Here is a 144,179-nt window from a genome sequence, read left to right as displayed (position 1 = left end):
ATTGACACTGTTGGACTCAGTACTGAATTATTATTTGAATTATTTGAAGGATTAAAGTAACGTGTTATGGCAGGAAAGTTCAATCTGGTATATTCATTTTAATGTCACCTTATATAGAATGTGTATTAAACTTGTGATTTCTGCATTGAGTGACTTCTGCCTAGCAGATACCAAGAAGAGGCCCCTAGGGTCTCTCTGTTAATTATCAATAGTCCTTGCAGTCAACAGGGGAATTCCCGGATACATTTTCAGATATAAGGCAGTTAAAGTCTTGTAGAATTAATGTTTATCTCCTACACATCCTGCAGGCCTTGAGACTTGGGTCACCCAGCAGTAAATGAGATAAAGGTCCCTTTGAGCTTATCAATAAAATGTATTCATTCCTAGTAAGCTGACTTTGGGGTGAAGGGAAGTTCAGGGAAGCCATTAAGCCACAAGAACAATTAACTTATGTTGGTTGGGTGATTCGGGGACTGTCATGGGACGATGGCGTTTGGATATTTACAAATATGGCTTTCATAGAGAAAAACAGGTGACTGTTGTGTGATAAGATACAGGATACGATGTTTGTGTGTGTTGAAGATGTTTAGGGGGAATGAGTATGTGTCCTGTCAAAGAGTCCTCTGTCATGACTCCAAATCATTGATTGGGGGATCTGCCTGAGGGCAGAGGGACAAACACACACACACACACACGCACAGAAGCAACATGGAATCAACAAACTGACTTACTACCTGGGGTCCCGCCCAGAAGGGAAACCGACCAATCACTCACTCAGAAGTGAACTCTGTGTATAAATGTTGTGATCATTTTGAAGATCGGGGCTCTTGTTTTTGACTTGCCGTTCCTGAGACGTGTCTCACACGGTGGTAGAACCTGAGCCCGGAGTACTCTGCAGAGTGCTTCGTGATTAGGTGAAGTATTTGTATGATTTAGCCATTAAAGCAGATTATTGTTTAACCCTTATCCTGGCTGCTTTGCATTTTTCCTTCTTTTGAGAACCCGCTCATATAGGAACGGCACGGAGCAGAGATTCTGCCCCAACAAATGGTGTTTCCCCGACGTGATGACGTCATGACGTGGTGACGTCATGAGTAGGGTTTTTGAGAGGAAAATCAGCAGCCAGCGGACGAATGGTCCGGAGAAGAGGCCTAGAAGAATCTCTGACAACTAAAACGAGGATCCTACAATTGAAAGGTGAGCAGACGAGCCTGTTTCTATCGAAGGTCTGTAATTGGCTAAACTACATTTTAGAGTTGTCAGAGACATATTCCGGTGTCATAGTTGTTGCGGTGGAATATACAAATACGTGTTTTAGTTGTAAAGTAGGATATTGAGTTCCTGCAGCCGGAAGGGTATTGAAGTCCCTGGCTTAAAAAGTGGAGGTACAGAGTCCCCACAGTTATACTGTCTGGAGTAGTTAAATGGTAGTATTGATTCTCCATATAGGACTGACTCAAAATAACAAATCCAAAGCTCGACGGAGCTGGAGATGAGTTATTTATGTTATAAGTGATCCAAAGGAGAGTAACGCAAACTTCAGAAAGTCATTCTGAAGTGACCGGGCCTCACTATATCCTTTGTTGTGTTGGGGTTGAATCTATAAAGCCAAACGTCACGATAAAGAGTTCTGTAAGCCTGGGTTACGACTCCATGTCGGCGTCACATCGTTGAAAGACGGTGTTGAAGCGCGCTGAGAGGCTCGCTAAACTTGTTGGAATAAACATCGGACAATAAAAGCTGAATAGACTGTACGGGGTATTTTTTCTGTGAATATTTACTGGTAACAAAGACAGTAAGTCAAATGAATAGATACGAAGTCATAATGAAGGGAGAATTTGAACGAGAGGAGCATGAGTTACAAGCATGGTTAGATTAGAGCTTACGAGAACAGTGGGTTCAAGCAGAAAAAATAGAATCAAAGGATAGCAGAAGTGTTAATTGTTGAAGGAAGCCCCCCCTTGTTCCTCTCGAGAGCAGCAGCAGCACCCCGGAGTGTGTCTGCTTGCTTTTTTCTCTAATGCCTGAAGTTGGAAGGAAATACATTGAAAATTAACAGATCAAGGTGTGATTTGAAGTGGTAGATATATTGAAATAAATAAGAAACAATGATTTGCTGCTATTTAAACATAGTCTTTGAGAACTGATTGATACCGTTGCATTGCGTTGTGAATTTCATGGTATTTGTCATTAACTAAGGATTGTACTTAATTATACTTCAAGGAAAATTATATTACATACAGTAACCTTAGGCCGAAAGTAAAAAGAGATTTACTGAGTATATGAAGTACATTAAGGGTAAGGTTTTATTCAAATTAAATATGATAGGTGGATTTTTCCATCTAGAATAAGACATGGAAAGAGGAGAATTTGTTAGACATGAAATAACGAACTCATTGGAAGAAATATATATTGTAAGGTTATTTAGGAGTTGTTATCATATACAGTTACTCTCAGTTGATGGTTGTTTAAAGTAGATAGGAAACTGAAAACGGAAACGATCCACCACAATGGTGTTTTTAAGTTTATGAAGAAAGAGTAGAGAGTAAAAAGAAGGTTTTTGTAAGTTTGTCAGTCAGAGGGAATCTGTTAATGTTTAAGCATGACAGAGGTGCTGCACGAGGCTAAAAGCCATTTCACACAGTTGGAGAACAAAAGAGGTTTTGATGAGAGAAGCTTGGGCCGGCAGCTGCAGGGCGCAGAGAGGAAGAGAGAGAGAAAAATAAATGGTTTGAAAAGTATAGAGAGGGTAAATGTTATATAAAGTTAACTAATATTCTGGAAAATGTCATATTGTTTTGTGAGTAACATAAAATAAGAATATATTTACTAGATATAAGAACAACAGGCTTATCTTGGTTAACAGAAAATTGCTATTAACCAGTTTCAGCTGCAACTATCCTGTCTTTGTTCTAAAGAGAACATACGTTGCATTTACAATTAATATTAAGAAAAGTTCAAAATTGATACCATTAAAGATCGTTTGGGATTAATAGGACGAGTTTGTCATAAACATCCGTGCTTAGATGGAATAAAAGTGTTGAGATGTTCTCAAAAATGGGAGTTTTCACAATGCTTTTTAGTTTTTATTGAAACAATTAAGTAATAAGGACAGAAAAATGTTCCGTGATGATTTATTTAGGTTTCAGCTTTAGTAATAATGAAGATTACATTTTGTAATAATTCCTTTAAGTGTTCCAAAAATATATTCATTAACTGTAGTCAGATTACTTGTTTTAAATATATAGCGCTGAATACAGTTAGTTTTGTATTCTGTTACAAATCTAACCATGCTTGTAACACACAACTTAGATAAACAATTTGAAAAAGAATAGAATAACCAAGTAGATAAAAGATGAATCTATAGTGGTTAAGAAAGGTGTCTTTGTTTTGCCTATTAACTTAGAACTGAAGTAATGAAGAATAGGAAGACTGTTACCATTAATGGGTTTAACATTCACATGTTTCAGCATTCCTGACCATATAGACACTCAGCTGTTTTATTTTGTAACCCGCTGGGGGAGAGATTTACATTGAGTTTTTCTCAGTAGCTGATTTGCTGTGATTACAGCAGCATTGGATAGTTGTGCGCCACCTTTGAGTTCGACTCTGAATCAGTGTGTTGGTGAAATGTTGCTCATTGCAAACAGAAGAAGTGTGCAAAGAACGCATCTCTGAGGAGGTATTTACAGTTTGCTTGTGCATCGTTGTCAAGGCAACAGTGGTGTGAAGAGGTACTGCAGTTTTTGGGGATTTCTGCTGTACAGAGGACAACGTGTGTCTGCTGATTGTATCACATTAATCCAGAGGTCCCTTCCCCCTCAGGACATCCCAATGCCAGAGAGAGTTTCCTTGGAGCCCACTGACCAGGGCCGGTTCTAGCTTTTTGGGGACCCTGCCACTGACTACAGCTGAAGAGGACAATGAATCATTGACTGTTCTCAATATGACAAGATCTTGAGACAGCTGGTCTCAGTCTGTTCAGACTCTGAAGAAATCATGCAATGATTTTACAACATAACTGTGCAAGAGTTTACCAGAAGGTGGTGTAGAACGATATGCTTAAGCGTTTAGGAAGGGAGGCTGATTGTTTAATGATGGTCTGGAATACTGAAAAGATTCAAGTTTAATATCCTTGTTTGGCAAACAAGACATCTGATTATTATGTCACACATGATAATCTTGACATAGAACCTAGCTATGGGTAAACTTGTGGACGTTATACCATTATTATCATGAACTAAAAATAAATAGGGAAATAGTATATGGTTCAAGATGAATGGATTTCATATCCTAGAGAGGATTAGTTATATTGTGAATACTTCACAAGGTATTTACTAATGTATTTTGAAAAACACATAACAAGAACACAGGTCCAGTTTTGTTTTGTTTTTAGATTAAAATTGTCCATTACCAAAACTATTCAGCTTAGGTCTAGCTTTAGACTTTGATAGTAAAAGAGTATTTAGGCTTATTTTTGTATATCTGACATTTTTTAAATATGTTGGCTATTCACTAGATAGAAAGATGGCATTGCTCTCCATTTGTTAAGAACATTTCTGAAGATTAAATATTTGTTTCATTTCTAATATTCCTATTTAGGATGTCATTTTAGAGTAACAAGGCTGATGCTGAAATTGGAAAATATGTTAGTGGTTTGCATGATGTAAACAAAAAAAGGCTGTGTTTGTTCAACCACCAGTTAAATCTGAAACAGTAATAATGATTGATTTGGCCAAAGCTTAGTTTAACATCCTGATGCAACATTATGAGGTATGTTCACTTCTAAGGGTAAAAAAATTGATAGGTTCACTTAAGAATGACTTGCATGAACATTTGTCAGGTATTGTGTTTCCTAGGGGCGGTATATTAATAAAGTGTATTGATAATTTGTTTGTTAAACATCTGAAGAAAATGGTGCTGCGAACACGAGAAAGACTTTGTTGCATTGGTTGACATCAACACAATGATGTCACTAGTACAACTCCAGCTAGTAGAATATTAAAGTCTCTGCAGAGCACGACACATGGCCAAAAAGACTGAGACCAAATGACCTTTGACCCTGACTGACAGTGTGAATGTATGTCTGCATGTGATCAGTTCAACTGCATGATTCTAAAACAATGACTAACCAAGCATGTTTTTAGACTAACACATTATTCTGGAGCTCCAAGGGAAACGAGAGGTTTCCTAAAAAATGTTGACATGTTTCTAATATTGATTGAGTTATAACAGGTAACACAGATGCAGAATCAGTGGCCAAGGGGCTACTGAGAGACGTAATTCCAGAATGAGATTTGAGAAGGTGAACTGTGATAATGAAAACAATTTTGTAATATTTCAACAGGTATTAAAGTAACTGAGGTTTGAAATGTAGAAAGAACATATTACAGCTAAGTTAAAACATAGTAATGTATTGAGATATAATTTAATTTAGACAACATCTTGTAACTAGCCTGGTAAAGAAGTAAAAGCCATAGACTGTTTAGATCATTATTGGGATGTACATTTAATTTAAATTCATAATAGAAAGACAGTTGATGACAGTATGTTGGATTTCTGTATTCATATTTCAGCTTGATAATATCTAAGCACTGACAAGTAGAAGCAGTGTCATCAGGAAATTATTCACTTTGTCAGTATCATGATTTTAGTTGTTTTTAATCCATAACATTAGTGTGTTTCTTTACCAGAGACATTAGCAGTTCATATTATATTTAGATTTTAAATAGGATCTCAAGGATTTCATTTATAATAACACAGATGCTTGTCAGAAATTCAGAGCTCTTGAAATATGTCATTTAGTTCACCTGAAGATGTTGGGGTTTATTTTGTTGACACAGGCCAAGTATTAAGATTCTGAAGCTGCACTGGCAGATAGGAGGTCTGCAACTAATTTAGAAAACCTGTTCACAGACAGCTGTTGTTTTAAGACAGCCCACCAACAGGCTCCAAGCAGCCTACCAGTGGTGGGTCAAACACCTGAGGGCCCAGAAGCCCTGAGCGTAGACTTGAGGGGTGGGTATCAGATTTCTCCACACAGGTTGCTGACGCCAAAAGGGGGACCCGAGGAGCAGGAGGCCGACACAGCGGAGTTCGTCTGGCTTAAGGTGGATCAACCCCAGGTTCTCCGGCCTCTACAGAGTGACCCAGAGGACATCTCATGCCGTCTGCCTAGGAGAAAAGGGGGACATCTGGTACTACTGGAGCCAGTGTACGGCGAGGAAATCACCTGGAAGGACCCAGACACATCAGGACGGACCTGGCTATCGTCAACGAGGACATCCCTACAGCAGACGACTCGGAAGCTGTCATCAGCGGACTGGAGGAGAAGGACCTCGCGGACATCCCTACAGCAGACGGCTCGGAAGCTGGCGTCAGCGGGCTGGGGGACTTCTCGAGGCAGCAGAGGAGTCTACTTCTCTCTGATCAGATTCATCAGTTCCACCTTTGAAGGAAAGGCCGCATCTCCCCCTCCCTATCAGCTGCCCTTGTTGGCGTTTTCCGCTGTGGGGGGGGGGGGCCTGAGGATTCAACAACACGCAAGGATGCTGCTTTCTGGCACTCAGGTTCGCACTCTGATAGTTCCTTCACTGACATTGAAAGTTGTGTTCTGTTCACAAAGGTATACTGTTGGGGAGCAGACACAGTGGCAAGGAATGACAGTAGCTGTGTTTCAAATGTCTTATGTGAGTTGGTCTCGTGGGGCGAGACCAAAAGGGGGAATTGAAGTATTATTTGAATTATTTGAAGGATTAAAGTAACGTGTTATGGCAGGAAAGTTCAATCTGGTATATTCATTTTAATGTCACCTTATATAGAATGTGTGTTAAACTTGTGATTTCTGCATTGAGTGACTTCTGCCTAGCAGATACCAAGAAGAGGCCCCTAGGGTCTCTCTGTTAATTATCAATAGTCCTTGAAGTCAACAGGGGAATTCCCGGATACATTTTCAGATATAAGGCAGTTAAAGTCTTGTAGAATTAATGTTTATCTCCTACACATCCTGCAGGCCTTGAGACTTGGGTCATCCAGCAGTAAATGAGATAAAGGTCCTTTTGAGCTTATCAATAACATGTATTCATTCCTAGTAAGCTGACTTTGGGGTGAAGGGAAGTTCAGGGAAGCCATTAAGCCACAAGAACAATTAACTTATGTTGGTTGGGTGATTCGGGGACTGTCATGGGACGATGGCGTTTGGATATTTACAAATATGGCTTTCATAGAGAAAAACAGGTGACTGTTGTGTGATAAGATACAGGATACGATGTTTGTGTGTGTTGAAGATGTTTAGGGGGAATGAGTATGTGTCCTGTCAAAGAGTCCTCTGTCATGACTCCAAATCATTGATTGGGGGATCTGCCTGAGGGCAGAGGGACAAACACATACACACACACACGCAATCAACAAACTGACTTACTACCTGGGGTCCCGCCCAGAACGGAAACCGACCAATGGAACACTGCCAACTCACTGTCTAGCTCGCTCAGAAGTGAACTCTGTGTATAAATGTTGTGATCATTTTGAAGATCGGGGCTCTTGTTTTTGACTTGCCGTTCCTGAGACGTGTCTCACACGGTGGTAGAACCTGAGCCCCGAGTACTCTGGAGAGTGCTTCGTGATTAGGTGAAGTATTTGTATGATTTTGCCATTAAAGCAGATTATTGTTTAACCCTTATCCTGGCTGCTTTGAATTTTTCCTTCTTTTGAGAACCCGCTCATATAGGAACGGCGCGGAGCAGAGATTCTGCCCCAACAGTACTAGTCCCACAAGTACTAAGAAGTACTTTTACTGTGTACTTTTGAGTAATCCTCTGTCAATGTCCCCTCCTGAGTACAATAATGCATGTTTCTCTGCTATTTTGAATAAGCGTTAAAACACCTTTATACTTTAAGAGAATGGTAGACATAATATAAGCAATACTTCCAGTCAGTACTCCAGCAGCAGCATGTTTACCCCTTGGAAAGTCTTTAGAGTCTGGCCTGGATAGCTGGTGTGATATATTCATTTTAATGTCACCTTATATATTCATGTTGTGGGTACTGAATTGCTTCAACATTGTGGAGAAATTAGCTTAAACATGTTTTATTAATCTGTATGAAAAAGGAGCAGTTGTGGTGAAGGAGACATTCTCCATTAAATACCGCATGTCAAATATCAGGGAAATCTACAGATCTTAAAAATATATGTGTGTGTTTAATTACTTTGTATCAATAATAAGCAGTCTGTGTAAAAAGAAGCTGGAAATATGCAAAGGAATACTCTTTGGAAACAGTCTAAATGTCTGCAATGCGGCAGGATGAAATGAGTGTGTGTTCTCTATAATGGGCCTCTGTAAAGTTTTACTATTTGAGAAGCACTAGTAGGACTGCTTGAGAGCAAAGGTAATGTTTTCCTCGTTATTATTTGATATTAAGGTAACTCACATGTGATATTTGTATAATCCAACTATATCTTAAAACATATTTTTAACTTGTGTGTGGTAACCTGAGGGGGGAAGGTGGCCACAGACAGAGAACCATATAGGGCAGGGATGGGCAACTTTGATGGTGGTGGGGGCCACATCATTGATGTACTGGCCACCAGGGGGGCACAGATTCACTTGGAACACACACACACAAAGATTCCATGTGTTGTATGTAATTATTAACAAATATACTAAGTCTGACATCTTCATTGACATTTTACAATCAAAGGGAACATCCCCAAAAATGGGAACATCCTCTAATAAGCTCACTAAACAAATATCAGTTCACAGAAATGTTATTTCATTTTTACAAGTGGCATGTTTGTATTGAACAGGTTATTAAATAGTAGAATAAAACTATTTTAAACTATTGGAAAGCACGGAAAATGTGTGTGTATTGAGATTAACCATTAAGATGACATACACATGAAGTCATAAACACTAACCCAGACATTAGTTGTCTAACTTGAACCTAAAACACTTGTAGCCAGTCTCTGCATTCCCCTTATTCCACAATAAGGGGAATGTCAACACAGACACCTGTCAGCCCGCACTCTGCTGTTCCTCAGCATCACTCCCTCTCCCTCCCGCTGAAATTATGAATGAAAAGCGTAATAGTTTCACCATAACATCTAGAGGGGCGCTGTTTCACTCTTTGTAAAATACTCAATGAGAATGGGGGAGAGATGGGCCGGCAGAATAATTAACGAAACTAAACGAAGTGTTTTTATTTATTTATTAAAATTATAACTACAATCCAAAAAAAAAAGGGGAAGCCTTGCTTCCCTTGGCCTCCAGGAGAAAACGCCACTGAGTTAAAGGGATAATTCTCACCCACCTCTTGCTCTTGCCCTGCACTTGTATATGCCAGTTGAGCTGGTTCTTCCAGCAGCTCAACTCTGTCCCTCAGGCGCGCCGGATTCATTTTAGAATTGGGGGGGCCAAAAAAAGTGCGTGTTTATGGCCCAATCCCAAACTACGCCCTAGACACTCCCCCTCCGTGATGGAGTGAACTCCGTGGAGTGACACATGAGGCTCCCTCCTGTCAGATGGAGGGAGTAAATACAGCGGCAAGCTTTGGGACAAACTCCCCTCTCTCCGGCAGAAACAGGAAATGCCGTAACGGCTACAACGGTTTCAAATCAGCATCTCTTTGACAAAAAATGTAAATGAATAACTCAAATAAAACTCCAAACATCTTTAATTGTGTTACTTTTTTGTAAAGCTCTTGACTTGAAGTTTTAAACCTGATGTTTATAAGCTTCTTAGTGTTTGCAACAGTCTGTAAATATACACAATTTTATAATAAAATCCACACATTCACCTTTTTCTAGACTAAACACAGGTATGATCCTAAGTAAAAAAAAAAATGAGGTTATCATGAGGTTGTTAACATCGCAATTTATCACTATCGTTTAGTGGTTTTGCAAAGAATTAACCACTCTGTTTTTGTACCATTCTGCGTTGATGTACCTTCTCTTTGCCCAAATAATCTACTAGCGGTCTCCTTTTTTCTGATAGTTAGCTGTACAGCTTTAACCGCCTCAATGTCCCGACAGCAAACCTCCATGCAGTTGGAACCAGCCTGTTTCGGTTCAACAACGGCGGCGGTGGGGTCGGCGGCGGTTTTGACAGTTTCTGCGGCCGCAGCCTAGAGCTGCTGCTTTTGGGTTCATCTGGCTTCGCTGTTTGAAGAAGGTCCAGCCTCCGGAGATATGGTAGTCAGGGATGTGACCTTCCAGTTGTTAAATTTAAGTTTAGATTGACCGTATTTAGTTTTCTTCTGCGCTGGTTCTTCTGACATGTTTGCAAGTGTATATATTCTTTATATCTCTAGGTTAACGGCTGACACACACAGCAGAACAACGTCACAAATAAAGTAAACAACGTAACAAATAAACAAATCTAAGCTTTTTTATTGGTTGTAATTTACATGGATACATTTGAATGGTGTGACAATGTCCTATTTGATTGGGTTAAAATGTACATATTCTTCCTGTTATGTCTGCCTGCTTTATTTTACCTAATGCAAAGTGACCTGCTCCATCGAAATCGTTCGCATTGACCCGAAGACACATTTTGATTCCTAGCTTTCTAATGAGATCAGGATTGTTTTTGTACTCCAAATATTAAGCAAAATATGTCACATTATATAATGACTGTTACAGAGTCATCGTTTTGAGAAAAAGGCCTTTAAAGTGTTTCTCTTCTCTGGAATCCATCGATCTGATTGATTATTAGCGGAGCAAATGATCAAAAATACTACGGAGGGAAGATATTTTCGTTTGGATTACTGCACTCACGGGAAACACCGGCTGTTGTTATGCCTGTTGTGACGTTAAATTACTCAGTTCTCCGCTTGTAATTATGCCATTACAAACTTCAAACCTGTATTTATCATCTGCATTTGCCGAAACAAGTTTAATATTCTGAAAGCCAAGACTTTGTTTATTTGAAATCAGATGAGAACGAACTGTAACGGACCCTGCCGTGTTATCTATGATTATTATGCCTTACATTCATAATTTCAGCGGGAGGGAGGGGGAGCGGCGCTGCGGAAGAGCAGAGTGGCCAGTGAGAGGCGAGCTGTGGTCTTCCCTTTACAAGCTTAAAAAATGCGTGTAGCTAATGAGATTGAATATATATAACAATACAAAATAACAAAATATACACAGCTAGATCAGATCGCGTTTTAGATGCGACTTTAGAGTAGAGGGGAATTATTGAAACGGGATTTGTACAGTGTTCCGCGCCGCGTGTATATACTTGTGTGTTTGTGTATTTTTGCGTTTGTGTGTATTGTGTTTGTTTCCCGGGGAAAAGACTCACGAGAAACACCGGCTGTTGTTATGCCTGCAGTGACGTTAAATTACTCCGTTCTCCGCTTGTAATTATTCCGTTACAAGCTTCAAAGTTGTAGGCCTATTTATCATCTGAATTTGCCGAAACAAGTTTAATGTACTGAAAGCCAAGACTTTTCTTATTTGAAATCAGATAAAAACAAACTGTAACGGACCCTGCCGTGTTATCTATGATTACTATACACCTTACATTCATAATTTCAGCGGGAGGGAGGGGGAGCGGCGCTGAGGAACAGCAGAGTGGCGAGTGAGAGCTGTCATCTTCCCTTTACAAGCTTCAAACATGCCTGAAGCTAGTGAGACTGAATATAACAATCAAAAATAACAAAATGTACACAGCTAGATCAGATCGCGTTTTAGATGCGACTTTAGAGTAGAGGGGAATTATTGAAACGGGATTTGTACAGTTTTCCGCGGCATCTGCTGCTGCGAAAATGTGGGGCAGGGCTGAAAAGTGGGGGGGCCAATGGCCCCCTGGCCCCCCTGCTTCCGGCGCCCTTGCTCATCACGCAGGAGGCTGGCTGTATATCTGAACTCGCGCCCTCATCATTCTCTTCATCATCTTGCACTTGTTCTAAGCTGCTGCTGATAGTGCTTGTAGCAGCGCTGCTGCCAAAAAGGTCTGTCAATTTGCGACATTTATATGCTTCACCTGCGAGTGACTTCACCTTTTTTTTTCTTGCCTTCTCGGCCCCACCTTTTTCTTTTCGTTTTCTTTTATTTTTATCCATGTTTTTTCATTCTCCCTGTCTGTCGTGGCGTCTAATCCCTTCTCTTCGTGTGGCCGGTCTTTTTTCTTCTTCGTGTGATTATTTGATAGATAAGAACCACACAACTGCATTAGCGGCCGCTGTCGCCCTCTGTCGGCCGTCAGCGCAACTTAAATGATGACGTTAAATAATTTTTCAAAGATTTTTAAAGGGCCGGCCCGGCCGGCCGTCAACGGCCCTTGACGACCAGCCGTTCTGTGGTTCTCCAGATTCTACAGATGGCCAGTCCCCCCCTGCTTGTGAGGGTTTACCTGGGAAACAAACACAATACACACAAATGCGTCACAGATTATTTTGCGGTATTTTAAATCATGTACGCAGCTCGCGACGTAACTAGGAGTCTAGTGGACGGTATCAGTACTACAAGTAAAACAATATATATATATATTTTTTTTAATTAATTACGTTGTTTATAAATTAATCTGAGGGCCGCAAAAAGAGGAGGTGGGGGCCGCATGCGGCCCACGGCCCGCCATTTGCCCATCCCTGATATAGGGGAATGTGTGTGTGCTTGCTGCAAAATGTAAGATAAGATAAACACACTTGTTATTCGGAGTCGGGTCGTGCCGGACACCGAAGGTGTCTGTTTTTCATCAAACTGAAGAGAATTTTTGTTTCCCGGGTCTCCTGGCTGGCTCGCGCTGATTGGCTACACACGCCCTCGTGTTTGCCTCTACCAATGGATGAACCCTCAGGGGAGCATCCACACAATGCCTCTTGTGGCTTTTTGTATGAAAGGCTGTGTTTTCCTTTGGTTTGGTCTCTTCTTCCTCATGCTGTCCAAGGGGTAAGATCTCTTCCAGCTGGAGGAACCAGAGCCGAAGTAATCCAGATTACTTTTTGATTGAGGTTGTATTTGTGTTGTATATTTGACCATTAAAGCAGATTATTGTTTAACCCTTATCCTGGTGCTTTGACTTTTCCTTCTTTTAAAACAAACTCATAGAGGAACGCGCGGAGCAGAGGTTCTGCCCCAACACTGGTCACAAATATCCTTCAGCAAAAGTGACACACCCGTGTGACTCTTGTTGGCCTCTTATGGGGCTGCTGTGTTTTAAATATGATTATTTCTCTGCTCCTAGTTAATTCCTCTCAGATTCTTCCATCAGTCCCAGTCATTGCATGTCTGTCAATAGAGCTTCGAAAAATGTGTCCAATTCAACAAAATGTTTTTGTGAAGGTCAGAGCTAAATTATAGATTGTTTGATTGTGTAATTACAAGGTTTGAGAAAATAAATCCACATCCTCTTAAACTTATTTTATTTACTTTTCCATGTTGTACATACTTACTTGTATTACATGTTGAACTACATGCTGGATATCTTCCCCAGCCTCAAGGAAATACAATAAAATAAATGGGTTCATAATTTTATTTTTTTTATAAAAATGTATAAATTAATAATGTTGTGTGCAAACATTTCAAATGGAAATATAAAATGAAAAATGTGTTTACTTTTGAAATGATTTCTCACAAAAACCTTTCTAAATTATAGTAAATTATTAAAAAAGGTTTCGTCAATATACGTTTTTCTGCCTAAAATAGTTAAAATTGAACATAATCTTTATCAAACACCACATCCATGGCAATTAATCCACTTTTGCCCGCTATTTAAATTGACTTTGGTTGAAGTTAATAACAATATTGTTATTATATAGATATATATATATATATATATATATATATATATATATATATATATATAGGGCTTCCGGTGAAGATAGTGACCATCATGGCTGCTTAGCCCTTTGCTCTGCTCCGCTGAGCTACTCTGCCCCCATGCCACAGTTATAAAACTGGACCAAACTCTACTAAAATAGTCTCAGATAATGGTATAAGACAGGATGTCGCAGGAACCGAAGCAAAATCTACCTCGAACAACAAGGAATCCGAAGAAGAACCCGACAGAGATGGAAGCTCAAGGCGGCGGACAGGCAACACGTGCCGACGACACAAAATCTGAACTTGCAAGCATCAACAGCCTCCTGAGAGGAATTGCAGCAGATGTGAGCAGTGTGAAAATGGGCCTGGAAGTACTACAGAGCACGGTGGAGAAGCTTGGAGGAAGGATGTCGGAGGCTGAAGCGAGGATTTCTAACCTAGAGGACATTAGCAACAGCCAAGGTGCTAGCATAGATGCTACCACAGCACAAGTGAAAAAGCTCCAAGATAAAGTGACATACTTGGAAGATGCAGGGAGGCGGAATAACATTCGTATAACGGGCATACCAGAAAGTGCTGAGAAACAGGACCTACATGGTTTTGTGCTTAGCATATTTACTGAAAAGCTGGACCTGGAAGTGGATATGGGATTCGAACTGTAGCGAGCACATCGCGTCGGACCGAAAAAGGATGACGGGCGCAGTCGACACATTTTGGTCCGCTTACTGAGATTCAGCGCCAGAGAAGCCGTTCTACGGGCCGCCCGCGACAAGAGGAGAGTCGAATGGCAGGGCAACAGAATCTCCTTCTTCCAGGATCTTTCTCAGGAGTTACTTCAGCAGCGTAGGAAGTTCAACCCAGTCTCAGGGCATTTCGTGTTCACCAACACGATTTTTAATCTATTGATTCGTTTTCACCAACACGATTTTCCCCTTTTTTTCGTGTTGCACAGCACGATTTTAAAAGCAATGTATTTCTGTTGGTAGTCTCACGGCATTACGTTTTATAGGAAGACCGGAAGCTGTGTGGTTCATAAAAACATGTTCTTACTCAATATCAAGCCACGATTATTGCTTTTATTTAAAATCGTATCATTTCGGACTTTTGTTGCTGTCTGTGAGGAAAATAAATGGGGCTCATTTTTCCTTCTAATTTGTAATTCTTTTCAAAATAACACACTGTTATTTAGTCAACAATAACACACAATTATCCTTGTTTTTATTTATTTGTTTAATTCTATAATCTCGGGCTTTTTTACCGTCCTTCAGGAACTGAATTTCAAAATAAAAATAACCGGAAACAGACGTAGGCCTATAAGGGACATTTCGAGCATCATCGAGTTTAGGATGGCCGAAAACACTACACTACCCATAATCCCCAGCTATCGTTTAGGACTACAGTCCCCGTGATTAAACTTCAAGTCGGGATTGGATGTTGGAGTGGCAGTGCGCCAAGGTTACGGAATCGAAACTGGATCGAACGCCGCCCCCCCCCAACAATTAGAAGTTGCCAGTATTAAACACCAATTATTAACCAATTAAAATGAACTGATTAAACATCTCTCTGACACAGTTTAAACGCATTTCCAGTAGAAGAATTATTCGTGTCTTGGGAAGCTGGAAGCTGTATTATTTTCAAAAAATAAAAAAATATATTTTTAACCATAACGGGTACTTTACACAACATTGAGTCAAACTTATCCTTGTTTTAATCCTTGTTTTATTTATGTTAAATTGTTTTTGTCGGTTAATTTTCCATTTTATTTATTTTGGTTCAAGATATCATTATTTTTTATTTATTATTATCATGTTAGATGTTTAAACTTTTCTGCATTTTATAAGGCAATATATACTTTTTGTTTTTGTCCGTAGGCTACTTAGGTTATTAAAGAGTTATCGCGTCAAAATATATTAATATTTAATTGTATAATTGGTACAGGAAATTACATCATTCAGAGCATTCAGAGTATTACATCATTCAGAGCACCTATTGGCCAAAGACGCTGCCACCGACATTGCGATCCATCCTCTGACAAAGTAAGTTGGGTCACTAAAGTCTGATACATGTTTTGCTTAGATTTAATAATTGGGACTTTTTTTTAAGCCTTTATTCGCATGGTTCATCATACATACTGAACTGTTCTAAGTTTGAGAAATGCTTTCGCCATAATCAGCAAAGCAACATTAATGTGAAATCTTTCTTGCGGGCGGCTAGCTAGCTAGCTCACGTTCAACATAAGCTTAAACTAGTTTAGCTACATTTATATCAGCTCATAAGTGGTGTGTGAAAAATATTTGTCTTAATTACGGCTACATACGTCGGTGTTAAAGTGTGAGTTATACGTTATCTTGATCGCTTTTGTTTTACACATGACAGTACTAACGCTGGCCGACATTTTAATATATGTTTGGGGGGGAGGGGCATAGTCCATGTCCATGTGCTTGTTATGCGTCTGAAACAGGAAACACGTAAATGAACTCAGTCCGTCTAAAGTAGTTAAACCGTCACAATGTGCATTTAAAAAAGCTAGTTTCACTACATAATTCACTTTTTTTTCTGTTCTCTCCTGCAGCTCCCGTACCCACACCACAAACCCATACACTGATCTACACCATCACAAAACCAACGGCACTTTTAAGAGCCAAACTCAACCTATCTCTCCGTCTATCTACCTACCTTTCTTATAGTTATTTTCTTTATCTTTTTCTATCATTCATTATCTATTTCTTCATCTATCCATCTCAATCTTACAATCTGTCTCTCTATCTCTGTTTGTCTCATACAGCAGCTGTTGCATAATCTGTTGTGTCTGTCTGTCTGGCTGGCTGGCTGGCTGGCTGGCTGTGTTGCAATGGCAACAACACACAACCAAAGAAGGGACACGCATGGCTCTTGAGCTGAAGCATGAACACATGCTAGCTGAAGCTAAGGTTGGTGTTTTAACCCATATGACCTCATTCATTTCCCACTTGAATTTGGCACTATCTGTTATCCAAAAAATGCTGAACAGGCCAAGAGTAACTGGATTTTGGATCAATGTATAGGGCCTTTGCAAAACGGTTCATCATTACAACATGGGGGGCAGAGGCTTACTAAATAAAGCTTGTTCAACTTGTTTTACTTCATTAGTTGTATATGGTCGGAAAAACTTGAAGCAAAGATGTTCTTCAAGTGAATGAATTTACTTTTATTTGTCCACTGTCATATGGTATCAGTTTATCAGCAACATCAACCTTACATGAGTTGTTACTTGGTCACAGAAAGCTGCTGAGGAGAGGAAACGGGCACGCTCTGTAGGAGACACTTTACAGTCCCCTAAAAGGGGCTGTGTAGGACGTGGCAAGCCGAGAGGGAGGCGTGGAGGGCGACGCCAAGGCTCAGCTACAGGTTGAAATCCCAATTATTTTACATTTTTATGAATTTACTAAGTAAATGGTTGGAAAATCGAATTAAAACACAGTAATTGCTTGTTGAGGGTCTACAATAATTCCAATATATAAACGCATAGTGACACTACAGTCGGAGACATTCCCACTGTGGTGTCATAAGAACTATGCTTTATTTAATTTCACAAGCTTTTAAACAATAGGCAGATAATACAAATCATCAGTTATCTGTTGTTAACCCTCTGTGTGATGTTTTACAGTCACATCCCCCCCGACTGAGGGCTTCCAGTCTTCCAGTGTGGAGGTTCTGCGTACTGAACCTTCAGCACAACACGAATTTGGTAAATCACAAAAATGGCTTTAAGTTTAAAGCTAAAATAAATGTTTAAATAAATTGTGTTAGTGAGAGAAAATAACCTTATACACAACTGACAGTTCAGGACTTGAACGAGGAATGTAATTCAGTAAAGATATTGGCCAGTTCCATACTGAGCAAAGAAATGATCCTTGATTTTTAGTGTTCATCTTAAATATAGTCATTTACAGTTAAAGTTTCCCATTCTGTTCACAGAAAAGAATATGGAGAGACTCTGACATTCTTTCCTCATGTCCTCCTCCTGAGCCTCAAAAAAGCTCTGCCTCATCCTGGTCTTTTCGGCAGCAGAAAGCCTCAGAGCGCTGGAAAGAAGAGAGACCACACCACCTACAATGCCTTCTAGAAAAAGAGGCTGTCGGTCATCCCCTGTGTGGCCTCTGCCACGAGCCGGCTGTTATTAGGTGAGATAACATTTACCTTTATTTAAATTACTTTACCTAATTGTAATTTTTCAGTATTAATGCTCAGTGCCCTGCTATTTCAGCTAACATGCATGACTTTTGGGATGTTAGAAAACTGGATACCTAGAGAAAACCCACATGAAAATGAAAGTAATTCTGGGATATTAGAATAATTTTGTATTTCCTCCCAAGGTGTAGAGAGTGTCTCCCCGAGGAGTGGTTCTGAGGAGACTGTGATGTACTTCATCACAAGAACCAGCCACTCCACAACAGGGACAGTTTAATGATTTTTTTTTTTAAACCAATTAGTCCAACAACGTGTGTTGTTAGAGTGGAAGGTGGCACCCATGACCAAGGTATGCTCTCTCAAACTTGCATTTTGATGTTCACAAGTCTCTTCGGCCAGCATATAATGGTAATTAGTGCTTTTCTTTTTTTTTTGACAGCTTGCATATTGCCAACTGTGAAGGCACCCAACTGCTCCTATAAAGGCACAAACGTCACTGTGGTACCAGGCAAACCAGTGATTTTAATTACCATCAATGGTAAACAAATATATACAAATATATATATATATATATATATATATATATTTGGATTTCTATTGAATTGTTGTTATATGTTTACTGTTGTGGGCTGAGACATTGTGCTTCCACTTGGAGTAAAACCTTCATGTAATATCTGTTCATCTTTGACTATTTGTAGATGGAACTGTTGTAAAATGTGTCTTAATTATGTTTATTTACTTGTTCCAAGGGCGTTATGACTTGCATCTGCCACTATATGTCTGTCAAACTTGCCAGCAGCAGTGGACCCCCGACTTGAAAGTCCTCCTTAAGAGTGGATACTGGCCAGCTTCGGTCAGTATTTCCACACTTTACACCTAGGACCTCCTGAGCTCCTTTGAAGAGCTCAAGGTCATCTCTCCGGGATTCTCCAGACAGGCCTTTGCAAAGCTGCTGGAGCATTGCATGTGTGGAGGAAGAGTAAGTGTAAATATTATTTAGCATATTATACATTATAATATTTCCGTAAATAGACAAAATCACAGCAATATATGTAATTATCTTCCAGTCTGGACCTGTCTACGGAGATGCACTGCAGCGCAGCTTTCTGGAGTTCTCCTATGCCTCGTATGAGGAAGACCAGCTCTGCTGTGGTGCTCCTTTCATCTGCCCTGCCTGCACGCCGGAGATGTTGGCTATTTCTGCCGATGGAAACAGGAAGCTGTATCGCTTTCGGCGAAGTGGAAGGTGCTGTTTTTACAATGTTGTTATTTAACTTTTTTTGATTACTGTTTATATTTCATGGATATATTTGCTAATCTTTTTTTCCTCAGTTCTGATGGCAGCCCCTTTTTTAATGGGCTCTTTGTAGCAGAAGACAGCGCGGTGGCTGTATTTGTCGACAAAATACAGAGATCACTGAAAAATGCAAGTTTTTATTCGTCATTTTACCTTATAGGTATATCACAAAAATAGCCATGTATGTCCGACCCTGACTTTCTTCAAATTCAGCTACTTCTCCTTACCATCTACTCCAAAATCAGATAATTAGAACAAATGGTGTAGATCGTCATTCCATTGCTTTTAACTGATTTGTCCTGATGTAATGTGTGTCTTAGACCCAGGGAAGAGGCACATGTGGGGACTCCCAGTGGACAGCAGCGAGGGAGACGTCAAGGAGGGCTTCGAAGCTGGATGAAGAAGGGATGGAGGTGGCTGTATGTCGCCATGGGTTTCTTTTGAAGGCTTTAAATATGTACAGGGGGGAGATATTCGCCTCCCCCCTGTATCTTCAAAAGGAACTCATGCCAGCCAAAGCCAAGTTCTTCGCCATGGATATGGCTTGCAAGTACTGGCCGTACATGGAGAAAGCTGCAAGTGTCCTTCCTGCTCTCCAGGAGCTGACCACCATGAAGCCATTCCTCAGTGTAATGCATGCTCGAGCCCATGCTACCAAATGCGAGGTATGTGAAATATTTTTGTATCACGTACATTTATATTTTTTATATTTATAATACTGAAGTAGTAAATATATAAGCTATACTGTTTAGTATAGTAGTATGTAGCCTCTTTGCACAACAATTCCAGCAACCTTTTACCATCAGATTATATGGAGTGGGAAGAACCAGGAGGGAGCAGGGATGACTGCTGGGGAAGAGGTGGAGCAGGTCAACAGCTACCTGTCCCGTTGTGCCCTGACAACAAAATACATGTCCAAAGCAGGTGAGTGGAAGGTTTTGCCCTATTATTGCATACTTTTTTAGATGACACATCAGAACCTCATTATTGCTTTCAAAAGCACGACTGGACATGCTCACAGTGCATGCAATGGGATGGAACAGGAAAAAAGGTGACTCCCTTCATCATGCACTTTCCACAAGATATGTGAAGGTGAGCCTCCTATTAATGGTGTTGTTGTGTCCTTTGTCATTTGCACATGGCTTGTTGTTAATCATAGCAAGTTTTAATCTTGATAAATGTCCATCGTCTACTGTTTATCACACTAGTAAGAGGCTCCTGGAAGAGACTGCAAGTCTTGAGGAACTCAAGACGCAGCTACATTGTGTCTCAGATGACATGGTGTCGATGTGGATTTCCGACGTGAAGGAATGGTTATCTGGTAAGCACGACGAGATAACACCAGCTACATATCATTGTCCATGACTGTTTGAATTTACAGATTTGATCCTAAAGAGCAGCCAATTTTAAGGCAATAAGGCTGATTTTTCATGCCACGTAATGGGACCCTCACTGGATTTCAGTAGACAGGGACATAATCTTCAAGCAATAGCAAGCCAACTATGTTTCCATGTTTATCTCTGATATGTTCCAGTTTCCATAGTTGTACCATCAATTTGTGTTAAAAGGTGTTAAATATGTTGCACAACTTTGTTTCTCAAAACAGTGTAACAGTACATTTTACTGCCAATATTATTTCTACAGGAACATCAGAAACATCGGGTACTTCTGAAGACATCCTTCAAACAGCACTGCAGCAAAGCATTGAGGGGCTTTACCTAAGTGTGAGGCAGCGGAAGCAATCCCTTTACCGACAGAATGGTATAACAATATAATGTTTTAGGTTGCAGATTCAACCTACTGAATTATATATATTTTTTGCACTTGCAAATATAGTTTTTCACATATCCCTATCCCACTACTTCATGTCTTTTTCAGACAGCAGCAAGCTCCGCCATCGACTTCGAAGGAAGCTTGCAGACGACAAAAAGCGCCTTAATCAGGAGGTACTGAAGTACAACCAGCTGGTACACGACTCTGCCAGAGGCATAGATGTTGCTGCGGTGGAGCATTCCCTCTCTGGAGGGAGCATCATGTCCGCGCTGTGGTCGTGGGAAGTTCATGGCATGGGTCAGTTTTCAGATATTTCATAATAGCTAATTTGAAGTTCTGTTATATGAAGGTATACCTTGCTGAGTTATGCACATATCATGTAGAGTGTTAGAACGTTCATTTAGTTTAAGGGTATATCTTAAGTTTTCTTATTGTGTATACATTTGATTATTTTGAAAGTACATGTTAGGAGTTTTAAACATATTGTTATGCTATAATGAAAATGTGATTCATGTATATACATAACTGTGATTGGATTTTAGCTAACTTTACAGCCAAGAAAAAGATACTTGATCAAGTCATGCTTACACGGAGACTGCAAGAGGAGAAAGGCATTCTATTGTGGGAGATGGCGCAGCATTGCACATGGTTGCAGAACATGGCAGTCGCTCTAAAACATAAGGTGGCTGAGGAAGGTAAGTTGAAAGCAAAACTTAACCTATCTTGTAAAGTATGAGTTTTAAAGGAAAAAAAGTCAGCCCAAATCATTCTTGGTCACAGAAATTGGATGGAGTATAATGGCCTTTGCCCATTCGATCCGGCCATTTTACATAATGAAGTCCCTTGACAGTGACAATCATCTTTATATGTACATGGGAGAGAATATACTCCATTGAAGTGCTCTGGCCTCGTGAAGCAATCTTACTTTATAGTATGTCCATATAACAATATTTTGTGTATTTTCAGATGTAGACAAGGGGAATGGAGGACTTGGGTGCACCCTAAGAAGGAAGCATGCTGAGGCGTTGGAGAGGTTGCAGCTGGTACTGCAGCAGTACAAGACTGCTTTAGTTCCTGATGCTTGTTTCCTTCAACATGAAGAGGAAAGTCAAAGTGGCCTAAGCAGTCCAGACACCAGTGAAGATGAAGAAGGAAACATAATTTAGGTAATTTACTTATGAATTAATGTACATTATCTTTGTTGATTTAGCCTCAACCTAGACATGTTGCTGTTACTTTTGTATTCATTAATGCTAAACATACATTGTGTATTCAAAAACCTCAAATTTGGTTTCTGATCTGCCCCTCTTTTTTGTTTCTCTGTATTTCCCCAGATTGCTGCTGCTCTCAAGCACGAATATCCGCCAAGACTTGATGTGCTATCAGAAATGTAAATACTTTACTGACTTTATATTTAGAGACTGTATTCCTCTCTGAAGAACCAGCACCTTACCGTGGTAGAGAGGTTTGTGTGCCCTGATGAACCTGGGGGCTGTGTTGTCTGGAACCTTGTGTTCCTGGTAGGGTATCCCATGGCAAATTGGTCTCAGGCAAGGGGCCAGACTAAGATTGGTTCAAAAGACCTCATGAAAGACGACACACGAAGTGAGGATACCCAGCCCGGAGGAAGCCCGGGGTCCCCTTCTGTAGCCAGGCCCAGAAGGAGGACTCGTCGGCGAGCGTCTGGTGGCCGGGCTTGCCACGGAGCCCGGCCGGGCACAGCCCGAAAAGGCGACATGGGCAACACCTCCGCTTCTCCGTCCCGCGGGCCCACCACCTACGGGAAACAGCGATGGGGTCGGGTGCGCTGCCAGAAGGGTGGCAGTGAAGGCAGAGGGTCTCGACTGACCAGACCCGGGCGACAGAAGCTGGCTTTGGGGACGTGGAACGTCACCTCTCTGGGGGGGAAGGAGTCGGAGCTTGTGCGGGAGGTGGAGCGTTACCAGTTGGATCTGGTTGGGCTCACCTCTACGCACAGTGTCGGCTCTGGAACCTTACTTCTGGATAGGGGTTGGACTCTATTCTTCTCCGTAGTTGCTCAAGGTGTGAGGCGCCGGGCGGGTGTGGGGATACTCACGAGTCCCCGGTTGGGTGCTTCGTTGTTGGAGTCTACCCCAGTGGACGAGAGGGTTGCCTCCCTACGCCTGCGGGTTATGGGGGGGAAAACTCTGACTGTTGTGTGTGATTATGCACCCAACAGCAGTTCAGAGTATACGGCCTTCTTGGAGACCCTGGACAGAGTCCTGTATGGGGCTCCTGAAGGGGACTCTTTAATCTTGCTGGGAGACTTCAACGCACATGTGGGCAATGATGGAGACACTTGGAGGGGAGTGATTGCGAGGAACGGCCCCCCTGATCTGAACCGGAGTGGTGGTTTGTTACTGGACTTCTGTGCTAATCATGGATTGGCCATAACAAACACCATGTTCGAACATAAGGATGCTCATAAGTGTACGTGGTACCAGAGCACCCTAGGCAGAAGGTCCATGATCGATTTTGTTATCGTATCATCAGACCTGAGGCCGTATGTTTTGGACACTAGGGTAAAGAGAGGGGCGGAGTTGTCAACTGATCACCATCTGGTGGTGAGTTGGGTCGAGTGGCGGGGGAAGTCTCTGGATAGACCTGGTAAGCCCAAACGTGTAGTTCGGGTGAACTGGGAACGTCTGGAGGAGGCCCTAGTTCAGGAGGCCTTGAACTCACACCTCCGGCGGAGCTTTTCGGGCATTCCTCTGGAGGTTGGGGACATTGAACCAGAGTGGTCGGTGTTCAAAGCCTCTATTGCTGAAGCCGCGGCGGGGAGCTGTGGTCTCAAGGTCCTAGGTGCCTCAACGGGCGGTAACCCTCGAACCTCCTGGTGGACACCGGTGGTCAGGGAAGCCGTCCGACTGAAGAAGGAGGCCTTCAGGGATTTTTTATCCCGGGGGACTCCCGAGGCAGTTGCAAGGTACCGACAGGCCCGAAGGGCAGCAGCCTCAGCCGTGGCCGAGGCAAAGCAGCGGGTGTGGGAGAAGTTCGGAGAAGACATGGAAAAAGACTTTCGGGCGGCACCAAAGTTGTTCTGGAAAACTGTCCGACACCTCAGGAGGGGGAAGCAGGGAACCATCCAAGCTGTGTACAGTAAGGATGGGACGTTGTTGACCTCAACTGGTGGAATGTTAGGGCGTTGGAAGCAGCACTTTGAGGAACTCCTGAACCCGACAACTCCGCCCTCTATGTTAGAGGCAGAACTGGAGTATGACGGGGGATCGACACCAATCTCCCGGGGGGAGGTCACTGAGGTCGTCAAACAACTTAACAGTGGCAAAGCCCCGGGGGTGGATGAGATCCGCCCAAAAATGCTGAAGGCTCTGGGTGTTGAGGGACTGTCATGGTTGACACGTCTCATCAACGTTGCGTGGAAGTCAGAAACAATACCGAAGGAGTGGCAGACCGGGGTGGTGGTTCCCCTTTTCAAAAAGGGGGATCAGAGGGTGTGTGCCAATTACAGAGGCATCACACTACTCAGCCTCCCCGGGAAAGTTTACTCTAAGGTACTCGAAAGGAGGGTCAGGCCGATTGTCGAACCTCAGATTGAGGAGGAATAATGCGGATTCCGTCCTGGTCGTGGAACGACGGATCAGCTTTTTACTCTCGCAAGGATCCTGGAGGGGGCCTGGGAGTACGCTTATCCAGTCTACATGTGTTTTGTAGACTTGGAGAAGGCGTATGACCGGGTTCCCAGGGAGTCACTGTGGGAGGTGCTGCGGGAGTATGGGGTGAGGGGGTCTCTACTCAGGGCCATCCAATCTCTGTACTCCCAAAGCGAGAGCTGTGTCCGGGTCCTCGGCAGTAAGTCGGACCCATTTCAGGTGAGGGTTGGCCTCCGCCAGGGCTGCGCTTTGTCACCAATCCTGTTTGTAATATACATGGATCGGATTTCGAGGCGTAGTCGTGGGGGAGGGGGTCTGCAGTTTGGTGGACTAAGGATTGCACCACTGCTTTTTGCAGATGATGTGGTTCTGATGGCTTCATCGGTCTGCGACCTTCAGCACTCACTGGATCGGTTCGCAACCGAGTGTGAAGCGGCTGGGATGAGGATCAGCACCTCCAAATCTGAGGCCATGGTTCTCAGCAGGAAACCGATGGACTGTCCACTCCAAGTAGGGAATGAGTCCTTACCCCAAGTGAAGGAGTTCAAGTATCTCGGGGTCTTGTTCTCGAGTGAGGGAACAATGGAGCGTGAGATGGGTCGGAGAATCGGAGCAGCGGGAGCGGTACTGCAGTCTCTTTACCGCACCGTTGTGACGAAAAGGGAGCTGAGCCAGAAGGCAAAGCTCTCTGTCTACCGGGCCATTTTCGTTCCTACCCTCACCTATGGTCATGAAGGATGGGTCATGACCGAAAGAACGAGATCGCGGGTACAAGCGGCCGAGATGGGTTTTCTCCGCAGGGTGGCTGGTGTCTCCCTTAGGGATAAGGTGAGAAGTTCGGTCATCCGGGAGGGACTCGGAGTTGAACCGCTCCTCCTTCGCGTCGAAAGGAGCCAGTTGAGGTGGTTCGGGCACCTAGTTAGGATGCCACCTGGGCGCCTCCCTAGGGAGGTGTTCCAGGCACGTCCAGCTGGGAAGAGACCAAGGGGTAGACCTAGAACCAGATGGAGGGATTATATCTCTTCTCTGGCCTGGGAGCGCCTTGGGATCCCCCAGTCAGAGCTGGTTGATGTGGCCAGGGAAAAGAAAGTTTGGGGCTCTCTGCTGGAACTATTACCTCCGCGACCCGACCACGGATAAGCGGGAGAAGATTGATGGATGTATTCATACTCCTCAATGGAAGATCACCCTTGAATATGTTGACCATATGACTTTTCCCTATGCCGCAGCATCCGGCCAAACATTTCACTTGTACACAACTTAAATTGTATTGAAGAAAATGCTCAGCGTACCTGAAATGCATCCTGAGCAATGAACCATTCACTTTTGATCCTTTTTGAAACAGTAGAATGTAAATTCCTAAATCTCCAAGTATATCTTGCTGGTTACCATACAACTTGGTGAGCACATCATTGTCCAAGAGCAGGAGGTCTTTCCCTTTTTTCCCAGAACGGGATGCCTATGCATTATTATTTTCGATCTCTTATAGGATTTACCTGTCATTAACTTTATATGACTGCACCTGTTACACCGCAGGCCAATAACAGCTTTCCTCTAATTGTTCATTTTTGTTTCTTTTGCGTTACTTGCTTTAATTGCTTTGTCAGTTATATTTCCTTTTTGGTCTCCAGCTATTAATCTGATTGATTGAAGTACTTCAATCAACATGTACAATGCACAGTCTTTTAGGATGTATAATTAGGGACCTTGAGATAAACAACAAATAGTTTATTTGGTGAATCACCTCATTGTTGTTCTCAAAACAAAATAATACATTGTTATAAATTGTAATATTTGATTTACACATAGAATGTACATGTTTAATATACATAGTTAAATCATAAAAAAATGGTTGTGTTGTATGATTTCTTAATACTGTATGTTATAACCGTTTGCATAACTTGATTTTATGTTCTGTTGTCCATGCTTTTCATGTTAGACTAACCCCAACGCTCTAGAGTCAAGACATACACCCTTATGGTGGCCTTTTACTTGTATTGTGGTGAAACACATAAGTAAACCATTGCCAGAGAGGACCATTTTATTGTTTTAAAAACAATGTTATTGATGTGGTTGGTTGATGAATAAATATAAATTAAGCATACGTCTGTGGTACTTTTTGTTGTTTACATCACACTGCATTATAATGCGTTTGGAAATAAATTAATTTAGAAGTAACAATATGGGTTAGCACTTGAATATTTTTGTAAAGAGATGATCCTCATCCGGAACACTGGTTGTTGGTTTAAGATAAGATAGAACTTTATTGATCCCAATTTGGGAAATCTTTGCGTTGCAGCAGCATTAAAACACATGGCATTATACAATACAAATAAAAAGACAAGAAATAAAGAAGAAAATATACATGTTGAATTTACAAATGAGTAGGGATGTAACGATACCAAAAACTCACTGTACGATAATATCGCGATAACAAGTCCACGGTACGGTATTTATCGCGATATTGAATAATAAAGGAGAGAAAAAAAAAATCATATTTTTTTTTTCAATAAAACATTTTTTTACTCGGAAAATGTTTCTTTATTACATAATAAATCTGATTTTTACAGCCTTTTTGTAGGATAGCAGTATTTTAAAGTGTCAAAAACAAAGTGACAGTAACAGACTGGAACAAGAAAACCAGTGTTTTTGTACCTACTGGTACTACCAAACAAAGTAAGCATTTTCTTTATGCCACTGCATCTCACAAATAAACAAGGACATTTAATAATCAGACCCTGCAATAAAATAAATCAAGTTTCACTTTAGTTTTTCAAGTAACTCAACTCAAACTCACTAGTCACTCACTCAGCATCATCAGACAGGTTTTTAGGAATATGAGAATGTCCACATTTCCAGGTATTTATAAGCTGGGGTGTTTGGGCATTTACAATATCCCCTGCTCTGGAAACAACTCTCTCGCTTGGTACTGATGTTGCTGGGACACCAGTGGTCGCGTTAACCGAATATTTTATTTAACAATGACGGAAAAATCTGAAAGCAGTCTGTCATTTTGACAGATTAGAACAAACTCGGAACAGCGCCAACGTTTCCCCGCAGCGAGGCTCTGGTGTTATGCCGTGTTATGCATGCCCTCCAAAAGGAAATGATATAGTTCCCAAACCGTACTTTGCCGTACAGATCAATACATGTCTGGGAGGTTTTGCTTCACGCTGTGCGCGTCCCGCGAGGTGCATGCACACACGGCATAACACCCCCCCCCCCCCCGGTTGACAGTTCACGAGCATGCTCTATCGTGAACTGTTCAGACCCGACGGGTAATAAGGGATTATGACGGATATTTTACGATCCTTTCTGTCAAAATGACGGACAGCAAAAAAGTCTAACGCCAGGCTTATTGACATGGCGAGATATAAATATATGGTTGGTACTTGTCAATATCTTTAGGTGTGTAAATGTAGCCCTGTAAATACGATGTCCTTTTGTGTTATCTGTTGTTTTATTTTCATGTTGTAACCTACTTGCTGCCATGTTGGACAGGTCTCTCTTGAAAAAGAGATCGATGATCTCAATGGGACCACCTGGTTAAATAAAGGTTTAAAAAAAAAAAGTGTTTAAAAAAAAAAAGTTTTTAAATTATTATTTTTTTTTTTTTAAATCGCGGTAGATTTTGTGAGTCTCACGACGGTATTGGGAAGTTTATTTACCGTGATACCGCTATATTCGGTATATTGTTACATCCCTACAAATGAGCAATAACAAGATATGCAAGGTATTATATTTACATAACTATGTGACAGATGGAATATTAAATATTACACTGAATATGTCAAATGTACAGTGAAGAGAGAAACTATGGAGCAGAGAGTTCTCTTCCAGCCAGAGGTGATTTGTTGTACAGCAACACGTTCTCACTCCCAACCCGTCACATGTTGACGGACGGTCAGGGCCCCTCCCCGTCACCGACTTGCATAGAGCTCCCTGAGCGTTGGTAATAGACACGTTGGGATAGCGGTGAAAGGCTCAAACCCATCCATGGACAAACCCTGTGATAGTCATCAAGCTCTGATTGGATGTTTGAGTGTGCGCCGAGGGTTACGCCGAGCGTCGAACAGCACTTTGAAATGAAATGGAACCACGGCAGACTGTCCAAAACTGTATTTGAACGGGTCCACCCCCTCCCCCACCCCGTCCCCAGAACTACAAATGTAGTAACTGTGGAGTAACTACACTCTATAAAGAACCGCAGTGACGCGTCGTAAAACCCGGAAGTAAGTTAGCATTTTTAGCACTTCCGGTTCCTTCCTCAAAAAGCAATGCATTTTTTCCCATAGGGTTTTGGAAAATAGCTCGAAATAAGGTCTGTGGTTGACACAAATTTAAGAGATAAGTCACGTTTTGTTCTACGACATTAAATACATCAGCAGTGACCCCACTGGGGATTTTTGAAGAGTTTACGTGTCTGAAAAACGATGGTTGTTACCGAGTGGCTGAATAGGACAATAGAAATTGTCGAGGCCGTTGTACGTCATTACGCAGAACACGTAAACACTCCCGCTAAGTTTGTTTTCCCCTTTGTTCTGCTTGAAAGCAAGTACCTGCCTATCTTTAGTATCTGTATATCTATATCTGACCATTAGAATCTGTATTTTTGAAATTGTCGTTTTTAACACAGTAGTTTTACAAATTATAGATTAATTAATAACCAGTGTTTTCCAATTTTACTCGGCAGTTCGTTTCGTTAGCTAACGTTAGCTAAAGCTAGCGCTACTAGTTAGCTACGCAATGGTTTGTTGCTTTGCTCCGGGTTGCAGCCACAAGTCTTCGCATGAAACGTGCTTGTTCTATTGTTTCCCGGCCAAAGTTTTCCAAAGGAGAGTCTGGATTCGTGCCATGAGGTAAGCTGACGTTACATTTTTGTCCATGTCACGGTGAAATGTAAATGATGGGTAGTGTTGGAGATTTGGAGGATGTTGAAAACCAACCTGTCTCCGCGTGTCGTTTGATAAGCTGGGTGAATTCGTGAAAAAGGAAGGGATTAAGAAACACCAGAATACAAGTTAAACAATAATCCTGCTTTAATGATAAACAGTAACAACACAAAATACACATACAAACACAAAGACAAAGGAAGTACTTCCTGCTCTCTCTCTGTCCTACCCTCCTGGTCAGCCTGAAGAAAAAGAGATCGAACCCCGGGAAAACACAGTGTTTCATACTAAAAACACAGGAGGGGGTGTGTGCGGGCTTTCCCCCCGAGGTCATCTTATTGGCAGAGACCAACACATGGCCTGTCGCACCCAATCAGTGCGACACAGCAGCTTGTAGCCAGCACACACCCCTTTTATGGCCCTTTGTCCCTGGGTCCATCTTCCCCCCTTCAGGTTACCACACACAAGTTAAAAGTATGTTTTAAGATATAGTTGTTATAGTTGGCTAAATATACGTAATACATGTTAATTACTTTCATATCAATAACAACGAGGAACACATTACCTATGCTCTTAAGCAGTATTAGAGATGCTTTTCAAATAGTCAAACTTCACACAGGCCCAATACAGAGAACCCACTCATTTGTCTTACAGCCTTTCAATTTGTTTGAGCTATTGTTCACATCTTTACTTCAATTAAAAAGGTTTCACATTGTATATTTCCAGCTTCCTTTACACATACTGTTATTATTAATACAAAGTAACCAACCACACACATCTATTGCAAACAAGTCGATTCCCCTGATAATTGACCTGCTGAACCTCTTCGGAATGTGTACCCTCCTCCAACTCTCTCGTCCCTGTCATAAAAAACTGCTTCCATTTCATATAGAGTAATGAAAGATGTTTAAGCTAATTTCTCCACAATGTTTGTAGCCATTTAGTACCCACACATGAAAGAATAAGAACAGAGGTATAGTTGACCAGTAATCCTGTAGCACATATATTTACTGAAATGAAAACACACACACATCTGCTCCAAGATTGTGTAGCGCACACCCTTCTTTTACGAGGGAAACATTCCAGAGTTTCGGCACTATCTCCAAATAAGGGTGTCCCATGCTCCCATCTCTTCTCAAAACACAAGGACTTCACCTCAATATATTGGGGGAGGGAAAAGATACTTTGTCCCTTCAAATTTAACCCACATGAATATATATAAGGTAACATTAAAATGAATATACCAGATTTAACTTTCCTGCCATACCACGTTACTTTAATACTTCAAATAATTCAAATAATCCTTCAGTAGTGACTGTATCGCCGTTTTAGAGATGGCGTTGCTGAAAAGACCGCAACATAAGTAAAGATAATGAATACATTGTGGTGACTCTAGTTAACCATAATTCACTTTTGGGTTACAGTTCCTACACGGACCTTGTTTAGTGTAACACCGGGTATTTAGGTTGCCAAGCAAGAGCTAGCAAGGCACTCTAACTTGACTCTCATCACTGAGTACATGTTTGATATCACTATGGCGTGATGGAAAATAAAGAGCGGAATTCCATCTTAAATACTCCGCCTCCGACTCCTTCTTACCGGCACTACAACATCATATTAAAACCTTTGTGGCTTATCTGATAAGTCTAATTAGTACAAGCAGCATAACGTTTCACCATATAACTAAAGATTGTAGTCAGGGAAATCAGTTTGACATATTGAACTAATAACAAATCACCTCTGGCTGGCAGAGAACTCTGCTCCATAGCTTCTCTTCAACGTAAAATCACATGTACATTTTACATTTATATTCAATTTAATATTCCATCCCTCACATACTTTTATATATAATAACTTATATATTTTTTTTCTTGTTATGCTGCTGCAACACAAACATTTCCCAAATTAGGATCAATACAGTAATATCTTATCTTAATTAATTAAGAAATATAACTATTATAATTAGTGTAGCAGCTGACACCTATTTTCAATATGGATTAATCTACCATTTATTTCTTTAGTTCAATTTTCATCTATAAAAATGTCAAAATAGTGAAAATGTTCACGAGACTTATCAAAGTGCAAGGTTATATCTTTAGATGTTTTGTTTTAGCCTATGTACTGTATGTCTTAATGCTCTTACAGTATATGTGATGGTGTGACTTCCATGTAACTAATATTTTATATCTTCCCAACAGACGAGCTGACAGGAAACCTAACACTCTAACAACCACAACGTTGCAAAGTCGAGTAAATGTAAATTAAAAACAATTCACAATTTTTGTATTTCTTCTTTCTTGCAGTGATGTGAAGCTGAACTTGCACTTGGTGCCAGTAAGGATGTTCCTCACGCAGGCTGAATGTTTCTCCTTCCTTACTGATACAGAAGCCCTTGATTTGCAATGCTTCACTAATTGTCATTTCCCTGGCTCCGTAGGGACACTTTACCTCCAGCACAGCGGAAGACCCTACCAGACCATCTGGAGATGCCCCCAACAATCCTGATAGGGAGAGCCACAAATCTGACTCATGGACCTGCATCTGGGTTGCAGTGGTGAATGCCCTGACGCCCTCACATTCATTCATAGTCCCCCACTGTACAGACAAAACACCATCAAGGGCCTGTTGTTGCCCTAGCACCCTTGCAATAAGGGAAGCAGTCACACGCTTTGACCTCAGGACAGCTCCAAAGTTGCTGGCAGTCAACCGTCCTTCCCTGAACAAATGCCAGTTTGGGTTGGTTCGCTGACCAGTGGTAGCCACCTGAATTGCCCTCTGTTGCTCTTCAGACAATGCCATGCTTGCCAGAATTGCCTCAGGTCCCTGATGCCCAACAGATTTGATAATTTCAGGAACAGTAAGTGTTTCCAAGCTGTAGTGTTCCTCTTCTGGCTCGGGGGAGAGAAGCCAAGAAATTCCTGAAAACCTGCCCCCGAGTCTGTCCCTCAGCCAGTCACGATCTTCGGAGGTGGGCTCTCTTGTTAGCGGGTTAAATTAGTTATTGGTTTCAACAGTCACATTAAAACAGTTACTAAATCAGCTTACTATCACCTAAAGAACATATCTAGGATTAAAAGACTAATGTCACAGCAGGATTTGGAAAAACATGTCCATGCTTTTATCTTCAGTAGACTGGACTACTGCAATGGTGTCTTCACAGGTCTCACTAAAAAATCTATTAGAAAGCTGCAGCTGATTCAGAACACCGCTGCTCGAGTCCTCACTAACACTAAGAAAGTGGATCACATCGCTCCAGTTCTGAAGTCTTTACACTGGCTTCCTGTGTGTCAAAGAATAGATTTCAAAATACTGCTGCTGTTTATAAAGCACTGAATGGTTTAGGACCAAAATGCATTTCTGACCTCCTGCTAAATGATGAACCATCCAGATCTCTCAGGTCTTCAGGGACTGGTCAGCTTTCTGTCCCCAGAGTCAGAACTAAACATGGTAAAGCAGCATTCAGTTATTATGCTCCAAATATATGGAACAAACTCCCAGAAACCTGCAGGTCCGCTGCAACTCTTACTACTTTTAAATCCAGGCTGAAGACTTTTCTTTTTGTCGCTGCTTTTAATTGAACTATTCATATCTTAGACTGCACTGTAACTTTTATCCATTTATTTTTTCTTTTAATGTTTATTTTATTAGCTTTTCTTTTTAATGACTGATTTTAAATGCCATTTTCTTAATGTCTTTCATTTTTTGTAAAGCACTTTGAATTGCCTTGTGTTGAAAGGTGCTATATAAATAAACTTGCCTTGCCTTGCCTAATAAAGATTTCATGTGACACATACAATTGATTTGTTGATGGGAATTAATGTGAATAAATTAACTCTAGGTTAACGTTACTCTTGCTATCACTACTCACCGACACTATAAACCTTGTCCCTCATGCTAGCCCTGAAAACACCGGTAAGCACACCTTCATCTAGGCTGCACTGTTACGTGTCCTGACTTGTAGTGGTTCTCTCCTATCTACACTCTTCTTGTCATCTTTGTAAAACGATATCAGACTGGTAATTGACACAGCCATGACTTCTGGTTAAATTCAGTGTGGCTAAAATGAAAAGCTTTGTTAAAATATGCAAGCACGCGAAAGTCAAATTCAGCTTTATTGTCAAAAATTCTACATGTGTTATACATCCAGAAATATCGAAATATCGTTTCCCACAGTGTGATATGTATACATAAAAGAAAACAAAAAGGGCCTAGATTAACGTGGTATACATTAAACAAAACAAAAAGGGCCTAGATAACCGGGGTATACAGTTTAAAATGTTAATATATTTAATTTAGGGCTCAGAGAACCACTACTAGTCAGGACACGTAACAGTGCAAAAATACATGGATAAAAGTTACAGTGCAGTCTAAGATATGAATAGTTCAATTAAAAGCAGCGACAAAAAGAAAAGTCTTCAGCCTGGATTTAAAAGTAGTAAGAGTTGCAGCGGACCTGCAGGTTTCTGGGAGTTTGTTCCAGATATTTGGAGCATAATAACTGAACGCTGCTTTACCATGTTTAGTTCTGACTCTGGGGACAGAAAGCTGACTGAAGACCTGAGAGATCTGGATGGTTCATCATTTAGCAGGAGGTCAGAAATGCATGTTGGTCCTAAACCATTCAGTGCTTTATAAACAGCAGCAGTATTTTGAAATCTATTCTTTGACACACAGGAAGCCAGTGTAAAGACTTCAGAACTGGAGCGATGTGATCCACTTTCTTAGTGTTGGTAAGGACTCGAGCAGCGGTGTTCTGAATCAGCTGCAGCTTTCTAATAGATTTTTTAGTGAGACCTGTGAAGACACCATTGCAGTAGTCCAGTCTACTGAAGATAAAAGCATGGACATATTTTTCCAAATCCTGCTGTGACATTAGTCTTTTAATCCTAGATATGTTCTTTAGGTGATAGTAAGCTGATTTAGTAACTGTTTTAATGTGACTGTTGCAACCAATAACTAATTTAACCCGCTGACAAGAGAGCCCACCTCCGAAGATCGTGACTGGCTGAGGGACTGACTCGGGGGCAGGTTTTCAGGAATTTCTTGGCTTCTCTCCCCCGAGCCAGAAGAGGAACACTACAGCTTGGAAACACTTACTGTTCCTGAAATTATCAAATCTGTTGGGCATCAGGGACCTGAGGAAATTGTGGCAAGCATGGCATTGTCTGAAGAGCAACAGAGGGCAATTCAGGTGGCTACCACTGGTCAGCGAACCAACCCAAACTGGCATTTGTTCAGGAAAGGAAGGTTGACTGCCAGCAACTTTGGAGCTGTCCTGAGGTCAAAGCGTGTGACTGCTTCCTTTATTGCCAGGCTGCTAGGGCAACAACATGCCCTTGATGGTGTTTTGTCTGTACCGTGGGGGACTATGAATGAATGTGAGGGCGTCAGGGCATTCACCACTGCAACCCAGATGCAGGTCCATGAGTCAGGTTTGTGGCTCTCCCTATCAGGATTGTTGGGGGCATCTCCAGATGGACTGGTAGGGTCTTCCGCTGTGCTGGAGCTAAAGTGTCCCTACGGAGCCAGGGAAATGACAATTAGTGAAGCATTGCAAATCAAGGGCTTCTGTGTCAGTAAGGAAGGAGAAACATTCAGCCTGCGTGAGGAACATCCTTACTGGCACCAAGTGCAAGGTCAGCTTCACATCACTGCAAGGAAGAAGAAATAAAACAATTGTGAATTGTTTTTAATTTACATTTACTCGCCTTTGCAATGTTGTGGTTGTTAGAGTGTTAGGTTTCCTGTCAGCTCGTTTGTTGGGAAGATATAAAATATTAGTTTCATGGAAGTCACACCGTCACATATACTGTAAGAGCATTAAGACATACAGTACATAGGCTAAAACAAAACATCTAAAGATATAACCTTGCACTTTGATAGGTCTCGTGAACATTTTCACTATTTTGACATTTTTATAGATCAAAATTGAACTAAAGAAATAAATGGTAGATTAATCCATATTGAAAATAGGTGTCAGCTGCTACACTAATTATAATAGTTATATTTCTAAATTAATTAAGATAAGATATTACTGTATTGATCCCAATTTGCGAAATGTTTGTGTTGCAGCAGCATAACAAGAAAAACAAAATATAAGTTATTATATACAAAAGTATGTGAGGGATGGAATATTAAATTGAATATAAATGTAAAATGTACATGTGATTTTAAGTCTAAGAGAAGCTATGGAGCCGAGAGTTCTCTGCCAGCCAGAGGTGATTTGTTATTAGTTCAATATGTCAAACTGATTTCCCTGACTACAATCTTTAGTTACATGGTGAAACGTTATGCTGCTTGTACTTAGACTTATCATATAAGCCACACAGGTTTTAATAGGATGTATTCATTATCTTTACTTATGTTGCGGTCTTTTCAGCAACGCCATCTCGAAAACGGCGATACAGTCACTACCCATCATTTATATTTCACTGTGACATGGACAAAAATGTAACGTCAGCTTACCTCATGGCACGAATCCAGACTCTCCTTTGGAAAACATTGTCCGGGAAACGATAGAACAAGCACGTTTCATGCGAAGACCTGTGGCTGCAACCCGGAGCAAAGCAACAAACCATTTCGTAGCTAACTAGTAGCGCTAGCTTTAGCTAACGTTAGCTAACGAAACGAACTGCCGAGTAAACACTGGTAATTAATTATTCTATAATTTGTAAAACTACTGTGTTAAAAACGACAATTTCAAAAATACAGATTCTAATGGTCAGATATAGATATACAGATACTAAAGATAGGCAGGTACTTGCTTTCAAGCAGAACTCAGGGGAAAACAAACTTAGCGGGAGTGTTTACGTGTTCTGCGTAATGACGTACAATGGCCTCGACAATTTTTGTAGTCCTATTCAGCCACTCGGTAACAACCATCGTTTTTCAGACACGTAAACTCTTCAAAAATCCCCAGTGGGGTCACTGCTGACGTAATTAATGTCGTAGAACAAAACGTGACTTATCTCTTAAATTTGTGTTAACCACAGAAATTATTTCGAGCTATTTTCCAAAACCCTATGGAAAAAATGCATTGCTTTTTGAGGAAGGAACCGGAAGTGCTACAAATGCTAACTTACTTCCTGGTTTTACGACGCGTCACTGCGGTTATGGGCAGCATTAATAAATAATAAAATAATAAATATAAATATAATATATATAATATAATATAAATAATATATATATATATATATATATATATAATATAATATAAATAATAAAGCTCTTCTGACCTTAGCTGTCATGTGGGTATATATACCCACATGCCAGCTAAGGTCAGAAGAGCTTTATTTAACAGCTCGTCTTATGTCTGTGACCCCTCCTGTTGTAAATTGATAAGCCTGAAACATGCACTTGTCAAGGTTCAGAGGCAAATTTTGCAAATATGGCAGTAGCCATCGATCATCTTAAGATAAGATATACTTTATTGATCCCAAGTTGGAAACATTTGCGTTACATCAGCATGTGTAACAGTTATAAATATGCAGTGGTGTTTATTTGTAAATCATTTAGTATAATCACACAAATTCTGTGTTTTATATTTAATAATTCTGTGTTCTTTATTTATTGAATGTTCAATACCTGACGGAGGTCGGAGATGAACAACTTGGGTCGCAGGTTCCTCAACAGTGCATTACAAGACATCTATCAATATGTGTCTATACCTCCACCATTAAACTGTCATATTCTGCACATTTCTTATACTATCTACATACATCTTATAAGAGTATAATACATATGTATAATATCAGTTAAAATAAGTGCTTAAACATACAGTAGTTAACATTGCAGGAAAGCAATATATTAGTACTTTATCAGGCTTAATATTTACACCCCCAAAGCTTTTTTCTTATTCAAAATAAGACCTTGACCTAAAGTATTCTTTAATGTTTAAATAAAGCCTTATTAGTTTATCTGTCTGTGTCTCCTATTAATATCTAATAATAAAAATAATACATTTCAATAACGTGCTTTAACCACTAGGTGTCCCTTTCTATCAGCTGTGCACCGTTATGGTGTAAATATACCAATATACCGATTGGATCAAATATAAAAGTCAGCCGAATTAGTATTGATACTGCAAGGTGTTGACCGTCCGTCAACATGTGACCGGTTGGGAGTGAGAACGTGTTGTGTACAGAGTTATTGCAGTGGACAGGAATGTTTTCCTGTATCGGTTCCCGTGACAGCGGAGCTACAGCAGTCTGTTGGAGAAGGAGCTCCTGTCTGTCCAGGTGGGGGGGGGGTTATCTGTCTGTCCAGCTGCAGGTGGAGAGGATGGGTGGGGTTACCCATGATGGAACCAGAATAAGGTTTGTTGGCTTACACGCCTTTCATCGTAGTGGAAAATGTTGTCATATGCAATATGTTTGGATAGTTTCACCATTGAAATGCGTTTGATAACACTAGGTGCTCTAGTGCCAAAGTTGTGGCCCTAAAAAAATATCAACTATTCATTTGTATGGTATCCAGAGCTTCCACATTTTAGGGAATATGTTTTTTGATTTAAAATATCATCAATGTCATAAGCAATGGTTACATTAAAACCCTCCTATTGTATTAGTTCCCCGCCCCCCTTACTTTGGTGTTCGCGGTCAAATTTGACCAGTCCTGTTTTAACTGCTATTACATTAACACAAAAACCATGAATCATCACCAAATTTCATTCATTTCATCAACATTGTATGTTGAGTTGGCACTTCAGCTCAAAACATACAAAAACACAGAAGAATAGAAAGTTAACCCATTGAAATAATATGAGAGCAGTGCTACAAACTACAATTCCCATTAGATACGCGCCCAACAATCGTTACGAAGTACACAGAGCTGACATATTTGTAGTTCTTCCGGCGTCTGTGCGTGGACTCGTTCGACTTGTCTTGCGTTGACGGCCGTATAGGCTCCATTCCCTTTCAGAAATCCGTCAATCGGGCGCGATCCGAAACCAAACCCTGTGTTTAAAAAAATATAAAATACAAATTTGCACTTTTGCCTCCTTAGCAACGGCAGTATCGTTTGGGTGGCGATCTGAGTTCGGGTACCGCATCTGTGACGTGACAAAGGATCGCCGTGACAATGTGGTGATGAGATGTGGATAACTTTCCAGATAAAGACCATCCTGATACTCGAGTTGTGGTTTTCAATAAGTGAAAAAGAAAATTCAAAGTAATCACTACCATTTTAATATCTCAAGCATTTGTCCCCAAAAGCTTTCAAATGTAGTAGCAAAACCAGTGATCCAGATCAGGATCATTTTCATTAGGCCTATAATTAAATGATATAATAATAATACATTTTATTTTTAGAAGCGCTTTTCTGAAACCCAAAGACGCTTTATATGCAAGCCTACCTCCAAAGCGTTATACTTCGGAACTTAAACAAATTAGATAAGGCAGTGGATGGCAAAGTACCAGATTTCACACATGAATATGCTTAAAATAGGTTATGGTGTTCCTATCACTGACAATGAAATCATGTAGTATTTCAACTGTAATTTCCTAAAAAGTCAAATGCATTTTGGTGGAGGTTTTCATCTTATTTCTAATAGAAACATATTAAATATGACTCAAATGGAGCATATAAACAAGAGAACAAACGTGCAAAAACAAAACTGGTGTTCAAATAACAGATTTTATTTTTATGCATTATCCCGGAGAATTCTTCGGCTGCCAGGAATGAGCCCACTCCTTGCCACTGAAAACCGAATGGAATAATGTTAGTTACAGTTACTGGTTTCGTCTTTCCGAAAAGCATAAACCATGTGTGAAGCAAACATCTTATAACTCACTTTATATAAGTAAATGTTTCATTTACCATTTAGAAAAGTGAACATAGAAATGAAAACAAATGTTCTAACAAACAATAAAAACAAACAAAAACACATACATTAACAACAATGAAGTTAAACAATCATTTGTTCCTACACTACTTCAGCTGCTTCAGAATAACAGCAGTGAAATATATAAGAGGACTGGTGGTAGATTTGGATGTTTTGCATTTGTTAAATATCATGTGTTTGTTCTCCAACATGGGACTACATCAGATGACATGAAGCCAAGTAACTGGAAGATATATACCATACTGGACAGGGCTCCCACTCCACCAACATTTCTGCTTTTCCCTATCAAGAGAAGAAAACAAATCTCTAATTTCGGAAAGACCAAACGCATATTAGCTATTTAGCAAACATTTGTGTTGGAAGTTTGTAAATCATAAAGCACACCCTATGCATTACTTGTATTCCCGTCTAACCTTTCTCATTCTTTCTTTTATTACACTCCTGATGGGGAAAGTTTATAGGCGAGTGTGGTAGGAGCAATCTGTGAACATCAAAGCAGGTTCCACATACAGTATTAGTCATATTAGAAATAAAATAAATACAACTATGAACACTTAAGTAGCAACCAGACTTGCACGATGAAAAGTGACCACACTGTTATCACTGGTCAAAAGTTACTGTATACATCATTGAAATGGAACCAAGCTGCTCTCAGTCCTAACATGGGATGCTTGTTTGAATGGCCATACCACTGCTGAGCCTGAGATGACCAAAGAAAATACTTCACTGCTGCTTCCTTTACTGCCTAGCATTCTCATCACCACCTTATCAACTATGACTGTATGTATTTTAGTCTAATTAGACAATTACAGCCCTTTGGATTTTTGGATAATGTATCAGTTATAGTTATTAGTCACAATATAGCATTGTTAACTCACTGAAGAAGCATCAATCACTGCGTTTACATGCACTTTGCTAAAGTACATGTCGATAGATTTATTAGAATACCAATCAATTCGACTCATGCAAATGTTTATAATCAGTCAAAATACTTAATACTGTTAATATACCTGACTTTTTCTTTTTGCGTCTAGGACCAAGTACTGTGTCCCTCACGGACCCTGTCCTGACAGCTGTGGGTTGAAGAAGAAATATTACTATATACATACAGTATACCAAGTTAAGCTTAAACTCAAGTTTCAAAATACATCCCACAAATGCAGCATCACATGATGCAATAGGTGTTAGGTACAGATATTTTTTTGGTATTGCGATTTAATTGAGGTTGATCTATGAAGTCTAGGTGTTTTGTTGTCTTGCCTATAATTGACTCCATACTTTATGTGTAAGGAATAGTTTGATAAATATTAACATGTTATGCTGTAACGTTAAATGAATTTAACTTTGATTCAAAAACCTAAGTTTATTCCCCGTATGTTCATTATGGGACAGTGTCGTATCTAAATGCAGTTCTTGAGTATAAAGTTTAAATATGCTGCATGACGTTGTTGCATGAGTTGCTTCGAAGTTTACCCCTATGGTCAGGGATTGCTTTAGGTAGACCACAATATTAATGATAGCAACCTCTCGTACAATATATGGACATGAGCCAAATCATTTTGATGTAATCGACCTACTGCCCAACGCTACAATGTAAGACCCTTTCTGTGTGTAAACCAAATCACATAGGAGTTTTATTTTGTGATTTATCAAATGTAAAGTAAGCCTGCTGTTGCTTTGCATTTTTGTGTGAAAAAGGTATAACCATATAGTAACCACATGTCTGTTCAGGAATGAAAGACTGTATTTTTCTAAACGTTTAATATTTATTTATATCCGAGTACCTAAGGATATACACATACCCAAGTATCCCATTTTCCTTTCATATTTATGAAGTTGTAGGTGAAATTGTTATTTAGATTAAGCTATTGTTGTTATTATTGTTTACCTATTGGAACAATCATTATTCCCAAAATGCATTAAGTGCAATTAGGTGTTTTGAGATATTGTAGAAGCATGACTTGTCAACAAGTTACCTACAATAATTTTTTAGGAAAATATCGGAAAACACTCTTGACTTTTATAAATATAAAAGCTGCAAATCTCAGAGAACAAATGTCACTATGTGTGCTGTGTGCTCTGCATGTGTGACCATTAAAGAGGTTTTCATCCCTCCGATTCTATCTATCTATTTTATTACCGGGCCCCTCCGTGGTGGTAGCCTGTCTCACATCATCCCGCTGGGGCTGCTCCTCCTGCCCCACCTCTATGATGGTGCACTGCTTCACGGGGGGGGGTCTTCAGCACCTCCACCTGCACGGTGCTTGTCTCTGGCACCTGGCTCTCTGTGGTCCCTGCCTCCTGCCAGTTGTTTTCTGGTTCAGATGGGTCACAGGGTGTGAGGTTCAGCGTGACTGTCTCTTCCTCAGGATCTTCCGCAGCCCCCTGGCCGGTGGAGTCCTGTGTCCAACCTGTGCAAGTTAAACAAATGTTGGTCTTGACTTGCTTAAGACAAAGACGTTAACTCATATATCTAGAAATAAGAAATACAGCGTGCTTAAGGTATGTTTACAGACAGGGTCAAAAATATACTCGTCATGTCATAGGACTGTGTGCAGTCAAAGTTAATAGCAGAGAAATAGTGGTATTTATCCAGTCAACCATTTATGGTTTTGTTTTTGCGATATTATTCTTCCGATTTGTGTCTACATTCCATGTGATGTGACATGTCAATTTGTCGGTAGACAACATATAGACGTGTGCATGTATGTTCCCTTACATTATTTACATCCACACATTTTGTTCAGAATTTATGAGACTGACGCAAACGTGTTTTGCATAAGTGCAATCAAATAAGTAGCAAGTCGCTTTGGATAAAAACATAAATGTAATGTAAAGGGACCTCTGGATGCACTGGATAACTGCTTTTGTTTACAAGCTGAGAAACATGACCTTAATACAGAACTGCCAAACTGAATATGTGGTCAACTGGGATCGTCTTCATGTATTGTGCTCTTACCATTAACCTCAAAATATTTCTCCCTTTTGGGCGTTGATAAAGGAAACCGTTTAGGAACGGTTTGCTAAAAGGAAATTGCTTAATGGCTCAAGCCTAAACATACCTTTCAGTCATCAAACCTAACTACCTTGACATTAACAACTTTACAACTTTCAATTTGTATACAATGAATGCGCAAGTGGTAGCACAATACCCCAAAATGGTTTTTCAAATTCACGTAAACTTGCATAACTATTTCCTGATAAATAACAGTTAAATGTCCACAAGTCCCCTCTGCAGAGTAAGCCATGTCTCATTAGGCTACATACTCAGTGTTTAAAAATGTATTTATTGTATGTAGTTTGCTAAAATAATAAACAGTCAAACGTTGTCCATAACCCTAAATATTTTGCAATTACTTTCAACTTTTGTAATACTTTGCAGCTAAACATATTGACAGTTAATAGGTAGAAAGGATGTGTGTTAGTTGTCTCACAAAAATATAGTTTGCTAAACCCAAATAAATGGCTGGAATGACTGCTTTCTGGCTGTATCAAAGGATAAATACTGGATCAAGTTGTTGTCCCACAAGATTTGGATGGATTGAAAACAGTCGCTGTAAGTTGTCGCTAACTTAACTGACTTTATTAAATGAGTTGATCCAAACTCATTCCATATAACTGTCTTGGTTATAAGGAAATGTTAAGCTCTCCATTGATACAAACATTTTGTGTACACAATACTGTGAACTGTGAAGATATAGTGCAAGCATCTCAGCTTCACAAAGGTACTCATAAAAAGTGCCTATCTTGTCAAGGTAATCCTGGGCATAGGCGATCAGTGTGCAGCGAGGGGTTAGGATTTCACATTTGACGTCCTTCTTCCTGGTCTCCTTGCCAAGAAGCAGCACTGGTTTAAAGCCAATTGCATGGAGTTTCTCAAGCTGTAATGACAAAATAATATATTTACTGTTTAAAGAAATGGAAAGGAAACATCAACAACAACTATATAACTACAACTATAACATTACTGATGACAGCATCTAGTTGTATGCCATTCATAAACCTAGATGCTGAGTTAAGCTTTTGCAGAATCATGTATTTACCAGGAAGGGTTACACAGTAGAAGCAGAAAATATGTTATAGACAAACACAAAATACAAATAAATCAGTATCCTGAGTCCCAGTTCAAACCCTGATAATCTTAAAGTTAAAGTACAATAAGATACAAATGTGTGACCACTCAACAATTACCAGTTAACACTTACAATGACTATTGCATAATTAAAAATGTAACACAATCCAAGCATAGCTTGACACTGTTGAAATTGAAATTGCGTGCTACGATGTAAAACGTTCCCGTATGTTGTGGCTGCAGTCGTAAGAGTAATATAGAGTAGTAACATACAATTATGTAGTCTTATTAAAGGTGGGGTAGGTAAGTTTGAAAAACCGGCTCGAGATACACTTTTTGTTATATTCAATGGAATGCTCTTAACATCCCGATAGCAATGAATATCTTAAGTGCTTTGACAAAAAATCCATAAAAAAATGTCATCTGTGGAAGCCGTAATACTGTAAAAAGCACGACCAATCATCTGAGCCGGCCCGGCTAAAGTAACTGGATGGCCTACCTGCCTGTCAGCCTTCCATCTGTGCACAAACTTATCTCGTGCCCTCATTGGTCATGTGCGCGTTCGTGTGTGTTGGAGGAGGGGCTCTATAAGGAAGTGGCAGATTTTCTCCGGTTGTTTATTTTCGAATTCTAGCGATCTCGAGCCGGTTTGTCAAACTTACATACCCTACCTTTAAGGTCTAAAAGTGTGTACATAAGCAAGAATGGAACACAACATGGAAGTGAAGGAAGTGCTCTGTTTATTTAAATGTGTAGTTAAATTAAAATAGTGTCCCTTGGCTGTGAAAGTTAAGATAAGAGTAGTTTTAAAATTGAAAGAAAAGAGAATATTAAATAATACCTTTGCAATAATATCTATATTTGAAGTTGATATCAAAGTGTATATTGGTTAATAAGATACAAACATCATTAAGAAATAAATGTATACAAAAACAACATTCAACTTGATCCTGGCCCAATATATTGGCAAACAGTCAGGGTCCGTCTGTGTCAGTTCTTTGGTGTCAGCTTGGTGTGTCCGGGCCTTAACATACAGTAAAAAGTGTACATACCAAGACAATGGCTTCATCCTTGATGGAAGCAATGTTGTGGTTCTTCTTCCGCCCTGACACCCAACCCCCTCGCTTCTCATCAAACCTCTTGAGCTTCTTCTCAAGGCGCGGCTTTTTTGGCTGCTCCTTAAGGCAATGTCCACAGATCTTCTGTGCACAAAATAAAATGTTCTGACAGAAGGGACATGTCTTTTTTGTAGATCCACCTGGCATGATTAACACGGGATTACAAACAAACAGACAGACTGACAAACACAGGAAAGTAGAGAAGTACACAGCATAGATAAAAGGGTGAATAAAGAAATAGATGATTGATATAAGAGAGCTAGATAGGGAGATAGGGAGATAGGTTGAGTTTGGCTCTTAAAAGTGCCATTGGTTTTATGATGGTGTAGATCAGTGTATGGGTTTGTGGTGTGGGTACTGTTAAATATGTTCGTTATTCTCGCGTCCAGGAGAGAAGCTTTAAAATTAGACTAAATGGAGTCTCTGAGAAGATTCAAATGGGATACTTTAATTCAATCAATCAATCAATGTTTATTTATATAGCCCAATATCACAAATGTTACATTTGTCTCAGTGGACTTCACAGTTTGTACAGAATATCAGTATGACAATACGACACCCTCTGTCCTTAGACCCTCACATCGTACAAGGAAAAACTTCCAGAGAAAACCCACAGTTTAAAGGGAAAAATGGGAGAAACCTCAGGGAGAGCAACAGAGGAGGGATCCCTCTGCCAGGACGGACAGACGTGCAATAGATGCCGTGTGTAAATTGAAAAGATAATACATTTGCAACATAGGTAGTCCAAATGTTTGGAAATGCATGTGTGTATAATAGGAAGATGAATCCACGAGGATATCCATCCAGGACTTATGATCCAGGACCACAGCCACGACTCAAGATCCAGGACTCGCAATCCATGACACAGGACCGCAGGATCATCCATGACTCCGGATCCCGGCGTATATAGACACCAAAAAGAAAGACATTTGGGGAAGCTGGGTTAATCGGAACATGAGAGTACACAGGTATAGACAGAGAGAAGGAAGAAGTAAGATGTCCCCCGACAAACTAAGCCTATATCAGCAAAACTAGGGGCTGAATCTAATCAGCCCTAACTATAAGCTTTATCAAAAAGGAAGGTCTTAAGCGCACTCTTAAAAACGGATAGGGTGTCTGCCGCCCGAACACAAACTGGAAGCTGATTCCACAAAAGTGGAGCTTGATAAGAAAAGGCTCTGGCTCCCATTCAGGGTATATGCAGGAATCCTGAAGTCAAATTTAATACCTTTTAAGACCTTTTTTAAGACCCTTTCCATACATTTTAAGACCTCATCGCAACTTTGAGTTCTAACCGATTACATTGGCGACACACTTTACTATATTGATTGTAAGATAGCACAACTAAACAGAGTGCAGACAGACTACTGAAGCCTCCTCTCCACATGAACTTCAACCTCTCTGTGAAGGTCAGGTGTCACGGTGTGTGAAACAAGCAGGACCCAAATGCAGATATAAACTGAAACTTCCTTTATTTCAAGGCTATGATATCTCTATACAATGACAAATAGAACACTCACCGCAGAACTAGTCAGGGAACAAGACAAACCGACCAAGACAGACAGACAACCCAGAACTTAAATACACACAAGACTCAATCACACAACAAGACACAGGTGAGGAGGGAGGAGAAAACACAGGGGCCCAGGTGAACATAATCAGCATATCAATGTGGGTTCCGTAGGGGTCGGAATACAATGGATTCTATATTGTGCTTAGAATCAGACATCAGGAAAGCACAGACCAACAAGGAAGTAGTGATTGCAGTCTTCTTTGATATTGAAAAGGCTTATGACATGCTCTGGAAGGAAGGGCTACTAATCAAGTTAAAATCATTGGGAATTGGTGGTAAAGCATATAATTGGGTTATGAATTTTTTACGGGACAGGAAAATACAAGTCAGAGTAGGTGCAGAATATTCAAGTGTGTATGATGTGGAAAATGGTACTCCGCAAGGTAGTGTGTGTAGTCCGTTGTTGTTCAATATAATGATACATGACATTTTTAATCAAGTTCATCCAAGTGTGGGAAAATAGTTGTGTGCAGATGATGGGGCTTTGTGGGCAAAAGGCCGCAATGTAGCACATGTTGGAAAGAAAATACAAGCTGCAATAGTTGAAGTGGAGAAATGGTCAAATAAATGGGGATTCAAACTGTCAGTAGCTAAGACGCAAGTCATTTGTTTTACAAAACGGCATAAAATTGCTCCTGTATCATTAAAATTGTATGAGCAACCTCTTGAACAGGTAAATACAATAAGATTTCTTGGTGTTTGGTTTGATGGAAAGCTAACGTGGAGCAATCATATAGGAAAAGTTCAAAGTAAATGTAAAAAGTTCAACAATGTACTTCGGTGTTTGGTGGGACAGGAGTGGGGAGCGAGTAAGTCATCACTACTGAACATATATTGGGCACTCATGAGACCTGTATTCGATTATGGGTGTATAGCGTTCATGGCAGCAGCAGAATCAAACCTTAAAAAGCTGGATGTCCTACAAGCTCAGGCCCGGAGGATTTGTAGTGGAGCTTTTAAAACATCTCCAGTATCAGCAATACAGGTAGAAATGGGAGAAATGCCTTTAAGGATAAGAAGAGTAAAGTTAATGTTGGCATACTGGGTAAACCTTCAGGGGCACAGTGATAGTCATCCAGCGAAAAGTATTTTGAAAGACTGCTGGGAGCACAATGAGTCACATTTAACAAGTTTCGGATGGATTGGTGATGTTAAAGCGGCAAGTATAGGATTGAATCAAATACAGTATTGCCCTACAGTTGCAATCTCGTCCATTCCACCCTGGTTATTCCCATTGCCAAGTGTAGACCTCAATATACAAAAAGAGTTGAAGGAAAAGAAAGAAATACCAGTATGGCGCATAGTCCAGAATTATTTTGCAAGATATCACTCAGACTCAACAATCATATTTACAGATGGCTCCAAAGATCCAGAGACAGGGCGTGCTGGGGCAGCAGTTTATATCCCAGTGAGTAATTCACATATAAAGAAAAGGGTAACCGACCATGTGTCAGTATACACCACAGAGTTGTTGGCATTGGTATTGGCATTGGAATGGATAGAGGAGAAAGGAATACATAATACTGTAATTGCATCTGACAGCTATTCAGCTTTATCGAGTATACGATCAGGCAGATCTTCATTTAGAATGGACATAATAAATGAAATATTTCTAATTTTGTATAAAATGCAAATCAAAGGAATAGCAACTTGTTTCATCTGGGTTCCTGCTCATGTTGGTGTGGAGGGTAATGAACAGGTGGATATTCTGGCCAAACAAACACTCAGAATTACGAATATAGACATTGAAGTTCCGCTCAGCAAAGCGGAGGTTAAAACATTCATACATATATATGCGCAAACAACATGGCAAGATCATTGGGACCTTAGTGACACAGGAAGACATCTTTATAACATTCAAAGGTATGTGGGTGATGGAAGGAAGGTGGGGTTTAAAAGAAGGGAGGAAAATGTCATTTCTCGGATAAGAATTGGTCACACAGGTCTCAATCATACATTAAGGGTAATAGGAAAGCATCCAACCGGAAAGTGTACACACTGTAGCCAGCCAGAAACGGTTGAACATGTTTTGCTGCATTGCAGGAAATATAGTATTCAGAGGAATGTGCTTTTCCAAACACTGAAGAAAGCAAAATACATTGACTTTTCGCTATCAGGGCTGTTAGGGAAAACATCAGACAATATGTATTGTGAGCTTATTACGTTTCTTAGAGAAATTGATACATTTAAAATAATCTAGAGTTTTGATTTTATTTATTTTTGTTTGTTTTATTTTGTTTATTGTTTTCTGCATAGTCTCTTGTCCATACTCCAGTCCAGTTGGTGGCGGTAATGCACCTAAAATGTGGTTTGCCAACCGCCAATAAACACTAAAGAAGAAGAAGAAGAACATAATCCGACAATTAGACACACCAGGGAAACTAATGACAAGAGGAAAAACACAGGGAAAAGGACCAGACCATAACCCAAAGGAAAACATGACATGGAAAACCGCAAAAACACCCAAACCTACAAAACTATAAACGTGACATAACATGAGAATCGGGACATCAGGTTTAATGCAGTATGCTTCTTTGTTGCTTCTGTAGACTCTGTGCTCTTTCATTCCAGTAAAACTCCTCAGAAACCATTAGAAACCAGTATTTGACCAATAAACAAAACAATTGACAAAACTTTGAACTATGAAATATGTTAAACTTTGGTGAGCTTCAGCGGGGTAATGCCATATAGGAGCTCCCTCACTAATACCCAGAGGTTAAATTGGGCTGGGGCTGTCCGGGGCTAAGCCCTGGCACATAGGACGATGCTCTGACGTCATCACCCTCACACATGTGTCATATGTTTACAAAAAAGGATATATATGTTAAGACTTTTCTCGTTCTTAATATAGACTATATTAGGGTCGATATGGGTTGACTTTACTTTAAAATAGCAGATCTCTGTGACCGGATATAGTTTGGCTTAGACCCCGGCCCCACGAGGACACATACGGTAAAACGCATACGCAAGCGCAAAAAAGGCTTCCGTTCACACGCATTCGATTCATTAACGTGTCCGTTCACACTAGACCGCTGGAAATGCTGGAAACGCTGTACTACATATGTCAGGCCTGTAAGTGGCGCTGCTGCCGCCCGAAATACACCAAAAGCAGCGAAGAAGACCCAGGACCATGGTTGCCATGGTTGCCCTTCTGTTTATTCTCCGCGGTGGACGGCGTGTTCTCCTGCTGTATCTCTCAGGTAGTCCACCAGCAGATGAAAAGCACCCACCTCTCCGCCTCCCTTCAAGGAACGAGGGGACCGTGCGGCAGTTTCCGTAAAAAAAATGTTCCGCCGGTCAACATGTCCGTTAAAGTTTAAATCTTCCGTACAAAATTAGAAAAGTGCCGCTCAGAGGTCTTCTTTGTTATTTATTGAGCTTTAAAACAAATTGATAACGACTCTGTTCTCTGTATAATAATATAATAATATTTAATAAACGGTTACTGCCTCTCTTTTCCTCCCCCTCTTCTGACAGCCCAGCAGCAGCAGGAGACGTGGGGAGAGGGAGGCGGGCTATTTCATCGTTATCAGAAAATGATCGTATTGGGCACACACGGAGCCGTTGGACCCCCCAGAGCGTTGTGTATGCCGGTCTACCCACCTTGGGACCCGTTACCATAGTCGTTTAGTTCCCCCCCCCCCCCCCCCCCCACACACAGAGCGGAGCAAGGCAACGAAACTTAAAATAATAAGCAGCATTTTACGGCGCGCTATGCATGGGGCCGCCTTGTGGGGTTTCCCGACATGTCGTTTCAGTAAATTAAAGGGTGTTTCATGTTGTCGTTGCTGTGAACCTTCTTAATACCTTGGAAAATGCCGTTTAATACTTTTTAATAGCCTTCATTTTCGCTAAATTGATTTATCAACTTTTAATACTTTTTAAGACCCCGCGGACACCCTGCCATTGTACTTTTAGAGACTCTAGGAACAACCAACAACCCTGCATTCTTGGAACGCAATGCCCTAGTAGGACAGTAGGGTATAATGAGTTATTTAAGGTAAGATGGCGCCTGCCCATTAAGGGCTTTGTAGGCCAGAAGAAGAATTTTTAATTCTATCCTGTGTTCTATAGGGAGCCAGTGTAAGGCAGCCAGAACAGGAGTAATGTGGTCCCTTTTCCTAACTCTGGTTAGTACACGAGCTGCAGCATTTTGAATCAGCTGAAGCGACTTGACTGACTTATTGGTACACCCTGATAATAAGGAGTTACAATAATCCAGCCTTGAAGTAACAAATGCATGGACTAGTTTCTCTGCATCGTTTTGAGGTAAGATATGCCTGATCTTTGCAATGTTACATAGATGGAAGTAGGCGGTCCTTGAAATTGATTTTATGTGGGTGTTAAAGGATAAATCCTGATCAAATATAACACCAAGATTCCTTACAGTCTCACTGGAGGCCAAATTAATGCCATCCATAGTTAGTATATCTTTAGATAATTTGTTTCGTAGATTCTTCGGGCCAAGTACAATAACTTCAGTTTTGGTCGTGTTTAACATCAAAAAATGTAAGGTCATCCACGTTTTTAAGTCCTTGAGGCAGTCTTGAATTTTATTTAGATGATTAATTTCATCAGGCTTGATTGATAAATATAGTTGAGTATCATCCGCATAACAATGAAAGTTTACAGAATGATTCCTTATAATATTGCCTAACGGAAGCATATATAGTGTGAACAAAATAGGTCCAAGCACTGAGCCCTGTGGCACTCCATGGCTAACTTTGGTTTGCATGGAAGATTCATAGTTGACACGTAAAAACTGAGAACGTTCAGATAGATAGGACCTAAACCAGCCTAAAGCAGTTCCCTGTATGCCAACTAAGTGCTCTAGTCTTTGCAATAGGATATCATGGTCGATAGTATCAAATGCAGCACTAAGATCGAGCAAGACAAGAATAGAGACAAGTCCCTTATCTGAGGCTATTAGAATGTCATTTGTGACTTTAACCAGAGCTGTCTCTGTGCTATGTTGTGTTCTAAAGCCAGACTGAAAATCTTCAAATAAATCATAGTTTTTTAAGTAATCACACAGCTGTTTTGCGACTGCTTTCTCAATAATTTTTTCTTTAATTAAAAAAGGCGCGGTAGTGTTACAGACAGAATATTGTTCAGGCAGAAAACAGCTGTGATCCGGCTCTCGTGAGCAAGAGAAGAGAGCGAACCCCTCGTCCGGTGCTGTTATATATATCCTCTGCTGGCTCCTCCCCGCAAGCCGGCTCGCCTCGTCTCTAATGTCCGTTGTTGCATTTAAACAGAGGATTGGTACTTTTCTTATTCAAAATATGCTTAACACGCCTTTTCTCCTCAGATTCTCTTTCATCACTTTTCATTTAACACATTCTAAAGGCTGTAATTCATACTCTAAAAATACTGGAAATACTTCACGACCTTTTGGTTTCCGGTGGAGTTCCGGATGTTGTCACATGCTACTCTCGTCTGTAAACAATAATGTATTCAAATAAACTGTACCTTCATTTAATATTCAGCATGGTAGTATCTCGACTTCTATAGTTGTAGTGTTAAATCAGTAGGTTTCGGTTTGCACCACTCCATGTAATTTCGCTACTAAATTCACCTCTTTAGGAAATCGTATATTAGCCACATGCTAAATGCTAACCGGAGATGAAGGATTTTCAGAATAAAAGCTTGACAACTGGTTGTCAGCGCCGTATAGACTGAGAGTTACGTCATCTCCGTTCACTCCAATGGACCACCTTTTTACAGCAATGGCGGATCGTGGAGCCTCTCAATCGTTCCCCGGAAGTTAGCGCCAAGGCTAGCAGAGCTGTAGAGTTGCAGCATAATAGACCGTTCGTGACGGACTTTTAAAGGTAAGAAGAAGTTTAAAGATTTATATTGCGGATATTATCAGTACATCTGTTTCAAATTAACATGTATATTAAAGGATGTCAGTGGATTATCCCTAAATTTGTAGATTTAGGGAACGTTTACAGATAACAGATAAAGCTAGGATTCCGGATCAAGTTAGCAACACACGTTGAACAGCCTTTTAATTGTAAATTCCGTTCTCTTAATGTCATTTCGTCCAACGTTGTTGAATTAGAGAAGAGGGTCTTCTAAAAGGGATTGTATGCGGGGTGGAGGGAGTTAAATATTAGATAAATATAACTTTGGTGCGTGTAAGAGTGAGGGTTTTTAGCAGAGCCATATTGTGTCCTTGTGATTATGTTGATTATTACCTGTCTGTATAATGTTGCAGCTCAGCTGATTTTGGATTGATGGCAAAGGGAGAGGGACTTAAGTGAGAGTGAAAACACAAGGTAAGTTTAATACTACTGTTTTATATAAGTAAGCATACTAAACATGTATTCTATCACTGTATTATATAAGTAATCTTGTTAGTAACCTACTGTATGGCAGGTGGAGGGGCAGTGATGTTACAGGTGGAGGAGCAAAACTGCAAGACTGCAAACTCACAAGACAGAGAAATCAAAGTTTGTTCTCCAGAGAAGAGGTTGATTTCACTTCATTTATTTCATATTTTCTAAAGATGTGGAAATGGCAACAAAAAAAAACTTGAGAGCTGCAACCAAGACAACTGTAACAACATGAGTAGAGAGCCACCAAGGTTTTTCAAGTCCATCTCTTACTCCATTTTGCCAACCCAAATGTCCAGGTACATGAGGGAACACCTTGCTTGTTTTTGTTGTTTGCGCTCCTCTGGCTGGGTGCTGGCAGGTGGAGGGCAGTGATGTTGTTAGGTGGAGGGGCATTGATGTTACGGGTGGAGGGGCATTGATGTTACGGGTGGAGGGGCATTGATGTTAGCTGTTACACACCAGGCTCGAACTTAACACATTGCATCCTTCTTTGCAGTGTCCTTAATCCTGGAAGGGGAATCTGCAATTCCTGCAGAGTTTTGTAACCCGTTGGTCCGCACGCAAAGCACATTTTTAAAGCCTTCTTAATTGTCTCATTGCTCCATTTCATCCCCTTTGTGGTGAGTCTGCCTAATGCCTTAGGTTGGTCTTTTTAAAACGTTTTCTTATATTTGTTGTCCCTAATTTTCATTGTTTTCTTGAGAGCTGCATTTTCCTTCCTGATTTTTCTTAGTGCAGACTTTGCTTTTTTGTTGATTCCTTCTTGGCTCTTTAAGTTTCTCTTTAATTTTTTTAATAGATCTGTTTGACTGGCTGCTGGTTCCCTTGTATGCTGACTGGCTGCTGGTTCCCTCGTATGCTGACTGGCTGCTGGCTGAGTGGGTGGTGTCCACCCTCCCTGTCTCTCCTCACTAGCCATGTCCTCTCTTTCTTCACCCTCACTTTCCTTTCTCTCAGTCTCCTCATCCCTTCTTCCCTAAATCTTTGAGACTAATGTAAGTAGAAGACATGGCACTGTAGATTTTCGAACATTTAAAATATTATACCACTTAAAAATAAGAAATATGACTTTTATTACTAAGAGTTCATACTTATTATACCTGTGTCACCTTTCACACTATAGCTGTGATCATGAACTATGGGCTTTGTAGATACAGGTCCCGGGGTGAATCGTGGTGCAGGGGCCCTTCTCTTTTTGACCACAGGGCGATGCACAAAGATGTTGGGTATAGCCTCTGCTCTCAGCCTAGTCTTGCCCTTTTTTGTCTTGACAAACCGGTTTGCATCAAAATGTGCCTGCGGAGTGACTTGAGGTTACTTCACACACAGAACAACTCAGTTTTGTCTGCCCACATACATATTCCATAGTGGTTGAATACACAGTATTAGGAAACACTTTATACTTACTTGGACATGTTATACTCATTACATACTGTATATAAAATATGACCAAGAATGTGAGACAACTTTATAGAAATTCATATCACATCTGTTACTGATGCCATTTGTCATACTTTGTTAAACTCACAAATAATAAAGTTCCATAACTTCAGTTGGGAACAAAGACCACACCTTATCTCCCCAAGGCAATTTCCCATCCAATAGGTGTGCTATATAGGTGTGTATAACCCTTTCTCCTGTCTGTTACTCCCTCTTTCAGCACAAGAACCAGAGGGGGATTCAATGGAGCCTGAATACCTGCATTGAGACCCTCACCCTGCACCCTGAGTCTCAGCTCTGTGTTTTTCAAGCCTTTCCCTGTTTTTTTGTATTAAACAAAACATTAAGCTTTCCCAATGGTGTGGTTTTCGTTTTGTGAAAAAGTGCAAATGCAGTGTTTGTATATAATATCCTCACATATGTTTTTGCTGTTGGTCGTGAAATTGCTCCTGCTGACTTGAGCAAGCCATTTTTTCCTCCGCTCTGTGTCAGTGGGGAAGCCGTACATTCGTACTCCTTTCTCGGAGCGATTTGAGCATCCCCAGGCAGCACAGCAAACCATGGTGGCGACTCGGAGGCAGCACAGCAAACCAGGACAACACGGAGGAAAAGGCACAGACAAACTGCATGATATGCTATTCAATGTTTATTGAATTCCATGTATTTGCAATGGATGTTCCTAAAACAACACATTTAACATCATCATCATGCTGCTGCTGCTAGTCCTTTGATAGTCACCTGTCGGTCTCTTGTCCTTTCTGAAAGCCATAAAGATGACATTAGTCATTTAGATAACTTGTGTCCTCAATTACCATGGGATTACTGAAACTACCATGAATTTAAGAAAATGGTAGAAATTAATCTAATCTGAATTTTGAAGCATTCCTTTATATCCCCTCCCTCTAAATATATCAAACATTAGAAAGTGATGCTCCTGACTACTATACAAGTTTAAGAAGATAATATTGGTTTTAAAGAATTCAAAGCTATAAACAGCAACAGGCTCTTTAACCAAGGCACTGTTAGCCTAACATGTAAACTAGTTGTTCACACTAATCCTAATATTATCACTTAATATTAGCAAATTATATTTTATTTTTTAAAACATATTGATGTAAATACATACACATATCGATTTGTTTTATAAATATTGCAAATCAAAACCTTTATTCACTAATAATTACCAAAAATCTTAGTTCTATCTCCTGTTATCAATGCATTCACATTGCCTGCCATGAACTTCCGGGGAACGATCCTCGTCTGCATGAACCACGTGACGATAACCGTTTTTGGACTTCCGCTGTCGTAACTCTTCTATCTATACGGCGCTGCTGGTTGTGCACGAGAATTTCTGTTTTTTTCAGTATAAAACAGCGTTTAAACTGACGGTATGTTTAAGCTACATTATACCATCAAAACATTGATTTTAATTTCTAACAGTCCCTCCTTACACGCCTTTTAGGTGTGTATCTAATACTGAAATCAATGAGTTCTTCATCTGAACTTTGCATAGTACATAACTCATGTTACAAACATACAATCAAAATGGAATGGTTCAATAGCCTTAACTTTACAAAAATACAAAAAATACTTTGACTGTGCTCAAACATAAAAGTTTTCCCTTGTGCATAACTTCTATTGTTTACATTCAATATCATTCTTCAAATATTGCAGCAATGGCTTGATATTAGAACATTTCTTCCTCCCTCCTTTCACATAAACCGTTCCCATACCACGCTCAGTGTTAAGGCACTTGTTTTTTACAAAGTGAAAAGAAACAAACCATTTTAGAATAGCAATGATTTATAAAACATGAGATCCACCATATTAGAATAGTATAAAGTAATAAAGAATAACATAAAATATCTTGGATTGGCAAAGTAAATTGAAAAATAAAAATAAACTATCTTGGAATAGTATAAAGTAAATTTAAATGGATTCACTCCATTTTAGCATTTTATTTTGCTCAATTCTTCACATGATTTCATCATTTAAAGAATCACATCGGCTGGACATTAATTGATCAATCTCATCTCCGAACATCCATATCATTTAAACTAACTCATCATTGTCATTAACATATGTATACGGGGGTTGGTCATCTTGTTCTGCTAGCATTTGTAACTGTCTCCTCATGAGAAATGTACCCTCCCTCCTTTCATACCATTTAAGGTATGAAAGTAATATGTTCTCTAGAAGGGGCCGTCGTGTTCAATCTGTACGTTCTACTCTGGGGTACGGCATTCTAGACAGTCATTTCTGGGAGAAGATTTTGGTCAGTTACAAAAGTTGTAGAATTTCATCACTTAAAAGTTCCTACTAAGTACCTTTGGGTGGTCTGTTCTAATGCAGTGATAAAGTCCCTGACATGGTGTGAGAACCGGTGGAATATCAACAACGCATTATACTAATTTATTTTCAATTATGGTCTACTTAAATAACTATGCTAACCCCTTTGTGGAACCTTGGGTGGCCGAGCATGTGATAATTACTCCCTCCTTTAACAAGGATTTTAAAAACAGAAGTAATTTCATTTAATGGTTTGTAGTTCAATTCCGGAATTTACACTTATGGCAGGTATGTTTCTCCTTTAAATAACATCTCTAAATGTCAGTTCATCTGGTGAATGGATGACCATTAGGAGCTGGTGGTGCTTGTCTTTTAAAACTCATACTCTGGTGCCGTGCGCTCCCTCTGAAGCTGCAAGTAAGATTTAAAACATCTGCAGGGTGGGTCGAGCGACCCCTTCTCCCTGAACGATATTTGTTGTAAAATATGCACCATCACAATGAGTGATCCAAGGCCCCACATGTATTACTCCCAATTATATTAGTTTTTTTTTTAATTAAAATGTGCAATCTCTCTTTGCCCAGTGTCTTTTTAAAACTCTACATCTTGGACGAAAAACAAATGTTATTTCCACCTTAATCTTCCCTCCTGAGGTAATAACCATGCTACAATGGAGAAATCAATACTCTAGATTGGAATACTATCTTTGGCTTGGTACTAGCTCTACCTTTAACATTTTCCATACAAATAAAGATGTGTCTGCTTTTATAGAGTGGTTACTAAAACCATCCCTTTAAACTGTAGGTCTATACTGTAACAAATTAAATCTTCCCCAAATTCACACATGAATAAAAAACTCTTAAAGAATAATTTGTTCATATGATGAAAAGATGGAATAATATGTTCTACCCTCAGTGTGTTTTTAGGGTTATTTAATAGTTTCCTCTTTCTTTCTTTATAAATTCACCAATTGATTAATTCATGGCTAATAAATCTTTTTCTTTACGTATTTCTCGTTGGTGAATAAGTGTGTTTATGTGTAAACTCACTCACTCCCGTTTTCCTTCTCTCCCCCTCTGGTTGTCAAGCCACGACCCCCTCACGTTCTGCCGGACCATGCCAACTCCTCCGTCCTGTCTTCTCCTCCGTCCACCTTCTCCTCAGTCCATCCGCTCTTGGATCCTTCCGCTGTAACTCTTTTGAGTGGCCCAACTGCTTTGCATTTCATCTCCTCCTTTACAGTCTCTACTTTGTTGCATGGAGGGCGTATTCTGCTCTCATGTCCCACACTCTGCTCTTGTGCCCAAATCTTGTGGCTCAGCTTGGAACTTCATGTCCTGTGGGGGACCGATGAGAGTGTACCTTTTTATGTCACCTGTAGTTCTGGATGCCCTCAGGTGGAGATGTTTCTGGATAAAGTCTTGTCATTATTGGTTCAGCTCTGGTTCTCTGTCTGTTCGATGGAGAAGGAGGAGTCTTCCGTGGTGAGGTTTTTTGTCTGCCTGGAAGTTGGGGTCGTAGCGTTCTGACAGACGGAGAGATAGAGAGAGAGAGATCTTGGGACGCATTATCTATAGTTAATTCTAACACTGAGATCAAATAAATCCAATCTTTCCCTCTCTATTTTCCTAACCATACTATCTTTCTTTGATGTTAAATGTCATTTAAGCCCAGTTAATGTCTTCTAATAATTGTACGATATCCCTAAACATTGTTTTCACCCACTGTAACATGTCTACTCCAATCAACTCTTTCAGGAAACAATTTTCTTCTATACATTTAAAATACCTACATGTTTCAAGCACCACAAATTTCACACACTATAAAAGAACGTCCCCATATTTTCTCCATCATTTTAAATCTCACTGTTATTTAGAACATAAGTAACTTTTGTGACTGGACATATCTGCAATGTCGCCACTATCTGCTGGGAAATTTTGTTCATAGAGTTTGTACGTACAAAGCTGTACTTTTGGGTTAGTAGCCTGTTTCAACTGTAATCATTTTCAATAATTCTACTCAAGTCACCGGTCGGTTGTTCATAAACTTAACAGGGGGTGTTTCTGGTACAGACTAAAACATGGATCCAGTGTATTTAGAGATTCCCCTAATCTGTTAATCCCCATCACTTACATATCCCGATCACTTAAACCCATCTCATCATTTGATACAAGAACTTCATATAAGGGGGGTGAATCATCTTGATTATAACCGCCTCACCTTTGGGAACGAGTATTTCGAACTCCTCCTCTTGTTGCTCAGCTGATCTTTTGGCTCTGGGGATACCTGAAAGTCTCTGAAACACAGCTGGAGTTCTGTTAGTGATGTGGGCATTCTCTATGAGTGAACTAATGGTTCCATATTTTACTTGATATTGTACTCCCCATCCAACCAACAAGGTGCCAAGTGTAATGAGCACAATCGACAATGCTATTCTGCCTCTTATCCCTAGGGGACCCCACAATTGGTTTGGCTTTGTTCTTGTCATCATCTCTATTTTATCCCTGGTTGTGTCAGTTACAGAATTTAAATAATGAATACTAAAATAACATATACAAAAAATTGGATTCTTTTTCAGATGTAAAACAAAAAAAGGTTTTTACATGAATGTACAATCTATAAAAATCTAGACAATTCGTCTTTTGAGCTGTTTCTATCTTTATCTTATTTCTATTTATTGTTTTGTTCCAGCTCTGCCAAATCAGTCCTAACTTCCAATCATTTTCTGGAAGTTGCCAGTGAAGGGTGACAATGTGTGAGGTGGTGTCAATTTGCTCCTTTTTCTTTACCTTTAAACCGGAGCGCGTGTGAAGTTTGTTACAACTTCTCACACTTCCGTTCACCGGGGAAGAGCCCACTGTCTTTTGTGAACTTTCACCCTCACCCAATCACCTGGCCGAACAAGAGTCTCTTCTGGTGTCTCGTTTGGTATCTCTGTAGTTTTCCTAGCCTGTGTAGACAAAACTTGCAGAATATTACTCAGAGTTCTGACATATTCATCCACTTCTATTTGTCTAATATCTAAAACTCCTTGTAGAAGGGCCAAGCTTTGGCATACCTCTTGTTGTTATGAGACCTATTGTTAACTACATGTTATTATTTATTAACTACAACGTCACCGAATCAACATATCTGTATTATCATGACACTCCCTCCTTTGAGCATAACATGCTCAATCAATATTGCAATGATTACCCTATTATGAACAGGACATGTAAAACCCATAACGTTGCATTAAATAAATATAACTTCTCCGTGTACCCATAAGGCTTACAAAAATATCGTATGATGCATGGTTTTCTGATGGTAAACATCTATATTCACTAAAAAATCTGCCATTAGCACAACAAATAGTTTACTTGTTTCAATAATGTCTTTTGTCATGTTATTATGCATCATCGTTGCTGCGAAAAACAATACCCCTGGTGTCGCTAATGCGTCTCAATAATTCTAGGATTAAGAGGATTGGTTGACACTGCTGAACTAACATATGATAAAATAATATTTCTCCAAACTGGAGGGAAAATATGAACTATTCTCACAGAGAGTGACCTGTATGAAGGGCTGGTGCCCCTCACTCAAAATGAGATATTGCCTTACGCACTACATTATCATTTCTGTTTTTTTCAGCATAAAACAGCGTTTAAACCAAGCGGCAAACTCTGTGGAAGAGCCGGGACGCCAATACGGAAGTGGCACACACTGCAGTTCATATATTGTCCGATAGGGACTGACTGCATAAAGGAGCAATTTCCATAGACCCCCATGTTAAAATGCCCAACTTTACAGCATAAAAAAACATGTTTCTACCCATGGATGCAATAAATATTATTATGAATATAGTAAGATTCCACCTTCATGATTATGGATCTGTGAGTGAATTGTTTTCTAACACGACCCTTTTATTTATATTAGGTCTTAAAGTTTTTGCATAAATTAGAGCGTGGTCACATTGAGTGAAGGCTCTGTGAAGTGACTGCTGCTGCTAGCTTCTTTTCTCTCTGCTAGCTGCTCCGTGAAGCTACAGGAAGGCACTCTGCCTGTTCAGCTCATCCAGGGAACACAACTTGCCGCCGGCCTTGTTTGTTTGTTCTTCATGCTTATATATCGGACTATTGTGACTCGCTCTGCGGTTGAAACAGACGGTGCATGAATGCGGTTTTGCGGTAAGTGAAATTCGAGTACTTATTTATGTGTTAATGATTTTAATCACCTACGTAATTAATGTTACGGCTTGGGTTAGCGTGTAAGCGAGTGGTAGCTACATCGGTGCTAACGATGCTAATAGTAGCCTCCAAGTTAAAATCATAGACTATTGAAGTATTATTTGAATTATTTGAAGGATTAAAGTAACGTGTTATGGCAGGAAAGTTTAATCTGGTATATTCATTTTAATGTCACCTTATATAGAATGTGTGTTAAACTTGTGATTTCTGCATTGAGTGACTTCTGCCTAGTAGATACCAAGAAGAGGCCCCTAGGGTCTCTCTGTTAATGATCAATAGTCCTTGCAATCAACAGGGGAATTCCCGTATGCATTTTCAGATATAAGACAGTTAAAGTCTTGTAGAATTAATGATTTATCTCCTACACATCCTGCAGGCCTTGAGACTTGGGTCACACAGCAGTAAACAAGATAAACGTCCTTTTGAGCTTATCAATAAAATGTATTCATTCCTAGTAAGCTGACTTTGGGGTGAAGGGAAGTTCAGGGAAGCCATTAAGCGATAAGAACAATTAACTTCTGTTAAAGATACATGATAGGATGTTTGTGTGTGTTGAAGATGTTTAGGGGAATGAGTATTTGTCCTGTCAAAGAGTCCTCTGTCATGACTCCAAATCATCGATTAGGGGATCTGCCTAAGGGCAGAGGGACAGAACACACACACACACACACACACACACACACACACACACACACACACACACACACACACACACACACACACACACACACACACACACACACACACACACGCGCGCGCACAGAAGCAACAGATGGAATCAACAAACTGACTTACTACCTGGGATCCCGCCCAGAAGGGAAACCGACCAATGGAACACTACCAACTCACTGTCTAGCTCGCTCAGAAGTGAACTCTGTGTATAAATGTTGTGATCATTTTGAAGATCGGCGCTCTTGTTTTTGACTTGCCGTTCCTGAGACGTGTCTCACACGGTGGTAGAACCTGAGCCCGGAGTACTCTGCAGAGTGCTTCGTGATTAGGTGAAGTATTTGTATGTTCTACCATTAAAGCAGATTATTGTTTAACCCTTATCCTGGTGCTTTGACTTTTCCTTTTTTTAAAACAAACTCATAGAGGAACGGCGCGGAGCAGAGATTCTGCCCCAACAAATGGTGTTTCCCCGCTGTGATGACGTCATGACGTGGCGACGTGCCGACGTGGTGACGTCATGAGTAGGGTTTTTTAGAGGAAAATCAACAGCCAGCGGACGAATGGTCCGGAGAAGAGGCCTAGAATAATCTCTGACAACTAAAACGAGGATCCTACAATTGAAAGGTGAGCAGACGAGCCTGTTTCTATCGAAGGTCTGTAATTGGCTAAACTAAATTTTAGAGTTGGTAGGAAAGTTATATACATAGAAAAGTGAATCAGCAAGTATTTCAGCGTAGGGTATTGAGTCTCTAACGGTTGGAAGGGTATATAGTAGAGCGGATAACCATGAAATTGTGCACTTTTTGAAAGAAACATGAAACTTCTACCATAGTTAGTTTATACCATGAGGTTTATTTTCAGATGTGGAGGGAAGTCAGATTTGACCTCTGAGGCCCGGGAGAGGTCAAATTCAAGATGGCCGCCAATAATACTCAAAAATGCCTCACTTTGGAACCAAACACTGTAGAAAAACACTTAAGGTGTCATTTCCCACACATTGTAGGGTGCCCATTCTGTTGGTGATACCTTTGAGACCAATAGAATTCAAGAAAATGCATTTAGATCAATGTGGAGGTCAAATAATGCAAACATAGGGTGGTGAACGATGCAAAAAGGTAGTTTATTTTCAAAATAATAACAGTAATGATAAGGTTAATAATGATGTCAATAACAATAATAACAATGCCAATAACAACAGTCATTGAAATAATAAGTAATTTTTTAACTGATTTATTATTTAACTTTTTAATCATCATCAAGGGACGGAGAAGTGGTTAACAACACCACAGTCCTTTCATGTCAGGATCACATATTGGTAGTGATCAAAAATCTTAACAGTCCCCAGAACAAAAGCAGAGATCTGTACACTTAAGTGCAGCTTTGACACATGAGCACCGTCCAGTGCACCCTTTCTGACAGTTACAGCGGATCAGCTCATGGCAAGACTTTGCTGCTTCAGGGAGAGTTGTCCAGAGTGGCTGCCACCCAGTGGTTTCTTTTGTCCAGCCCCAATCAGATGGCTCTGGCATCTCTGGGTCCAGGACCAGTGACTGGTTCCAAACGTTAGCCTGAAAGCAAGTACGCTTGATGTGCTGTTTGAGGGCAGCCTGGGTTGGAGGGATGTTTTCTAAACTCCTGGACTTCTGGGAGAAAAGCTGTTTCCTGGCATCATTCACTTCCATGCACTCACTCGTTCGGTCATACATGAGCACCACGAATCTTTCCAGCAGTAACATGGAATCTTCACTGACCTCACTTGGCATGCACAGGAGTTCCTGGAAAGCATCACTGACCTCTGGGAAAGACTTCCATCTCTCCCAGGCAATCTTCTTTCCACGGCCAGCAAATGCAGACACGGTGTCACATCCAGTGAAAGCGTGAAAGACAGGGAGAGTCAGGCATTGGATAGGAGTCATTGTGGCAACCATTTCATGAATAGCGATAAACCGGAAACTCGACCCAACACCAAAGGAAACCCACAGTTCATCGGGAGCTATTTTGCTAAAACAAGCCACTGCCAACACCACCACATCTGTATCAACGGTACGTATGGTCACCTTCTTACAACCTTTATGCACAGCGTCTGCCACATGCAGAAGTAGCCGGGTGTCTGCCTCTTCTTGTGAACATGGGGCAAGGCAGGTCACACATGAATCGGCAGGAGAGCAGAGGACTCCAGTTCCATCTGTTGCATACAGTTCCTTGCCCTGTGCTACTGGCAGACTTACGGCTTCTCGGGCCAGGAAGGAAAATAACTCTGTTTTGTTTTCATCACATCGAAGGAAGTCTTTCCAGTTCTTGGGCATCACAGTAAGGGGAGCCACCCTTTTCCTCTTGCCATTTCCCCTCTTCTGTCTTGTTGAAGCTTCCAGGCTGGCAGATAGGTATACATCCCAGACAAGGTCAACACGGATGCTTACCTCTAGTTGAGCAGAGATGTATGGTATGAACACTGTTTCTCCATACTCTTGAAATGTTCTTGATAACTTTGGATTCAGCATTTGAACCACAGCTGCACCATCTATAATTACTGCATCAGTCTTAGGAACACTCTTGATTTCAAGCAGATTTGACTCCAGGCAGCGAAGCAGATCTGCTTTAACCCCGAACCGAAGTTTTCCTCCACTTGACAGAGCTGGAGGTGCTGCCTGGTTTTCGTGGGAAAAGAAGTGGTTGATGTCTCCATCTCGTGTTTGACATGAGATGTACAGCCTTGAAAAAAGACCACAGTCACTCTTCAGTGCAGCGAGTTGTGCTTTCTCTTTTGATTTGACCTTCACAGGTGGTCTGCTGAATAGTGGCAACTTTTTTTTTGGAAGAGGGTGTGTGATAGGTGTTGTACACCTTTCCAGCCTTTGGGTCACAAACTCGGTGTACTGCTCCTCACCAATGGTATAAATCCTTCTTACAGTATCAGCAACTTGGGTATCAACGATGTCTCTTGTGTCAATGACTAAAAGATCTTGGCTGTGTTCTAGAAATAGATTCCCCATCTCTTCCAGCACCGTGACAAGTGCCTTAACCTCCTTCAGGAATGTGGCTTGCACTCCAGGTTGCTGGTCATGGTGTCTAGAGTCACTGGGTCCATGCTGTTGGTGTGTTGCCTGTTCTTCAAACTCTTTAGTGATCCTGGCGATTTCTGGTCCTGCTACCATCCAGCGTCTGAGTGCTTCTGGATTGCCAGTCAGTCCGATAGCCCCACCAGAACCTTTGACCATGGCATTATTCTGTTCATGGCACTGGTCAAGTGCCATGGCAGAGAACTGGTTGCTGGTTTTGTGCACCACGAAATGTCCAGACTTGAATTCTGCCAGGACATCTGGGTGTCTGTCCGCAAGAGTCATCATATCACGGATGTGTACGGGAAGCCATCTGCTGTAGTGTGTGTGATCCAGGGCGAACATCCAGGGCATGATCTGTGTTAGGGATTCCACGTACAGCTGGAAGTTGCCTTCACGAATGGACCTCATGTACCGCAAAACGAGAAGCTGCAATGACAGGGTCTTATGCCAGTAGTCAAAGTGAACACTAGCCTTTGCTTGTTGTATGCACCACTCCTCAAAAGATAGACTGTCAGGTGGCATGGCATCTGTATCATCAGATATGCAATTTTCATTGTATGCTCGTTGCAGTAGTGTATAGAGGCTTGCAGCTGTGACCTGGTGTGCATGGCGGGTCTTGGTGACATGTTTGGCATGTATGAAGGAATTTGCTGTTCCAGAACTTGCAATATCAGCCTGGACCAGAGCATTGGTCCAGCCACTGTCTTCTAGCCAGTCTCCCAGCAACTTCAACATAGCCATTTCGATGTGTAGACCACCAAACATGATCACAAAGTGATCTTCTCCATAAGTGTCTGGCCAGGTCCACTGTACTTGTTTAGCGAGAGTATACAGTGGTTGGTCAGCAGCAATGACAGGAATCTGACCAGGGTTCACATGTTGAATTGTTCTTTTTACGATTTCCATAGAGTGCCGAATCATTGCTACTGAATGTGCATTGTCAAGAAAGAGAGGTAATAATGCATTGATTGCTGCAGGAGGGATGACGGCATGGTGAACACAGGCATGGTAGGCAGACCACGATATCATGCCATCAATGGCTGACGTTTCAACAGCTGTCTTGACTTTTCTGAGCCATGCATATTCATCCTCTGTGGCGGCTGTAGAAACTAGGAGGGTGGAGGGTCTCACAGGACCTTGTACAGGTGGCACACTAAATTCCTTTTTGTGGAGGGAAGCTGGTGGCACGACTGTGTATGATGTTGGCAGAGGTTTCACTGACTTGGTGGAAGAGCCATCTTGACTAATCACTAGTACACCACGATCAGTTCCGCTTTGTGTGTGTGATGGATGCTGCATTAGTGAGATTCCAGTGCCGTGGAAGGAATCTTTGGCTGTTGCAGAACTTGGGTTATGGTCTATATTGTCCACAGCTCCTGTTGTGAACAGTCCATTACGCAACTTTGGTGGGCACACAACATCTTCCATCCTAAATTGCTGGCAGACACCATTGGCAATGTTTGATGTGACTTGCAGCAGCCTGTCATAGGAAACACACAATCCCAGGTTGAACAGTGTGTCAACTAACCCCCTACTTCGTGTAACTGCATGAATCTTGAGGGACAGATATAGAGGGAGTGGAGTTTCTCGGGTGTGCCTTGTACGTGCTGAGCTTGGTGAATCCATGTTCCGTGCCTGCTTCTTACTGTTAAAGACCATCAATTGGGAGATTGTTAGGGCAGGTTTTGTGGTGGTCTGATGCTTAATGTTTGTACCATCAAGTACCATGTTGACGAGAGCCAAGAGAGATGGTGGCACAGCCCTCTGCTGGCAGTTTTCTTGGAATGATCCGTCAAAAGAGAAAGACGAACCAAAGATTTCTTTGTGCACTACTTGTGCTGCTCGCATTAAGTGCATGGCATCACTGTCAGTTTGACAGGCTATCATGAGAGCTGGTCCAATGTCATTCTCAAAACTCAGAAGTGCGTCTCTTCCTTGTGAATGTGCCCTCAGATGTGGAAGCTCAGAAAGCAGTCGTTCTTTCAGTCTGGTGGTGTGAATCCGTTTATCTACAGTCAGACCAAGTTGTTCCAGCCTGGTCTTGTACAACTGAGCGATGTCAGTCAATTTCAAGACAGGGGAAGTGTTCTCATCACTGTTCTTGTCTTCCAGATATGCCACTAAAGTGCAAAGGCTATGCCATGTAGGCAAGTATCATCTCCATCATTGTGTTTAGATGCAGCCTGCCTGGCTTTGTTGTACAATGAAGACAGACAGCGATGATGGTACTTGGCCTCAATGGCAATCATGTCACCTTCTGCGAGCTTGGCCAACAGAGCAGTGTCCTCAAGCTCAAGGGCACACTTCCTCACATTTCTGTCAATGTTGTAGGTTGATGCATTATGCAAACCTGAGGAACCTGCAGCAGGCTCATTGCAAAAGAAGCAAGTAGGTTCTGTGGACTGTGAATGGCTGTGGGCAGATCGCGTGTGTACAGATGAGGTACTTTGTTGTTGTGCTGAAGTTAATTTCCCCCGACTTAGCTCATCATATGCTTTTTTGTTGAATTTTAGCCGACATCTCTTGTGCCACTCTGCCTTGTGTCTCTTCAAAGTGGATTCTATGCCATCTCCATCATCTAATCGCTCCAGGTTGAGGTCCATTGGCATATGCTGAAGGGTATGGAACCGGAGAAGGTCTTCTGTGAGGGATACATAGCCACTACCAACAGACTGTTTATATTTGTTTCTGAGAGGACACTGTAAAGGTTCATCTGTTTTGACTTGACAGAGGACACAAATGTCCCAGTTAGTGCTGGGGGGTGGCTTGGATTGCTTGGATAACGAGGGCTGGGTAGGGACCATCAAGCTGTGACGCTTTGACATGGTGAGGGTTAAAATTCCAGCAAGACGTGGGAATCTGAAAAGATAACAATTTAACATTGTATTAAACACTGTTGTCATTGTGTCATTCGGTTTTTGTAGGGTTAGGTTAAACCAAATGACACTTAATGACAATGATATGACATATATGTGTCATATATATATGACATTGACATAATGTTTATGACATGTTCGTGACATGTCCGTGACTGTGTTTTGTTACTGTTATGACAGGTAAAATGTTACCCAAATTTGACATAATAACCGAGTTGACATCTCTAGAAAATACTCTGTTCAATCATTAAACTACTCAGCTCAAACAGAAATGTTCCAGACTGTCTTCTACTTAAGCTAGGATAATTATTTTGATCACGCTAGCTAGCTAGCTAGCTAGCTAGGAGTTTTCCTTGCTAGCTAGCAAGGAAAACTCCTTCCTGGCTACAGTCAAATTCAATACATTCGCATTCAAAGGCATATATTAATATTAATATTGTTTTTAATAATATTGTTTGTTCATAGTCAATCTTTTTACCTGTTAGAAATGTCCGAAGTGTCAGAAGTGGCATTTCTGAATACTTCTCACCATGTTGTCTAGCAACAACCCCTCGAATAAGTAGGCTAATGAAGCTTTAGAGCAGGGGGTTTTCAACCAGTGGTCCGCGGTGGTATTGCAGGTAGTCTGTGGAAATGGTCTAGGGGGGTCAACTGCTGATAAATCTGTGCTGAGAATGCATACAAATATCCACACACCCCATGAAATAATAACTTATAACTAAATAATACTGAGACTACAAAGAAATCAATTGAAGAATGTTCTTGGGTACATAAAAAATAAATATTTTGATATATTTTTACCTTGACTTTAACATAAATGCATTTTCTTGAATTATATTGGTCTCAAATGTATCACCAACAGAATGGGCACCCTAACATTTGTGGGAAATGACACCTTAAGTGTTTTTCTACAGTGTTCGGTTCCAAAGTGAGTCAGTTTTGAATATTATTGGTGGCCATCCCCGATTTGACCTCTCCCGGGCCTCAGAGGTCAAATCTGACTTCCCTCTACATCTAAAAATAAACCTCATGATATAAACTAACTATGGTAGAAGTTTCATGTTTCTTTCAAAAAGTGCACAATTTCCCTTGATTTGAGGGCTTAACCGCTGTACTGATAGAGTCCCTGGCCTAGTGGAGGTATGGGAGTCTTCACAGGCTATACTTGCTGGGGAAGCCAAGTAGAGTATCGAGTCTCTATCCATGGCTGAAGTGAATAACAAATCTGAGGTTCATAGGAACCAAGAGGTGCGTTATAAGCCAGTGTAGTGTTGGTTGCGGGTATACATGTAGAGTCCCGCACAGCAGCTAGCTGAAGGTGCTAGTATTGAGTCTGCATCTAAGACTAAATTAAATAACAGATCCGACGCTCATGGGGCGGGAGGTGCGTTATAAGTCTGTTGGGGTTTAAACTCCCATTCTGTTGAAAGAAATATCGCATCTTAAAAGCTGCACAGACAGTGAGGAGGATATATTTATGTTCCATGTGAATAAATAGAATATATTATTGAACATGAAACAGCCTTAGTCAGATAAATAGATACGGAGTCAGAAGTGTTAATTGTTGAAAGAAGCCCCCCTTCTCCTAAAAAGGCTGAGAGCTACAGCGGGGGAGAGAGAGGGGGGTGTCAGTATTTGTCTGTGAGAGTTCCCCCCCTTTTTCCTCTCGAGAGCAGCAGCGGCCCGGAGTGTGTCTGCTTGCTTTTTCTCTAGTGATCTGAAGTTGGAGTGAAATACATAGAAAATGAACAGATCAAGGTGTGATTTGAAGTGGTAGATATATTGAAATAAATAAGAAACAATGATTTGCTGCTATTTAAACATAGTCTTTGAGAACTGATTGATACCGTTGCATTGCATTGTAAATTTCATGGTATTTGTCTTAACTATAATGTACCCACATGCATGTGGTTTGTTTGTCCCAGTTCATTTTAAAGTCAGCCGCCTCATGGCTAAATCTATTTGACCCCATGAGGTCAAGAGTCATTCTGTTAGACCACCATCTTGTGAAAGACAAATCATTGTTCTTTTGTCACATTTTGAATTAGAAAATAATTCATTTTGCTAGATCAATTTATCTATAAATGTTGTAGTGGGAGTTTTGTGTTTGCTAACATTTTTAGGAAGGACAGCACCAGGAGATGAGTAAACTCAAGAATCCGAGAAGTGTAAATACATTGAGAAAAACACATTTTTATACTCTAACTTTTTGCACATCATAGACAAGGGATTTAGACAATATAAATAAATGTTCACTAAAAGTAATAAGTAAAATGGAAAGTAGACATAGGCCTACACTTGAGTCAAATTTCATTACTGTAATCTGATTAGTGTGCTCTGCAGGGTTACTATTGTTCTAAGTAACAGTGGGATTTGAAATATTGGAGAAAGTATAGAGATGTTCTTTCGTAGTGTGTGAAATATGTGATGCGTGAAACAGGTATTTCAATTTATAGAAGAAAATGGTTTCCTGAAAGAGTCAGGTTGGGTAGATATGTAACAATGGATGAAACAATTTTTAGAGGGAGTTTTTGTAATATCATTAGTAGACATTAATGGTGTTGTTTAGATGGCATTTAGCAACTAAGACAGATAGTATGATTAGAAAAAGACAGAGTGGAAAGGGTTGGATTTATTTAACCTCAGTGTGCTAGATTTCTTATAGATGATGCGTCCCGAGACCTGGACTCCCCCTCTGAGTTAGTAAGGCTACGACCCCGTCCCTCCAAGCAGACAAAAGACCTAACCCAACAGGAGACTCCTCCTTCTCCATCAAACAGATAGTTGAACCGTCTCTACCTGAGGCATCCAGAACCAAACCGCTTGCTGACATACAGAAATACTCTCATCAGTCACTCAGACAGGGCATGAAGCTGAGCCACGAGATTTGGCACAGGAGCAGAGTGGGGGACATGAGAGCAGAATCCGCCCTCCATAAAGCAGCAGCAGCATCATCTCCTCCTCTGTAAAAGAGGAGATGAAATGCAAAGCAGTGCAAAGAACAGTGGCTTGATGTGGGCTGCAGATGTGACTGGGCCAAAGGCTGCCTAAAACAGTTACAGCGGATGGATTCAAGAGCTGATGGACTGAAGAGAAGACAGAATCAGAGGAGTTGGCATGATCGATTGGAAGTGAGGAGGTCGGGGTCACGGCTTGAGACAACCAGAGGAGGAGAAAAGGAAAACGGGAATGAGTGAGTTTACACATAAACACACTTATTCACAAAACGCACATAGAAGAGACCACATTTAAATAACTTGAATTGACTTGATAAATAAGTAAAGATAAAAAGAGGTATTAACCATGAATTAATCTATTGGTAAATTCAAAATAGCAGTAAAGGGGAAACTATTAAAGTACAATGAGAAAGTCATCCTAAAAACACACTGAGGGTTAAAGGGGGAGACATGAGGGAAATATGCACTACACTTTAAGCAGGGAGTGTTTTGGAGTAGCACAGTGTAGAACCATATTCTTCAATCTTTCCATCATATTAATAAATTATTCTTCAAGAGATTTTTATTCATGTGTGAATACATTTGTGATCTCATTTGTTACAATATTGATTTCACCATTGTGGCATAGTTATTACCATAGGAGGGCTTTAGGATGGAAACTGTTTTTAATCATTGATAGAGTAAAGGGTGATGGTTGCATGTTCGGACAACCAAGGTTCCACACAATGCTAAATAGTTTAACATTGTTTTTAAGTAGACCAGAATTGAAGATAAATGAGTATAATGAGCTATGAAATGCAGAGCTACACAGATCCTACTAATGTTTTGACTTAAGATAATAGTTATGTACACAAGTTTCTGAAATAGATTTATTAGACATTTTAATACCACTTAGGTGTAAATAAATTGCAGTAGTAGTAGTACTATTATGAAGTGAGTTTTGTACCAAGTTGCAGGAAATGTGGGAAGCAGCCGTCCCGATGACAAGTTAGAGATATCTGACTTAAAGTGGTAATCGTGAATTGATAAATGATGGCGCTCCATATATGACGGATTTTTGTAGACAGAGGATACTGGCCTATGCTGAAATATCAAAGTCTCTGCAGAGCACGACACATGGCCAATGAAACTGAGACCAAATGACCTTTGACCCTGACTGACAGTGTGACTTGAGAAAAGCACTATCAATGACTGACTCTGGGGCTGACCAAACTTGACTTTACTACCTGACAGAGTGAGTGTGAATGTATTTCTGCATGTGATCAGTGTAACTGCATGATTCTAAAACAATAACTAACCGAGCATGTTTTTAGACTAACACATTATTTTGGAGCTCCATGGGAAACACAGGTTTCCTACAATTCCACACATTTGGAAAAACGCACATGTGACCCGTTTCTTAATCCCACAGGCAGTGGCGGTTGACAGAATGTGAAGTTCAAACTAACATCTAAAGATTATGTTTCTTTTAGGACTGACAGCTGGAAATAAACACTTATTTTCACTGGAGTGTTTACTGTGAAAAATAATGGATGTACATTTGTGAATGATGTTTGGTATTTTCTTATAACCACTGGTTACCTGAAGGTTTTCTTCCCATACAGGATTTTGTTACACATGTGTACATGTGTACAAAGGGGTAGTGTGGAATTTTTTCATTTAGGGACTGAAAGAAACCTGCCGCCCCAACTCGGAAGTTCAATCTGACCATTGATTGACAGTTTTAGATTTGACCTGCTCCATATCTGGGGATAAGATACTGTTTGATTAATGTTGACATGTTTCTAATATTGATTGAGTTATAAGAGGTAACACAGATGCAGAATCAGTGGCCAAGGGGCTACTGAGAGAGGTAATTCCAGAATGAGAATACCAGTGAAGGTGAACTGTGATAATGAAACAATTTTGTAATATTTCAACAAGTATTAAAGTAACTGAGGTTTGAAATGTAGAAAGAAACTATTACAGTTAAGCTAAAACATAGTAATGTAATGAGATTTAATTTAGACAACATCTTGTAACTAGCCTGGTAAAGAAGTAAAAGCCATATACTTTATTGAGGTAAAATTAGGGGGATACATTTAATTTAAATTCATAATAGAAAGACATTTGATGAAAGTATGTTGGATTTCTATATTCATTTTTTCAGCTTGATAATATCTAAGCACTGACAGGTAGAAGCAGTCTCACCAGGAATTCATTCACTTTGTCAGTATCATGATTTTAGTTGTTTTTAATCCATTACATTGGTGTGTTTCTTTACCAGAGACATTAGCAGTTCATATTATATTTAGATTTTAAATAGGATCTCAAGGATTTCATTTAAAAATAACACAGATGCTTGTCAGAAATTCAGATCTATTGAAATATGTTATTTAGTTCACCTGAAGATGTTGGGGTTTATTTTGTTGACACAGGCCAAGTATTAGGATTCTGAAGTGGCACTGGCAGATAGGAGGTCTGCAACTAATTTAGAAAACCTGTTCACAGACAGCTGTTGTTTTAAGACACCCCACCAACCGGCTCCAAGCAGCCTACCAGTGGTGGGTCAAACACCTGAGGGCCCAGAAGCCCTGAGCGTAGACTTGAGGGGTGGGTATCAGGTTTTTATAGTGCTGGATCCTCTAGCCAGAGGGAGTTGCCATTTTGATACGAAAGAATCTCAGAATTAAAATACTTAAACAACAATCAGATGAAGAGGGGAGATGGATAGCTATCGATATTGAATTATATGGTGCTAGATGTACTTTTATGAATATATATGCCCCAACAGCGGACTTGCCAGGTTTCTTTATAGACGTCAGCAATGCTATAAGACAATTCGGAAACTCGTATATAATATTAGGCGGGGACTTTAACAAAGTTAGGGACCCTCAAGTTGATAAATGCCAAGAACCCCACCCACTAGGTGGAGATTTAATACATCCCTACTCCGAGATGGACAGTCCCTGGAATTTATAAAAAACGAAATAATGGATTATTGGCTGAATAATGAAGGCTCAGTTTCAAACACAGCCGTGGAGTGGGATACATTTAAGGCAGTCATTAGAGGTCGACTCATTCAACACTGTTCATATCTGAAAAAGAAATCGGTTCAACGGCTTAAGGAATTGGAGCTGGAAATAAAAAATCTGGAAAATGTACATTCTTCCAAGCCTGACCAAGCTACCCTTTTGGAACTAAACAAACTAAAAGTAGAATGTAACTCCATATTACAGAAGAAAGTAGAATATACTTTATTCAGAACTAAACAGAAATATGATGAACAAGGGGAAAGAACAGGGAGATTTCTGGCGCAGAGAGCAAAGCAGCAGTATACACGATCAATAATACCAGCAATACAAAATGATAGGGGCGATCTGAAGACAGACGAGACAGACATTAATGCTATATTTAACATATTTTATCAAGATCTCTATAAATCAGACAATCCTGAGGGTCAGAATGTAAGACATTTTCTATCTGAGATAAGATGCCCAACCCTGTAAGACGAAGAACGGGTGAAATTGGAGTGGACAATACATTAGAGGAGGTTAAAAAGGCAATAAAAGACTTACAGAATGGTAAATCCCCGGGGGAGGATGGTCTCCCAGCTGATTTTTATAAAGCCTTCTCAGATTTACTTGCACCAAGGCTACTTGGAGTTTTTAGAGATGCGTTAGAGAGGGGATCCCTCCCAGACAGTATGCAAACTGCTTTAATCACTTTGATTCATAAAAAAGGTAGGGACCCGCAGCAGTGTGGTAGCTACCGACCCGTATCACTGATTCATGTTGATGCTAAGATACTATCCAAGATTTTGGCTTCTAGACTGGAGGGTTTTCTACCAAAACTTATCCACCCAGACCAAGTGGGCTTTATTAAAAATAGAACATCGTCTGACAATCTCCGCAGGTTGCTTCATCTTATCTGGCAAGCTTGAAATGAACCTGATATAACTGTAGCTCTCTCGCTTGATTCTGAGAAAGCATTTGAAAGGGTAGTGTGGACGTCTCTTTCCAGACGCTGGAGAACGTCGGCCTTGGTCCATCTTTTATTAAATGGGTCAAATTATTATATCAAAATCCAAAGGCATCTGTGGTAACAAATGGCAGGAAATCCCCCCCTTTTGAGCTTCATAGAGGAACAAGGCAGGGCTGTCCTTTATCTCCCTTAATCTTTGCGCTGGTAACAAAATAGTGGGCATAAAGGCTGGTGGAGAGGAACATAAGCTGCTCATGTATGCGGATGACATTTTGATACTGACCAGAAGCCCCGCAACAACGGTGCCTCACATCCTCAACGTGATCAACTCTTTTTCAGACGTGTCAGGTTACAAAATAAACTGGTCAAAGTCTGAGGCAATGCCCCTATCGAGACTCTGCCCTCCTAGTGTTAGACAGGGATGGCAATTTGCATGGCGGCCATCTGGCCTAACATATGTGGGTATCAAGCTCACTCCACAGCTGGAAGACATAATGACAAAACCTAATTCCATTAATCCAAAAAATAGAACCTATTTTACAAAATTGGACTAAGCTGGGGTTATCACTCTTGGGGAAAATCAATATTCTAAAGATGGTAATAGTCCCTAAAATTAACTATGTAAGTTATATGCTACCATTAAGCTTACCACACAATGCATTATTGAAATATAATAAAGTTCTATACAACTTTCTATGGGATGGCAAAAGACCATATATAAATCGCACAAAACTTTATGCAGCCATAGAGGATGGTGGCCTAGGCCTTCCCCATATAGATTGGTATCCTTATGCGTTCTGTTTGAAACAGCTATCAAAAATATATATAACAGCTGGACAAGCCCCAATGTGGGTTTATATCGAGAGAGACCTTGTAAACCCTCACCCTATGCATGCTTTTATTATGCAAACAAATGGGGTCACCCCTTATGATAACCCAGTCCTCACCTTTTCACCGGAAACATGGAGAACCTCACACAAGATTACAGGCTCAAACCTCACTTTTACTCGTAAAACGTCACTATGGCATAATTCAAATCTGAAAATAGGCAAAAAAACTATTTACTGGTCTGGTTGGTTGAAATTGGGAATTGTTTATATTGGGGATCTATTTGAAGAAGATCAATTTATGTCCTTCGAACAATTAAGGAAAAAGCATAGACTCCCAGGTGGGGACTTTTGGAAGTACTTGCACCTCCGGAGTTGTATCCTGACACGTCTTAAACAATCACCACTTATTTCAAAAACAGAGATACCGGTCAGGCTAGAAAGAGACCGGCACTTAAAAACTAAAACGCCATGCTTTTATAAGCTTATGAGGGAGTCTCATCCACCCAAATTTGCAGGCCTTAAGAGATGCTGGGAGAAGGACATAGGGGAAGAGATAACTGGTGAAACATGGGGAGAAATTATTGGGTCATGGTTTAAAGTGTCAAGGGAAATACAGACACGTCTGATTAATTATAAAGTCATCAATAGAACATATTGGACTCCAAGTAAAATGGCAAGGCTAGGACTCAGAGGCTCTGACTTGTGTTGGAGATGTGATACTACATGTGGCACTCTTCTGCACATGTTGTATTCATGCCCCATGATAGATATCTTATGGTCGAAGATTATTACCTTCATTAATACAATAATGGCCTCCTCTCTGGCACAGGGACCAATGCTTTCGCATACTAGGTATGGTACCAAAGGAAAGTGGTCTGAATGCCCACCAGATTTCATGGTGCAGAATAGCACTTATTACTGGATGTAGGATAGTGTTGCGACATTGGAAAACTAGAAGGGATATATCCTTTAAGGAATGGATGGACGAAATTGCCAAAATCTCCTCCTATGAAAGATTATGCTATAAAATGATAAATGAAATGGATATCTACATGAAAATATTGGGCCCTTTTGTGGCAGTGACTTGAAGTGATGGAGAGCTCCACCCTTTCAAATAATTGAAAACCCAAATAAAGTTATAATGTGCTGTACTACGTATTTGATGTATATAATGTGTTGTATTGTAGTATGTGCAGGATGGTTTCATACAGTACCACGTATCATGTATATCGTGCATGCCATGGATGATGCTCTACCTCTGTGATGTTCCCTTTGTCCGTCTTGTCAGTTATTGTCCTGTCTCTGGTGGAGAAATAACCGGATATGCCAAGCAAATGCTACCCCGACATAATGATTTATTTTTTAATAGTCACACTCGATTACGCCGATTGTCTTGTTGCCGCAGCTGGTCGACATCTCTTTTAGCAGAAACAAAGGCTACATTAATGTATTAATCGATGTTAATCCATGCGTGTGAATGTGGAATTAACGGACGTGACGTTGTGCGATTGAGTTGCCAGGCAACAGCTTCGGTTCATGTTAATTTACAAACTCTTCAACTACAACCGTAGTTATATTTAAAAACATGTTAGAAGGCCTCACGAAATACTTTAATGCAAATTAAAATGTAAATGTGAAGGAATGTGTGTATAACAAAATACATCGGTCATAAACGAAACCGGAAACAGACGTAGGCAAGATCCTCAGCTCGATGATTGGATGGTTTAGCAACAATGCATGCTGGGATTTGGTGTTATGTGATGTGAAATCTGAAAACGTTTTTTAAAAATAAAATAATACTTTATTCCGAGTGTGCTTGCTTTTCTCTTTGAAAGTCATCACATAACGGCATTGCAATACACGGTTCGGCCGCATTAAATATTATCTGCCGTAGTTATCTATTTATAGAGCCCTGCTGAGAAAACTTCTAGACAAACAGGAGAACTGCCGCCAAAACTGAAAACGTGACGTGGATCATAAATATATAAGCAATTAAAGAACATCTTACATTTCTTTTCACACAATACGTGTCCTTGCAGTATCAACACTAATTCGGCTGACTTTTATATTTGATCCAATTGGTAGATAGGCTGTATGTACACCATAAAGGTGCACAGCTGACAGAAAGGGACACCTGGTGTTTAAAGAACGTTATTGAATTTTATTATTTTATTATTAGATATGAATAGGATCCCTATAAAGTATATTCATTAATCGTTATTAATAGTTAATTAAAGACTGTATATAATGACTAGTTTGCACATCCCTTTCAAGATTTCCTAAGCTAAGGTTTATTGACATATCATATTATACACAACTACGGTGTAGTTATGCAATGAATGAAAAACTTGGGTTGCAGGTTCCTCAACAGTGCATTATAAGACATCTATCAATATGTGTGTATACCTCCACCATTAAACTGTCATTCTGCACATTTCTTATTCTATCTACATACATCTTATAAGAGTATAATACATATGTATGATATCAGTTTAATAATAAACAAATAATAAACAAATAAGTGTTTCAACATAGCATTGCAGGAAAGCAATATATTAGACGTTAAGTGCTTTGTCAGCTTAATATTTATCTGTAGATACAAATGTCACTGTGTGTGCTGTGTGCTGTGTGCTCTGCATGTGTGACCATTAAAGAGGGTTTCATCCCTCCATATTCTTCTTCTATACTCCCAAAGCTTTTTTCTTATTCAATGGAAGACCTTAACCTAAAGTACTCTTTAATGTTTAGATTAAGCCTTATTAGTTTGTCTGTTTTGCACATCCTCCTATTAATATCTAATAATAAAATAATACAATGTAATAACGTGCTTTAACCACCAGGTGTCCCTTCCTATCAGCTCTGCACCGTTATGGTGTAAATACAGACTATCTACCTATTGAGAACTGCAGTGACGCGTCGTAAAACCCGGAAGTAAACTTCTTCCGGTTCCTTCGTGAAAAACCAATGCAAATTCTCCATAGGATTTTGGAAAATAGCTTGAAATAAGGTCTGTGGTTGACACACATTTAAGAGAGGGATCACGTTTTGTTCAGCCGGATAATCTCCACATGTCAACCCTACTTTTATAATATTTGAATCATAAATCTAGTCGCCAAAAGCGAAATGCTAACGTTATGCTATAAACGAACTACAAGCTAGTACAGCAGCAGGGTCGCACGACTTCAACGTCACGCCAACTTAAGATCGTTTCAACTGACTTGCACTGAAACTGCACTTTGAACACTTTAAATATATTAACATTTTAAACTGTATGCCCCGGTTATCTAGGCCCGTTTTGTTTAATGTATACCACGTTTATCTAGGCCCTTTTTGTTTTATGTATACATCTCACACTGTGGGAAACAATATTTCGATATTTCTGGATGTATAACACATGTAGAATTTTTGACAATAAAGCTGAATTTGACTTTCGCGTGCTTGCATATTTTAACAAAGCTTTTCATTTTAGCCACACTGAATTTAACTAGAAGTCATGGCTGTGTCAATTACCAGTCTGATATCGTTTTACAAAGATGACAAGAAGAGTGTAGATAGAGGAGAGAACCACTACAAGGCAGGACACGTTACAGTGCAGCCTAGATGAAGGTGTGCTTACCGGTGTTGTCAGGGCTAGCATGAGGGACAAGGTTTATAGTGTCAGTGAGTAATAGGGATGTGCATCTCCATCACTGAGGCCGATGCGATGCGCATCTCGATACGTTGCCACGATACGATACAGTAACGATACCTTTGAAACACCAGGCGATACGATACGATACGATTCACCCCTGTTGCGATACAGTTCGATACGATTTGATTCAACATTATGCGATTCGGGGCGATACGATGCGATTCAACACGATGCAAAAATAATGATACTTCAATATGGTACGACAGAGGATTTTTGTTTTATTCCTTATATGCAGCAAATCATACATTAACAAAAAAGTGCTTTACATATTTGGTACTGCACATCCCATCATGCCGTTTATTTTTTTTACCTTTAAAAGCTCTCCAGAGTACAATTGTATAACACCTCACAGTTAAACAATGTAAGGATGCATTGCTCATGATTAACAATGTGCAAATAACAGCTACCATAGAGCAATGCCCATACAGCTGCCAGCCTGATGTGCTTAACACTCAGAGGCTAACTCACCAGTGAGCAGAAAGCAGTGGTTTCTATCTGAACAATAAAGAAAACAAATAACCTTTCACAAACAGGTATTTCATAACTGCTTACAGTAAGGAAGATATTTAAATTATTATTGGCCGTCACAGGCTGCTGTAAGCTAAACACCTCTCTCTGACAGAACACCTCACTGAGTGATTTAACTCATGTGTCTCACTTTCAGGTTTCTCTCTTCAGCCGCAGACCCCATGTCGCCTCTTTATGTGCGTCGCTAAGTTCCTCGTACTACTTGTGTACTTTAAAGCGGCTCGGCATCGTTAACAATTTGCGAGTGATTTTTCAAGTTGACCGTCTGTAGTAATAGTGCCGCGCACATATACCATCAGGACGTTACTGATGGGGTGCGGCTGCGGAGTGATACTGTGTGTATGCAAGTCCGCATCTAGGACGGATCTATGTATCATGGCTGTAGACCTGTTAAGTAATAAAGATACCTCATACAAAGGTCTACGGATACCTTATTACTCTCCATGACCTGCGGTCAACTATATAGCATAAATGACTATTACACCGTCTTTCTTGAACAATCCGAAGTGTTGCCAAACGTTTGATTTGTAGGTATTTTTCGGTGCGCTGTGTTTCTCTTTCTCCTCAACTTCCGTGTGTGTTGATAACTGAGACTCTCGTTCTCCGTAGTGGCGAAGCAAATATCAAAGATCGTCTCTGCTGAACGTTGACAAGATAAGGGGATTTTATATGAATGAATCGTTTTTTTACCGATGCAAAGACGCTACGCAATCGATGCATCGCGAGTTCAACCCAAACTGTAGCCGATGTGCACTCTTTCAACCGGTGCACTCGCATCTTGAACGTTTATGCCGGTGCACCGATGCGAATCGGTGAATCTTAACATCTCTAGTGAGTAGTGATAGCAAGAGTACCGTTAACCTTTTAAGACCGAGTTAATTTATTTACATTAATTCCCATCAACAAATCAATTGTATGTGTCACATGAAATCTTTATTAGGCAAGGCAAGGCAAGTTTATTTATATAGCACTTTTCAACACAAGGCAATTCAAAGTGCTTTACAAAAAATGAAAGACATTAAGAAAATGGCATTTAAAATCAGTCATTAAAAAGAAAAGCTAATAAAATAAACATTAAAAGAAAAAATACATGGATAAAAGTTGCAGTGCAGTCTAAGATATGAATAGTTCAATTAAAAGCAGCGACAAAAAGAAAAGTCTTCAGCCTGGATTTAAAAGTAGTCAGAGTTGCAGCGGACCTGCAGGTTTCTGGGAGTTTGTTCCAGATATTTGGAGCATAATAACTGAACGCTGCTTCTCCATGTTTAGTTCTGACTCTGGGGACAGAAAGCTGACAAGTCCCTGAAGACCTGAGAGATCTGGATGGTTCATCATTTAGCAGGAGGTCAGAAATGCATTTTGGTCCTAAACCATTCAGTGCTTTATAAACAGCAGCAGTATTTTGAAATCTATTCTTTGACACACAGGAAGCCAGTGTAAAGACTTCAGAACTGGAGCGATGTGATCCACTTTCTTAGTGTTGGTAAGGACTCGAGCAGTGGTGTTCTGAATCAGCTGCAGCTTTCTAATAGATTTTTTAGTGAGACCTGTGAAGATACCATTGCAGTATTCCAGTCTACTGAAGATAAAAGCATGGACATGTTTTTCCAAATCCTGCTGTGACATTAGTCTTTTAATCCTAGATATGTTCTTTAGGTGATAGTAGGCTGATTTAGTAACTGTTTTAATGTGACTGTTGAAACCAATAACTAATTTAACCCACTGACAAGAGAGCCCACCTCCGAAGATCGTGACTGGCTGAGGGACAGACTCGGGGGCAGGTTTTCAGGAATTTCTTGGCTTCTCTCCCCCGAGCCAGAAGAGGAACACTACAGCTTGGAAACACTTACTGTTCCTGAAATTATCAAATATGGTGGGCATCAGGGACATGAGGCAATTGTGGCAAGCATGGCATTGTCTGAAGAGCAACAGAGGGCAATTCAGGTGGCTACCACTGGTCAGCGAACCAACCCAAACTGGCATTTGTTCAGGAAAGGAAGGTTGACTGCCAGCAACTTTGGAGCTGTCCTGAGGTCAAAGCGTGTGACTGCTTCCTTTATTGCCAGGGTGCTAGGGCAACAACAGGCCCTTGATGGTGTTTTGTCTGTACAGTGGGGGACTATGAATGAATGTGAGGGCGTCAGGGCATTCACCACTGCAACTCAGATGCAGCTCCATGAGTCAGATTTGTGACTCTCCCTATCAGGATTGTTGGGGGCATCTCCGGATGGTCTGGTAGGGTCTTCCACTGTGCTGGAGGTAAAGTGTCCCTACGGAGCCAGGGAAATGACAATTAGTGAAGCATTGCAAATCAAGGGCTTCTGTGTCAGTAAGGAAGGAGAAACATTCAGCATGCGTGAGGAACATCCTTACTGGCACCAAGTGCAAGGTCAGCTTCACCTCACTGCAAGAAAGAAGAAGAAATAAAAAAATGGTGAATTGTTTTTAATTTACATTTACTTGCCTTTGCAATGTTGTGGTTGTTAGAGTGTTAGGTTTCCTGTCAGCTCGTCTGTTGGGAGGATATAAAATATAGTTTCATGGAAGTCACCCCGTCACATATAAGACATACAGTACATAGGCTAAAACAAAACATCTAAAGATATAACCTTGCACTTTGATAAGTCTCGTGAACATTTTCACTATTTTGAAATTTTTATAGATGAAAATTGAACTAAATAAATAAATGGTAGATTAATCCATATTGAAAATAGGTGTCAGCTGCTACACTAATTATAATAGTTATATTTCTTAATTGATTAAGATAAGATATTACTGTATTGATCCCAATTTGGGAAATGTTTGTGTTGCAGCAGCATAACAAGAAAAACAAAATATAAGTTATTATATATGCAAAAGTATGTGAGGGACGGAATATTAAATTGAATATAAATGTAAAATGTACATGTGATTTTACGTCCAAGAGAAGCTATGGAGCAGAGAGTTCTCTGCCAGCCAGAGGTGATTTATTATTAGTTCAATATGTCAAACTGATTTCCCTGACTACAATCTTTAGTTATATGGTGAAACGTTATGCTGCTTGTACTCATTAGACTTATCATAAGCCACACAGGTTTTAATAGGATGTATTCATTATCTTTACTTATGTTGCGGTCTTTTCAGCAGCGCCATCTCTATAACGGCGATACAGTCACTACCCATTATTTACATTTCACCGTGACATGGACAAAAATGTAACGTCAGCTTACCTCATGGCACGAATCCAGACTCTCCTTTGGAAAACATTGGCCGGGAAACGATAGAACAAGCACGTTTCATGTGAAGACCTGTGGCTGCAACCCGGAGCAAAGCAACAAACCATTGCGTAGCTAACTAGTAGAGCTAGCTTTAGCTAACGTTAGCCAACGAAACAAACTGCCGAGTAAAATTGGAAAACACTGGTAATTAATTATTCTATAATTTGTAAAACTACGGTGTTAAAAACGACAATTTAAAAAATACAGATTCTAATGGTCAGGTATAGATATACAGATACTAAAGATAGGCAGGTACTTGCTTTCAAGCAGAACACAGGGGAAAAAAACTTAACGGGAGTGTTTACGTGTTCTGCGTAATGACATACAACGGCCTCGACAATTTCTGTAGTCCTATTCAGCCATTCGGTAACAACCATCGTTTTTCAGACACGTAAACTCTTCAAAAATCCCCAGTGGGGTCACTGCTGATGTATTTAATGTCGTAGAACAAAACGTGATTCACCTCTTAAATTTGTGTCAACCACAGACCTTATTTCGAGCTATTTTCCAAAACCCTATGGAAAAAATGCATTTCTTTTTGAGGAAGGAACCGGAAGTGCTAAAAATGCTAACTTACTTCCGGGTTTTATGACGCGTCACTGCGGTTCTCTATTGGATCAAATATAAAAGTAAGCCGAATTAGTGTTGATACTGCAAGGACACGTATTGTGTGAAAAGAAATGTAAGATGCTGTTTAATTGCTGATATATTTGTGATCCACGTCACGTTTTCAGTTTTGGCGGCAGTTGTTCCTGTTTGTGTAGAGGTCTTCTCAGCAGGGTTCTATAAATAGAGAACTACGGCAGATATGTAATATTTAATGCAGCTGAACCGTGTATTACAATGCCGTTATATGATGACTTTCAAAGAGAAAAGCAAGCACACTCAGAATAAAGTATTATTTTATTTTTAAAAAACGTTTTCAGATTTCACATCACATAAACACCAAATCCCAGCATGCATTGCGGCTAACCATCCAATCATCAGCTGAGGATCTTGCCTATGTCTGTTTCCGGTTTCGTTTATGACCGATGTATTTTGTTATACACACATTCCTTCACATTTACATTTTAATTTGCATTAAAGTATTTCGTGAGGCCTTCTAACATGTTTTTAAATATAACTACGGTTGTAGTTGAAGAGTTTGTAAATTAACATGAACCGAAGCTGTTGCCTGGCAACTCAATCGCACAACGTCACGTCCGTTAATTCCACATCCACACGCACGGATTAACATCGCTTAAATACATTAATGTAGCCTTTGTTTCTGCTAAAAGAGGTGTCGACCACCTGGGGCAACAAGAAAATCGGCGTAATCAAGTTTGACTATAACAAAATAAATCATTATTATATTAATATTGACATTAACAACCGACCGTCGGGGTACCATTTGCTTGGCATTTCCGTTTATTTCTCCCCTGGTTAACATGGGTTAACAATACCGTGTAACTGTCACGTTTGAAGGGACGAAATCGTGACATCTTCACGTCTCCCGGCATGGTAAATCGTCACATGTTCACGTCTTGCCGTGATATCGAGTTGCCTGAAGCAGTGGATAACAGCTTCTGGCCTGGACACAGTTTGCACCTCACCGTCACATTCCTGTCTATTCTTCGGACAAAATAATGGGCATACCTCCACCCCTCGAAAGTTATCGCTGACTCAGCAATGTTTATGCAGCACTGCACGTGGAGATGTGGATGCGTAAATCGCGCAGATATAAACCTGCGGCGGAAACCCCTCTTGTCTGTCAGTGTGATTATGACTGATTTTATAAAAGTAACGAAGTAACACGTGTCGGGGCAATGTTAGTAACTGTAGTGTGATTACTGAATTATAAAATGCGTTACACTACTCCGTTACCGACAAAAGTAATATTATTACAGTAACACGTTACTTTGTAACACGTTACACCCAACTCTGGGTAGGTGACACGGATGACGGCCCAATACTTCAACCTAATATAATTGAGTGAAGTGTCATCTGGTTCATCGCTACATTGGGCTCTGATATCTATCTGTCTTGCCTCTGGTCTTCCTACTATCCATCCAATCAGTGCCCTTAGATCTCCCAAACATACTGTTGGTGGTCTTGAGCAGTGTACTTCTCCAGGTCACTTAAACTTCCGCCTTCTATACTTTTTTGTTCACCTTTTTGTTCTTTACTCTTTTTTCCTGAGTTTTCTGATATTCTAGCCCAGGGGTGCCCACACATTTTTGGCTGGTGAGCTACTTTTGAAATGACCAGCTCACCGAGGTCTACCAACCAAAAATAAAATCCCAAATTGCAAGGGTTGCTGAATAACACATTTTATTTATACATAGGATAACTACAATAGGGCTGCCTGCAACAAACGACTAATTTGATAATCGATTTATCTATCGATTAATGGACTATTCGGACTATTAATGCACAATTTCTCAAACGCTCTTATTTAGCCATCAACTTTTAGATTTAGCTTGAGGTTGTTTTAGGCATGTGGAAACTAACAATGAAGACAATAAAGATGAATACTTGATTCAAAAATACATATATTATTAAACTAACTTAACAAATTGTGAACAAAATTAACATTGCTTTTTATTTAAATAAAATAAATAATATTTCACATCAAAAGAAACAACAATATTTTAACAAAACGTATTAAATAATCTGATGACAGAACTGTAAACAGAATAGCTGAAACTTTAACAAAATAAATAGTAACTCTGTTACCTCTCATTAAACCATGTTTGTATAATTGAGTTAACTCCGTGTGTTGCTGCTAGCATAAATAACACCTGACGTGGAAACGTTACTCGTGGATGGGGCTACAGAGCTACTAGAAAGACAGTCGAACCCGGTGCATTCCTCCTTCTGAATGTGGTGCACTTTTGCTAAATGTTTAGACAAATTGCTTGTGTTGCCGCCCTTACATGCTAAACACTCTTGGCAAGGAGCATTGTCCACCTCAAGACGGGTAACATTTAACCACACCTTGGAGCGCTTCTCTCCGCCATCTTTTCCGTGTGTTGCTGCATGTAGCAGCCGCGTGTGTGTGTAAACTGCCCCGCCCCCTCGCACACAGACGGGAGAGAGAGATCTGGCCTGGATTGGAAAGGTCGAAAATACACCGACCATAGACGCATTTGTTTGTCTTTTTGCATATTAGAAACGAGTTGGCGACACTAAGACTGCGAGATAAGGTTTTTGTGGCAATAATACATGACCTTTCTCTTTCTAAACTCGCTACTCGGAGGGAAGTCGCTGTCATATGCCTTGTGAACACTCCGATAATGCCTCCACGTTACCTTTCTTTGGCAGAGCGACGCTTGCTTTACAAATAAGGCAAATAACCTTTGAATGTTGTTGGGGCAGAATCTCTGCTCCGCGCAGTTCCTATATGAGCGGGTTCTCAAAAGAAGGAAAAATTCAAAGCAGCCAGGATAAGGGTTAAACAATAATCTGCTTTAATGGAAAAAACATACAATACATCACCCAATCACCTAATCACGAAGCACTCTGCAGAGTACTCCGGGCTCAAGTTCTACCACCGTGTGAGACACGGCTCAGGAACTGCCAGTCAGAAACAAGAGCGCCGATCTTCAAAATGATCACAACATTTATACACAGGTGGGAAGGAGTTTTATCGCTTGCTCTTCCCTAGCTATTTGTTATTGGTGAGTTCACTTCTGAACGAGCTAGACAGTGAGTTGGCAGTGTTCCATTCATCGGTTTCCCTTCTGGGCGGGACCCCAGGTAGTAAGTCAGCAGTTTGTTGATTCCATCTGTTGCTTCACAGTGTATGTGTGTGTGTGTGTTTATGTCCCTCTGCCCTCAGGCAGATCCCCCAATCAATGATTTGGAGTCATGACAGAGGACTCTTTGACAGGACACATACTCATTCCCCCTAAACATCTTCAACACACACAAACATACTATCATGTATCTTATCACACAACAGTCACAGAATCAGTCAACCAACAAAAGTTAATTGTTCTTGTGGCTTAATGGCTTCCCTGAACTTCCCTTCACCCCAAAGTCAGCTTACTAGGAATGAATACATTTTATTGATAAGCTCAAAAGGACGTTTATCTCGTTTACTGCTGGGTGACCCAAGTCTCAAGGCCTGCAGGATGTGTAGGAGATAAATCATTAATTCTACAAGACTTTAACTGCCTTATATCTGAAAATGTATGCGGGAATTCCCCTGTTGATTGCAAGGACTATTGATAATTAACAGAGAGACCCTAGGGGCCTCTTCTTGGTATCTGCTAGGCAGAAGTCACTCAATGCAGAAATCACAAGTTTAACACACATTCTATATACGGTGACATTAAAATGAATATACCAGATTGAACTTTCCTGCCATAACACGTTACTTTAATCCTTCAAATAATTCAAATAATACTTCAATTCCCCCTTTTGGTCTCGCCCCACGAGACCAACTCACATAAGACATTTGAAACACAACTACTTTCATTCTTTGCTATTGTGTCTGTCCCCCTTCATTAAACCTTTGTGAACAGAACACAACTTTCAATGTCAGTGAAGGAACTATCAGAGTGAGAACCTGAGTGCCAGAAAGCAGCATCCTTGCGTGTTGTTGAATCCTCAGCCCCCCCCCCCCCCCCCCCCCCCTCAGCGGAATACGCCAACAAGGGCAGCTAATAGGGAGGGGGAGATGCGGCCTTTCCTTCAAAGGTGGAACTGATTATTCTGATCAGAGAGAAGTAGACTCCTCAGCTGCCTCGAGAAGTCCCCCAGCCCGCTGACAGCCGCTTCCGAGTCGTCTGCTTTAGGGATGTCCTCGTTGATGATAGCCAGGTCCGTCCTGATGTCCTCCATGGTCCTAGCCGGAGGTTTCCCCGCCGCACACTAGCTCCAGTGGTACCCGATGTCCCCCTTTTCTCCTCGGCGGACGGCATGAGATGTCCTCTGGGTCACTCTGTAGAGGCCGGAGAACCTGGGGTTGAGCCACCTAGACCTGACGACCTTCAGCCAGACGAACTCCGCTGTGTCGGCCTCCTGCTCCTCGGGCCCCCCTTTTGGCATCAGGAACCTGTGTGGAGAAATCTGATACCCACCCTTCAAGTCTACGCTCAGGGCTTCTGGGCCCTCAGGTGTTTGACCCACCACTGGTAGGCCGCTTGGAGCCTGTTGGTGGGGTGTCTTAAAACAACAGCTGTCTGTGAACAGGTTTTCTAAATTAGTTCCAGACCTCCTATCTGCCAGTGCAGCTTCAGAATCTTAATACTTGGCCTGTGTCAACAAAATAAACCCCAACATCTTCAGGTGAACTAAATAACATATTTCAATAGCTCTGAATTTCTGACAAGCATCTGTGTTATTTTTAAATGAAATCCTTGAGATCCTATTTAACACTAGAACCGCCAACGGGTAAATTTTACCCGCAGCTGTTTTTTGATTGTATGTAACTTTTGTTCAATAACATATTAAAGTCTCCCAGTCCGTGACTTTTCCTGAAAGTGTGTTATTTAGCACCCTCTGTTGTTAACAATTGTCAATATGAGGTCAGATTGAAAAAAATAGCCAAAAAAAAGCCATTTATACCTATATCCACCAGCGGGTAATATTTACCTCATAGAAAATGCAGCGTAAACATGACGTGTTGCTATAGCAACGCCTTTTGTCTACTGCGGTTCCTTATAGATAGAGAGATAGATTGAAAAAGAGAGAGAGAGAGAGATAGATAGATAGATAGATAGATAGATAGATAGATAGATAGATAGATATATTGATAGATGGATAGAGAGAGAGATAGACAGATAGTTATAGATAGTGTAACATCTTGGAGAATACAAGATCTTGGATGACTGAGCTCACGTTGAGGACGTAATGCTTGTGTGCAGGTTACGTGCCCATAGCCGCGGGAAGTCATTTCAGGGGGTGCTGCCAAAAGTGGGGAGAGGGGCCGCTTAAAAAAGAAAAGAAAAAAAAGGTGGTGCAGGGCCGGCCCGGCTGTCAGCGATATGAGCCGCATAAATTGTTTGTTAAAGGTGAGACACGGCAGTTAAAAACATCGTTTTTCATGCACTGGTCAATTTTGAGATTTTGTGCTATTTTGATTCCATAATATGTTTTCTTTCAGGCTTTTGGAAGGAAAACGTATGAAATAACTATTTAAGTGTTTATTTTACTATAGTTTGTCTATTTGCGTCTGTATATTTCTCCTAAATTCACCAAAAGTTTGCATTCTAACGTAACATAGAGTACCGCGACCACTGTTTGCACCATGTCATCAGAGATAATCGTTGGAAAGCTCCGTCTCTCCTGCACAATCTCGTCGGATCCAAATATGGTCATTTCCTTTGTAAGGAGCAACCAATCGTGAAAGTACAAAGGGGTCTTAAACCAAGAAACGAAATCTCATTGGCTGGTGTCAACTTCTGACAACGTGATTCGTTCAGATGCGTCACGTGGTGTGCTAAAACACTTCCTGGTTAGCTTTCCGCTAGAAATTTTAATCTCAAAAGGGCAAAAGAACGGCGAAACACACGGTTCACAGAGAAGACAACAACAATTGTCACTTGCACGAAGCAAGGTTATATAAAAAACAAATGACCCCGAACATGAAATACCTTCACGGAGTGCGTCGAGACGCAAGCTGTCATCCAAAGAACAGGAGGGTTTAGCTAGAGCCACACTGCAATCTCCTACTCTGAGTCCGAAATGTCCACTTCAGTTGCACTTACATACACCAAACCTTCCAGTTATTTTTTCCAGTTCTATAGCCTTATGAAGGCTTTTACAGAAGGGTTTGTTCATATGTCATTCATAGCCTGAGTTATATAAGATGTTATAGTATAACAATTTTCGCCATGTTTTTAGGTATAACATTTATACCTAAAAACATGGCGAAAATTGATATTTTAGGGCTGTTTACAGTATTTTCTGATTTATGGAGTGTTAAAAAGAGATATTCAAAATCCCTTCTGTAAACGCTTTAGATGCTAATATGACTACAAAATGAAACAAGAATTTTGAACCTGGCTTTATCCAAATATGCGCATATTTAATGAGATAATGGATCATTTGCATATTCAGAAAACTTGTAATACAATAAACTTTTGCCTTATTGTAGGTAATTAACTGGATAAATTTCTAGCTGATATCTTTAAGTAAAAAAAAAGTACCCTATTCACCTGGGGTGTCTCGCCTTAACTGTTAGGCTTAATAAACCATTATAGACCTACATCACTTAGCAACAGCTGCACATGCCCACATGCTAACTATGGGTCTTACAAAGCTACATAACATTACAAATAGTCAGAAAATATTATTTACAATATTAATAAAACTATGAATTCAATTTTAACTGATTGACAAGGCAAAACACTGCACAGCGGCAGCAGCATTAAAGGAAAATATTGTCTTACCTTGTGTTGGGGCTTCACAAAACTCTAAATGTAGCCTTCCTCTCTGGGGTGGCACTAATGAAGACCCTCATTAGAGCAGATACATCCACATTGTCCAAAATGTTACTATGGACATGCATCAAAGTCAGATGTGTCAGTCTCTTATGTGTCATATTACTCTATTTGTAGAGGTGGTGGGCTGAGGAGTAGCTGGTGGTCCACTCTTTTTATTGGGTTGTTTGTTGGAGAAAAAAATCCAAAATCCTTTTTTGCGCCATTCTAGAAAGTTGTCACTCTGCAGTGTGTGTGTCGCGTCAATTAAGTCACTCGCCCACGACCTATGACCATAGACGACCTAGATGACTCGGATTTTATTTATTTGGAAAATAAATTCAATACAAATATATACTATGACTATTATATGCTACTGTATACAGCTCATTTTATTTTAAGTAAAAGCATAACTATTTTATGTAGTTTAATCATTTTTATTTAGGTGGTCAGTCAGTTTTTAAAATGTACACCACTCGCCAACAGGGGGTGCTGCAGCACCCCTACTTCCCGCGGCTATGTACGTGCCAGTTGAATAAAGATGGACACTCGGAGTGAGAGAAGTAGTCCGCGTCGTCTATTTATGTAGACAATTATATGTTCATAGAACAGAACATTACAGATATATCGATAGAGAGAGATTTGTACCTAAACAAAACACAAGTCTAACACCAAGCGTTTAAATCAGCACTCTTAGCATCATTTTAAACTTCATGCTATCTGCACAACCTATATGACATGAAAAGCTGAGAGTCCACAGATTATATTGGTATAAATGTCATCCCTGTGCGATCAAAACTCACTGTTCTGTATGATAAATAAAAGAACATTGTACCTTGAAAATCTATAACGGGTACATTTTACCCGTTGGCGGTTTTAGGTATACAGCGACCTCTGGCGGTCCTAGTGTTAAAATCTAAATATAATATGAACTGCTAATGTTTCTGGTAATGGAACACACTAATGTTATGGATTAAAAACAACTAAAATCATGAAACTGACAAAGTGAATAATTTCCTGGTGATACTGCTTCTACCTGTCACTGCTTAGATATTATCAAGCTAAAAAATGAATATAGAAATCCAACATACTGTAATCAAATGTCTTTCTATTATGAATTTAAATTAAATGTACATCCCAATAATGATCTAAACAGTCTATGGCTTTTACTTCTTTACCAGGCTAGTTACAAGATGTTGTCTAAATTAAATTATATCTCATTACATTACTATGTTTTAACTTAACTGCAATATGTTCTTTCTACATTTCAAACCTCAGTTACTTTAATACCTGTTGAAATATTACAAAATTGTTTTCATTATCACAGTTCACCTTCTCATTCTCATTCTGGAATTACCTCTCTCAGTAGTCCCTTGGCCACTGATTATGCATCTGTGTTACCTGTTATAACTCAATCAATATTAGAAACATGTCAATATTTTTTAGGAAACCTCCCGTTTCCCTTGGAGCTCCAGAATAATGTGTTAGTCCAAAAACATGCTTGGTTAGTTATTGTTTTAGAATCATGCAGTTGCACTGATCACATGCAGACATTTAATTCACACTCACACTAGTAGTATTATTCATCCCGCTTCCATCACATTAGTATGCATATAAAGTGACAGGTGCTGTGACAGGTCACACCTCTCCCTACTTATGCTAATGAGCTAAGTCCCGCCTCCCCTTTGTTCGAGGTGTGAGATCTCAAGTAGGTGTGGTATCCCAAGTAGGTGTGAGATCCGTCGATAGGAGGGGGGTGATGTGTATTCACAGGTGTGAAAAGCCCCCACTGTTGCGCCTTATGGTGTATAATAAAAAATGTTTCAATCACATTAGTATGCATAAAAAGTGACAGGTGGGCCCGCCCCCAAGTCTAATAAAACAAAATGCCGCTTCCATCACATTAGTATGCATAAAAGTGACAGAAGGGTCCGCCCCAATTATGTGATGTCAGAAGACCGAGGGGGTGGAGTGAGATAAAAAAAAAAGAACCCCGTGCAGATAAAAAGCCAGTCATTTCCAATCATCAAGTCATCTTTCCAAAAAGAAAAAATGGCCAAGAGACGCCTTGATATGGGTTTAATCAGCGAGACGCCTGTGACAACTTACCGCCATCCGTCCGGAGCGCCAATCAAGAAACGGATGCAGTATCTGTGCCGGGTTCAAACACCGCAGATCTTGAAGAGAAATGGCTTCTGGAAAATGAACATGTTTGGGGGTACGTATTCAACTATATGGCGAATGAACTGCATTTCTAAAATCTGAAGAATGGAGAAACGTATGGACCCCACAGTGTTAAAGCGACGTTGACCTCAACAGATTGGGCTGTGTTAACTCTGGTGTCTTCCAGAGATCTCCACGCAACCATTGTATCGGAAGAAGTAGTGCATCAAGAAAATACTGTGGAACCAGCGGTGTACAAGATATGTGCAACAAAAAGCAAAGAAACGCAAACAAAAAGCGAGATCAAAGAAGAGTTTTCACCGTTACCCCTCAATGTGGAGGAAGAAGAAGGAAATATCCCCCCACCGCCAGAAGTGAAAAGAGTCCTGACAAGCACCGTCTGGGAAACTAAAAGCGGACCATCTGGGCGATGGTATTACCGCGCAAGCTGTTTGCTGACACAGGGGGGAGGGGTTCTCTCTAAAACACAGTGTCTGTAAAAGTGGGGGGAGACTGTCTCCACCCTTCCTGCCATCTCTCTCTGTTTCTGCTGATGTGTAAAATATACAAAATAACGTTTTATATACTTACTCTCTTGTTAAAAGGTGATGAAGTTTGTAGCGTAAGCCAGCCATCAGTGTTCTAGATTTAAGGATAGAAGGATCCAATGTATTTTTAAATAGAGCAGAAATAGAACTAGTCTCCCAGTGCAAGTATCTTGAACAGGGAGTGTCATATTGGACTCGCACTTGACTTTTTAAGAAACATATCCAGAAAGTATCCAATACCATTAAATTCAACTTGCAACATTTTAAACAAATTAGACCTTTTTCTTAACTGTCAATGCTGCAAAGTCATACCTCCACTGTATGATTCTATCCCACATTGAATACTGTTTTACAAACTGGTCGTTTGCTTGTGCCACACACCTGAAACCCATAGAACAGCTGCACAAGAGAGCTATCCAGATGTTTGACAGAAAGCCACAGTCATAGCACCAATGTACCATCCTTGAAAATCACAATTCTTGAGTTTTTGACAATTTTATGTCTTTTAAAAGTATGTGTTATAAAAAAAAAAATATTTACATGGGCTGGCCCCCCTCCCCTTGGGGGAATTCATCCACAGAAAACACACTGGACGCAGCACTAGGTCAGAAACCAGAGGAGACTGTGAAGTCCACCACAGACGGATCACCTTTGGACAAAATGTCCTCTCCATTAAAAGCAGCTCATTGTAGAATAGCCCCCCAACTGAGATACGGGATTGTCCCACTCTCAATAGTTTTAAAGGTCAACTTAAAGAATGGTTGAGCAACAAACAGACGTGTAATCACCACTAAATAAATGCACTTTAACACAGGGGTATCTCCTCTTGCACTTTATGTAGCGCTTTTATCTTATCTTGCACTTTATATATCATAGCTGCTACATTGTACTGCCATGTGGTAAATACTTCTATGCTGCTCATGCTCTTTCTGCATATCATGTATTTTATTTTTGCTGTATATATATATATAAATGTCATGTTCTTATATGCTGTATGTGACGGGACTATAGATGGAAATTAGCTCAAAGCTAAAATCCGGCTCATTTACACTTGTAAGCATTATTTTTGTTCTAAAGTGTTCATCAATGTGCACTACGGTAGCCCTGAAGAAAATTAAACATTAAAATATGTTATTGATGTCCCCATTCCCAGTTTGTTTTGGGAATAATTGCGATGTTTACTATGTTTTGGTAACTCTTAACAAAACAGAATTTTTGTAAAAGACTGCGACTCTAAAAGGCAAGTTTGTGATTTTAACACTGTTTCGATGAAACAATACATTATACAATATTACGACTTTTTGCCATATTTTTAACACAATCTTTTTTTTGTGGTTGTAGGGCTTCAAGATATTTTGCATGTCATACATAAACACGGTGTCATCTTTCATTGAAACTGACGTGCTGCCCGTTTTACAAAACAAGTTATTTTTCTGCTTCTTCATCCTCTGAATTTTCCTTCCCAGTCCCTCTTCCTTCAGCCAGCACAACAAGAATCAAGGTGGATCTGTGAAATGAAACACCTCTTCCCAAAGCGTGACTTCCCTATTGAGAGCATGCGTCTTCGGCAGTAGGGTCTAAACCAATTGGCCAGATATACTAACATGCAGAACGTACGGTATGTTTGAAGACTAACCATTTATCCAGTTCAAGCTGTCTTTAAGATGTGACATTGCGCTCTGACTATTCCCCGTAAAATCGTGACCAACTATTACTTATTCTTAAATTTGACCTCTTGCTGCTTGGTTGAAAATGATAGATGAAAAGTAACTTAAAAAAAAAAGACTCAAACAGCGAGGGATATTATACTGGTGAAAAGAAACTCTCAATTCTACAGATGACTCCCCCCACTCAACGCAATAAGTCTCTCCATCCACTCAGCAAGTTATTAAAGTTATTAAAAGGGTATTGACTACATTCTGATCAATATATACCGAGCGTTTTGCATAGTAGTTCCCCATTTTTATTTTACTTTAAAGAAAAAGTCAATGTATCGAAAAAGAAAAAATCCCTGGCTTCAACCAACCGCAGGTTATTAGTCTTCTTCTTCTCCATCCAACTCGGCATGGATCTTTTCAAGTCTCTCCTTGAGGCGTCTACAATTTTTGAGATTGTGCAGAAAAGCCTCCGAAGCGCCTTGGATCCTCCAATCATCCGTGAACATTTCTTTATCGATAAGAGTCTGGTCGATCTCAGTAATGAAGTCGGTGAGCCAGAGTCTTTTCATTAACGCGTTGTAATTGTTTTCTGAAGAAAAAATCGGGCATGTCATTCAGACAATCGTGTTGTCTCTGGCCGGGGTCACTGACTCGGCATCCGTTGCATATTTCTTCTCTGTACCGATGTATCACCCTCTCCACAATATCAACCAACACTGATTTCACTGTGTCCATAAACAGAGACGTCTTGGCCCAAGGAGCAAAATAAGCAGCAGTAGTACTGCAAGATTCGGGTGTCCAGAATGGTGGTGATGATGGTAGTCCAGTAGTTTGTTCCTGGCTGCAACTCGCGGGGGGAGACTTGGTTTTTCTCAGATCCATAGCTAGTTTTTAAACTGTCGTCTTAGTGGGGTCCTTAGTTTTAGATGCTTTGCTGAGTGGATGGAGGGACTTATTGCGTTGAGTCGGGGGAGTCATCTGTAGAATTGAGAGTTTCTTTTCACCAGTATAATGTCCCTCGCTGTTTGAGTCTTTTTTTTAAAAGTTATTTTTCATCTATCATTTTCAACCAAGCAGCAAGAGGTCAAATTTATGAATAAGTAATAGTTTGTCACGATTTTACTGGGAATAGTCAGAGCGCAATGTCACATCTTAAAGAAAGCTTGAACTGGATAAATGGTTAGTCTTCAAACATACCGTACGTTCTGCATGTTAGTATATCTGGCCAATTGGTTTAGACCCTACTGCCGAAGACGCATGCTCTCAATAGGGAAGTAACGCTTTGGGAAGAGGTGTTTCATTTCAAAGATCCACCTTGATTCTTGTTGTGCTGGCTGAAGGAAGAGGGACGGGGGAGGAAAATTCAGAGGATGAAGAAGCAGAAAAATAACTTATTTTGTAAAACGGGCAGCACGTCAGTTTGAAAGAAAAGATGACACCGTGTTTATGCATGACATGCAAAATATCTTGAAGCCCTACAACCAAAAAAAAAAGATTGTGTTAAAAATATGGCAAAAAGTCGTAATATTGTATAATGTATTGTTTCATCGAAACAGTGTTAAAATCACAAACTTGCCTTTTAGAGTCGCAGTCTTTTACAAAAATTATGTTTTGTTAAGAGTTACCAAAACATAGTAAACATCGCAATTATTCCCAAAACAAACTGGGAATGGGGACATCGATAACATATTTTAATGTTTAATTTTCTTCAGGGCTACCGTAGTGCACATTGATGAACACTTTAGAACAAAAATAATGCTTACAAGTGTAAATGAGCCGGATTTTAGCTTTAAGCTAATTTCCATCTGTAGCCCCGTCACATACAGCATATAAGAACATGACATTTATATATATATATACAGCAAAAATAAAATACATGATATGCAGAAAGAGCATGAGCAGCATACAAGCATTTACCACATGGCAGTACAATGTAGCAGCTATGATATATAAAGTGCAAGATAAGATAAAAGCGCTACATAAAGTGCAAGAGGAGATACCCCTGTGTTAAAGTGCATTTATTTAGTGGTGATTACACGTCTGTTTGTTGCTCAACCATTCTTTAAGTTGACCTTTAAAACTATTGAGAGTGGGACAATCCCGTATCTCAGTTGGGAGGCTATTCTACAATTAGCTGCTTTTAATGGAGAGGACATTTTGTCCAAAGGTGGTCTGTCTGTGGTGGACTTCACAGTCTCCTCTGGTTTCTGACCTAGTGCTGCGTCCAGTGTGTTTTCTGTGGATGAATTCCCCCAAGGGGAGGGGGGCCAGCCCATGTAAATATATATTTTTTTAAAACACATACTTTTAAAAGACATACAATTGTCAAAAACTCAAGAATTGTGATTTTCAAGGATGGTACAATGGTGGTATGACTGTGGCTTTCTGTCAAACACCTGGATAGCTCTCTTGTGCAGCTGTTCTATGGGTTTCAGGTGTGTGGCACAAGCAAACGACCAGTTTGTAAAACAGTATTCAATGTGGGATAGAATCATACAGTGGAGGTATGAGTTTGCAGCATTGACAGTGAAGAAAAAGGTCTAATTTGTTTAAAATGTTGCAAGTTGAATTTAATGGTATTGGATACTTTCTGGATATGTTTCTTAAAAAGTCAAGTGCGAGTCCAATATGACACTCCCTTTTCAAGATACTTGCACTGGGAGACTAGTTCTATTTCTATTCCATTTAAAAATACATTGGATTCCTCGATTTTGATTGATCGTTTACTGAACATTGTCGTTGAGAGTTTTTTTCACAAGTATAATGTCCCTCGCTGTTTGAGTCTTTTTTTTAAAAGTTATTTTTCATCTATAATTTTCAACAAAGCAGCAAGAGGTCAAATTTAAGAATAAGTAATAGTTTGTCACGATTTTACGGGGAATAGTCAGAGCGCAATGTCACATCTTAAAGACAGCTTGAACTGGATAAATGGTTAGTCTTCAAACATACCGTACGTTCTGCATGTTAGTATATCTGGCCAATTGGTTTAGACCCTACTGCCCTAGATGCATGCTCTCAATAGGGAAGTCACGCTTTGGGAACAGGTGTTTCATTTCACAGATCCACCTTGATTCTTGTTGTGCTGGCTGAAGGAAGAGGAACGGGGGAGGAAAATTCAGAGGATGAAGAAGCAGAAAAATAACTTGTTTTGTAAAAGGGCAGCACGTCAGTTTCAATGAAAAGATGACACCGTGTTTATGCATGACATGCAAAATATCTTGAATCCCTACAACCAAAAAAAAAAAGATTGTGTTAAAAATATGGCAAAAAGTCGTAATATTGTATAATGTATTGTTTCATCGAAACATTGTTAAAATCACAAACTTGCCTTTTAGAGTCGCAGTCTTTTACAAAAATTCAGTTTTGTTAAGAGCTACCAAAACATAGTAAACATCGCAATTATTCCCAAAACAAACTGGGAATGGGGACATCGATAACATATTTTAATGTTTAATTTTCTTCAGGGCTACCGTAGTGCACATTGATGAACACTTTAAAACAAAAATAATGCTTACAAGTGTAAATGAGCCGGATTTTAGCTTTGAGCTAATTTCCATCTATAGTCCCGTCACATACAGCATATAAGAACATGACATTTATATATATACAGTATATATATACAGCAAAAATAAATACATGATATGCAGAAAGAGCATGAGCAGCATACAAGCATTTACCACATGGCAGTACAATGTACAATGTATGACCTTTAAAACTATTGAGAGTGGGACAATCCCGTATCTCAGTTTGGGGGTGGGGGCTATTCCACAATGAGCTGCCTTTAATGGAGAGGACATTTTGTCCAAAGGTGGACCTCTCTGAAGAACCAGCACCTTACCGTGGTAGAGAGGTTTGTGTGCCCTGATGAACCTGGGGGCTGTGTTGTCTGGAACCTTGTGTTCCTGGTAGGGTCTCCCATGGCAAATTGGTCTCAGGCAAGGGGCCAGACTAAGATTGGTTCACAAGACCTCATGAAAGACAACACCCGGAGGAAGCCCGGGTTCCCCTTCTGGAGCCAGGCCCAGAAGGAGGACTCGTCGGCGAGCGTCTGGTGGCCGGGCTTGCCACGGACCCCGGCCGGGCACAGCCCGAAAAGGCGACGTGGGCAACACCTCCGCTTCTCCGTCCCGCGGGCCCACCACCTACGGGAAACAGCGATGGGGTCGGGTGCGCTGCCAGAAGGGTGGCAGTGAAGGCAGAGGGTCTCGACGGACCAGACCCGGGCGACAGAAGCTGGCTTTGGGGACGTGGAACGTCACCTCTCTGGGGGGGAAGGAGTCGGAGCTTGTGCGGGAGGTGGAGCGTTACCAGTTGGATCTGGTTGGGCTCACCTCTAGGCACAGCGTCGGCTCTGGAACCTTACTTCTGGATAGGGGTTGGACTCTATTCTTCTCCGGAGTTGCTCAAGGTGTGAGGCGCCGGGCGGGTGTGGGGATACTCACAAGTCCCCGGTTGGGTGCTTCGTTGTTGGAGTCTACCCCAGTGGACGAGAGGGTTGCCTCCCTACGCCTGCGGGTTATGGGGGGGAAAACTCTGACCGTTGTGTGTGCTCATGCACCCAACAGCAGTTCAGAGTATACGGCCTTCTTGTAGACCCTGGAAAGAGTCCTGTATGGGGCTCCTGAAGGGGACTCTTTAATCTTGCTGGGAGACTTCAACGCACATGTGGGCAATGATGGAGACACTTGGAGGGGAGTGATTGGGAGGAACGGCCCCCCTGATCTGAACCGGAGTGGTGGTTTGTTACTGGACTTCTGTGCTAGTCATGGATTGGCCATAACAAACACCATGTTCGAACATAAGGATGCTCATAAGTGTACGTGGTACCAGAGCACCCTAGGCAGAAGGTCCATGATCGATTTTGTTATCGTATCATCGGACCTGAGGCCGTATGTTTTGGACACTCGGGTAAAGAGAGGGGTGGAGTTGTCAACTGATCACCATTTGGTGGTGAGTTGGGTCGAGTGGCGGGGGAAGCCTCTGGATAGACCTGGTAAGCCCAAACGTGTAGTTCGGGTGAACTGGGAATATCTGGAGGAGGCCCAAGTTCAGGAGGCCTTCAACTCACACCTCCGGCGGAGCTTTTCGGGCATTCCTGTGGAGGTTGGGGACATTGAACCAGAGTGGTCGGTGTTCAAAGCCTCTATTGCCGAAGCCGCGGCGGGGAGCTGTGGTCTCAAGGTCCTAGGTGCCTCAAGGGGCGGTAACCCTCGAACCTCCTGGTGGACACCGGTGGTCAGGGAAGCCGTCCGACTGAAGAAGGAGGCCTTAAGGGATTTGTTATCCCGGGGGACTCCCGAGGCAGCTGCAAGGTACCGACAGGCCCGAAGGGCAGCAGCCTCAGCCGTGGCCGAGGCAAAGCAGCGGGTGTGGGAGAAGTTCGGAGAAGACATGGAAAAAGACTTTCAGGCGGCACCAAAGTTGTTCTGGAAAACTGTCCGACACCTCAGGAGGGGGAAGCAGGGAACCATCCAAGCTGTGTACAGTAAGGATGGGACGTTGTTGACCTCAACTGATGGAGTGTTAGGGCGGTGGAAGGAGCACTTTGAGGAACTCCTGAACCCGACAACTCCGCCCTCTATGTTAGAGGCAGAGCTGGAGTATGACGGGGGATCGACACCAATCTCCCGGGGGGGAGGTCACTGAGGTCGTCAAACAACTTCACAGTGGCAAAGCCCCGGGGGTGGATGAGATCCGCCCAGAAATGCTGAAGGCTCTGGGTGTTGAGGGACTGTCATGGTTGACACGTCTCATCAACGTTGCGTGGAAGTCGGAAACAGTACCGAAGGAGTGGCAGACCGGGGTGGTGGTTCCCCTTTTCAAAAAGGGGGATCAGAGGGTGTGTGCCAATTACAGAGGCATCATACTACTCAGCCTCCCCGGGAAAGTTTACTCTAAGGTACTCGAAAGGAGGGTCAGGCTGATTGTCGAACCTCAGATTGAGGAGGAATAATGCAGATTCCGTCCTGGTCGTGGAACGACGGATCAGCTTTTTACTCTCGCAAGGATCCTGGAGGGGGCCTGGGAGTACGCTCATCCAGTCTACATGTGTTTTGTAGACTTGGAGAAGTCGTATGACCGTGTTCCCAGGGAGTCACTGTGGGAGGTGCTGCGGGAGTACGGGGTGAGGGGGTCTCTACTCAGGGCCATCCAATCTCTGTACTCCCAAAGCGAGAGCTGTGTCCGGGTCCTCGGCAGTAAGTCGGACCCATTTCAGGTGAGGGTTGGCCTCCGCCAGTGCTGCGCTTTGTCACCAATCCTGTTTGTAATATACATGGATCGGATTTCGAGGCGTAGTCGTGGGGGAGGGGGTCTGCAGTTCGGTGGACTAAGGATTGCACCACTGCTTTTTGCAGATGATGTGGTTCTGATGGCTTCATCGGTCTGCGACCTTCAGCACTCACTGGATCGGTTCGCAACCGAGTGTGAAGCGGCTGGGATGAGGATCAGCACCTCCAAATCTGAGGCCATGGTTCTCAGCAGGAAACCGATGGACTGTCCACTCCAAGTAGGGAATGAGTCCTTACCCCAAGTGAAGGAGTTCAAGTATCTCGGGGTCTTGTTCTCGAGTGACGGAACAATGGAGCGTGAGATGGGTCGGAGAATCGGAGCAGCGGGAGCGGTACTGCAGTCTCTTTACCGCACCGTTGTGACGAAAAGGGAGCTGAGCCAGAAGGCAAAGCTCTCTGTCTACCGGGCCATTTTCGTTCCTACCCTCACCTATGGTCATGAAGGATGGGTCATGACCGAAAGAACGAGATCGCGGGTACAAGCGGCCGAGATGGGTTTTCTCCGCAGGGTGGCTGGTGTCTCCCTTAGGGATAAGGTGAGAAGTTCGGTCTCCGGGAGGGACTCGGAGTTGAACCGCTCCTCTTTCGCGTCGAAAGGAGCCAGTTGAGGTGGTTCGGGCACCTAGTTAGGATGCCACCTGGGCGCCTCCCTAGGGAGGTGTTCCAGGCACGTCCAGCTGGGAAGAGACCAAGGGGTAGACCAAGAACCAGATGGAGGGATTATATCTCTTCTCTGGCCTGGGAGCGCCTTGGGATACCCCAGTCAGAGCTGGTTGATGTGGCCAGGGAAAATAAAGTTTGGGGCTCTCTGCTGGAACTGCTACCTCCGCGACCCGACCACGGATAAGCGGGAGAAGATGGATGGAGATGGATGGATGGACATTTTGTCCAAAGGTGGTCCGTCTGTGGTGGACTTCACAGTCTCCTCTGGTTTCTGACCTAGTGCTGCGTCCAGTGTGTTTTCTGTGGATGAATTGCCCCAAGGGGAGGGGGGCCAGCCCATGTAAATATTATTTTTTTTAAAACACATACTTTTAAAAGACATACAATTGTCAAAAACTCAAGAATTGTGATTTTCAAGGATGGTACAGTGGTGGTATGACTGTGGCTTTCTGTCAAACACCTGGATAGCTCTCTTGAACAGCTGTTCTATGGGTTTCAGGTGTGTGGCACAAGCAAACGACCAGTTTTTAAAACAGTATTCAATGTGGGATAGAATCATACAGTGGAGGCATGACTTTGCAGCATTGACAGTTAAAAAAAAGGTCTAATTTGTTGTATAATAATATGTTTCTTAAAAAGTCAAGTGCGAGTCCAATATGACACTTCCTGTTCAAGATACTTGCACTGGGAGACTAGTTCTATTTCTGCTCCATTTAAAAATACATTGGATCCTTTGATCCTTAAAACTAGAACACTGATGGCTGGCTTACGCTACAAACTTCATCACCTTTTAACAAGAGAGTAAGTATATAAAACGTTATTTTGTATATTTTACACATCAGCAGAAACAGAGAGAGATGGCAGGAAGGGGGGAGACAGTCTCCCCCCACTTTTACAGACACTGTGTTTTAGAGGGAACCTCTCCTCCCTGCGTCAGCAAATGGCTTGCGCGGTAATACCATCGCCCAGATGGTCCGCTTTTAGTTTCCCAGATGGTGCTTGTCAGGACTCTTTTCACTTCTGGCAGCGGGGGGATATTTCCTTCTTCTTCCTCCACATTGAGGGGTAACGGTGAAAACTCTTCTTTGATCTCGCTTTTTGTTTGCGTTTCTTTGCTTTTTGTTGCACATATCTTGTACACCGCTGGTTCCACAGTATTTTCTTGATGCACTACTTCTTCTGATACAATGGTTGCGTGTAGATCTCTGGAAGACACCAGAGTTAACACAGCCCAATCTGTTGAGGTCAACGTTGCTTTAACACTGTGGGGTCCATACGTTTCTCCATTCTTCAGATTGTAGAAATGCAGTTCATTCGCCATATAGTTGAATACGTACCCCCAAACATGTTCATTTTCCAGAAGCAATTTCTCTTCAAGATCTTGAGTTTGAACCCGGCACAGATACTGCATCCGTTTCTTGATTGGCGCTCCGGACGGATGGCGGTAAGTTGTCACAGGCGTCTCGCTGATTAAACCCATATCGAGGCGTCTCTTGGCCATTTTTTCTTTTTGGAAAGATGACTTGATGATTGGAAATGACTGGCTTTTTATCTGCACGGGGTTCTTTTTTTTTATCTCACTCCACCCCCTCGGTCTTCTGACATCACATAATTGGGGCGGACCCTTCTTTCACTTTTATGCATACTAATGTGATGGAAGCGGCATTTTGTTTTATTAGACTTGGGGGCGGGCCCACCTGTCACTTTTTATGCATACTAATGTGATTGAAACATTTTTTATTATACACCATAAGGCGCAACAGTGGGGGCTTTTCACACCTGTGAATACACATCACCCCCCTCCTATCGACGGATCTCACACCTACTTGGGATACCACACCTACTTGAGATCTCACACCTCGAACAAAGGGGAGGCGGGACTTAGCTCATTAGCATAAGTAGGGAGAGTTGTGACCTGTCACAGCACCTGTCACTTTCTATGCATACTAATGTGATGGAAGTGGGATGAATAATACTACTCACACTGTCAGGTTTTAAAGTCAAGTTCTGTCAGCCCCGGAGTCAGTCATTGATAGTGCTTTTCTCAAGTCACACTGTCAGTCATGGTCAAAGGTAATTTGGTCTCAGTCTTTTTGGCCATGTGTCGTGCTCTGCAGAGACTTTAATATTCTACTAGCTGGAGTTGTACTAGTGACATCATTGTGTTGATGTCAACCAATGCAACAAAGTTTTTCTCGTGTTCGCAGCACCATTTTCGTCAGATGTTTAACAAACAAATTATCAATACACTTTATTAATATAGAGCCCCTAGGAAACACAATACCTGACAAATGTTCATGCAAGGCATTCTTTAGTGAACCTGCAGAAAACGGCCTTTTGAATGAATTTTCCAAATTAATCAATAATAATAATAATCCATTTTATCAATTTGTTTACCCTTAGAAGTGAACATACCTCATAATGTTACATCAGGATGTTAAACTAAGCTTTGGCCAATCAATCATTATTACTGTTTCAGATCTAACTGGAGGTTGAAAAAACAACACCTTTTTTTGTTTACATCATGCAAACCACTAACATATTTTCCAATTTCAGCATCAGTCTTATTACTCTAAAATTACATCCTAAATAGGAATATTAGAAATGAAACAAATATTTAATCTTCAGAAATGTTCTTAACAAATGGAGAGTAATGCCATCTTTCTATCTAGTGAATAGCCAACATATTAAAAGAAAATGTCAGATATACAAAAATAAGCCTAAATACTCTTTTACTATCAAAGTCTAAAGCTAGACCTAAGCTGAACAGTTTTTTAATGGACAATTTAATCTAGAAACAAAACAAAACTGGACCTGTGTTCTTGTTATGTGTTTTTCAAAATACATTAGTAAATACCTTGTGAAGTATTCACAATATAACTAATCCTCTCTAGGATATGAAATGCATTCATCTTTAACCAGATACCATTTCCCTATTTATTTTTAGTTCATGATAATAATGGTATAACTTCCACACGTTTACCCATAGCTAGTCACTATGTCAAGATTATCATGTGTGACAAAATAATCAGATGTCTTGTTTGCCAAACAAGGATATTAAACTTTAATCTTTTCAGTATTCCAGACCATCATTAAACAATCAGCCTCCTTTCCTAAACGCTTAAGCATATCGTTCTACACCACCTTCTGATAAACTCTTGCACAGTTATGCTGTAAAATCATTGCATGATTTCTTCAGAGTCTGAACAGACTGAGACCAGCCTGTCTCAGGATCTTGTCACATTGAGAACAGTCAATGATTCATTGTCATCTTCAGCTGTAGTCAGTGGCAGGGCCCCCAAAAAGCTAGAACCGGCCCTGGTCAGTGGGCTCCAAGGAAACTCTCTCTGGCATTGGGATGTCCTGAGGGGGAAGGGACCTCTGGATCAATGTGATACAATCAGCAGACACACGTTGTCCTCTGTACAGCAGAAATCCCCAAAAACTGCAGTACCTCTTCACACCACTGTTGCCTTGACAACGAGGCACAAGCAAACTGTCAATACCTCCTCAGAGATGCGTTCTTTGAACAGTTCTTCTGTTTGCAATGAGCAACATTTCACCAACACACTGATTCAGAGTACAACCCAAAGGTGGCGCACAACTATCCAATGCTGCTGTAATCACAGCAAATCAGCTACTGAGAAAAACTCAATGTAAATCTCTCCTCCAGCGGGTGACAAAACAAAACAGCTGAGTGTCTATATGGTCAGGAATGCTGAAACATGTGAATGTTAAACCCATTAATGGTAACAGTCTTCCTATTCTTAATTAGTTCAGTTAATAGGCAAAACAAAGACACCTTTCTTAAACACTATAGATTCATCTTTTATCTACTTGCTTATTTTATTCTTTTTCAAATTGTTTATCTAAGTTGTGTGTTACAAGCATGGTTAGATTTGTAACAGAATACAAAACTAACTGTATTCAGCGCTATATATTTAAAACAAGTAATCTGATTACAGTTAATGAATTTATTTTTGGAACACTTAAAGGAATTATTATAAATGTATTCTTCATTATTACTAAAGCTGAAACCTAAATAAATCATCACAGAACATTTTTCTGTCCTTATTACTTAATTGTTTCAATAAAAACAAAAAAGCATTGTGAAAACTCCCATTTTTGAGAACATCTCAACACTTTTATTCCATCTAAGCACGAATGTTTATGACAAACTCCTCCTATTAATCCCAAACGGTCTTTAATGGTATCAATTGTGAACTTTTCTTAATATTAATTGTAAATGCAACGTATGTTCTCTTTAGAACAAAGATAGGATAGTTGCAGCTGAAACTGGTTAATAGCAATGTTCTGTTAACCTAGATAAGCCTGTTGTTCTTATATCTAGTAAATATATTCGTATTTTATGTTACTCATAAAACAATATGACATTTTCCAGAATAGTAGTAACTCTATATAACCTGTACTCTCTCTATACTTCTTCAAACCATCTGACTTTTCTCTCTCTCTTCCTCTCTGCGCCCTGCAGCTGCGGCCAAGCTTCTTTCATCAAAACCTCTTTTGTTCTCCAACTGTGTGAGATGGCTTTTAGCATCGTGCAGCACCTCTGTCATGCTTAAACATTAACAGATTCCCTCTGACTGACAAACCTACAAAAACCTTCTTTTTACTTTCTACTCCTTCTTCATAAACTTAAAAACACCATTGTGGTGAATCGTTTACGTTTTCAGTTTCCTATCTACTTTAAACAACCATCAACTGAGAGTAACTGTATATGATAACAACTCCTAAATAACCTTACAATATATATTTCTTCCAATGAGTTCGTTATTTCATGTCCAACAAATTCTCCTCTTTCCATGTCGTATTCTAGATGGAAAAATCCACCTATCATATTTAATTTGAATAAAACCTTACCCTTAATGTACTTCATATACTCAGTAAATCTCTTTTTACTTTCCCCTAAGGTTACTGTATGTAATATAATTGTTCCTTAAAGTATAATTAAGTACAATCCTTAGTTAATGACAAATACCATGAAATTCACAATGTAATGCAACGGTATCAATCAGTTCTCAAAGACTATGTTTAAATAGCAGCAAATCATTGTTTCTTATTTATTTCAATATATCTACTACATCAAATCACACATTGATCTGTTAATTTTCAATGTATTTCCTTCCAACTTCAGCATTAGAGAAGAAAGCAAGCAGACACACTCCGGGCTGCTGCTGCTGCTCTCGAGAGGAAAAAAGGGGGGGGGGGGGGGGTCTCACAGACAAATAGTGACACCCCCCTCTCTCCCCCGCTGCAGCTCTCAGCCTTTTTAGGAGAAGGGGGGCTTCCTTCAACAATTAACACATCTGCTATCCTTTTATTCAATTTTTCTGCTTGAACCCACTGTTCTCGTAAGCTCTTAACTCACGCTCCTCTCGTTATAATTCTCCCTTCATTATGACTTCGTATCTATTCATCTGACTTACTGTCTTTGTTACCAGTAAATATTGACAGAAAAAATTCCCCGTACAGTCTATTCAGCTTTTATTGTCCGATGTTTATTCCAACAAGTTTAGCGAGCCTCTCAGCGCGCTTCAACACCGTCTTTCAACGATGTGATGCTGACATGGAGTCGTAACCCAGGCTTACAGAACTCTTTATCGTGACATTTGGCTTTATAGATTCAACCCCACAGAACAAAGGATTAATGAGGTCCGGCCACTTCAAAATTGCTTTTTGAAGGTTGCGTTACTCTCCTTTGGATTTACTTATAACTCAACTTCGATTCCTATGAACCTAAGAATAGTTATTCAGATTTGTTCCGGATGGCGTCTGAAAACAGCCACTGAATATCCCCCAACGAGTCTTCAGCCGTCTCCTTTTTGCAAAAAGTACGGGGCCTTTCACCTTCGTCTTACATACCTCGTTGATTCACTTTTATGTTATATAACTTTCCTAACTATCTAAAATATGTATTTGTATATTCCACCGCAACAACTATGACATCGGAATATGTCTCTGACAACTCTAAAATGTAATTTAGCCAATTACAGACCTTCGATAGAAACAGGCTCGTCTGCTCACCTTTCAATTGTAGGATCCTCGTTTTAGTTGTCAGAGATTATTCTAGGCCTCTTCTCCGGACCATTCGTCCGCTGGCTGCTGATTTTCCCCTCAAAAACCCTACTCATGACGTCACCACGTCGGCACGTCATGACGTCATCACGTCGGGGTCACCATTTGTTGGTGCAGAATCTCTGCTCCGTGCCGTTCCTATATGAGCGGGTTCTCAAAAGAAGGAAAAATTCAAAGCAACCAGGATAATGGTTAAACAATAATCTGCTTTAATGGCAAAAACATACAAATACTTCACGAACCTGCTCTAAACAACAAGTTTCCTTATCTTATTTCACATCTTGCAGCCAGCACACACACATCCCCTTTATGGCTCTTTGTCCCTGTTTCCATCTTCCGCCCCCCCCCCCCCCCTCAGGTTACCACACACAAGTTAAAAGTATGTTTTAAGATATAGTTGTTATAGTTGGCTAAATAAACCTAATACATGTAAATTACTTTCATATCAATAATAACGAGGAACACATTACCTATGCTCTTAAGCAGTATTAGAGATGCTTTTCAAATAGTCAAACTTCACACAGGCCCAATATAGAGAACACACTCATTTGTCCTACAGCCTTTCCAGCCATTTGAGCTATTGTTCACATCTTTACTTCAAATAAAAGGTTTCACATTGCATATTTCCAGCTTCCTTTACACATACTGTTATTATTAATACAAAGTAATTAACCACATACATCTATTTAAAACAAGTAGATTTCCCTGATAATTGACATGCTGAAAATCTTAAGAAGAATGTCCCCTCCCCCAGCTCTCTCGTCCCTGTCATAAAAGCTGCTTCTATTTCATATAGAGTAATAAAACATGTTTAAGCTAATTTCTCCACAATGTTTGTAGCCATTTAGTACCCACACATGAAAGAATAAAAACAGAGGTATAGTTGAACAGTAATCACGCAGCACATATATTTACTGCAATGAAAAAACACACACATTTGCCCTAAGCATGTGTAACGCACCCTCTTCTTTTATGAGGGAAACATTCCAGAGTTTTGGAGCTATCCCCAAATAAGGATGTCCCCTGCTCACATCCCTCTCTAAACACAAAGACTTCACCTCAATATATTGGGGAGGAAAAACATACTTTGTCCCTTCAAATTTAACACACATGAATATATATAAGGTGACATTAAAATGAATATACCAGATTGAACTTTCCTGCCATAACACGTTACTTTAATTCCAGTGGCGGCTGGTGGAAAATATCTTTGGTGGGGCTGTTAATATAGTGATTAAAAAATATTTGGGGGGAGAAATGACCCCTTAAATTGGGACTTCTGGTGATGTAATGGCCCCATAAAATAGTGGTTCTAGGGCCTGGAACAACCAGGCTGAGTCGGGCTGAGTATGCTAAACTAACTGCGGTCAAGCCAGCCTCCACTCGGGAAAACCTAGTCAAGCCAGCCCTCACGTGATATTGCGGTGCGCGAATATCCTATACATTACGGTAGAGTCAAAAAAAAATCATCCCTCTGTGTTTAGATGAGAATAAAACAAAAAATGTCCAGTATCAAAGACTCATTTCACTTCAGGGTGATCAGGACATCCCATCTAGTCACTGAGAAAAAATCAGGACATTCTGATGTAGAGTTTCAAAATAAAAGACCTTTGAAATCTCTGTTGTATGAGCAATCATCCCTGTTTTTAGATGAGAATAAAACCCAAACTGTCCAGTATCATAGATCCATCTCACTCCAGGGTGATAGCAGGACACCCCATGTAGTCACTCAGAAAGAATCAGGACATTCTGATGTGCAGTTTCAAAATAAAAGACCTTTGAAGTCTCATATATGAGCTATCATCCCTGTTTTTAGATGAGAATAAAAGAAAAAATGTCCAGTATGATAGATCCATCTCACTCCAGGGAGATAGCAGGACACCCCATGTAGTCTCTCAGAAAAGATCGGGACATTCTGATGTACAGTTTCAAAATAAAAGACCTTTGAAGTCTCATATATGAGCTATCATCCCTGTTTTTAGATGAGAATAAAACAAAAACTGTCCAGTATCATAGATCCATCTGACTCCAGGGTGATAGGAGGACACCCCATGTAGTCACTCAGAAAGAATCAGGACATTCTGATGTAGATTTTCAAAATAAAAGACATTTGAAGTCTCATATGAGCTATCATCCCTGTTTTTGGATGAGAATAAAACAAAGACTGTCCAGTATCATAGATCCATCTCACTACAGGGTGATAGCAGGACACCCCATGTTGTCACTCAGAAAAAGTCAGGACATTCTGATGTACAGTTTCAAAATAAAAGACCTTTGAAGTCTCATATATGAGCTATCATCCCTGTCCCCAAAGGTCTTTTATTATCACCCTGGAGTCAGATGGATCTATGATACTGGACAGTTTTTGTTTTATTCTCATCTAAAAACATGGATGATAACTCAGACAATAAAGATTTCAAAGGTCTCTTATTTTTATTTTGAAACTCTACATCAGAATGTCCTGATTTTTTCTGAGTGACTAGATGGGATGTCCTGCTATCACCCTGAAGTAAAATGAGTCTTTGATACGGGACAGTTTTCGTTTTATTCTCATCTAAACACAGAGGGAGGATTTTTTTTTACTCTACCGTAATGCATAGGATATTCGCGCACCGCAATATCACGTGAGGGCTGGCTTTACCGCAGTCTAAACTAGAGAGAGAATCGCTGTCAAGGGGGCTACAACTACAACAAGATGAACATATTTGACCGTGATTTAATTGTAATACATGTTTCAAAATGATGCCAAAGTAACAACATACTGATACCGGATAGTAAAAACCATGAATTAAGGCTTTGACAAGTCTGCAGACAGACGGCAGGCGAAAAACCTTTTAAAATGCGTGTTTTCTAATGGAGATTTGGCTAAGCAAACGTTGTAAATGCTCCGACCGTCCACACTCACAACAATGGCCTATACAGACATAAATAAACCAGCGACTGTATTCGCCATGACAAAGACAGTATGTGGTTTGTACTTGTTTAACTTTTGTCTAGTTTCTGAACAGATATGAAGAGCTGTGAGCTCTGAGTGCTAAGAGCTAACAGCTGTGTTGTTTTTCTGGAGAGCTCATTGAAGATGACGTCAAGGCTCCCCCTAAACTGCGTTACTATAGATACGACCCCAGTTCCTCACGAGTCTAAAAAACAACTCACTTCAACGCACGTAAGCAACGTGGGCGCCGAGTGAGCGCCCTCGTGACCAAAATATTTGACGGCGCTGATTGGCTGAAATTATGTTTCGGCGGCACAGTTTACTATTGAGACTTTTGCCACGTGCTGGTTGCTGCTGTTTGGCTCGGGGGCAGCGCCCCGTAATGATAAACTAATGCCAAGGGCAAGGCCAGACAGATGTGACTTATCAGTAACTTTAGACATCGTAACACAATTTTAAACAAGATTTTATTGTAGATTATACATTTTACTGATACCAATTTTATGATATTTACCTTGTTCATTAAAAATTAAAAATATAAAATATATATATATTTTTGAAATATTTTGTTTTGAAATATTTTTTGGGGGATGTGGGAAGAGGTGGGGCGGCGCCCCTAGCGCCCCTATGGGCCGGCCGCCACTGTTTAATACTTCAAATAATTCAAATAATACTTCAATTCCCCCTTTTCGTCTCGCCCCACGAGACCAACTCACATAAGACATTAGAAACACAACTACTGTCATTCTTTGCTACTGTGTCTGTCCCCCAACCTTAACTAACATAACACGTAAAACACATATTTCAAATTGCTTTTCATTAGCCCCGCCCCCCAGAAAGCTGGCCATTTTGAAAAATGGGCGTTTTTCATGCATTTTAAGCACATTTGTGCTAATTCGTCATAGGGAAATGATCGGAAAAATTCCAATCTAGGGTAATTTAAGCGAATATCCAATGTGATGCAACATTGCGAAGGAATAGTCGATCACTTGGACATGGAGCTCGTAAGCTAATGGAGAATGTACCATTTTTGACCATTTATATGTCACATACTACCTTAAAGGGGACCTAAAAACAGGGTTGCAACGTATTTGATACATGCGGATTCTGATTTGCACCTCTATGATGTCACAGAGGTGCACTCCACCTGTATGGTCAACTCTCCACCTATCAGGGGAATGAGAGGTTGCAGTGGCATGGCAACAGCAGCGCAACAGCATGGCAACAGTATAGTAACATGACGCTTGTGCCTCGCCCCCTCCTTTGCAGGGGGGGGGGGGGGGGGGGGGTGTCAGCTCCAGCTCATGCAAAGACAGAGCTGGAGTCAGGCAAAATGAGGCATGGCTAAAGTGCATGATGTTTGGTATTTTGAAAAAAAAAACTTATAAATATACCTTATATAGGTATGGCCCTACAATATATTATTCAAATATAGCATGATAGGTCCCCTTTAAGCTACTGAGACCTGCCTGTCTGCCTGCACCTTCAACTCTCTCACACACAAACACACACACACACACACACACACACACACACACACACACACACACACACACACACACACACACACACACACACACACACACACAACCACACCTACACATTGTACAACAAACACAAACAGCTCCTAAAGCATAACTAAATATCAGGCTACAGCCCTTGTATATTTTATTATGTGAAGCACTATATGGTTTCATGAAAAATATCTACTGTTTATTGTTAGATATCTCCTGAAGCCTACAAATAAAGTGTGAAATGTAGGCCTGTTACATATATTATTGAGCGATATATATTATACACACTGTTCGGCTTTCTGCACTGACCTCAGCAGCTGTTCTCACTGTAAACATCGCCTCACAACAAAAGCATAACCTAACATCCAGGGGAGATGTGATTAGTGAGTAAACAAACAAACGGTAAAGGGCAGAAAGTCTGATGCACATTTGATCATCTTGAATAACTTATAATCACAACGGGAACAGTTTGCAGAGCTGTGCTTCGTTGACATCCAGCCATGCGTCACGCCTCTTTTAAACATCACTGTTGGCTGAAATCGTCTCCGGAGAATACTTCAGTGTACCCTCGGTTATAGCTCCTCCAGAGACACTCTTCTCTCCGCTAAATCAGTGTATCCTCGGTCACGGCTCCTCCAGACAGCCTCCTCAATAATCGATCCTCGACGAGCCTTTAGACAAATTAGTTTTCCTTCCAGACCGCGCGCCGAAATCTATTTCCGGGTTGCTGCCGGAGGACCTGGGAGTCTGGGACGCGAAATTAGAGAAATTACAAACGGCTCATTTCCGAGGACTCGCGCGCGTCTGCTTGACGCCGGGACGACCGGCCGCCCTCCCCGACAGGCGCACGGACGCGAGGGCCCGCTCATCACTGCGCGCACAAGTGCGACCGCAGTTTTAATTAGGGCCCGAGCACGATGTGCTAGGACCCAACGGCGTCCTAGCACGAAGTGCGAGGAAAACTATTGTTATTGGTGGAATTATTATTATTATTATTATGATTATTATTATTTTTAGTCACCATATTTCCTGTTTTTGAGTCCTTTAGGATGCTGACAAAGTTGTATAATTTTGCACGGACGCCAGGACCGGTAAAAATTGCAACATTATGGAGTCAATTGGTTAAAATATTCCATTGTGCTCAATAGCGCCACCTATCCAAATCCCATTTCGGAATAAATTTACAAAGTCGCACCGTAACTCCGAATGACCTGAAATTTATCACACATATCCGGGTGGACCTGCTCTACAAATAATCCTCTTAGAACTCTAAGCTCCGCCTATATTTATTTTCTTCGAAATTAGCACAATGTTCAAAACAGTTAAATATTCACTTCAATTTCAATTTTCTGTTTTTCAACACCAAACTTCATATCCCACATCGGTGGAGGGTCAAACACATTACCGTAGAACATGAGCATGTTAGAACGATAAATATTGCCGCCGTCAATCAAAACGCACTCGCAAAAAGGCGGGGCTTAGAAAGAAATGCTCATAACTCATCAACAATGTATCCAAACAACACAGATTTCGGTAGATAGGTTCAAACTGTCTTGGGAAATAGGCACACCAAAGCATTTTCATTTTGGAAAATAGGGGGCGCCAAAAACACCACCAATTTATAACTCAAGAGCGGATGGACTAATTATTTTTATTTTTTTTAGCCATACTCTCAGGGTGACTACAAACTCAGATTTAAAGTGTCTAAAAAAAAAACAGAATGTGGGCGTGGCCTATGCATTTTTTAAAATTGTGATAGCATAAAATGAGCTTCGGACGCAAAACTTGGGACACACGTCAGAGCCCACGACCTTTTCGAGAATGTAAAAAAAAAACGTAATCTTTCAAAACAGCTGCTCACTAGCGCACCCTATTGTGTGGTAGTCACATATAATTTCTTAGAACTTCACGATATTTGGCACAGACATTCCTCATGGAATTGCGGATATATTTGTAAATAGATTCCATTAGCCCCGCCCCCAAAAAGTCGGCCATTTTGAAATATTTGCGTTTTTCAGCCATTTTAAGCACATTCTTACAAACTGCTCCTAGGGGAATGATCGGAAAGATTCCAGTCCGGGATAAGTTCAGCCCCTATCCAATATAATGCTAAATTGAGAAGAACATTTTTGATAGCTCAATCGTGGAGGTCGTAAGCTAACAGAGAATACACAATCTTTCACGATTTACATGTCGCAAATGACTACAAACTACTCCAAATTACTCAAATATAGTTGTTCCAATATTCACGAAACGCTATATCTACATTACTATTATGATTGCACACATATTTCAAATTGCCTTCCATTAGCCCCGCCCCCCAGGAAGTCGGCCATTTTGAAATATGTGCGTTTTTCAGCCATTTTAAGCACATTCTTGCGAACTCCTCCTAGGGGAATGATCGGAAAAATTCCAATCCAGGACAAGTTCAGCCCCTATCCAATATGATACTTAATTGCGGAGCACATTTTGGAAAAATCACTCGTGGAGGTCGTAAGCTAACAGCGAATACACCATCTTTGATGATTTACATGTCGCAAATTGCTCCAAACTGCTCGCATATAGTTTTTCCGATATTCACGAAAAGCTGTATACACATTGCTATTATTATTGCACACATATTTCAAATTGCATTTCATTAGCCCCGCCCCCCAGAAAGCTGCTCATTTTGAAAAATGGGCGTTTTTCATGCATTTTAAGCACATTTGTGCTAATTCGTCATAGGGAAATGATCTGAAGAATTCAAGTCTATGGCAACTTAAGCGCATATCCAATGTGATGCTACATTGCGAAGGAATAGTTGATCGCTTGAACTGAAGCACATTTGATCATCTTGAATAACTTATAATCACAACGGGAACAGTTTGCAGAGCTGTGCTTCGTTGACATCCAGCCATGCGTCACGCCTCTTTTAAACATCATTGTTGGCTGAAATCGTCTCCGGAGAATACTTCAGTGTACCCTCGGTTATAGCTCCTCCAGAGAGACTCCTCTCTCCTCTAAATCAGTGTATCCTCGGTTACGGCACCTCCAGACAGCCTCCTCGAAAATCGATCCTCGACGAGCCTTTAGAGAAATTTGTTTTCCTTCGAGACGGCGCGCCAACATCTGTTTCCGGGTCGCTGCCGGAGGACCTGGGACGCGAAAATTAGAGAAATGACAAACGGCTAATTTCCGCGTCTGCTTGACGCTGGGACGACCGGCTGCCCTCCCCGACAGGCGCACGGACGCGAGGGCCCGCTCATCACTGCGCGCACAAGTGCGACCGCAGTTTTAATTGTTATTGATAGTACAACGATAGTACAGTAACAAAGTATTTGTACATTAAAAAGTAATAAAGTACAGTGTAAACGTTACTTTATAGAAATGAAAAATAAGAGAAGTGAGAAGGACCCTATGGTTGCCAATAGATGAGAGTAACACGTCACCTCCGGGCGAAAATTACGGTTCCGCCCACTTTTGGGGGAATACAAAGCTGTCAGTTGAACGGCGGTTAATACAAATTCTGAAGCTTTTACCAATCCGATCAGAAAATTGAGAAAACTGGAGATTTTTGGATCTTCAAAGAGCCCGATTACAATGGCCAGACAGGCAAACTATTACATTTAATCATTGGAAAACGACGATCGGGCTCGATTGAATCTCCAGGTAGTTTGTATAGGACGTCATCGAGACACATTATTTATCCGTTTAAATAGCCTGTCCAAATTGCGTTACTATGTAAACTATAAATATGTGTTATACAATAACGTGTTAAATAGGGGGTTTACCAAGCTAATTAATGATAGCATCTAGTTATAGGTAGGGTTGATAATTTACTATTTTATGTTATAGCCTACAGATGTAGAGATTCATTTCAGACAGTTTGAAACGCGAGGGCCTTGATTGGTACGTGATCTGCCCCCGCTCAAGGGAAAACCTCCAGCTTGACTTGAGACCGCCCTCGTGATAGATAAATGTAATTATAATGAAGCCAGCTGCAATGGATCATTGATCCACCAGGGGGTGCAGTGGGGTTCCACACTGGAGCTCATGTGAAATAAAGTCAGATACAGTACGCTGGATGTACAGCGGAACTTTATTAAGATCCATATTTCACGGATATCATACTCTGTGCTAAATAAGAGACATGTAATCATTTACAAAACATCACCATGTTGTTATTTAACTAAATAATGTTGTTTAGTCGAAAAAAACGAACTGGAGGAAATGCAGCTAATTTAATCATCATCTTCACCACGATCATTTATGTTTATGTTCGCCGAATTGACATGAAATCACTGACACATATGCATATACTGTATTCAACTTCATTAAAACATTAATAACGTGCCTAAACTCAGTAATTCACTACAAATATTTATATTTGAATGGAGCCTCGTCGGCAGATCAGGATCCCAAAGCGTAGCGGAGGGATCCTGATCTGCATGAAGGGTGTTATTTTCCCCATAAGAAACAAGTCGCTGCAAATTATCCCGCTTATTAAATGGCCACATTCTCAACAAAGTAACGACATGACTCCCAATATTAATTGAAATGCTTTTATGGATTTAGAAAATGTTTTTATTGATTTAAAAAATAGTTGTATTGATTTAAATTGACATGCATCCGCTAAGAAAAATAGTCCGTTGTTACCGTTTTTTAAACAGTGTGAATGAAACGGCAGCTCTCTCCCCACTCCCCCCCTGATCTTTCTTCTCCAGCAGCTAAATTAACTGTAGGTTACTCTGAGTGACCATAGACTGAATGTGACAAGCTTACAGTTAGTGACGTAACAACACCATAAAAGCTGGTGGGTTGAAAGCAATACGGGAGGTAAAAATAACTAGAATAATTGTGATTTATTTATTGTGGCTTTTATGTTTTTAGGTATAAAATGTTATGTAATTCAGGCTTATAGTTCATCCTTCTCTAAAAGCCTTCAACAATGACAATATTCATAGTAATTTAATAAATCCTTCCAACACACATTGTAAAAAATAGCCTACTATAAATCATTCCAATATGTACATCTTCTGATGTAACAACAATAACATTATAAATAGTAACATAGCTGAACATGGTATTGCACATTTAGCTTTGATTGTTACTGACCTGAGATGCTTTTATTACATGAATTAAGGTGACTGAGGCTTTGGGATGCAAACTCATCTGTATGAAAAAGGTGACAAGTATCCGAGCCCCTGGCTGCCCCACCCCACGGAATATCGGCTTTAAAATGAGGAATAACAGAGGATTTCAGCAGTCAGAACAACTAAAGCGGCAGTGTTAATAATAACAGAAATGCCAAAGAGTCAAATCTAATAGAAATATATAAAAGCATTTATTTTAATTGTGTAGCAGTCAGTTTATAATTTTGGCAGCACTTTTGAGCATTTTGAAAATGTATTTTCGTGCCTCTGTGAAAGGCTTAGTCTTTCTATCTTTGTAGCCACATGGTGTAAAGTAACTAAGTTCATAAACTCAACAAGTACTATACTTGGGCACAATTTTGAGATACTTGTACTTTATTTAAGTATTTCAATGTTTTGCTACTTTGTTCTTCTACTCCACTACAGTTCAGAGTTACATGGTGTACTTCTACTCCCCTACATGTATTTAATACCTTTAGTTACTTTACAAATGTGGATGAATGATGTGAAATATAATCAAGTGTTAAATCAGACTTTAGTTCCACCTGGAGTAAATCCACAAGCTACCCTACAGTATACAAAGTCATTCAAACTAGCTGCACCTTTACCAGCTTTGAGAACACTTTCATGATCAATCATTATAAAACATATCATATATATTATTCTGAAATGGACCAATCTGCACAATTACTACTTTTACTGTCACTACTTTAACTATATTTTGATGATAATACTTTTCTACTTTTACTTGAGGAACATTTTGAATACAGGACTTTTACTGTAACAGAGTATTCCTACACTCTGGTACTATTACTTTTACTCAAGTACAAGACCTGAGTACTTCTAATTTTACTCTACAAGATCTGTGTGCTTCTACTTTTACTCAAGTACAAGACCTGAGTGCTTCTACTTTTACTCAAGTACAAGATCTGAGTACTTCTACTTTTACTCTAGTACAAGATCTGTGTGCTTCTACTTTTACTCAAGTACAAGACCTGGGTGCTTCTACTTTTACTCAAGTACAAGACCTGAGTACTTCTACTTTTACTCAAGTACAAGACCTAAGTACTTCTACTTTTACTCAAGTACAAGATCTGTGTACTTCTGCTTTTACTCTAGTACAAGATCTGTGTGCTTCTACTTTTACTCTAGTACAAGACCTGAGTGCTTCTACTTTTACTCAAGTACAAGACCTGAGTACTTCTACTTTTACTCAAGTACAATATATATATATATATATATATATATATATATATCTATATATATATATATAGATATATATATAAGGCTAAAGCTAACGTTAGCAGATAGTGACAATGTATGCTAGCCAGCTAGTTCAACGATTCCTTAAATAATATTGCCACAGAAAAACTTTTCAGTTCACATCACACTCTGCCGCTCCGACAGGGAATTCTGCTCTGAACACCTGAACGACCCGTTCTAACAGCTGTTCACCAGCGGTCCAGTCTGTGCCACAGTGACTCCGGACGCACAGTTAATATTAACGAACGCACCCGTAGGTAATGTAGCTGCTGAAGCTAGACCATCATCTCGGAGCAGCAGAGCCTTATTATACATCCATGAGAGCAGAGCAGACAGGCAGGAAGACTTGAGCACACAGCTCGCACTTCATTATAATATATAAAAAAAGAACACCATGTGTATCATGATGGCACATAACAGCTCACGGCCGCAGATTACTCCGGGTCCCAGACCCCCCCATACCCCAAAAATATTTTTATTGCAGATCTACATGAATCACACAAACAACCTATTTTGGATTCAAAACGGGGAATTTTGCCGAAAGGTGACAAGTTTGCATCACTGAACATAGACAGAGCACAACTGAAACATAACATGTAAAACGATGTAACAACATAATACACTTTTTGGGGATGCAGCTTGGGATGTGAGGAGTGAGGGACATGGTTTAGAACAGGCGTGTCGCCTGGCAGGACAGGAGAGTGTGTGCACCAGTCTGCCTTGATCTATGAATTCATGTCCGTGACAATCACTGCTGCCCACAGCTGTTTTATAGAAGGAAAACCTCCTTCACTTCATGAAAGTGTTTTAACCACACACACCTCCACACACACACACACACACCACACACACACACACACACACACACACACACACACACACACACACACACACACACAGACACACACACACACACACACACACACACATATACTGTATTCAACTTCATTAAAACGTTACTAACGTGCCTAAACTCAGTAATTCACTAAACATATTTATATTTTAATGGAGCCTCGTCGGCAGACCAGGATCCCAAAGCGTAGCGGAGGGATCTTGATCAGCATGAAGGGTGTTATTTTCCCCATAAGGAACAAGTCGCTGCAAATTATCCCGCTCATTACATGGTCACATTCTCAACAAAGTAACGACATGACTCCCAATATTAATTGAAATGCTTTTATGGATTTAGAAAATGTTTTTATTGATTTAAAAAATAGTCCGTTGTTACCGTTTTTTAAACAGTCTGAATGAAACGGCAGCTCTCAGCTGTGTACAGATGGAGCACTGAATTTCAGACTCCAGCTTACAGCTTCCTGCCTACCACCTGCCAAAGACCAGTATAAAGGAATGTTAAGCCCTCCCACTATTTTCCAAGAGGGCGTTGCCAGAATTTCAATTTCAGGTTTTAACCAGGAGATGGCGCTTCATTCACAAATACAGAAAGACAAGTTTCATGGACTTTCAGTTGTGTTTTGAAGAGCATTTGAACACATCAATATTTTAGATCAACTAAAGTATATATAATCTTGTAATTCAATAATATATAGCCTTTATATATTAAATAATCATAATTATAATGTAAATGTTTACATTACACTTCTTTATTTCTTATGCTCATACTTTAACCTTTACAATCGTTTGCTTTAATATGCAGTATATTTTTGTGTTTGCTTCCTCCTGCTCCCTTTCGGACACATACTGTATGATTTATTATTAGTATTAATATGTAGATATTATTAAGGTAAGATAAGATGTTACTTTATTGATTGAACATTTTAGTTTAGAATGTGCTGTCCCACGGTAATTCAGAAGGCTCAAAGGTCACATTCCGACCATTATTTAAAACAATAGGTGCTTTCACACCCTCTACAGTTTGATTTGTATAGAGGGAGCTCTGTCAGTTTTCGAATTACCCATTTGCTTTCGGGGAGCCCTATTTTTCAGAGCACATCCTGCTACTAAATATGTCACACGCACGCTCTGTTGACTGGCGCAGCAGCGCAGATGCGATCAATTGCTATAAAAACACTCTTCTACTAATACAGACGGTGTCACTATGCCGGCGGATGTGGCCGTTGTTGAAGCCTCTTCAGGCTCCGCATCGGCTGGCCTCTCCCTCGGTGTGGAGCTGTCAAGCTCGACCCTAACGCCGCTTACAGCCGGCCAACTAAAAGTTGTTTTCCGTTCACGTTGTCATTTTTAGACTCCTTCGCTTCTTTGCTTGTGAATCCAAAAGCTGTGACGCTTGGCTGTTTTCGTTTTGCCATATTTTTTTATGACAAAGCCAAAGTAAAAAAAAAATCAATATGAACATTTCAAATACCGCGCCGGCATCACCGCCATAACCATAGCAACGTAAGTAAGAATGCAGCGCCGCCACGTACAGATGGCAACACCCAGACATATTCACAAATATAAAACAAATATTCAGAAACTTTAATGAACAATAACTATTATTTATTTCAAGAACTGTTTTTTACAGAAACTCAACATTTCTAATCTGTGTGACACAAATATGCACAATTGGTTTGGGCTCCCCCTATTTATCTCAAAGTCAGCCTTCAGGGGAGCTCCCTCCCTCTTCGGGGGAGCCAAGCTCCCCCTAGCTCCCCCCCATTTCGAACACTGTCTGTGGCTGAATGGCCAGCGATTAGGGGCGGCGCATTTATCATAGGTGATCAGAGCTAACTGCCTGCCGTCAGATTTAATTTAAAAAACAGATCTGATTTTAAGACTATTTCTGCGCTCATAAAGAATGATAAGAATAAGAATAATGCGTATTGAACTGGTTTCATTAATTAGTGAGTTTATTTAACACTAGAACCGCCAATCGGGTCAATTTGTGTGATGTGTGTTGTGTGTGTCCAATGTAACTTTTTTTCAATAAAATATTAAAGTCTCCCAGTCCGTGACTTTTCCTGAAAGTGTGTTATGTAGCACCCTATGTTGTTAAAAATTGCATTCTAATAGCGGGATTTGACGGGTTTAGGTAGGCCTATACAAAAACCTCTGGCTGTTCTAGTGTTAAGGTAATTAGGTACAGTAGAAGCCCTTTTTTATCAGTAACGAATTTAGCAGTTGAACATAAAAGTCAACTAACTGAGGGTCACTTGCAATGACAGTGTTGTGTCTAACTGTAAGCTTGTCACTCAGAGTAACCTACCGTTAATTTAGCTGCTGGAGAAGAAAGATCAAGGGGGGAGGGGGGGAGAGAGCTGTGGTTGATGGGCCATTAGTTGTTTAAATACACAGCTGAGAGCTGCCGTTTCATTCAGACTGTTTAAAAAACTGTAACAATGGACTATTTTTCTTAGCGGATGCATGTCAATTTAAATCAATACATACAACTATTTTTTAAATCAATACATACAACTATTTTTGAAATCAATAAAAACATTTTCTAAATCCATAAAAGCATTTAAATTAATATTGGGAGTCATGTCGTTACTTTGTTGAGAATGTGGCCGTGTAATAAGCGGGATAATTTGCAGCGACTTGTTCCTTATGGGGAAAATAACACCCGTCATGTGTGTGTAGAGGTGTGTGTGGTTAAAACACTTTCATGAAGTGAAGGAATTTCCTTCTATAAAACAGCTGTGGGCAGCAGTGAGTGTCACGGACATGAATTCATAGATCAAGACAGACTGGTGCACACACTCTCCTGTCCTGCCAGGCGACACGCCCGTTCTAAGCCGTGTCCCTCACTCACATCCCAAGCATCCCCGAAAAGTGTATTATGTTGTTACATCTCATATCTTATGTTTCAGTTGTGCTCTGTCTATGTTCAGTGATGCAAACTTGTCACCTTTCGGCGAAATTCACCGTTTTGAATCCAAAATAAGTTGTTTGTGTGATTCATGTAGATCTGCAATACAAATATTTTTGGGGTATGGAGGGGGCTGGGACCCGGAGTAATCTGCGGCCGTGATGACCATGCCATGCGTGTCATGTGCCATCATGACACGCATGGTGTTCTTTTTTTATATATTATAATGAAGTACGAGCTGTGTGCACGAGTCTTCCTGCCTGTCGGCTCTGCTCATGGATGTATAATAAGGCTCTGCTGCTCCGAGATGATGGTCTAGCTTCAGCAGCTACATTACCTACGGGTGCGTTCGTTAATATTAACTGTGCGTCCGGAGTCACTGTGGCACAGATTGGCCTGCTGGTGAACAGCTGTTAGAACGGGCCGTTCAGGTGTTCAGAGCAGAGCTCCCTGTCGGAGCGGCAGAGCGTGATGTGAACTGAAAGGTTTTTCTGTGGCAATATTATTTAAGGAATCGTTGAGCTATCTAGCTAGCATACATTGTCACTATCTGCTAACGTTAGCTTTAGCCTTCTATTTCTAATAGTTTTTTTCATAGGCTATAAACAGAGGTGGTATAAGTATATATATATTGTACTTGAGTAAAAGTAGAAGTACTCAGATCTTGTACTTCAGAAAAAGTAGAAGTACTCAGGTCTTGTACTAGAGTAAAAGTAGAAGTACTCAGATCTTGTACTTGAGTAAAAGTAGAAGCACACAGATCTTGTACTAGAGTAAAAGTAGAAGTACTCAAATCTTGTACTTGAGTAAAAGTAGAAGCACACAGATCTTGTACTAGAGTAAAAGTAGAAGTACTCAAATCTTGTACTTGAGTAAAAGAAGCACTCAGGTCTTGTACTTGAGTAAAAGTAGAAGCACACAGATCTTGTACTAGAGTAAAAGTAGAAGTACTCAGGTCTTGTACTTGAGTAAAAGTAGAAGTACTCAGATCTTGTACTTGAGTAAAAGTAATATTCCCAGAGTGTAGGAATACTCTGTTACAGTAAAAGTCCTGCATTCAAAATGTTCCTCAAGTGAAAGTAGAAAAGTATTATCATCAAAATATAGTGAAAGTAGCGACAGTAAAAGTAGTCATTGTGCAGATTGGTCCATTTCAGAATAATATATATGATATGTTTTATAATGATTGATCATGAAAGTGTTCTCAAAGCTGGTAAAGGTGCAGCTAGTTTGAATGACTTTGTATACTGCAGGGTAGCTTGTGGATTTACTCCAGGTGGAACTAAAGTCTGATTTAACACTTGATTATATTTCACATCATTCATCCACATCTGTAAAGTAACTAAAGGTATTATGGAGTGGAGGAAAAGTACAGCATGTACCTCAGAACTGTAGTGGAGTAGAAGAACAAAGTAGCAAAACATTGAAATACTTAAATAAAGTACAAGTATCTCAAAATTGTGCCCAAGTATAGTACTTGTTGAGTTTATGAACTTAGTTACTTTACACCATGTGGCTATAAAGATAGAAAGACTAAGCCTTGCAAAGAGGCATGAAAATACATTTTCAAAATGCTCAACAGTGCTGCCAAAATTATAAACTGACTGCTCCACAATTTAAAATAAATGCTTTTATATATTTCTATTATGTGACTCTTTGGCGTTTCTGTTATTATTAACACTGCTGCTTTAGTTGTTCTGACTGCTAAAATCCTCTGTCATTCCGTGGGGTGGGGGAGCCGGGGGCTCGGATCCTTGTCACCTTTTTCATACCTGATGAGTTTGCATCCCTGTATGTTAAAAAGCCTCAGTCACCTTAATTCATGTAATAAAAACATCTCAGGTCAGTAACACTCAAAGCTAAATGTGCAATACCATGTTCAGCTATGTTACTATTTATAATGTTATTGTTGTTACATCAGAAGATGTACATATTGAAATGATTTCTTAACTTACAGTAGGCTATTTTTTACAATGCGTGTTGGAAGGATTTATTAAATTACAATGAATATTGTCATTGTTGAAGGCTTTTAGAGAAGGGTGAACTATAAGCCTGAATTACATAACATTTTATACCTAAAAACATAAAAGCCACAATAAATAAATCACAATTATTCTAGTTATTTTTGCTTTCAACCCACCAGCTTTTATGGTGTTGTTACGTCACTAACTGTAAGCTTGTCACATACAGTCTATGGTCACTCAGAGTAACCTACAGTTAATTTAGCTGCTGGAGAAGAAAGATCAGGGGGGAGGGGGGGGAGAGAGCTGTGGTTGATGGGCCATTAGTTGTGTAAATACACAGCTGAGAGCTGCCGTTTCATTCAGACTGTTAAAAAAACGGTAACAACGGACAATTTTTCTTAGCGGATGCATGTCAATTTAAATCAATACATACAACTATTTTTTAAATCAATAAAAAAAAATTCTAAATCCATAAAAGCATTTCAATTAATACTGGGAGTCATGTCGTTACTTTGTTGAGAATGTGGCCATGTAATAAGCGGGATCATTTGCAGCGACTTGTTCTTTATGGGGAAAATAACACCCTTCATCCAGATGAGGATCCCTCCGCTACACTTTGGGATCCTGATCGACCGACGAAGCTCCATTAAAATATACATATTTTTGGTGAATTACTGAGTTTAGGCACGTTAATAATGTTTTAATGAAGGTGAATACAGTATATTCATATGTGTCAGTGATGTCATGTCAATTCGGCGAACATAAACATAAATGATCGTGGTGAAGATGATGATTAAATTAGGATTAAAAATCGAGAGCCGGGCTGCATTTCCTCCCGTTCGTTTAGTTCAAATAACAAAATTATTTTGTTAAAGAACAACATGGTGATGTTTTGTAAATGATTACATGTCTCTTATTTAGCAAAGTAGTATGATATCCGTGACATATGGATCTTAACAAAGTTCCGCTGTACATCCAGCATACTGTATCTCACTTTATTTCACATGAGCTCCAGTGTGGAACCTCACTGCACCCCCTGGTGGATCAATGATCCATTGCAGCTGGCTTCATTATAATTACATTTATCTATCACGGGGGCGGTCTCAAGTCAAGCTGGAGGTTTTCCCTTGAGCGAGGGCAGATCACGTACCAATCACGGCCCTCGCGTTTCAAACTGTCTGAAATGAATCGCTACATCTGTATTTACACAACTAATGGCCCATCAACCACAGCTCTCTCCCCTCCTCCCCCCCTGATCTTTCTTCTCCAGCAGCTAAATTAACTGTAGGTTACTCTGAGTGACAAGCTTACAGTTAGACACAACACTGTCATTGCAAGTGACCCTCAGTTAATTGACTTTTATGTTCAACTGCTAAATTTGTTGCTGATAAAAAATAGCTTCTACTGTACCTAATTACCACTATACCGCCAGAGTTTTTTGTATAGGCCTACCTAAACCCGTCAAATCCCGCTATTAGAATGCAATTTTTAACAACATAGGGTGCCACATAACACACTTTCAGGAAAAGTCACAGACTTTAATATTTTATTGAAAAAAAGTTACAATGCACACACACAACACACATCACACAAATTGACCCGATTGGCGGTTCTAGTGTTAAATAAACTCACTAATTAATGAAACCAGTTCAATACGCATTATTCTTATTCTTATCATTCTTAATGAGCGCAGAAATAGTCTTAAAATCAGATCTGTTTTTTAAATGAAATCTGACGGCAGGCAGTTAGCTCTGATTACCTATGATAAATGCGCCACACCTAATCGCTGGCCATTCAGCCACAGAGCTCCCTCTATACAAATCAAACTGTAGACAGTGTGAAAGCACCTATTGTTTTAAATAATGTTCGGAATGTGACCTTTGAGCCTTCTGAATTACCGTGGGACAGCACATTCTAAACTGAAATGTTCAATCAATAAAGTAACATCTTATCTTATCTTAATAATATCTTCATATTAATAATAATAATAAATCATACAGTATGTGTCCGAAAGGGAGCAGGAGGAAGCAAACACAAAAATATACAAAAAATATACTGCATATTAAAGCAAACGATTGTAAAGGTAAAAGTATGAGCATAACAAATAAAGTGTAATGTAAACATTTACATTATTATGATTATTTAATATATAAACTATATATTATTGAATTACAAAATTAGATATACTTTAGTTGATCTAAAATATTGATGTGTTCAAATGCTCTTCAAAACACAACTGAAAGTCCATGAAACTTGTCTTTCTGTATTTGTGAATGAAGCGCCATCTCCTGGTTAAAACCTGAAATTGAAAATCTGGCAACGCCCTCTTGGAAAATAGTGGGAGGGCTTAACATTCCTCTATACTGGTCGTAGGCAGGTCGTAGGCAGGAAGCTGTAAACTGGAGTCTGAAATTAGGTGCTACATCTGTATCTTTATAATCTCAGTAAATATACCACAACACAGTACAATATTTTAACATAGCCTACACAGTTCATCACAATATCAAAATTCAGTCTTTATTAATTACATTTCTGGATTGCCCATGTTTGTACTACTAATGTTTTTTAAATGTTTTTAGATGTGACAGAGCAGGTTTAGAGATTTGTGTCTGCTAACTTGTCCTCTAGGGATTTACACCGCAAGTTCAATGAAAAACTTCAGGTCTCTGGAAGCACATACCTTTTTTACCAGTGGCTGGGTGGATGTGGTTCTTCACCACAAACCCTGTGCTGACACAACAGTCTTCAAGACCCATGTAAAGCCATCATGGAGAGTTACAGATAAACCCCACAACACCTGGGTTGCTGTTAACAAGACTGGAAAGGTCACAGCTGCTCACTGTGATTGCATGGCTGGGTAAACTGACTGCATAACACTAATAGCACAGTCACAATGCCACCTATGTAATCCTTCAGAAGGGAATAAATGCTTTTGTTATTTGGTGAAAAAGTATTTATTTAAAAAATATGTTTTTTACTCTAGACTAGGAGAAAGTTGTTCCCATGTCAGAGCCTTGCTTTTTAAGTTGGAGGCATCAGTTCACCTTGGATATACAAGTGTGGCACCAATCAGCATCGCCACGAAAAAAGTTGAGGCAGGCATGGTCATCTATGGAGACAAAGCCAAAAAAGGGACACAGGAACAAACTGCAGGGTCATTCCAATTTCGAATGAAGAAAATAAACAACAGTTCTTGGAAATGCTGTCTGCCTCAGGAGAACTGCCTGTTGGTCTGAGCACTTTCAAGGCTTTTGCAGACCCTTTCAAACCAAAGCCTTGGTACCAACATCTGTCAGAATGTTCAGATGATCAGCTAGAGGCAATAGAGGAAGAGACAAAAGAACAGGCAGAATGTTCATCTTGGCACCAGCAGAGGGTTGGGAGGGTGACAGGTACATCAGCACACAGAGTTATTCACACATCTCTTGAGAAACCATCGAAATCACTGCTGAGCGATATTGTGCAGAAACAGTCACAAAAAAATCCGCTGAAAAAACCAGGCATCATTTGGGGTAGGGAACACGAAAAGGATGCAATTGAGACATACAAGTATGCACTGGGCCTTACAACTGCATATACAGCACCCACTTTAATTAACATCTCCGGTGACATACAGTCGCAAGAAAAAGTATTTGCACCCTTTGGAACTACCTGGATTTCTGCATAAATTGGTCATAAAATGTGTTCTGATCTTCATCTAAGTCACAACAATAAACAAACACACTCTGCTTAAGCTAAAACCACACAAACAATGATATGTTTCATCTGTCCACCAATTGAAGCTCAACAGAAGATGGGTGATGCAACAGGACAACGACCCAAAGCAAAGTAAATCAACAACAGAATGGCTTCAACAGAAGAAAATACGCCTTCTGGAGTTGCCCAGTATGAGTCCTGACCTCAACCCAATTGAGATGCTGTGGCATGACCTCAAGAGAGCGATTCACAACAACAACAGACATTCCAAGAATATTGCTGAACTGAAACCGTTTTGTAAAGAGGAATGGTCCAAAATTCCTCCTGACCGTTGTGCAGGTCTGATATGCAACTATAGGAAACGTTTGGTTGAGGTTATTGCTGCCAAAGGAGGGTCAACCAGTTATTAAATCCAAGGGTTCACATACTTTTTCCACCCTGCACTGTGAATGTTTACATGGTGTGTTCAATAAAAACATAAAAACATATAATTGTTTGTGTGGTTTTAGCTTTAGCAGACTGTGTTTGTCTATTGCTGTGACTTAGATGAAGATCAGAACACATTTTATGACTAATTTATGCAGAAATCCAGGTAGTTCCAAAGGGTTCACATACTTTTTCTTGCAACTGTATATAAACCCCACACAAGCATCAGTATTCGACGGGCAGGCTTCCGAGTGTGAAGAGAGAAGCCCTACATTGGTGTAAGCTGTGATGCTTATGTACACTGCGTTTGCTGTGGAAAGGAGGTGGTTGACGTAAAGTGCCCCTTGAAGTGGAATAGTGATTTGTCAGCTGATCACTGGCCAGCAGACAAGAGAGGACATCTGGACACTTTGTTGTCGCTGAGGACCAACCACAGCTACTACACCCAGGTAATACAATAAATAACAACTCATAAGGAATTTTATTATCTGTGTTTTGTTAATTGCAGGTAAGTAGTTGGAGTCTATGCTGTATTTTTTCTTCCTCTTTTTTTTTACAGGTGCGGATGCAGATGTTTGTGTGCAAAACAACCTATGCAGACTTTATCACCTGGACGCCAAAGCAAACCGTTATCTTCCGTGTACAACAAGATGAAGATCTTCAGTGTCAGGCAGTGGACACCATTAGCCGTTTTTGGGCCAGGCACATCTACCCGCAGCTGGCGGGAACCACAATCCCAGATACAGAGCTGGAGCTTCAGGTATAAAACATTTTCCATAGAGACTGCAAATACACTGTCTGTTATATCTTTATACTATGTAATACATGGCACACAAATATTATGAAACAATACAAATAATCACAAATTATGGATAACAATGTCAGGATAACAATGTCAGGAGTCAACAGACAGTGCTGTGTCAGACACAGAACAGGAGCTTCAGGTAAACACAAAACCTAAACAATTATTTATAATTATAGTTCATTAACATTTGCGAGCATTTGTTGTTAGGTGGCTGTTAGGTTAATACTAGCTAAGACAATTCCTAATACATAGTTTATTTACATTTACAGAATAATTACGTGGTGTCAACTGTCATTCCTGGAAGGAGAGCAGAGCAGTAAGGTATATTTAAAAAGCTGAAGGATAGTAATTGAAAAGTTGTTCTTTTGCTGCCATGGCCCAAACTAAGTGACTCAAAGAGAAAAGACAGCAGGACTGATTTGACCTATACATCCCCCTGTCTGTTTTTATTGAACACAATGCTACCTGACATGTTGACCAAGGCGGCACAGGTATGTACTATCTTGTAAATGGTGGCTACATCCCTGTTCTCCATCTCGTCCTGCAGGGTCTTTACGAAGCAAACAGGGAGCGGCCCATCCAGGATGTGGAATCTTCGCTTCAGCACACCGATCACCCGTTCTGTTCACCCATCAGTTGTTTTAAAATATTTTCAAGTATAAAACTTCACATTTTACCATTGTTCTCAGTAATTGTTCTAGTTGTTTGTTAAGTACTTTGTTTGCACTGTTATACATGCTACAGTCCGTTAGTGCTGTTTTTTATATAACTTAATTTAGTAAAATAGTTAATTTATTTTCCATCATATTGATATGTGCAATAGTTTACCAGTCTGTGGATAATGAATGTATACTTACCAATATGAATCCGAAATGTTGATTTCATTCTTGACTCTTCAACGCCTTTGCCTGGGAGTTGTTTCCTGCCAAGAGTGAAGGCTGGGGTTTCGAGACTGGCACCAAGTAAGGCAAACTCATCTTTCAGAGTAAAACCCTGATCAGCCAAGATCTAAAACAAGTAATGCATAAGATGTAGGCCTTTTGCTTTTAATGTTAACAGTCAAACAGTAAATAACAACACTTGTCCATAATGATTACCAAAAAAAATTATGTGATGAACTGTTAGTGTAGAATATGTGCACTTTATGTAAGATTAAACATTACCTGGTCCCCAGGATGGTGGTAGAGTGGTGAAATAAAGCCAGATTCCCTAACTATCTTGACATCTGATGCTCTTCCTCCCCAACCTTTGGACAAGAAGGTGATGTTTCCTGCAGGACTACACACTATGAAATATTTGACTGTAGTCCACTTCTTATAATTAGATTATGATTTTGCCATGTTGAAAAGAAGAAACCAAAACACGATTAGATGAACAGGACTCATTTTCAAGTTTAAGATTTCAAACCTTTAATGGACCTTTATTTGTTTTCAATAATACATTTAATATTTGATTTGATGCATGCAGCGGCTGGGTACAATGAGCATCCCTCTATCTGAGCATACATTTAAAAAACAAGACCTGTAAATTATCAAACTCATTCGTATTACTTATTCAGACCTGTGTACAAACACTGTCAACGCTACCTGGCTAAACCATAAATATTGGCACCTTTACCTGGCTTTAAGGGCTTTTGGATGTTCAATTCTGATCTCGAAGCAATCTATAATTGATGTGAGGCGCGTAAAGTTGCCCTTCATCACTGGTGGTATGGTTTGGGTGATGCACTCCCTGGCAGGCCAGTGAATGAGGAAAGTGATTTTCGTAAACAAAAGATTCAGCCAACTTTTCGAATATGTGGCGGACGGTGGGTTCTGGTTTGTGTAGTATTTGGCTCAGAAAAGCAATCGATGGATTTTGGCGTAGCTTGAGCAAGCAAAGGAAGAGCTGGTCCCGGGCAGACAATCTAAAACCTTTTGGTGATGATTTGATCATCTGAACTAAATATCGGTGAAGACAGTCAAAAACTGACCAGCTGAGCCCAGTCATGGCCCTGCATGCACTGTCGTTTCCTTTAATAGCATGAACAGAAAAACGCTCCTTAGACCAGTTCTGGAGTTCTCTTCTTGCCTCATCTCTTTCTCTTATTGCCTCATCTCTTTCTCTCCTGAGATTGGCAACCTCTATGGCAATGGAAACCTGCTGCCTATGTAATACTGGTGTGTCACTCAGTTCATAATCATCAGAGGGCTGAGGAAGTGAATCCTCAGTGAAAGGGGATTCAGGATAAGCTGTATCAAAATCTTCAGGGGTTTCAGTAGGAGAAGCCTCTGTAGGTGGCTTTATTCGCTGCTTTTTTGCCAGCAGGACCTCATGCTGAGAAACATCATCTCTCCTTTGGTATCGCTTTAGCCTCTTTGAGCCTTGTGACGATGGTCGTCATGGGAATATGGATGGGACCAGTGGCGGCCGGCCCATAGGGGTGCTAAGGGCGCCGCTCCCCCTCTTCACACATGTTTGATTGTCATTCAAAATAAAAAATAAATTAAAAAAAAACTTTTAAAAAATATACATATCTTTTATTTTTATTTTTAATGAACAAGGTAAATATTATATAGTTGGCATCAGTAAAATGTAAAATCTCGTTTAAAATTGTTTTACGATGTCTAAAGTCACTGATAAGTCACATGTTTCCTGCCTGGCCACAGTGTGTATCATTACCCTCTCTCGTCCTGGCGGTAGAAAGGAGCCCCCAGCCAGAGCAGCAGCAGCCAACAAGCTGACAGTTGCTATCATACTATGCCGCCGAAACATAATTTCAGCCAATCAGCGTCGTCAGATCTGATGCTCAAAGGGCGCCCTGTCAGCGCCCTGGCCTGTCTGTCTGTGAGTTGTTTGGACTCGTATCCAAGGTGACGCAGTAGTTGTCGAGGATGGCTGCAGGTGGAGAGACTCCGGTGCTAGTGGATCGCCGGAGCTGTAGATTAACATTTACATGCTTATTGTAGTTGTAAGGGCAATGCCTGTGGCACCATGGAGCATATGTGGGATGGGCCTGTATTATCCAGGAAAGGAGTGAGCAGACGGTGGAGTTTTCGATTCTTGTTCAGTTGTCATCTTCCTCACCCTCTCAGACTTGAGTTGAAATCGGGAGTCTCCCGCGAAAATCGGGAGGGTTGGCAAGTATGCAGAGGCGCGGGAAGGTATTTTGAGTGGGGGTGCTGAGGTGCTGGACTCCAGTGAACAGTATTACGGGCACCATAGAGCACGCACAAAAAAACTCCCCACACGCAAACACACAGTAAACCCGCGACTGTTACAATGAAGGCTCGATAATCAGCTCACGGCATATAGGCAGGGGTAATGTGCTATTTTTTTACGAGTGGGGAGCAGACCTCACCTCCTCTAGGGGGGTCCGGGGGGATGCTCCCCCGGGAAGATTTTTTTTAAATATTGAAGTTAAAAGCATCAATCTGGTGCACTTTGAGAGCAACATTAAGAGATCTATGGATACATCTCTCAACACCCAGATGAAACACAACTGTAAGCAGATGTTCTTTTTCTTTATGGATATTTTACAAATCACTCCCCTTTCAAACTGTATTCTTGTTTTAATGCCATATAGTATTTCATAACTGTTTTTCCTTTATTCTCTTATTTTTTTTATAACTATAATGATCATGTGAGGGTGTGCCGCGGAAATAATCTTTTGAATAATTTTTGACCAAACCGTTTGAGACCCACTGAGATAACTTAGACTAAAGTTAACTATCTAAACACTCAGAGAGTCCTTTAGCTCACCTGAGCCTCTCAGTCTGAGAGGAGAGCTCTCCTCCAGCTTGTTGTGGAACAAACAGCTCCGTATGTCCGTTAGTGCAGCTAGCTAATCAGATGCTAACAACACGGTCCCTGCTGCTGGCACCGGTCCCTCTCTCTCCCCCTCTCTCACACACACTAAATGCGCTATTTCCGCACACACACAGAGCCGCGAGCTTGAATGACACAAGCACACTTTTATTTCCATGCAACTCTCTGATTGGTCTGGTGTCTTGCCTCTGTTGCATTCACTGAACACGGGAAATTACAGTCCTGCCGTCCTTTCTAGTGTCTTGATGAGGTTCACGTAAAGCACGGTTAATGTATTATATTATTGAGGTAGAATTGTCCGGGGCTACAGAAAAAACATTTGGGGCAGGCCAAAATATTATTTTACCAACAATGTGGAATTTATTGGCTACATATTACACAGATTATGCACAGCGGAAGCAGCAATAACCGTCAAATAATAATTCAGACAGGGGAGCTCCGCACCCCCTGCCTGCCGCTAGGGGGTGCTGCAGCGCCCTCAGCACCCCCCTTCCCGCGCCCATGCAAGTATGACACACACATACACACACACATACACACACACACACACACACACACACACACACACACACACACACCCACATAATGTTCATATTTAGTCTCCTGATTTTAATTGGGAATTAAATTATTTGAATGTTCCCAAAGCACCAGTGTTCTGCAGTTTGTGTGGGCATACTGTACTGTTGCACAGTTTTGGAAGATTCATAGCTAACCACACTGAAGATGATGGATTATCTCATATTTTTTGTTATCTCTAACATCACCAGAAGTGATAATTTAAGGGGTCATTTCTCAAAAATGTCTTACGGGGGAGGATCACCCCGGACCGCCCTAGTATGGTTTGGTCCCTATTTCCATAGCCCCACCAAAAATATTTTTCACCAGTCGCCACTGGATGGGACATAATCTGGATGCTCGCCGTCATTCACATGGTATCCTTAAACCATGAAGGTAGGTGTTAGCCAAATACAGAGACAAACTTGACAGTTTTTTGGTTAAGTTCACTGCACCTATAAAATATGTAGATCATAACATAATTACCATAATGACTGTTTTGATAATAACCCGCCCCCCCCCCCCCCCCATTTCGCTCAATATTCACCAATTTTAACTTATAAATGAATTGATAAGTTTGCTTCAGTCTGAGCGAAATGAGCTGTTCTCTAATGTCACCCTGTGTGTATTGGCAGCAGGCTGATTTACTTGGTTTGTCCGTTTTTTATATTTCAATGCAGCATCTACTTCCACTTCTAAACTTTGAACATTACATCTATTTACTTCAACGATTGATATTAGCCTTGTTAGCATCATTTACCTGTGATGAAGTGTTTACCACAGACGTACACGTATTGACTGGCCGGGTCCCATTGATTGTGATTTTCGTTCTCTCTTTGAATAGCCTGAAGCCACAGAGCTCTTCTTTTACTATCCCTTTTTCTTAAAGGAAGTACAGAAAAACGTAACTCCGGCGTTTTTTGTATGTGTGAGGTGCAATACACGAAATGTATTTGGCATCATAAAACAATTATTTTCCGCTTCGCTAGTGAGAGTAACAGGTGGCGAAATGACAGCCCCGCCTGCTTCTTTTAATTTAACCAGCCCGATCGTCGTTTTCCAATGATTTCATGTAATAATTTGCCTGTCTGGCCATTGTAATCGGGCTCTTTGAAGATCCAAAAATCTCCGGTTTTCTTAAATTTCTGATCGGATTGGCAAAAACTTCAGAATTTGTATTGACCGCCGATCAACTGACAGCGTTGTTTTCCCCAAAAAGTGGGCGGAGCCGTTATTTTTGCCCGGAAGTGACGCATTGTTACTCTCATCTATAGAGAACCGCAGTGACGCGTCCTAAAACCCGGAAGTAAACTTCTTCCGGTTCCTTCGTCAAAAACCAATGCAAATTCTCCATAGGATTTTGGAAAATAGCTCGAAACAAGGTCTGTGGTTGACACACATTTAAGAGAGGGATCACGTTTTGTTCAGCCGGATAATCTCCATATGTCAACGCTACTTTTATAAGTTTTGAATCATAAATCCAGTCGCCAGAAGCAAAATGCTAATGTTATGCTATAAACGAACTACAAGCTAGTACAGCAGCAGGGTCGCACAACTTCAACGTCAGGCCAACTTAAGATCGTTTCAACTGACTTGCACTGAAACTGCCCATTGAAAACTTTAAATAGTATATTATTAACATTTTAAACTGTATACCCCGGTTATCTAGGCCCTTTTTGTTTTGTTTAATGTATACCACGTTTATCTAGGCCCTTTTTGTTTTGTTTTATGTATACATGTCACACTGTGAGACTGCGGGAAACGATATTTGGAGATTTCTGGATGTATAACACATGTAGAATTTTTGACAATAAAGCTGACTTTGACTTTCGCGTGCTTGCATATTTTAACAAAGCTTTTCATTTTAGCCACACTGAATTTAACTAGAAGTCATGGCTGTGTCAATTACCAGTCTGATATCGTTTTACAAAGATGACAAGAAGAGTGCAGATAGAGGAGAGATGACAGTGCAACCTAGATGAAGGTGTGCTTACCGGTGTTGTCAGGGCTAGCATGAGGGACAAGGTTTATAGTGTCGGTGAGTAGTGATAGCAAGAGTACCGTTAACCTAGAGTTAATTTATTCACATTAGTGACATTAATTCCCATCAAGAAAAATCCATTTCATGTGTCACATGAAATCTTTATTACAAATATTACCCACCAGAAAACATGAACTATGAAATAAACATACAGTAGGCTATAAACAATTAAAGGGATAATTGGGAAGGCATTACAAATGTAAATATATTTTAAATAATAAAACAATCCCCCCACTACAGGTATCTACAGAAGAAGAGGGAATTCTCTCCACAAAATGTGAATGCCCACGTGGAGAATGGAAATGCAGTCATGCGGCTGCATTAGCCATCTTTGCCATCCACAATTTCAGCTGCACTGACACCCCCTCACAGTGGAAGAAGCCAAAGGCAGCTAAACGTACGCATTCAGTGGAGGAGCTATTTCCTACAACCAATAACTAATTTAACCCGCTGACAAGAGAGCCCACCTCCGAAGATCCTGACTGGCTGAGGGACAGACTCGGGGGCAGGTTCTCAGGAACGTCTTGGCTTCTCTCCCCCGAGCCAGAAGAGGAACACTACAGCTTGGAAACACTTACTGTTCCTGAAATTATCAAATCTGTTGGGCATCAGGCAATTGTGGCAAGCGTGGCATTGTCTGAGGAACAACAGAGGGCAATTCAGGTGGCTACCACTGGTCAGCAAACCAACCCAAACTGGCATTTGTTCAGGAAAGGAAGGTTGACTGCCAGCAACTTTGGAGCTGTCCTGAGGTCAAAGCGTGTGACTTATTATTATTATTATTATTATTATTATTTTTATTATTATTATTATTATTATTATTATTATTATTATATGTGCCTTATTGACAGGGTGTTAGGGCAACAACAGGCCCTTGATGGTGTTTTGTCTGTACAGTGGGGGACTATGAATGAATGTGAGGGCGTCAGGGCATTCACCACTGCAACTCAGATGCAGGTCCATGAGTCAGATTTGTGGTTCTCCCTATCAGGATTGTTGGGGGCATCTCCAGATGGTCTGGTAGGGTCTTCCGCTGTGCTGGAGGTAAAGTGTCCCTACGGAGCCAGGGAAATGACAATTAGTGAAGCATTGCAAATCAAGGGCTTCTTTGTCAGTAAGGAAGGAGAAACATTCAGCCTGCGTGAGGAACATCCTTACTGGCACCAAGTGCAAGGTCAGCTTCACCTGGAAGAAGAAATAAAAAAATTGTGAATTGTTTTTAATTTACATTTACTCGCCTTTGCAATGTTGTGGTTGTTAGAGTGTTAGGTTTCCTGTCAGCTCGTCTGTTGGGAAGATATAAAATATTAGTTTCATGGAAGTCACCCCGTCACATATACTGTAAGAGCATTAAGACATACAGTACATAGGCTAAAACAAAACATCTAAAGATATAACCTTGCACTTTGATATGTCTCGTGAACATTTTCACTATTTTGACATTTTTATAGATGAAAATTGAACTAAAGAAATAAATGGTAGATTAATCCATATTGAAAATAGGTGTCAGCTGTGAAGGATTAGTTGAATTATTTGAAGTATTAAAGTAACGTGTTATGGCAGGAAAGTTAAATCTGGTATATTCATTTTAATGTCACCTTATATATATTCATGTGTGTTAAATTTGAAGGGACAAAGTATATTTTCCCTCCCCAATATATTGAGGTGAAGTCTTTGTGTTTAGAGAGGGATGCAAGCAGGAGACATCCTAATTTGGGGATAGCTCCAAAACTCTGGAATGTTTCCCTCATAAAAGAAGAGGGTAAGTTACACATGCTTAGGGCAAATGTGTGTGTTTTCATTGCAGTAAATATATGTGCTGCATGATTACTGTTCAACTATACCTCTGTTTTTATTCTTTCATTTGCGGGTACTAAATGGCTACAAACATTGTGGAGAAATTAGCTTAAACATGTTTTATTACTCTATATGAAATGGAAGCAGCTTTTATGATAGGGACGAGAGAGCTGGGGGAGGGGACATTCTTCTTAAGATTTTCAGCATGTCAATTATCAGGGAAATCTACTTGTTTTCAATAGATGTGTGTGGTTAATTACTTTGTATTAATAATAACAGTATGTGTAAAGGAAGCTGGAAATATACAATGTGAAACCTTTTATTTGAAGTAAAGATGTGAACAATAGCTCAAATGGCGGGAAGGGGTGTAGGACAAATGAGTGTGTTCTCTATATTAGGCCTGTGTGAAGTTTGACTATTTGAAAAACATCTCTAATACTGCTTAAGAGCATAGGTAATGTGTTCTTCGTTATTATTGATATGAAAGTGATTTACATGTATTACGTATATTTAGCCAACTATAACAACTATATATTAAAACATACTTTTAACTTGTGTGTGGTAGCCTGAGGCGGGAAGATGGACTCAGGGACAAAGGGCCATAAAGGGGATGTGTGTGTGCTGGCTACAAGATGTGAAATAAGATAAGGAAACTTGTTGTTTAGAGCAGGTTCGTACCAGACACCAAAAGGTGTCTGGTCTTCGTCAAACTGAAAGAGACTTTTTGTTTCCGGGTTTCTTCTGCTGTGTCGCACTGATTGGGTGTGACAGGCCATGTGTTGGTCTCTCCCAATAAGATGAACTCTGGGGGAAAGCACGCACACACCTCCTCCTGTGTTTTTAGTATGAAACACTGTGTTTTCCTGGGGTTCGATCTCTTTTTCTTCAGGCCGACCAGAGAGTAAGACAGGAGAAAGAGCAGGAAGTACTCCCTTTGTATTTGTATTGTTGCCTTGTATCATTAAAGCAAGATTATTGTTTAACTTGTATTCTGGTGTTTCTTAATCCCTTCCTTTGTACGAATTTACCCAGTTTACCAAACGACACGCGGAGACGAGGTTGGTTTTAAACATCTTCCAAATCTCCAACAGCTGCTACACTAATTATAATAGTTATATTTCCTAATTAATTAAGATAAGATATTACTGTATTGATCCCAATTTGGGAAATGTTTGTGTTGCAGCAGCATAACAAGAAAAACTAAATATAAGTTATTATATATACAAAATTATGTGAGGGATGGAATATTAAATTGAATATAAATGTAAAATGTACATGTGATTTTACCTCCAAGAGAAGCTATGGAGCAGAGAGTTCTCTGCCAGCCAGAGTTGATTTGTTATTAGTTCAATATGTCAAACTGATTTCCCTGACTACAATCTTTAGTTACATGGTGAAACGTTATGCTGCTTGTACTAATTAGACTTATCATATAAGCCACACAGGTTTTAATAGCATGTATTCATTATCTTTACTTATGTTGCGGTCTTTTCAGCAGCGCCATCTCTAAAACGGCGATACAGTCACTACCCATTATTTACATTTCACCGTGACATGGACAAAAATGTAACGTCAGCTTACCTCATGGCACGAATCCAGACTCTCCTTTTGAAAACATTGGCCGGGAAACGATAGAACAAGCACATTTCATGCGAAGACCTGTGGCTGCAACCCGGAGCAAAGCAACAAACCATTGCGTAGCTAACTAGTAGCGCTAGCTTTAGCTAACGTTAGCTAACGAAACAAACTGCCGAGTAAACACTGGTAATTAATTATTCTATAATTTGTAAAACTATGGTGTTAAAAACGACAATTTCAAAATACAGATTCTAATGGTCAGATATAGATATATACAGGACTGTCTCAGAAAATTAGAATATTGTGATAAAGTTCTTTATTTTCTGTAATGCAATTAAAAAAACAAAAATGTCATACATTCTGGATTCATTACAAATCAACTGAAATATTGCAAGCCTTTTATTATTTTAATATTGCTGATTATGGCATACAGCTTAAGAAAACTCAAATATCCTATCTCTAAATATTAGAATATCATGAAAAAGTATACTAGTAGGGTGTTCAACGAATCACTTGAATCGTCTAATTAACTCGAAACACCTGCAAGGGTTTCCTGAGCCTTGAAAAACACTCAGCTTGGTTCAGTAAACTAAATCACAAGTATGGGGAAGACTGCTGATCTGACTGCTGTCCAGAGGACCGTCATTGACACCCTCCATCAGGAGGGTAAGACACAAAAAGAAATTTCTCAAAGAGCAAGCTGTTCACAGAGTGCAGTTTCAAAGCACATCCACAAAAAGGCTGTTGGAAGGGGGAAATGTGGCAGGAAACGCTGCACAACCAAGAGAGATGACCGCAGCCTTAACAGCATTGTGAAGAAGAGTCGCTTCCAGAATTTGGGGGAGCTTCAAAGACAGTGGACTGAAGCTGGAGTCCAGGTATCAAAAGTCACTGTTCACAGACGTGTCCGGGAAATGGGCTACAATAGCCGTATTCCCATGGTCAAGCCACTTCTGAACTCAAGACAACGGAAGAGGCGTCTGACTTGGGCTAAGGAAAAGAAGCACTGGACAGTTGCACAGTGGTCCAAAGTCCTCTTTTCAGACGAAAGCAAGTTTTGTATTTCATTTGGAAGTCAAGGCGCCAGAGTCTGGAGAAAGGCTGGAGAGGAGCAAAATCCAAGTTGCTTGAAATCCAGTGTGAAGTTCCCACAGTCAGCGATGGTTTGGGGAGCCATGTCAGCTGCTGGTGTTGGTCCACTGTGTTTCATCAAGCCCAGAGTAAATGCAGCTGTGTACCAAGAGATTTTAGAGCACTACATGCTTCCGTCTGCTGAAAAGCTCTATGGAGATGAGGAATTCATTTTCCAGCATGATCTGGCACCTGCCCACAGTGCCAAAACCACCAGTAACTGGTGTACTGACCATGGCATTACTGTCCTCGATTGGCCTGCAAATTCCCCTGACCTGAACCCCATAGAGAATATGTGGGGTATTGTGAAGAAGAAGCTGAAAGACACCAGACCCAACAATGCTAATGAGCTAAAGGCCGCTATTGAAGCATCCTGGGCATCCATAACACCTCAGCAATGCCACAGGCTGATTGCCTCCATGCCACGCCACATTGATGCAGTAATCCGTGCAAAAGGATTCCCAACCAAGTACTGAGTGCATTAATGGACATTTTCAAATGTTTGATTGTGTTTTGCTGTTATAAATCTTTTTTTTTTACTTGGTCTGAGGAACTATTCTAATTTTTTGAGATAGGATTTTTGAGTTTTCTTAAGCTGTATGCCATAATCAGCAATATTAAAATAATAAAAGGCTTGCAATATTTCAGTTGATTTGTAATGAATCCAGAATGTATGACATTTTTGTTTTTTTAATTGCATTACAGAAAATAAAGAACTTTATCACAATATTCTAATTTTCTGAGACAGTCCTGTAGATACTAAAGATAGGCAGGTACTTGCGTTCAAGCAGAACACAGGGGAAAAAAAACTTAGCGGGAGTGTTTACGTGTTCGGCGTAATGACGTACAACGGCCTCGACAATTTCTGTAGTCCTATTCAGCCATTCGGTAACAACCATCGTTTTTCAGACACGTAAACTCTTCAAAAATCCCCAGTGGGGTCACTGCTGATGTATTTAATGTCGTAGAACAAAACATGATTTATCTCTTAAATTTGTGTCAACCACAGACCTTATTTCGAGCTATTTTCCAAAACCCCATGGAAAAAATGCATTGCTTTTTGAGGAAGGAACCGGAAGTGCTAAAAATGCTAACTTACTTCCGGGTTTTACGACGCGTCACTGCGGTTCTCTATAAGAACTGGATACAGCTTGGGAGGCGGGGCCTCATTCATTCCTATGAGAGTTGCTTGGCGCATGATGATAAAATGGCCCAACTTTGAGAGAGCGAAACTTCACAGATTACCCGGCATGCCTGAGAAGTACCCGTATATGCGCTCATAGCGCATGCGCAAGTTTAACCAAAATGCAAATAATTATTGCACTGTATATGTATATTAATATATATATACAGTGCAATAAGCTTCTTAGTGCAATAAGTAGCTACAGGGACGTTAATCTAACGTCGGTAATATTAACTTTATTTAATACAACATTTACGGTACAAGATTTAATCATACAGCCCATGTAGTATAATATTTTACAAATGAGGAATTACAGCAAACATGTGCAATATATCCATTATTACAGCTCCGTGGGATGGCAGTGAGACGATATGGGTCCGTTGTTATTGTGCATCCATGGGTAAAGATAAACGCATGTAGTGCTGAACCTGCTGAACACGTAACATGAACGTGCCGGGCGGCGCGGTCCCGTGGGTTAGATAATGCAGAGGGATATAACTCTCAGAATAACGTTATTAGCACATTTTTACAACTTGAGGAACGAATGTTTTTTATTAGGGCTATACAAGTGTTCATACTGGGTGGTTTATTTAGTTTAAAAAAAATTATCCAACGATTTACAGACCATTCTTTCCCCATGGGAAAAATGGGAAAAAGTGTTTCCGGGCCCAGCAACCTAAAGGAAGTGTAGTACCGCCGTTTGGCCACGACGAATATTCTACTCAGAGTCCGGCGCACTTCCTGGGGGCTTACTCGGCCCCCACCGCGGAGAATAAACAGAAGGGTAACCATGACAACCATGCTTCTTCGTTAATTTTATGCCACTCGTGGTCAGGCCTGGGAACCGACGGGAGACACTGGACTCAAGTGTCTGCCTCACATTGAGGGGAAGGGGCATTTCCCCTTTGCTCCCGCTCCAGTTTGTGATTCTGACCATGTTCTCATAGGTTTCAAATGGCAACATGGCCATGAACATATCCCGCTATTAGAATGCAATTTTTAAAAACATAGGGTGCTACATAACACACTTTCCGGAAAAGTCACGGACTGGGAGACTTTAATATTTTATTGAAAAAAGTTACATTGCACACACACCACATCACACAAATTGAACCGATTGGCGGTTCTAGTGTTAAATAAACTCACTAAGTAATGAAACCAGTTCAATACGCATTATTCTTATCATTCTCTATGAGCGCAGAAAGTCTTAAAATCAGACGGCAGGCAGTTACAGGTGTGTGTGTGCCTTATGTGCCCATCCCCCCATGTGAATCACACGTAGCTCTGATCACCTATGATAAATGGGCCACACCTAATCGCTGGCTTTTCAGCCACAGAGCTCCCTCTATGCAAATTAAACTGTAGACGGTGTGAAAGCAGTGAGGCCTGTGAAGACACCATTGCAGTAGTCGAGTCTACTGAAGATACAAGTTTAAAATCAGACCCGTTTTTTAAATGAAATCTGACGGCAGGCAGTTAGCTGTGATCACCTATAAGGCTTGAAGTTACTTCAGATGCTGAAATATTTTTATTTTTCAAGTATAAACATACAGTATACGACAGATATACATGCATACAAATTATAACATCACATTTACTTTATTAATTTTACAAATAGGACAGAGGGTGCAGCACAAACAGTACGAAACAAATAGAGAGCTTTCAGAACATCAGTAGGAGAGGTCTCTTTCAAGCCACTAGTAAATACTGAAATGAACATTAAATGTCCTCTTAAAATGCAAGTTTCTTCGTGACACTTCCAACATAAATGGAATTCTCACTAACCTAAAACATTTAATTTTTTTAAAAACATGTCATTGTAGAGACACAAAATACTTAAACATACAAATGAACAACACCAAATTGAGCTCACTTTCTACACTCTTTGATGATCTACTTCCTACCTAGTTTGTTTTTTAGTCCATGTATTTTGGCAGAGGCTTGGTCTGGCTGTATCTTCATAACAACCCTCTGGATAAACTCAAATGAATATTTCATTTCCAGAGTATACTGAAGATTGAAGCAATATATTAGTCCAAGAAGCATCGCAAAGCCACATCTTTCAGGTTGTGGAGCACAATTGTCTCCTCGACCACAACTGCCACATTGAAGATCTGCTGAGGAAAGGCATCCCATTCACATTCGTAGCCTATGAGTAGACCAACTTGCATCACCTTCATGGCTTCCTCGAGAGTGTCTCCATGAGCCTTAAAAAAGGAGAAATAAAAGTGAGCTCAGTGTACTACAAGTACTTTTTCTCTACAAAGCTAATTAAGAGGCTTCTGCTATAAACATAGAAGCTCAAATCTACAGTTCACAGTGTAAAAGGGCAATGTGATGGAACATCATTTCAACTGCCTCTCTTTTCACAGTTTGAGCTTTATATTTATTTATATTATTTAATAGTTACGTTTTCTTGCGGTTTTTGTTTATATTAAATGTATCATTCTTTATTGCAATTATTTTAGTTAAATTAAGGTAATTGTAAACATTACTTTTGAAGGAAACTTTGGGCACAGGGTGATTTGGGTTGATTTATGTTAAAATGTACAATTACATAAAGTAATTCAAGACAGTTATGATCTTACATCACACATACTGATGACATTTTCCTTATTTTCGCCAGACATGTAGTGTGATAGTCCCAAGAGAGCAGCAGTCCTCCTCCTCTCATTTGTGTCCTGCAGGACAACAAATGCAGTGGGATATAAACATTTGTAGCAAACACATGGTGGCTAAATTATGGTCATCAGCATCTCCACTTACATCTTTCTCAAGGCAGTCCAAAAGGCCTTTTAGTGCCGGCTTCTTTCCAGTCCTGGATGCACCTTTGTAGACCTCCAGCAATGCCAGGCCATCAAGTCCATCCAGAAACGATGAAAGCAGGTCCCTCGTGACAATTCTCTGGAACTCTGCCTGAATCTGAGGAGACACAGACATATAGAAAATATTCTACCAACAGTCTCAGAGCTGCCAACATTGTGTTATAGAAAGTAGTAGCATGTCGAGCGGAGGAAGGCAATTTTTTTTCCGCCGGGGGGTCCGAGGTCCGCCGAAGCCCCCAGAATGCCCCCTTATTTCATTTTTACTTTACTTATTTCTATTTATCTTTTGTATTCAACTGTTTCTATTTTACTGTAAATTGTATGTATATATAGTTCCCTATTCCTTTTCCTATCACCCTGCTGCTATAACATGTGCAATTCCCTTACAGGATTAATAAAAGTTATCTTATCTTATCTTATCAGAAGCCAGAGACTTTATATGCTCTGAGATGCAATCTAGGTCATATTAGGACATGTTTTTCTGCAAAGTAAATTTTTTGTGTATAATTTCTCCTTTTCCCTGTACTGTTGCACACAATTAAACACCAACATACACAAAAAAATATTTTTATTAACCGAACAGAATTCACCATGAAACAATACTGAACAATAACACATGAAAAACCTGTACACAGCCTTTTTTAGAACAGAGTTCAACTCAAGGGAACCTTT

At 40.5% G+C, this 144,179-nt stretch overlaps 2 protein-coding genes and 2 long non-coding RNA genes across 4 annotated transcripts; 3 read left to right on the top strand and 1 right to left on the bottom strand.

Moving 5' to 3' along the window:
- The first annotated feature begins 17,025 nt into the window (after positions 1 to 17,025).
- Positions 17,026 to 17,795, top strand: LOC307038079. Its single transcript, XR_013807880.1, has 3 exons — positions 17,026 to 17,146; positions 17,406 to 17,486; positions 17,717 to 17,795. It is a non-coding gene; the product is annotated as an uncharacterized lncRNA (long non-coding RNA).
- A 1,207-nt stretch (positions 17,796 to 19,002) lies between these two features.
- Positions 19,003 to 20,769, top strand: LOC307034828 (uncharacterized protein; the record flags this gene model as incomplete). Its single annotated transcript, XM_079673754.1, has 5 exons — positions 19,003 to 19,355; positions 19,547 to 19,891; positions 20,033 to 20,150; positions 20,227 to 20,318; positions 20,761 to 20,769. Exons 1-5 carry the CDS (start codon positions 19,230 to 19,232, stop codon positions 20,767 to 20,769), a joined length of 690 nt encoding a protein of 229 aa, XP_079529880.1. The 5' UTR covers positions 19,003 to 19,229.
- An 18,154-nt stretch (positions 20,770 to 38,923) lies between these two features.
- LOC307037253 lies at positions 38,924 to 41,643 on the bottom strand. The gene is made up of 4 exons (XR_013807641.1): positions 41,505 to 41,643; positions 40,375 to 40,437; positions 39,603 to 39,646; positions 38,924 to 39,219 (listed from the first exon to the last, which is right to left on the bottom strand). It is a non-coding gene; the product is annotated as an uncharacterized lncRNA (long non-coding RNA).
- A 24,739-nt stretch (positions 41,644 to 66,382) lies between these two features.
- On the top strand, positions 66,383 to 129,493 carry LOC307034827 (uncharacterized protein; the record flags this gene model as incomplete). Its single annotated transcript, XM_079673753.1, has 6 exons — positions 66,383 to 66,487; positions 128,106 to 128,234; positions 128,345 to 128,545; positions 128,685 to 128,729; positions 128,860 to 128,911; positions 129,138 to 129,493. The coding sequence occupies 5 exons, from the start codon at positions 66,383 to 66,385 to the stop codon at positions 128,908 to 128,910; spliced, it is 531 nt and encodes a 176-aa protein (XP_079529879.1). The 3' UTR covers position 128,911; positions 129,138 to 129,493.
- Positions 129,494 to 144,179: the final 14,686 nt, after the last annotated feature.

The sequence above is a fragment of the Notothenia rossii genome (assembly GCF_949606895.1).
Source record: "Notothenia rossii genome assembly, chromosome: 4".
Taxonomy (NCBI): domain Eukaryota; kingdom Metazoa; phylum Chordata; class Actinopteri; order Perciformes; family Nototheniidae; genus Notothenia; species Notothenia rossii.
Note: the sequence above shows the minus strand (reverse complement) of the source record. Positions and strands in the feature narration are given on the sequence as shown.